The sequence below is a fragment of the Hyla sarda genome, chromosome 1, assembly GCF_029499605.1.
Source record: "Hyla sarda isolate aHylSar1 chromosome 1, aHylSar1.hap1, whole genome shotgun sequence".
NCBI lineage: Eukaryota > Metazoa > Chordata > Amphibia > Anura > Hylidae > Hyla > Hyla sarda.
In genome coordinates this window covers 245136470-245280648 of record NC_079189.1, presented here as the reverse complement: position 1 = coordinate 245280648, position 144179 = coordinate 245136470, and the positions used below count along the sequence as shown (strand labels likewise).

The following is a 144179-nucleotide window of genomic DNA, read 5'->3' as shown; positions in this document are numbered from 1 at the left end:
AGCTTCTCAATGTCACCAATTTTCCCCTCAGCGGCAGTGAGGGATGCTACGGACACAACCAGGCCCCTAACCACTAGGAGAGTGCAAGTGAGCAGGCATAAGCCACCAACTGGTGAACATATAGGCTCCAACGGTTAAACTAGGGTAACCCAGGCCAATTGAGACCCCAGAGGAAAAGAAACCAAAACTCCTTTCTCGTGGTGCAGTGAGTCATCAGGACCCCAAGGCCTTCTCCAGACTCCCCTAGGGACAGAAAACCACTGAGGCAGAGGAGATGGCTTCTTTTATATTTCTGGGTTTCCTGTCCCTGGCAACAGGATCCCTCTCTCCATGGTGCTGTCGTTGTGAAGGGGGGAATGGATCCTGATGGAAATTTATTAAATGGACACAAGTTGAGACATTTATGAAGAAAGCCCGGTTAAAAACCAATGGATCTGTAAACTGATCCATTTGAAAGAATAATTGAATAAAACTGAAGTTTTTACAGGATAGCCTAGGTAAGGCAGGGAAAGGATGTATTTCCCTACCTGATCTGGGAGAAACCTCCACCAGGGGCCTGATTAATGAAGCCAGCAGAGAGGGGAAGTGTGTTATAAGGACGTCAAACAGTATGGTCTAAGCTCCCTCCCATAGGCTTGCATTGAGGGGGGCGGGGCGTGATGTCACACGGGGGCGGAGGCATGAACTCACACGCCGCCGGCCCTGTGGTCGCTGGTAATCAGACCCGAAGCGAACACGCTCCGGGGACTGATTATAAACGGGGTGCGGCGTGCAAGATCACGGGCGTCCCCAGCGGCGGGACCCCCGCGATCAGGCATCTTATCCCCTATCCTTTGGATAGGGGATAAGATGTCTAAGCGCCGGAGTACCCCTTTAAACATGATGATAATTTATTAGACTTGTTTTGTTTTGGAGAGTATAAGAAAAACCACCACAAGAGGACATTGTTTTAAATTATAGTGACAAAGGTTTATTCGGTCATATCCGAATAAGTGTAGTGCATGCATAGCATGGGATAGCCTTCTCGCAGAAGTGGTAGCTGCAAATACAGTGAAGCAACAAGCATGCATTTGATAAGCATTAGACTATCAATCATATAAGATAGAGCCAAGAAAAATGTATAATATTCAGAATATCTGGTTCTTATCTGCCAACACATTCTGTTTCATCCATTTTTGTAACCTCCTTTCTGTACTCTCCTACTTTTATAAACTTTTGCAGACACCATTTTTTTGTTTTCTGTTATTTTAAAAGTGTTAATTATGGGAATAAAATCTAACTTTTGTTGACATATTATAAGAATGTCTAATCTGTAATTTGATGCCTTTTAGGAGATTTTTCCATCTTTCCTTGGTTTCTTTATGCACATTAATACAAATTTTTACCTGGTGTACCCAAACTTTTGATCCCCACTGTATTAGGGAAGGGGTTAATTAACATTTTTTCCCTTTTTTTTTTTGCAATGTTATAGCCCCCATAGGGGGCTATAACATTGCACACACTGATCTCTTACACTGCTCACTGCCATGCAATAGCATGGCATTGATTAGGGTTATTGGCGCTTTACTGCTCCTGCCTGGATCAGATACGCAGGAGGCAGGTAGGGATCCTCCTGGTGTCCTGCAAGCTATTCAGGACACCGCGATTTCACCGCAACGGTCCGGAACAGCCCGACTGAGCTGTCAGGATGCTTTCAGTTTCACTTCAGACGCGGCGGTCAACTTTGATTGCCCCGTCTGAAGGGTCAATACCGGGCATCACCGCGATCGGTGATGTCCGGTATTAGCCGCGGGTCCCCGCCGTTGATGGCCGCCGGGACCGACTCAATATGACGCGTTATATTGCGGGAGCAGGCGCAGGACATAAATATACGTCCTGCGTCGTTAAAGGGGTAGTCCGGTGCTTAGATATCTTATCCCCTATCCAAAGGATAGGGGATAAGATGCCTGATCGCGGGAGTCCCGCCGCTGGGGACCCCCGGGATCTTGCACGCGGCACCCCGTTTGTAATCAGTCTCCGGAGCGTGTTCGCTCCGGGACTGATTACCGGCGACTACAGGGTGGGGGGCGTGTGACATCACGCCCCCGCCCCCGTGTGATGTCACGCTCCGCCCCTCAATGCAAGCCTACGGGAGGGGGCGTGACAGCTATCATGCCCCCTCCCGTAGGCTTGCATTGATGGGGCGGAGCGTGACATCACATGAGGGCGGGGGCGTGACGTCACACGCCGCCCGCCCTGTAGTCGCCGGTAATCAGTCCCAGAGCGAACATGCTCCGGGGACTGATTACAAACGGGGTGCCGCGTGCAAGATCCCGGGGGTCCCCAGTGGCGGGACTCCCGCGATCAGGCATCTTATCCCCTATCCTTTGGATAGGGGATAAGATGTCTAAGCACCGGAGTACCCCTTTAAGGCAATACAAGATCTTCAAACTGATAAATCTATTGTAATTAAGCCTGCCGACAAAGGGGGAGCAATAGTAATACAAAACAAATGTGATTACATTAGTGAAATTCAGTCACAGCTGTCGGACAGTGTTGTCTACAGACAACTAGAAGGAGATCCATTTTATTCTCTCTCTCGTAAGATCTGTAACGTGGTGGATCGTTTCCTATCTGGGGGTATCATTGATGCTAAAATGAAGGAATTTTTGATTAATCAGAATCCAATTACACCAGTATTATATACATTACCTAAAATTCACAAAAATCTAACCAAACCACCTGGGAGATCCATAGTGGCCTCCAAATGTTCTATAATCATCCCCTTTCTCTATTTGCCTTGAGAAAATACTGACACCCCTGTTACATAATACCAAGTCATTTTATTGTATCATACATCATGCTAAAGTCTGGAAAAGATGCATAGATGATGTGTTCTGTCTGGCCTGAGCTACAATTTATACAGCCCAGAATCTATCAACTTCTTAGACACCACAGTTCAGATTGACTTCTCTGGTTCCCTACATACAGACCTCTACACAAAACCCAAAGATCGGAACAATTTTCTACACTTCCCAAGCTTTCACCAACCAGCCACATTATGTTCATTACCAATCTCCCAATTTGACAGGGTCAATAGAATTGTATCGGATATCGAGCAACGTGCTGTACATTTACAAGATATGTCCACTAAATTTCACAACAGATACCCTGAATACATATTAAATTCATGTAAGAAACACCCCAAGATTCAAACCAGATAACCAGAAGTGAATCCCACTAGTACATACTTACCATCCATTTGCTTACAATATACATGGGATTATATACAAACATTGGCCTATATTGAGACAAGCATATCCCAGTGTCCCAGAATTTAAAAATCCATTTTACCCTGTTCCCTGTTTTAAGAGACCGCCCAATCTAAGAGACAATTTCGTAAAGGCAGACATTGGGACCGAGTCCAGATTAAGACAATTGAGCGTTCAGACAACAAGGAAAGGCACATTTCCATGCTTACACTGTGCTCAATGCAACAGCATTACAAAAGGCGAAAAATGTACACATCCTCATACCGGTAAATCATTTGACATGTTTTTTTTTTTCACGTGTGACACCTCCTTTATGGTTTATCTTATAAAATGTCCGTGTGGCTTCATGACCGCATCTCCATATGACGCAAAAATCTTTTACTTCCAATACCACATCACTTCCTTACAGCTGGACACACAGTAGCTCAACTCAGATAAAAAATTTTAGAACATGTCCCGAGATCCAGGAGAGGAGGAGATAGGGTTAAACTTTTAAAAACCAGAGAAGCTTTTTTGATTTATACACTCCAGACCTTGGAGCCTAGGGGTCTCAATAGAGAATATGAAATTTTACAATTATGCTTGTGATACATCAATATGATTAGAGATGAGCGAATCGAATCTGACGAACCCGAATTCGTTACGAATTTCAGGAAAAATTTGATTCTGATCGAATACGAACTTCGTCGCGATTCGATTGCACAAATTGCTTTATTAAACTCAATTTTCCTGCGTTCTAGGCTGTTTTAGACCTAAGATGGCGGCTCCACATGTCAGTACATGGGGCAAGGCACCATGGGAGGGCGGGAAGCTGGCACGGGAATCAAGGTAGGCGGGCTGACCCTGAATCACATGTCAGATGCAGCCTATCAGTGTTCACTGACCCCTGTGATGTCACAGCCCTATATAATCGGCAGCCATCTTCCCTCTGGTCATATCTTCTCCACACGAGATAGGGAAAGGAAGTGACTGCATGTATGTGTGCTGATCGCATACAACGGCGTTATACAGCATCCGACCGCTACGAGTAGCGGTGACATCAGCATTAGGGAAAGATACAGGGCACAGTGTTGCTGCAGTTCTGATCGAGAACGATTCTAGCAAAACCTCGTATTCTCCTTACTCCATATAGCAGTCATAGAGGTGCTGCATAGCAGTCACCTGCGTCATAGATCTCACAGCTGTTTTACCTGTATGGAGCATCTAATCTCCTCTTTTTTCAGCCCAATTGACTTTTTTCTGTTGCTCCACAAATCTGATTCTCACAATTGTGTGACAGAGTGCAATTTAGGGTTTAATCCCTGTAAAAAAAATGTTTGTGGTGCTGCCCAGTTGGGTCCTGCTGCTGTTCAGAAATAAGTCATATTAGTGTGGACTTTAGTGGCTTTTTACCATTTTTCACCTGTTACTCTGTCTCTGTGCTAAATTCAGTGTTATACCACACGTTATACACCTGCCGGTGTATGAAAGAAAAAAAAAAGTTTTTCCTGCGTACAAATACGCTTAACAGTGTCCTTATCATTGCAAAGGGCCTACATACAAACAAATAGCATGCCATATACTACCTTTTTTTCTGTCTCTTTGCTAAATTAAGTGTTATACCACACGTTATACACCTGCCGGTGTATTAAAGAAAAAAAAAAAGTTTTTCCTGCGTACAAATACGCTTAACAGTGCGCTCATCATTGCAAAGGGCATACATGCAACCAAGTAGTGTACTATTTAGGACCTGTATTTCTGTCTCTGTGCTAAATTCAGTGCTATTCCACACATTAGTATACACCTGCTGGTGTATTAAAAAAAAAAAAAAAAAAGTGTTTTTTTCTGAGTAGAAATACGCATACCAGTGCGCTCATCATTGCAAAGGGCATACATACAACAAAGGAGTGTACTATTTAGTAACTGTTATTCTGTCTAGGGCCTATAAACTTTGAAAGGACAGCCGTAAGTAATCGCCTGCTGCTGTTCTATACCCTCATAAACGCACTAAGTATGTCAGGCAGGGAAGTGCCAGGACGTGCACAGAGAAGGGGCAGAGGCCTACATACATCAGGCAGAGTTGGCAGCAGACTTGGGGCGAGTGGCAGCAGGAGTCGCAGCAATAGGCCTGAGCTTCCGTTAACACCCAGTGGTCGTGTCATCGACCCATCTCTCCTCATCAATTGGTTTGCACACTCCTCTCCATCATCACAAGCGACATCTGACAAGCCCAGTCAAGAGTCGGTGGGTTCCTCAGACACAACCCTCAGTTGGCATGGCCCGGGAGCAGTCCCCGTAATTCCATTGCCTTTGTCCTATGCTGTTCCCTCTCCCAAAGAAGTATCTCATGCTTTGGGTTCAGCTCCACTTTTTAGTGAGGACGATGTAATAGAGGACAGTCAGCAGCTAATGGGCAGCCAAGAATGTGAGGAGACATGCGTCGATTGCTCCGCAAGGCGGGCAAGTAGTGATGTGGAGAGTGACGTGGGAGGCTGTGTTTCAATTGTTCAGGGTCCTGAGGCAGACACTGCTGTGGAACACGAGGGGGACATCAGTGACGTACACATATCTTTTGATGATGATGAAGCCGATCACAATTGGAAGCCGGGTGCAGAAGCCGGGCTTCATCATCATTAGCCGAAGAGATTTGCTCTTTGTCTATGAGGCAGCAAGGCGGTAGCACGGTTGGCAATCAGCGTGGTGGTGGCAGTAGTGGAAATTCAGGAGCCAAACATGCCAGAGGGAGACAACCTGCTTCGCGGCAAGCTACCATTCAGAGAGGTAGTGGAACAGGGGTTCCTGGAGACGGCGCCAATAGCAGTGAAATAGTGCGGACTGCGGGTAGGAAAATCAGCTACTCTGCGGTGTGGTTGTTCTTCATAAAGAATCCGGAGGACCATAGCGTAGTCACATGCAAAATCTGTGGGCAGAAAGTGAAGCGTGGCCAGGGTCCCAATCTCGGCACCACGGCCCTGCGTCAACACATGATTCGCCAACATAAAGTGGCCTGGGATAACCGTGGCTCCGATGTAGTGGTCCAGCCTGCCGCATCACCCAGTGGCCATCCGCTCCCTCCGTCATCCAGCCAAGGCTCCACCACCTCAGCCGAAGGGAGCATTGTGTCAAACCCTCCTTCTTGTGCTCCTGCTTCTTCCGCTCGTAGTCAGCCATTCCGCCAACAATCGATCGGCAAAGCAATGTCCAAGAGACAACAGTATGCGCCCACTCATCCAACGGCGCAGAAGTTGAATGTGCTCCTGTCCAAGTTGCTGGTGTTGCAGTCCCTCCCTTTCCAACTGGTGGACTCTGCAGCTTTCAGGGAATTGATGGCTTGTGCCGAGCCGAGGTGGAGAGTTCCAAGCAGTCATTTCTTTGCGAAGAAGGCAGTACCAGCCCTGCATAAGTTTGTACAAGGGAAGGTGGGCCAGTCCTTGAGCCTGTCGGTGTGTTCAAAAGTGCACGGCAGCGCCGACGTCTGGAGCTGTAACTACGGGCAGGGACAATACATGTCTTTTACGGCCCACTGGGTAAATGTTGTTCCTGCACAGCCACAACAGCAACTTGGACAGGTCACACCGCTTCCTCCTCCACGCTCTCGCTCCCAGGGAGTTGGTCCTTTTACAGTGTGCGCCTCCTCCTCCTCCCCCGTGTCCTCGGCCTCCACTGCACGTCCAAATCTCGGTGGCCCTTCATCGTACCACGTGTGTAGGGGACAGCGGTGTCAAGCAGTGACCGACAATGGGAAGAACATTGTGGCCGCGCTGCGACAAGGAAGTGTGAACCATTCGCCCTGCATGGCACACGTGTTGAATCTGGTTGTCAAGAAGTTCATCAAGTCTTCACCCCATTTGCAAGACATCCTGACAATGGCAAGGAAACTGTGCATGCACTTCAGCCGCTCGTACACCGCCAAGCACACTTTGCTTGAGCTGCAGCGTCAGAACGGTATGCCACAACATAGTCTCATTTGTGACATTGCCACACGTTGGAATTCCACCCTCCATATGTTGGACAGACTATATGAACAAAGAAAAGCAATCACGGATTTTTTGATGATACAAGCAGATAGGAGTACTCCCCTGTGTAACTTCAATGTGAACGAGTGGCAGCTCATACGTGACACCTGCCGTTTGCTGAGGCCCCTTGAGGAAGCCACATTTTTTGTTAGTCGCTCGAATTACGCCATGAACAACGTAATACCACTCCTACATTTACTCCAAAAAATGATTGAAAACATGGCTGGTCACGGCAATGGAGACGTTGCGCCTACATCAGAAGGCTACATGAGTCCTGTAGGGGATGAACTGGAGGAGGATGATGAGGGGCAGAGCAGAGCACAGTTTACGGTGGATGAGATGGCCAGTGTTTCTGGTCATTGGACAGGAGAGGAGGAGCAGCCAGAGGAGCTGGAGGGTTATTACAAGGGAGGCGAGACAGAGGACCCAGACACACCGTGGCAGTATGCAGTGGAGATGGAGGCAGGTAGTCCCAACGAGTCACTGTCACAAATGGCACGATGCATGCTGAGTGGCTTGCGTAGTGACCCCGGAATTATAAAAATTCGTCAGCGCGATGATTTCTGGATCTCCACCTTATTAGACCCTCGCTACCGGCCCAGAATGGGGGCCTTTTTTTACACCAACTGAGAGGGAGGACAAACTGACCTACTTCAGGGAGCTTCTATGTAGTCGGTTGGCCGATGCCTATCGGCCACATGGTCCATCCACTCGCAGGTCTGACTCGGGGGGCCCTCTGCGCTCACCTTCCACGGCCACGGCTGCTGAGGAGGGGTGGCAGGAGCAGTACCGGCTCAATCAGCAGCCTGAGTCTACAGTCGCTGATAAGTAGCTTCCTTCAGCCGCATAGTGAAGCTACTCATCAGCAGCAGGTGGACATGGAGCAGGACCTGAACCAGCAGGTGGTGGCTTACCTCGACATGACCCTGCCAACAACCGTTGAAGATCCGCTGGACTTCTGGGCAGCCAAACTCGATTTATGGCCGCAACTAGCGGAGTTTGCCCTGGAAAAGCTGTCCTGCCCGGCCAGTAGTGTACCATCAGAGCGGGTGTTTAGTGCGGCCGGGGCCATAGTCACCCCAAGGCGAACTCGTCTGTTCACTAAAAATGTGGAGAGACTGACGTTTGTCAAGATGAATCAGGGATGGATCAGCCAGGATTTCCAGCCACCAATGACAGATGGGTCTAAGTAGATTGACCATGCTCCTACAACAAAATTTTCTCTATTGTGGTTGGTTATGAAACCCTCTGGGGCAGACCTGGGGATTGTACGGCCCACTTGACACATACGGCCCTTTGATTGGCTCTGACCGGCCCGCGCTGATTGGGGGACAACTATGCTGCCTAATCTGGGGGACAACTATGCTCCTTATCTGGGGGACAACTATGCTCCTTATCTGGGGAACAACTATGCTCCTAATCTGGGTGACATATATGCTGCCTAATCTGGGGGACATCTATGCTGCCTAATCTGGGTGACATCTATGCTCCTAATCTGGGGGACATCTATGCTGCCTAATCTTAGGGACATCTATGCTGCCTAATCTGGGTGACAAGTATGCTCCTAATTCGGGGGACATCTATGCTGCCTACTCTGGGGGACAAGTATGCTCCTAATCTGGGGGACATCTATGCTGCCTAATCTGGGGACAACTATGCTCCTAATCTGGGGGACATCTATGCTGCCTAATCTGGGGGACAAGTATGCTCCTAATCTGGGGGACATCTATGCTGCCTAATCTGGGTGACATCTATGCTGCCTAATCTAGGGGACATCTATGCTGCCTAATCTAGGGGACAAGTATGCTCCTAATCCGGGGACATCTATGCTGCCTACTCTGGGTGACAAGTATGCTCCTAATCTGGGGGATATCTATGCTGCTTAATCTGGGGGACAACTATGCTGCTAATCTGGGGGACATGTATGCTGCCTAATCTGGGGGACAACTATGCTCCTAATATGGGGAAAACTGATGCTTCTGGACTTGGGCCTATAATTTTTTGAAGTTTAGCAGTAGCTAAATACATGCTTAATGCAAATGTCAACATTGATCTTTAAATGTAAGGGGTTATGAAACCCTCTTGGGTACTGCGAATGACTGCTCCAGACTCATTCTGTGTCTTTCACAAACTACTTGCCTCCCTGGTGCCTCAGGCCTTGGGCCTATAATTTTTTTAAGTTTAGCAGTAGCTAAATACATGCTTAATGCAAATGTAAACATTGATCTTTAAATGTAAGGGGTTATGAAAACCTCTTGGGTACTGCAAATGCATGCTCCAGACTCATTCTGTGTCTTTCAGGAACTACTTGCCTACCTGGTACATCTGGCCTTGGGCCTTAAATTTTTGGATGTTTAGCAGTAGCTAAATACATGCTTAATGCAAATTTCAACAATGATCATTAAATTCTCGGTGCTCTGCCAGGGCCTTCTCCTACCCCGCCTGGGCCAATCCGAGGACCTCACTAACCAACTCACTAACTAATCCAATCGCTTATAGCGACGGGCGGTGTGTACAAAGGGCAGGGACTTAATCAACTCCAGCTTATGACCCTCACTTAGTGGTAATTCCTCGTTTTAAGGTTAAATAATTGCAATCCCAGATCCCTATCACGAACTGGTTTCAGCGTGCAACACACACCTGTCCTTGAAAGATAGAGATACGCTAATCCGTTCAGTGGAGCGCTAGTGCAGCCCACTTTTTGCGTGTGATTTTTTAATGAAAAAAAAATATATACATATATATGGAGAGGGATTAACTCTGCTTAATCATTTTTGGCGATTAGAATCCTTTTGCGATCTGATCTTTTGGAGAATGATGCGCTTACACACATGTAATGATTTTTTTAAACAAATTTCAAACATTGTGTGGTTTATTATTTTTGAGAAGAATGTCTTTTGGTGGTCCACCATTCTGCATTATAGAGTCTTCTGAACTGCTGTATATGTGCTCGTTTTTAAAAAACAGGTATTTTGTCAGACAATTTCAATAACATTTTGCAGTTTTTTGGGGTAGATTGTGAAGCCCGGGTGTGTACTCGTGCATCAGCAAACTCCAGGCTGTGTCTTTCAGGCAATCTATGGGTTCCTGATGCCGCAGAGTCTGGGAATTTAAAATTTTTGTATTGCGGGTGCTACAAAAAAAGATGGACACACCCTAATCCGTTCAGTGGAGCGCGCCTGCGGCCCCGGACATCTGAGGGCATAACACACCTGTTATTGCTCGATCTCAGAAGAAGGAGGGTTCATCATCAGGAGAAGAGAGTTGCAGGTTGCCCTTGAGTCAGCAAGGCGATAGCACGGTTGGCAGTCAGCGTGGTGTGGCAGTAGTGGAAATTCTGGAGCCAAATGTGCCCGGGGGAGACCACCTGCTTCGCGGCAGCTTACCTTTCGGGAGTTAGCGGGTTACCAGCATCGGTCGATGAAAGATAGAGACACGCTAATCCGATCAGTGGAGCGCGCCTGCGGCCCCGGAAATCTGAGGGCATAACACACCTGGTATTGCTCGATCTCGCAATTGATCGTGCAAAGGTAGGGGGTTATTAAAGCCTCTTGGGTACTGCTGAGGCCTACTCCTGACTGCTCCTGGTGTAATGTATGGGGTAATTAAACACTCTTGGGTAGTGTTTTTTTTTTATTTACTGATAATTTTATCGGTAATAAAATTGAATTTTCCAGAATGCTTATCGTTACACAACGGAACGCTTGTTGCGTGTGATTTTTTTAATGAAAAAAAAAAATAAAAAATACGGACAGGGATTAACTCTGCTTCATCATTTTGGGCGAAAAAAGTCCTTTGGTGATCTGATCTTTTGGAGACAGATGCGCTTACACACATATTGAATTAGTTTTTGTAAAAAAAATTCAAACATTGTGTGGTTTATTATTTTTGAGAAGAATGTCTTTGGGTGGGCCACCGTCCTGCATTATAGAGTCTTGTGAACTGTTGGATAGGCGCTTGTTCTTACACAAAGGTATTTCTTTAAAACATTTCTAAAATGTTGTTTTTTGGAGGGGATTGTGAAGCCTGGGTGTGTACTGGTGCATCAGCCAACTCCAGGCTGTGTCCTTCAGGCAATATATGGGTTCCTGATGCCGCAGATGTGGTGGGGCCTGGGTCTGGACATTTCAAATTTTTGGATAGCGGGTGCTACCTATGAGAAATCTTTGTAAAAAATTTCATATATTGTGTTTTATTTTTTTTTTGGGGGGGGGGGGGGATTGTGAAGCTTTGGTGTGTAGTGTACTAGTGCATCAGCCAATTCCACGCTGTGCCATTCAGACACTAAATGGTCTCCTCTTGCTGCCAACATGTCCACGCTGTGTCATTCAGCCACTATACGGTGCCCTCATGCTGCCAACACCTCCACGCTGTGCCTTTCAGCCACTATATGGTGTCCTCATGCTGCCAACACCTCCATGCTATGTCATTCAGTCACTATATGGTCTCCTGACACTGATGCCACCACCAGGCTCTGTCATTGTGCTGCTGTGCGGCAGTGATTCTAAGAGCGATGCCGGTAATCTGCATGCTATTCTGAATAACAGTATTATTTCACTACCCCAGCACACTCCATATGCGTTTTAGGACACAGCAAAGTGTTCTATACCCCTATAGAGGCTGTATGTAGGCTAGAAATAGCCTTTTTTAATATCGATTCGCCGCGAACAAATTCGGATCGAAACAAACTTTTCGGGAAAATTCAGTGAATCGGCCGAATCGAATTTTTGAAAAGTTCGCTCATCTCTAATTATGATTTTCTAATTATACTTTATTTCATTAAGACCACCTAATATCGGAAATGACGGAGGACACTCTTCTTCCTATCTGTATCCCTTACACCCCTTCAGTTGGTTCATTCTTCTACTACATTGTTCTTTATTCTCCCCATTAAGGTTTGTTCTTCATTTCATTGTTAAATTTTCACCTCTTAATTTGTCCTTACTCCTTTGATCCAACTTATACCATTTTCTACCACCTTCTATTATATCTAAATTTTGCCCTGTATTTTTTTCTCCTTTTTCTTACTTTATTTTTAGTATAATCGGCTCCCATCTCTACTGACCTTTCTATGGATCCTGATTTATTCAGTTTCCATCCAATCTCACTTTATCTTATATGTGTAACTTGCATTCTGATATTTCTATCATGCATTCATACGTTCCACTTATTCTACTATATACTACTTTAATGCTCCACTATATTCTGTTCACCCTTTCTGCATCACATCATGTCATACCATTTCTTTCATGTTTTCCCTATATTTCACTTTTATGATGCCCATTTCTCACTAAATGTCCTTATTCCTTGTATTTCTTTCTCTATTTGGATATCTATTATTTCCTGCTTCCACTGTCACACTCTATCTCCTTCCTTTTCACTTTCTATGAGTCCAGGATGGCACTCCGGAGCTTTGGAACGTTCCATATGCGTTCCAGTGACGCGCATTCCTTGACTCCTTCATTCAGAGCACAGCGCAGATGATGTCACATCAGCCTCGTTCTCAGCTCTGGCCGGGCTCATAGCCACGCTACTTCCGCTTCCTCTCACAGCGCTCTAGTGACTTTGGTTACTGTACATGCTGCCACACAGCACGGCACCTGGCCATTTTCTGATCACAATCTCTCCCTCCGCACCAGTCCTGGTAAGTTGCTCCACTGGAGTTCCATATTATATTGTTACATGGATGCATATTATACACCAAAAAGCATCCTGTGGGATACAAAGTTCCAACAGAGAAATAAGGGGCTAGTAATACATTCGAATATAAACACCAAAAAGAATTACTAGATACACAAAATCTTTATTAAATCATTATAGACATACATAAAAACAAAAAAAGAAAGATGTCACATCAAAGTAACACCATAGAAAGCATATACCGAGGTAAGCCGTAATTCGACATGAATTAGCAGTCCAGACAATAGATCTCCTTCAGAAGGCATAAGTGCAGCAGGTAATAAGGTAAAAGAGTAAAAAATACACTGAAGGCATAAATCAGACTAGTATACCAGTACCAATTGACATAACAGGTCTTACCCAGGGATATGCACAACCCCTACATATGTTTCGCTCCTTCGAGCTTCCTCAGTCATTGTCTGGACTACTAATTCATGTCTAATTACAGCTTACCTCCGGTATATGCTTTCCATGGTGTTACTTTGCTGTGCCATCTTTCTTTTTTTTTTTTTTTTTTATGTATTTTTTTTATGTATGTCTATAATGATTTAATAAAGATTTTGTATGGTTTTTTTTCATCACTTTCTTGGATATCTAGTAATTCTTTTTGGTGTTTTTATGTATGCATATTAATTAACACCTCAGTCTGTCTAGCACCAATGACTCCAAGGTTCCCAAACAATACATCAATTCTTCTGGACCTCTCTATATAATCTATACAGATTATTGGTTCATATTTACCTACTGGAATGTTTATCGACAGGATGTTATATTTGTGATTATTATGTTGTGGCAACTCTGTATGTACTATTTGTTACGCTACGATATCGCTGACTAATATTGCTCTATCAAAACAGAATGACCGTAAATTCAGGAGTTAGTCCGGCGCAGAGAGGAACCATCAGGGAGCCAGATAAAATCAATGGATTTATTAGATGCAACGCATTTTGCTGCGCATGCGCAGCTTCATCATGCCTGATGAAGCTGCGCATTCGCAGCGAAACGCGTTGCATCTAATAAATCCATTGATTTTTTCTGGCTCCCTGATGGTTCCGCTCTGCGCCGGACTAACTCCTGAATTTACGGTCATTCTGTTTTGATTCTACTTCTACCCAGGAGGGCTGCAGCGGACCAATACATATATTCATTCTATGCTTTACCTTGTTGTGTGTGGGCGCACAACCAACTCTGGTAAGCGGCTTGGGAATTACCTTCCCCTTCCCCCACTAACAAGACCTGCTGATCCCGCACATGAGGCGCCTTCCTCCCTCTCTCTAATATTACTCGGTCATATCCTGCTATGAGATTTATGGTTATATATTTACCTACGAGCTTATTGCCATTATCCTTTGGTGCGTACCTATAAGAGTACATATCTATACTACACATTGTATTATGTATATTATTACCTCCATCATGTACATATTTTTCTATGTAATCGCTATTTGTACACTTACCTTGATATCCTTGTCCTGATTTCTGATGTTTTGGGCAGGTATAGCCTGCCAAGGAGGAGCAGACTTCTTTTGTTCCTTAGTGTCAGCCTTCTAGTGGCAAGAGCGTATACCCATAGTCTGTGTCCCCCAATGAGGTGACAGAGAAATCCTACTAAAACAGCTGAACTTTATTAGTAAATATTAAGAGTCACTTTATATAATGGCAGGTGTATAATGGCTTCTATTTAACATGAGTTTGAAAGTGATTGGTTATTTCTGCACCCAGCCACATCCCCAGTTATAAAAGAGGGTATGCACAGTTATATTGGTTGTTGGGGGAGATTTCTCAAAAACTGTCCAGGGGAAAAGTTGCTAAGTTACCCATAGCACCCAGATTGCTTCTTTCACGACCGTCACGCCCCCTCCCATAGACTTGCATTGAGGGGGCGTGGCTGTGACATCACGAGCATGGCGGCTGTGAAATCAGGTGCCTCCGGCGCTGCATCTGACGCTCTAAACCAGGGGTCCTCAAACTTTTTAGACGGGGGGCCAGTTCACGGTCCCTCAGACCGTTGGAGGGCCGGACTATAGATAAAAAAATAAATAAAAAAAATTCCTATGCACACCTATATATCTTATTAGTGGACTACCCTTTTAAGTACGCAGCACAGTTTCCCCCACATTAGGTTGGCAGTATAGATCCCACCACATTAGGTTGTAGTTCCCACACATTAGGGTTGGCAGTACAGTTACCCCACATTAGGTGCAGTACAGTTACCCCACATTAGGTGCAGTACAGTTCCCCCAAATTAGGTGAAGTATAGCTCCCCACATTAGGTGCTCCACAGACATGTTCCCCCACAGACATACAGCCTCCAGTCATACAGTGTATGGCTGGAGGCTGTATGCCTGTGTTCTGCCCTACTTCAGTGCTCCGACCACTGCTCCTCCGGTCCGGACATAGCAGTAAGTCCCGGGACCGAAGGAGCGGTGGTCGGAGCACCGAAGCTGACGTGCCGCTGATAACACTTACCAAGCTGGCCAGCGCACGTCCTCATCGCTGCGTGCGCCACCTTCCCGAGAGCATATCCCTGTGTCCCGAAAACATATTTCGGGACACAGGGATGTCCCAGGCAGCGGTGGGCCGGATAAATGTCCTCGGCGGGCCGCATGTTGCCCGCGGGCCGTAGCAGGTCCCCCCCGCGATCAGACATCTTATCCCTCCTTCTTTGGATAGTGGATTAGATGTCTAGGGGCGGAGTACCCCTTTAATGACCGAGCCATTTCATTTTTGCATTTTCATTTTTTCCTCCTTGCCTTCTAAGAGTCATAACTTCTAAAAGCAGAATTATTTGTCCATCCACAGACAGATATGTGGGCTTTTTGCACAACAGATTGTACTTTGTAATGAAACCTTTAATTTTACCCTCAAATGTATGGCCCAACCAAAAAGATATTATTTTGTGGAAAAATTGAAACAAAAAAAAAAAAAAAAAAAAAAAAACACATTTTGCAACTTTTAGTGGGTGTAATTTTTAAGCAGTGCACTTTACGGTAAAACTGCCATGTTTTCTGTATTCTATGGGTCAATACGATTAAAAGGATACCCATGTATACATGCTTTTCTATTACTGTACTATTTTCAAGAAAAACTTTAAACAAAATTAGTATGTTTAAAATTCTATTCTGACCTCTTTAGCTTTTTCATTTTTCTGTATATCGGGCTGTATGATGGGTCAAATTTTGCACGTGATCTTTAGTTTTTATCGGTATCACTTTTACGTATATGGGACTTTTTGATACTTTTTCATTTTCATTTCATTTTTCTGGGATGTGATGTGACCAAAAAGCAGCAATTTCGGACTTAGTTTTTTTTTATTTACGTTTACTCCGTTCACCGTACAGGATCATTAAGATTATATTTTAATAAGTTTGAACATTTACACATGTGGCGATGCCAAGTATATACATATATATATATTTTTCACACTTTTTTGAAAAATGGGGGGGGGGGGGGATTTACATTTTTATTGGGGGGAGGGGCATATTTATATTTTATTAAAACATTTTTATTTTTTTTTTTTTACTTTACTTGTTTTTACCACCAGGTAAGGGGACCTCCAGAGGCCATCCTGTTTGAACTCCCATGATTTTGCCACGGGTGGTCCGATCAGTCGCCTGCAGCACCGCTAATGCCGCAGATGCCGTGATCAGTATTGATCACGGCATCTGAGGGGTTAATGGTGGACATCAGTACAATTGCGGGTCCTTGGCTACTGATAGCAGCTGGGACCTGCCATGCATGAAGCGAGCGCAGTTCCTGAGATTGCTTCATGTATAGGATGTATATGTATGTCCTAGTGCATTAAGTACCAGCGCATCAGGACATACATTTACGTCCATTGTCCTTAAGCGGTTAACATCACAGGAACCTGGTATTTTAAAAGGGTTTGTAGACTTTCTATATCCACTGTATATAATACATATAATAATGTAGACACAAAACTTCAGATTTTATGAAATTAAAGGAGGTATAAACTGACACCTATTTAATGTTTGAAGTTGCTTAGGTGCTTTTTGCACCCAGACAACAATTTTGACTAGTAGTACAGCTGTATTTGAAACACATGGTATGAAGCTGAAAAGAAAATACTGTCTGGCACAGAACTCACTTAAGCACAGCAAAGCCAAACTCTTTATTTGGGATCATTTACACAGATAGTATCTTAAAATGGGTTCTAGGCCTCACTGGACCCTTCAAAAACCAGATCAACAAGTTCCAGAAACAACCTGAAAGGGAAAGCCAATCTTTCAATTTCCTTGGCAACAGTTCAAACACATTTGTCTATGGCCATTTTTGTTTTTCCTATGGCTTTAATTCCACTGGGACAGAAAGGGTTTTCCAAAAATCTGAGCTGAACCTGAAGCTAAAATAAAACTAACTGGTTTAAGATTAAAAAAAAAAAAAAAAAAAAAAAAGCTCAAATTAAGTAAAGAAAAAAAAAAAAAAAAAAAAATAAAGCTGTATTTTGGTCAAAGCCAAGAGAGAGGGGACTTCAGCAAAAAATACTTAGTTAAGGTGGCATCCTTGTAGTGACTTAAAGGGAACCCATCATTAGTTCTAAGCTGCCCAAACCGTAAGCAGCATGAAACAATGACAGGCTCCTTTATCACGCTATATGATTTACTCCGAATGGCTAATGGACAGATTTTTTCCTTAATATTGAAAAGATCTTTCAATCATAGTCATTCAACCTTCCTGACCATTCAGACCCCCATTCTCAGCTTTAAACTTTGATCTAATATCAAAGTTTGATAAAATATCATTGTGATAAGGGAGCCTGTCAGTGTTTAAGTATAAGGGAGTAATAAGGGAGCCTATCAGAAACGAAAGACAGGTTCCCTTTAATAACTGCACAGATATTCTAAAACCAGTATGCATTAATTAAATAGCTCTTACCTTTCAATATTACTTTTTTGCTTATTCTTTCAGCACATTCTACTACTGAAAATAAAATGATAAAGAGAAAGTCAGTCAGTTTGTAGAGAAGAGATCCAGTTCTCCTAACTGCTGCTTTACCATGAATGACTGACAATTCTCTACAGCTCTTGGTTGATATAAATTATGATGCGGTACAGGAGCTTTTGTAAAGGTTTATCATGTGGTCCATCAAAACAAATTTCCAAAGGCACCAACAGCCAATACAATCAGATGTCAGTTAACAGGAATAGAGGCTAGAAAATTACTAAAGATTAGCAGGAAGCAACAACCAGCCATGTTCACACTTTGGCATTTCCGTGCGGAATTCCAATTAGAATGTTCGCCTGGAAATTCCGCAGCAGTAGAGTCCCGTTGAATTAAACGGGATTCTGCTGTACTGTGCACATGGCGGAATTTCCGTACCAGATGTTTCGGGCATGGAAAAAGTGATTTGTCTTACTGTAAAATCCTTTTCTCGGAGGATCCATTGGGGGACACAGACCTTGGGTATATGCTGTTGTTGCTAGGAGACTTGACACTATGGAAACCAAAAAAGCCGGCTCCTCCCAGCAGGATATACCCGCCTACAGAGCCTGAGGTAATCAGTTTAGTCCCCAAGCCGTAGGAGAGGACAGAGAGGCAAAAAAAACCAAGACCAGTCCGAGGTAACCAGAACAAAAAATTAACTGAACACACCCTCGGACAGGTAACCAAAACCGGAACACCAAAGAAAGGGCGGGAGCTGTGTCCCCCAATGGATCCTCCGAGAAAAGGATTTTACGGTAAGACAAAAATCACTTTCTATCGGCTCCATTGGGGGACACAGACCTTGGGACGTACCAAAGCCGTCCCTAGGGTGCACACAGAAAACAATCAAGGGGCAAGCTAGGCCACCGCCGCCTGCAACACCTTACGGCCCAGACTAGCATCAGCAGATGTAAAGGTATGAACCTGGTAAAATTTAGTAAAGGTGTGTAGGGACGACCAGGTAGCCGCCCTACAGACTTGAGAGGCTGAAGCTCTGTTACGGAGAGCCCAGGAAGCTCCGACAGAACAAGTGGAGTGAGCTGAAACCCTGAAAGGAGGGGTCTTCCCCCTGCAACGGTAAGCTTCTGAAATGGCAAGACCTGATCCACCGCGAAATGGTTGCCTTCGAAGCAGGAAGACCCTTCCGGTGACAGTCCATAAGAACAAAAAAGGAATCACATTGGCGAAAAAGAAGAAGTAATAGAGAGTTAGGTACGCACCGCCTGTACCACATCTAATTTATGAATGAAACGATACCCGGGATGAGAAGAGCGGGACAAAAGGACGGGAGGACAATATCCTCATTGAGGTGGAAGTCAGAAACCACCTTAGGTAAAAAGGAAGGCACCAGACGAAAAACAACCTTGTCCTGATGGATGATTAGAAAAGGAGAGCGGCAAGAAAGAGCTGCCAACTCCGAAACCCGTCTGATGGAGGTAATCGCCATAAGAAACGCCACCTTCCAGGAAAGGAGACGAAGGGAAAACGCTCTGAGGGGTTCAAAAGGCGCGCCCTGCAGGGTGCCAAGAACCAAATTGAGATCCCAGGAGGTGTAGGAGACCTGTAAGGCGGAGCCGCGTGTGCCACCCCCTGAAGGAAGGTCTGAACATGGGAATCAGACGCCAGAGGGCGTTGGAAAAGAATGGAAAGGGCAGAAACTTGACCCTTTAGAGAGCTGAGAGCTAATTGTTGTTCCAGCCCTGACTGCAAAAATGAAAGGCGTCGGGGAAGGGAGAACACCAGTGGAGAAAGAGATTGAGATGCACACCAACGAAAGTAAGACATCCAGGTACGGTGGTATATCTTCGCGGAGGAAGGCTTGCGCGCCTTGAGCATGGTGCGAATCACCTGTGTTGAGAAGCCCTGGGCCGTCAAATGCAGCGACGGTAAATTGGGGTGGCACAGGGGACCCTGAGAGAGAAGGTCTGGACGAAGTGGCAGGCGCAACGGAACCGGAAACGAAAACGTCGGTGTACCACACCCTCCGTGGCCAATCTGGAGCCACGAGAATGTCGGGAACGCCCTCCGCTCTGAGCTTCCTCAGGACCCTGGGAAGGAGAGGAAGGGGAGGGAACAGATAGGGCAGAGAGAAGCCCGACCAAGGAATCACTAGAGCGTCTGCGGCCAGAGCATGGGGGTCCCAGGACTTCGACACAAAGAGGGGAACCTTCTGGTTGTGGCGAGATGCGAAGAGGTCCACATCTGGAGTTCCCCAAAGGTCACAGATCTCTGCGAACACCTCCGGATGAAGGGACCATTCGCCGGGGTCGGGAGAGGACCTGCTTAGGAAGTCCGCTTCCCAACTGTTTACGCCTGGGATGTGAATTGTTGAGATGGCTGAAACCCTGAGTTCCGCCCAGAGAAGAATCTTGGAAACTTCGTCCATCGCCACCGGGTATGCCACCGCCATGGAGTTGTCCGACTGGACACGAACCGGCGGCCCTGAAGAAGGATCTCCCAATGTGACAGGCAAAGATAGATTGCCCTTAGTTCCAAGATGTTGATCGGGAGGAGAGTCTTCCCTGGGAGACCAAAAGGCACTGGACTGTCCGGTCTCAGAAAACACCCCCCCAACCCGTAAGGCTGGCATCCGTTGTGACAACCAGCCAATGGAGGGGCAGGAAGGAGCGCCCCTGAAGAAGAAGGGGGGAGTGGAGCCACCACAGAAGGGAGCGGAGGGCGGTTCGAGGGAGAACAATCTTGCGATCGAGGGACAAGGGAGATCTGTACCACCGGGATAGAAATCGCCAGTTGAAGGGGACGAAAATGAAACTGAGCAAAGGGAACGGCCTCCATGGCCACCACCATCCGACGCAGGACTGCCATGCAAAATCGAATGGACAGTGAGGTGGGGTTTAGGAGAATCCGAACCTCCGGGAGGCAAACCCGGGCAGACTGGGTGTCGAACAGAAGTCCCAAGAAAACCAAGGACTGAGTGGGGGATAGGGTGGACTTGTCCCGATTGACTAACCAACCGAAGCGAGACAGGGCCTGAAGAGTGAGGGTGAGACTCTCTAGATTCTGGTCTCTGGACGGAGCCTTGATCAGAAGGTCGTCCAAGTAAGGAATCACTGAGACCCCCCTCGCCCGAAGCAGGCCGACCTCCGGTGCAAGGACCTTGGTGAATACCCTCGGAGCTGTGGCCAGGCCGAAGGGGAGAGCCACAAACTGGAAATGTCCCTCCGGGACAGCAAAGTGGAGGTGCCGCTGGTGTCTCAGAAAAATTGGAACATGAAGGTAGGCGTCCCTGATGTCCACTGAAGAAAGAAACTCCCCCTGATCCATGGTCGCCACGACCGAACGGAGGGACTCCATGCGGAAGTGGCGCAGGAGGAGGTGCCAGTTGAGGAGTTTTAGATCCAAAATGTGGCGTACGGAACCCCCCTTTCTTGGGAACAACAAAGAGGTTGGAATAAAAACCTCGAAAGCGTTCCCTGGGAGGAACCGGAACAATGACACCCTGAATGAGGAGGGACTGAAGTGTACCCTGAAAGGCCAGAGAAGGAGACCGCGGGACACGGGAAAGGAAAAAACGATCCTTTTGAAGGGAAGCAAACTCGATCCGGTAACCGTTGGATACCACATCTCTGACCCAGAGATCCAGAGATCCCGTACAAGCAACAGACGACCTCCCACCCAAGAAAAATCTGTGGGTGGGGGCGTCCCTTCAGGCAGAGGTGGGTTTGCGAGTGCCCACCTTGGCTGCAAAGCGGCCCAAACGGGTATCCGATTTTCAGGATGGGCGGGTCTGGAAAGAGGGAGCCTTCTTGTCTCGAGGAGGCACCTGCCTGGCCCCTTTCGAGACCCCAAAGGTCCGAAAGGACCGAAAGGAGGTAGATTTGCGACGGGAAGTAGTACTGCGGGTCTTATTCTGAGGTAATAAGGAACTCTTCCCTCCCGTCACCTCTGAGATGATTTCATCTAGGCGCTTAACAAAAAGTCGAGAGCCAATAAATGGAAGCTCAGTAAGAAACTTTTTGGAAGCAGCGTCCACATCCCAGGCTTTAAGTCATGCGGATCTACAGAGGGCCACTAGATGCCCGTGGCAAAAGCAGCACAGCGGGCCGACTGCATGGAAGCGGAACATAGAAAGTCTCCAGCTTTAGATAGCAGGAGAATTAAGTCCGCCAGTTCTTCCGAGGAAGCCCCAGAAGAAATGCCCTGACTGAGTCGGGAAACCCAGATCGTAAAGGCTTTGGAAACCCAGGCAGAAGCAAAGGCAGGAAGAAGGGATGAACCCGCAGCTTCAAAAGGCAAATTTTGCCAAGGTGTCCCCCCTTTTGTCCCCTGGGTCCTTAAAAGAAGCAGCATCGGGCAAAGGCAAGGTAGGTCGCCTTGGATAGGCGGGAGACTGGTGGGTCCACCGAAGGAGGTGAAGTCCACCGAGCAACGAGGTCCATGGCGAAGGGATAATGTGCTTGAACCTTCTTAATTTCTTGAAACTTTTTGTCAGGATGCCTCCAGGCGGACTCCAGCAGAGCTTCAAATTCAGCATTGGAGCTGAAAATCTTTGGTGCCTGACGGGCACGGTGAAAGGAAACTTCTGGGACAGCGTCCGAAGTTCCTGGGTCCTCTAGGTGGAAGGTGTTTCTTATGGCCGAAACCAATGAGTCCACCGTGTCAGTCATGTCTGAACGGTCCTCCGAGTCAGAGGCCGAAGCAGAAGCCTCATCAACTAGTTCTCCAGGAGAGTGGGATCGGGTGGAGGCAGCCCTAGAAGAAGGAGACACTGACCTGGTGCGCCATTCTGGAGACTCAGTACGGCGACCCGGGGAGCGTCCTCTAGAAGAGGGACGCCTGCGGGAGGACGAAGCAGAAGGACGATGCCCAAGAGGGGAGCGCCTACGTCTGCTAGATGACTGCGGAGAGGAGTCCGAGGAATTACCCCTATTACGCTTATGAGAATGTTTAGCGTAGGGAGAGCGAGTCTCCCTAGAGTAATGGTGTAGGGAGGACCTCTCCAAAGCAGTCCCCACGGAACGGGAGACCTGCGCCAAATCAGATATAGACAGAGAGGGAAGACACCCATACTGGAGGGACAGCAGAGCCTACTGGGTCTGGGAGAGTATCCTGAGTGGAAATACCAGGGGGGTCAGGAGGTGCAGTGGTGCAGGCAGAACAAGTGGGTTCAGCCGACCCAAGCATTTTAGAGTTGCAGCCCTTGCAAGAATAGTAGGTGACCAGGTCCCCAGGTACCTGCTTAGAGGGAGGAACAATTCTGGTCTCTGACATGGATAAAATAAAATAGTCTCACCAGCGTCCGTGTCCCCCACCAGGCAGCTGCTGTATGGAGAGGAACATGAAAAGGAGAGCGAGAGAGGCAGAGGCAGCAGGACCAATCATAAGGGAGGGGCAGGATTAGACTGGGGCGCCTCCGATTGGTCCATAGTCCCCTGCACAGCTCCAATTGGCTGAGGAGGTTCGCGCGAACCCCGCCAGGGAAAGAAAGATGCCGGCTCGGAAATGGTTCGGCGAAGGCGCCAGCATTCCGCTGAGAAAGTGAAAGAAAACTGCGCCCCGGATGCGTTAACACACGACGCGGCTGGCGCACAGAAGAAAGGGCCGGAGGAGAAAGCAGCCGCGGCTGCTAAAGAAGGAAGAGACTGCAAAGTGAAACATTGTGCAGAGAAAAACAGTCCTACACCACTGACCCCAGCCCCCGGAGTTCCCCCAATCAAGTGGTAGGGAGCCCCTGCCTAATAGAGGAAGAATAAATCCACCTCAAGGACCCCAAACTAGATGTAATAAAAAGGATTGGACCAAAACAGGGGGTCTCCAGAGGGTGCGAGCCCCCGACACCTGTAAGAAAAAAGGGGGGGGGGGGAATACTCACCTTAATCTGAAGAACTTAGCTAATGAAGTCTTCAGTCATGAAGTCTTCAGCCAGCTTTTGTCACCTGCATCATGCCGGGCTTGAAAAGCGAGACGAGCAGGGAAAGGTGGGGGACCCGGACCCATGAGGTACAACCCAAGGCTCTGGCCGATGTCTGTGCCCCCTCAATCGCAAATGGGGAAACAGTGAACGCTATGTTCCCGAGTCCCCACCTGAAAAAAGGAAAATAAAAGGGAATAAAACTAAAAAGGTCCCTATTCTGGGAAAAAAAACTGTTAGACCTGGTCTTGGGAAACCCCAGACCAGTGTCCATCTCCTGCGGACACTAAGCTAAAACTGATTACCTCAGGCTCTGTAGGCGTGTATATCCTGCTGGGAGGAGCAGACTTTTTTGGTTTCCATAGTGTCAAGTCTCCTAGCAACAACAGCATATACCCAAGGTCCCCCAATGGAGCCGATAGAGAAATAAAATTTTCCGTGTCCGCACAAAGAATGAACACGTAGTCCGTCAATGAGACGGCGCATTCCTGTGCGGTCCGTGCTGCGCCCCGCAGTTTGCGGAATGTTCGCACGGACATTCCATCGTGTGAACATAGCCTAAATACAAAGTTGCAATGGCTTTGCGATCTGCCTTGTGTTTTGGGATCTGTAATACAAACCTCTACACAAATTTAGCTTAAAGAGTACCTGTCACCAAACTAAACTTTTCATATATTGTTCTTTATGTAACTATAAGACACTTAGCTATTTACTTGCGATTAAAATTCTCAACCTTTGTTTTTAATGTGATTTAAAAAAAAAAAAAAAAAAAACCAGCCGCAATGTGAACAAGGGGAAAGGTATGGTGCAGAGCTTTTCAAAGCTCAGAATTTTTTTTTAAGGGCAGGTGGGGTGTTAGGAGTAGTTAGGGAATATATTCTGAGTTAGTTTAGAAAATATGATTTGATCACAGGTACTCTTTAAGTAACAGCTTGTCTAAACACCAAAAACAAAGTGTAACAAAAAAATATTTTCCCAGTAGTACAAAAGAGAAAAAAAATCTTTATTTACAAACTCCTGCACAACTGAAGTAGCTGTGAGCTAACTATTTAAATTATAATTGCAATAAATGAAAAAGTTGCATCATATATGTCAAATGAAAATCGTTCTTTTCGTAAATGCATAAAAAAAATCAAAATATGAGAACTATATGTTTCATAATGTCCTTTTACAAAAGAAAAAAAAATTCTATTTCATTTGCAGTGTACGTCCTGCAATACAAAAGCATACTGAAAAGGCATACAGTTATGTTAAACAATCGTGACAAAACAATCACCTCCCATATTATTGTTGCTGGTCATCCTATGTTAGCTGACCAGCTGGCACCATAATGATCATTGTGGAGGTAGCTGGACATACAGGGTATACACCAGGGTCATTTTTGAATAAGTGTCTGCGAAATATGTCAGTGCCAGAGATTCAGGTTTTATTATTTCACTTTTTTCTCCAATGGAGAATGGAAATAACAAACAGCTATAGCTGCTTAATTATAGGTATGGGAGTTCCACTCCACATCTTTACTTTATAAAAAAAAAAAAAAAGTTTTTTTTCTCTTTTCTTTCATTACCAAAAAGGTTTATTTTTTTTATGCAAAAAGCTACTTGATTAGTTGTTAGATCTTCATACTGGACTCTTTTTGGTGCTAAGCTTCTAATTGCTTTTTCCGTCCACCTCCAGCCTGTGTGTGCCTCCAGAGGTGGTTAGGAAAGTAGAAAGCAGCTGAAGTGGAAAAGTTCTTCAATTTGCCTTTGACTTTAATGGGAGTTACACAAACGGCATAACTTGTGAGCTACGCTCTTTATGTTACATAAATTGAGTAACTTCCCCTTTGACTGTTTTCAGCTTTCCTGACCACCTCCGAAGGCTGCACACAGGCTGGAAGAGGCCAGAAAAAGCAGTTTGGTGAGGTGGAACAACCCCTTTAAAACTGGGCTAGGTGTCTAAAATTGTATATTGGATAAAGCTATCCATACATTTATATGATTCCAAATAAGGTTGTTACAAGGGTAAATGTGTGCAAATGAAGTCAATATGAGATATATTTGTTACATTCTATGCAGTTTTCTTTCTTTAGAAACTTTTTAAGAGTGACCTGGTCCTGTCTGCGCTTGAAGCCACCTTTGGAGTGAGTGTTTTTTATGTGGTCCAGCCTGTGCCTAGGTAAAAGGTGTGGAGCAGTGACATTTGGTGTTGTTCATTCAACTTTTTGATTTACAGCTTTTACGGAGCTATCAGAGATGCTACTGTCTACATTGGGGGTCTGCTGGTTTTTTGTTGTTCTTGCAGACCCAGAGCTCAGCTTATCTTCTTCTTCAGCCTTTTCCACAGTCCTGTCTGTAGTCAGGCACAGCTTTTCATCCACAGGGGCTTCAACAGTGTCTTCTTGCTGTGGTTCTTCAGCAGGGTCACGCTCTTTATTTGTGACAGGTTCTTCTTCAGTATCAGTGTGCTGGCTCAAATAGGCATCAGACCCATTGGGAGCGAGAGTGGGGTTAGGATTTGGTAGGTCTTTCTGGTGAGAAAAAGAAAATAAAAAAGTATAACTGCTCATGCCATAAATAAAAATGAACACAGATCAGATTTTTCTTTCACGTTGCCGTTGTGACACGGCAATACTACGTAAGTTAGGGAACCAGGGGAGAATAAAAAAAACTTCAAGCGTCGTCTCTTTCACCCGCTAGTACCGTTAAACAATGGCGCCGGATGGACCCCATCATAGTAAAATTGATCTGCCGGGACCCATTGTTGCCCGTTGTGCCTTGCCCTGATAACAGACGTTAAAGGCAAAAAAAAAGCCTAATGGATGTTTTCCGACGGGGCACAATGGCAGTGTGAAAGAGGCCATAGTGTTTTGTGCACAGAATTTCAGGACCATTTTCATTTTATAAATTTTACCATTAATACATCACACACTGTCATTCCAGACTTCAGGCAAAGCCAGTAAGTTTATATTCTGGGTAAACATATAATGCTATAGGATTAGAATGACCCATGAAAAGATGTTCCCCCTTAAAAAAAAAGATATCCGGCTAGAAGTAGTAAAAATAAAAACTTAAATAAAGGACCCCCACAATAAACAGCCTTTAAGAATCCAGGTACTTCCTGGCATGTGCAGGGAGCCAAGAGATGCAGAAAAGTACACAATGCACGTGTATACACATCCTTGTACCGTTAACAGGGCACGGCGCAGGCTCCCGACTCGAGCCCGCGTCATACTGGCCGGCCCTCAGCTTATTCTTGTAGCTGAGGGTCAGCGATAATAGTCGACATGTGGCTATTAACCCTTTAGATCGCCACTGTCAATGCTGAAGAAAACCTATATAAATTGGTTATCATTGTAACCGTATGGACCTACAGAATATATGGTATCATTTTTACCGAAAAATGCACTGCGTGGAATCGGAAGCCCCCAAAAGTTACAAAATGGCATTCTTTTTTCCCAATTTTGCCCCACAAATATTTTTTTTTCTGGGATCGCCATAAATTTTGTGGTGCAATGATTGTCATTACAAAGTACAATTGGTGTCGCAAAAAATAAGACCTCAAATGAGTCTGTAGGTGCAAAATTTAAAATGCTATGATTTTTAGAAAGTGATGATGAAAAAAATCAAAGTGGAAAAACAGAAAAACCCTTAAGGGGTTAAAAATAAGGTGCTTAGGCTGTGTTCAGTTAAATGCAGTACTTCCATAGATAATGTGAATTCAAGTAAAGAAAACAGACATGGTCGCACATCCACCATTTCTATTTTGATCTACTTGCTTCTCAGCAAAAATTCAAAAACTAACAGGTTGTTCGTATACATTTTGATCAAAAAGTACAAGCTCACTCGCAACATCAAGGCCACCTATTTAGAGTGGGTCCCCAACGTCCCTAGATAAAATGGCGTAGCACTGGGCGGCGACCACCACCACCGCAACACTTGAATTCACTTCCATAGATAACATGAGGGTGGAATAGGGAGAGATGTAGTAATACTCTCCTACATTACACAAGTAGAGTCAATAATGTTAAAAGGCACTAATAAGAAGTGTAACGGTCTGTTGCTATGGGCAACCACCTGTAAATAAGATAGAGACTTACAGGATAATCTGCTAAGATTGTAAGCAAAAATGTAAATACACAAACCACTTATGGGTTATTGGTAGAGTGCTCCAGAACGTAAGTATATTCTGCACATAAGTGCAACACTGTCCGGGGGTCCAGATCTTGTATATGGAAAGTTTAAATGCAATTATTTTCCTTATATTAACCCCTTCCCTCTTTGGCGATTTTTCATTTTTGCACTTTTGTTGTTTTTCTCCTCACAATCTAAAAAGCATAACACTTTCAATTTTCCACCTAAAAATCCATATGAGGGCTTGTTCTTTGCGCCAAAAATTTAACGTAATACCATAAATAATTTCACTACAAAATCTACAGTGAAACCAGAAAATAATTAAAGCCACGTTTCAACGCAGTGCAGTTTTCTGTAAAAATTGCACCTTATATTTATTCTGTAGGTCCATATGGTCGCAAAGATACCCAATTTATGTAGGTTTGATTTTATTTTACTACAAAAAAAAAAATTATAACTACATGCACCAAAATTCATACGTGGAAAAATGTCCTCTTCTGACCCCTATAACTTCGTTATTTTTCCGTATAAGGGGTGGTATGAGGGCAAATTTTTGCACCATGATCTGAAGTTTTCATCGGTACCATTTTTGTTTTGACCGTACTTTTTGATTACTTTTTATTCATTTTTTTATGGTATAAAAAGTGATAAAAAATACGCTATTTTGGATTTTTTGTACGTGTACGCCATTGACCGTGTGGTTTAATTAACAAAATATTTTTATAGTTCAGACATTTACGCACACGGCAATACCACATGTTTATTTTTATTTACACAGGTTTTTTTTATGGGAAAAGGGGGGTGATTCAAACTTTTATTAGGGAAGGGGTTAAATCACATTTAATAAAGGGGTATTCCAGGAATTTTTTTTTTTATTTAACTACAGGGGCTGTAAAGTTAGTGTAGTTCATAATATAGTGTCTGTACCAGTGTGTGATGGTTTTCTCACAATTCTTCTGTGATTTTCACTCCAATATTTATTTTTAACAGCAAAATGACTGTCTCAGATTTTTCCCAGCTTGCAATGCGGCCGAGAACTGACCTCACTAGTCAGCTGATGACAGGGAGCCTGTCTGCTTCAATGGGTGGAGCGATCACTTGGTGGGAGAGAAGATCAATCTGCAACTAATGCAACAGCTGTAGACACCCTGATTGAAAACCACAGGTCTTTTGAATGGATGTATCTCATTTATGTTTCAATGGGTGGGGTGGCTGATGTGTGGGAGGGAGGAAAATGGAATTATGGGATTTGGAGGCAAAAAAAAAAAAAACTCAAACAGGAAATATCAGTTCACAAAAAGCTAGCCACAATGTTATGTTAATCTCACAACATAGCCATTTAGCCCCAAGACAAGCGCAGATCCTTCCTAAGCATGTCCATTACCATCTGGCAGGTACGTACTAAAATCACCTTATGGTGGATAACCCCTTTAAGACTTTATTTTTCATAGTCCCATAGGGGACTATAACATAGCACAAACTGATTTCCTACACTGATCAACTGCCATGCAATAGCTGGCTCTCAGGCATGGAGCATTCATTCGGCGATCAGACAGCGAGGAGGCAGGTAGGGATCCTCCTTGCGTACTGCAAGCTGTGGGGGACACCGCGATTTCACCACGGGGGTCCCGGACATCCCCAGTGAGCTAATGTTTACTTTAGTTTTAGACGCGGCGATCAAGTTTGATCGCCTCGTCTAAAGGGTTAATGCCGGACATCAGCCCGATCGGCCATGTCCGGCTTTAGCTGTGGGTCCTGGTTGCCTATAACAACCGGGACCCACTGGTATGATGCACGCTCACATGCTGAGTGCGCATCATACCTCGGAAGCCGCAGATGGACGTTAATGAATGTCCATTTGCGGCAAAGGGTTAAAGGTTTGGTGCACCGCTCCACTCACACTGAGATGTGGAGTCCTCTGTTCTGGTGTCCTCTGTGAGGCTGGGTACAGTGTTATACACTGCTCACTTAGCTCTGTTTTGGTTGGGTGTAGGGTGAGTACTGGGTCGCAGTGTGCTGGAGCTAGGAATAGGCCACGTCTGCCAGAGATGCCGATGTGCTAGCTTAGTATGAACGGCTTCGGATTCGCTGTATCTTGCGCTCAAGTCTGGTCAGGGCAGTTGGGCATGCATATAGCTGTCACAGAGTGGGTGTGCTTCCAACTACTCTCGTTGGCAGCGCAGGCAGGTAGAGGTACAAATAGTAGCCACTTGATAGTGGCAGTGAAGCATGCAAGAAGTAGCCAGATTAGATCGGGCGCTGGCAAATGGAATGTTTCCACTGTGTGGATGTTGCAGCCTTGTAGATTTAAGGAGCGTTTTTCAAGTTGGAAGGATCTGCAATGATGAGTCCTCAATGGAAAAGCACTTGATGCGGATCTGTGGAAGTAGGTCTGAACACAGCATTAATAGAAAGGGCTGGACGCATTTCAAGAGCACTAGTCTCCTCTTCTTCAGCAGAAAATAAAATGGTGCGTAGTACCAAACCTTTAATATAAGGAATAGGACTACATTTAAACATTCCATATACAAGATCCAGACCCCGGGACCTTGTTGCACTTAAGTGCAGAATATACTTACATTCCGAAGCACTCCATCAATAACCCGTAAGTGGTTTGTGCATTTACATTTTCGCTTAGAAATCATCTGCTAAAACGGCATCTTATTTATAGGTGGTTGCCCATAGCAACAGAGCGTTACACAACTTATTAGTGCATTTTAACATTATTGACTCGGGTGATACAGGAGAGTATTATTACTACATCTCTTCCAATTCCAGCCTCATGTTAGACTGGGCTCACGCCACATTTTTTGCAATACAGTTCCCGTATCAGGTTTTTGATAAACGGATTCCTCAAGACCTGACTAAACTGTATCAAAATGTGTGTAAAAATTTTAATCCGTACACGGTTGAAAACCTTATATGGTTTGAAAAATGATGTCCAGTTGCATCCGTTTTTTTTTTTAAAGAAAAAAAATCTTATAAGTTTGTAACTTTTCATTCCATTATGAATAAAGTTTCACTTGTTTGATTGAAATTTCAAGAAAAAAAATCAGTGCAAAGTAAAAAATCGTATGGTGAAAACTGTATGGTACGCACATACGGTTCTGTACGGTTCCCATTGGCTCCCATGTTTAAAAAAAAAAAAAAAAGATATATGTTTCAATACAGTTTTTCACCCAGACCAAAAACTGTAGTAGGCTACGATTTTGGGTACAGGAAAAAACCTGACAAAACCGTACAGGATCCAAAACAGACACAACCTGATGCATCTTTTGGCATACGGTTTTCAATAGAGAGTCAATGCAAACGGTTTTCAATATGGTTCCATACATTTTTCAAATTGAAACCGTATACGGGAACTGTATTGCAAAAACATGGTGTGAACCAAGCCTTATCTATGGAAGTACTGCATTTAATCTGAACACAGCCTAAAGGACCTTATTTTTAATACCATTGTTTTATTATTTTATTATTTTTTTTACATTTTTGTTTTACTAATCCTGTATCAATCTTAATTTTTACGTATATTGTAACTGCTTATTGATTTGACTTAAGCGGCGAGCAAGATCCCTGCAACCCGCCAGTCATCCAGTGTCTCATTATTTGAATATAATAAATTATCCTTATATTTATAACGAAACCAGTTCACAGTGTGCCTCAGTTATCCTTGACCCAGAGTGCCAGAATTCTTAGTATTATTTCATCCAGAAAATAATTTGCCCTCACACAAAATTGTCGGTATAAAAAAATAAATAAATAAAATGTTAAATTTTTTATAGTGTAAATCTAATAAAACATAAAGTACATAAATGAGGTTTTGGCATGGACATACCGACCTGGAGAACTAAATTATCATGTTATTTATACCGTATGCTGAACACGATAAAAAACTTAAAAGATTACTGCTTTTTGGTAATTCTGCCTTCGTAAAAATTTGATAAAAAGTGATCAAAATGTCAGATGTACCTCAAAATAGTACTATTGAAAACAGCAATTTATCCTGCAAAAAAGTCCTCACACAGCTCCATAGGTGAAAAAATAAAAACATTACACATCATAAAAAATGGAAAAGAGTGTCAAATGTACCCCAAAATGGTACCAATGAAAACATCAATGCGTCTTGCAAAATTTACAAAATATCCTTAATAAATAAAGACATAAAACTCATATGGTGCACATGGTCTGAGGCCTGTGTATGAGCCATGGAGCACTCTCGGGCCACATATGGGATATTTCTAAATTCTTTAGAATTAGGGGTATAAATTGAGTTGCATTTCTCTTTCAGCAACTGCTGTGTTACAGAAATTTATTTAGCAAAATGACATATCTGCAAGGAAAATTGAATTGTTTAAATTTCACTTCAACTTTGCCTTCATTTCCGTAAAACACTGAAGAGTTAATAAACTTCTTAATTGTCATTTTGATTACGTTGAGTTTTGATAATGGGGTGATTTATAGGGGATTCTAATATAAAGACCCCTCAATTCTATTTCAAAACTGACTTAAATGGTCCATAAACATATCTGTTTTTGACATTTTTTTAAAAATTTAGAAAATTGCTGCCAAACTTCTAAGCCCCAGAACGTCAAAAATAAAAAAATTAAAATAAAAAAAAACTGCAAATTTTAGACATTTTGTAAATGAGAATTAGTAACTAATTTATGTGGCATGACTATCTTTCTTACAAGTAGAGAATCTGGAATTCAGAAAAAAAGCTAACTTTTCCAATATTCACAGAATTTTCAAGATTTTCACACATAAGTGCAGAATGCATTAGGGATCGATCGATTATCTATTTGGCCGATATCGTCCGATATTCACGATTTTGGAAGTTATCGGTATCGGCAATTATCTTGCCGATAATGCGGGCACTTTAAATCAATGAACTGCAGTGGCTTTTGCGGGGCCAGAGACTGCCGCCGCCCGCTTCTCTCCCCCTATCTGTCCTGGGGTCCTGAGTCCAACCACTGCCGCTGCCCCCCCTAACCTGCCGCTGCCGCCCGCTTCCCCTACCTAACCCATCGCTGCCTGCTTCTCTCCCCCTGCCTGTCCTGCCACTCCTGAGTCCAAGCTCCGCCGCTGCCCACCCTAATAGCCGATAACTTCTACTGGAATATCGGTATAAGTTATCGGCTATCGGCCTGAAAGTTCACAGGTTATCGGTATCGGCCCTAAAAAATCAATATCGGTCGATCCCTAGAATGTATCAACCAAAATTTACCACAAACATTAAGTACAATATGTCACGAAAAAACTCTCAGAATCACTTGGATAAGTTAAAAGTGTCCCAAAGTTATCACAAGTGGGACAAGTCAGATTTGAAAAATGAGCCTTGGTCCTTAAAGGGGGACTCCGCGACCAAGACATCTTATCCCCTATCCAACAGATGACTGGCGATGTATGGGCTGGAGGATTGTGACGTCACAGTCCCGCCCCCTCGTGACGGCCAACTTATCCTGGTCCTGAAGAGTTTAAAATAGGCCTACAACATTACATGATGGTCATCTTTAGGGTAGGGTCCCACGTATGGGATCAGCAGCGTATTTTACGCTGCAGATCCACTGGTGACCTGACCCATTCTGTGCCTCCAGCTGCTGCCACCCCCCGTTCCCCTGCCTCGCTCCGCCCCTGGCCTGCTTGCAGCGGCAATCCGCTGCTACAAGCAGTCACACAGAGGGCCTGAGAGTCGGCAAATGCACTATGACATCGCAAAGCAGCCACGATGTCTGAGTGCACTGCGCATGTGCAGTGAACTCAGACATCGCGGCTGCTCCACGATGTCTGAGTGGACTTGGCGACTCGTAGGTCCCCTGTGTGGCTGCTCATAGCGGCGGATTGCCGTTGCGAGCAGGCCAGGGGCGGAGCGAAGCAGGGGAACAGGGAGGCAACAGCTGGAGGCACAAAATGGGTCAGGTCATCATCTGATCTGCAGCGTAAAATACACTGCGGATCCGTTATGTGTGGCCCTACCCTTAGGAAAATGCCTCTTCATTATGGTTTCTCAAAAGTTGTTAAAGTTCAAGGCAACTAGACAAGGATTCCTGTGAAACACAGGAATATGCTTTAAACACATAGGGGAAGATTTATCAAAGGATTTAGACTGTTTTTCCCATCTAAAATTTTCGCACAGAAATTTTTCACGACTTTTTATTTTGAGGATTTTTAGTTCATGATGCATTCTAGGCTATTTTAGATGGAAAAATGCGCTGGTGCTGAATTTATCAATTGCAAGTTTTCGGCAAAGATTTGCATCAGACGAAAATACGCTGAAACGTCAGACCATGCTAAAGCAGATTTAAATACAGTCCAAACCGTTGATCCCGAAGTCCGTGCGCACAATTTATCAAGAGCCGTGTGCCTCTTGATAAATTAGGCGCACAATAGACTGGCTTTACGCTATGTAGGTTGGTCCATATTGGTCCAGAAAATAGACAACTTTGATAAATCCCCCCATACATTGCAATAGTGGGAACAGACGTAAGATAGATGAGCAGAATAAGGCTATAATAAGTTTTCGGTCCATATTTTAACACGTTCAGGACGCAGGACGTATGGGTACGCACTTGTGTCCTGGTACTTAAGGAAGCAGGGCTTACCTGTACGCCCTGGTCCTGTTCCCGGTGTTCAAACCTGGTGGGTATCAGCAGCCAGATGCAGGGGACCCTTGCGATCTCCACTGCAACACCCCTGCAACTCGGTGCAAAGAGCGAACTCCTCTCTGTGCCCGATGACTGGCGATGCCGGCTGCCACGCCCCCTCCATTCACATCTATGGGAAGAGGAGTGACTGCTATGTACTTGCCGTCACGCCACCTCCCATAGACATGAATAGAGGGAGCGTAGCGTGACATGTCAAACGCGAAAGCAGCCGTTGCCGGCCCGAAGATCGCGAGGGGTCCCCAGCGATCTAACGTCTTATGCCTACAGCGAGCTACCCCTTTAGTCCTTCCAGTACTTTGCTGCTGTATGCTCCACAGGAAATTCTTTTCTTTTTGAATGTCTTTTGTCTGACCACAGTGCTCTCTGTTGACACATCTGTCCATGTCAGGAACTGTCCAGAGTAGGATAAGTTTGCTATGGGGATTTGCTCCTGCTCTGGACAGTTCAGAGGTTTCATCAGTTATTTTCAGTCTGACCACAGTGCTCTCTGCTAAGTACTGTAAGGATTAAGATTTTTAAATTTAAGCAATTTACAAATAGGTTTAACTTTCTGGCACCAGTTAATTAAAAAAAATAATAATAATTTGCACCGGAGTACCCCTTGAAGGGATTAAGCCTGACCAAAACAAAAAGCAGTTATGCATATAACAGCTTAAAATTTCTGCCACTTTGGTCACATTTCTTCAGATGTTTTTCCTGCTAGAAAAAAAAAACTGATTTTCAAGAAAAATATGGCCCAAAAATTTAAGATCAACATATCAAAAAGGGATTTTTTTTCAGCTGTATATGGCTAAAAAGGTACCTTGTACTTATTACACCTATAGAAGTATAACAAATAGGAATTACCAGCTGTTTTTATTTTGAGTTCAATGGAAACAAACAATCCATGAATGAATGAATGAATGAATGAATGGATAAATACCCAAAGTACCTGTGAGTGAATATCCTCAAGCTTTTTAACTTGCCTGATACCCTGAAAACTAACTGTACAGATCAGACTTGGAAGTACAAAAAACATTTTTGCCCTGATGTATTATTGTATACCTGACCTGTTTTGTCGGTTTGTGCACCAAAATGTGTCGCATTGTGCCACAAATAGTGTCTGCGCCAGAATAAAAAAAAGACTGACCAACTCTCCATTTTACTTAGAAAACCTGAAAAAGGGAGCAGGGCTGCCTGTAAAAGGGGGCATGGTCGCCAAAAGGGGGCGTGTCTCTGACATTTAAAAAAAAAATGGCAACATATTTACTAAGGTTTCCACAGAATATGTAGTGGATTTGAGCGGAGAAAATCCCCACAGCTCAGAGAATGTGTAAAAAAAAGCAAAGTGTAGGGAAAAGTGCAAAATTTAGGGAAACCTTAGTAAATACCATGGAAAAATATCTGTTGGGAAAAAAACACAAAGAAAACTGCACTCTACTCTTAGTAAATCAGGGCCTTTGTCTTCATGGTTCAGTGTGCCATCTGTCCATAATACTAGACACTACATACACATTGTACTTTATTGTATGTACTGCAACGTCACAGGGATAAAACAACCTGTGAATGCGGTCGTAGATTCCTGCAAATCCTGTGCACACACGCAACATAGATTCAACATACCAGAGCTTGAAACCAGTCAAATAAAATAACAAGCAAAATATCGAGGAAGATTTATCAAAACCTGTACCAAGGAACAGTGGAACAGTTGTCTATAACAACCAATCAGATTGCTGCTTTCAATTACCAGAGGCCTTTTTTTTAATGAAAGAAGCAATCTGATGGTTGCTTTAGAAAACTGCAACACTTTTCTTCTGCACAGGTTTTGATAAATCTTTCCCATCACCTTTAATAATAATAGACAATATACAGGGGAGGAAAGTTATATAATCTCATTCTGTTAATTCATCAAAGGTTTACTCAACTTTGTCTTGAAGGAATACTAATGTTTTAAATCCTTAATCAGATAGTCATATCAAACTGGTATTCACCACAAAGCCGCTGCCAGTCCAGAATAAGGAAAGCTCCTTTCGCCAAAGGGCCACTGCCAGACTCGTGAGGAGTGTACAGGGGACTAGATAGAGGAGAGCAGGTTGTCCTCTTTTCATAAGAGCTAGGGCCACAAAAGTCACAAGGAGACCTATCCCATAGGCTGTAAAAGGGAAAAAAAAAACAGAAAGTCAATTTAGAGTCTATTTTAGATTAAACAAGAATAAAAAGTATGGTGAAAAAAAACAGTGTCTCACACTTTGGTGTGAACCACTGAAAAATTACCCCGGCTTTAACATGATATTAACAGAAAAGATGACCAAAGTCAGTTTTTGAAGAAGAAAAAAAGGCATTACTACTTTTATTTTATAGTGTGCTATAGAAAATACCCTTATTTCTGTTTTCAAAAAGGACAATCCAAGTGCACTGCAGTTGATGTGAACAGGCATTTGTGTAAAACTTTGTTGACGAAACTAAAACGCTTATCGACACCAAAAAGTTTAAATGACCGTTATGATCTTGTCACATGCATAGTGTTTTATTTAACAACTGGAGGCATGATATATATTTTTATTAAGCAGAATTTATTCAGGGGAAAAAGCAAAAATGGAAGCAAAATTTTAATTCTCCTCTAAGTTTTTTTTTTTTTGCTGATAGGCTAACACATTTGCTAAAAAAAATGGCACATATTTATCTACACTACATGACTACCACATAGAGGTAATCTAAGATGATACTTGAAAAAGGTCAACACCCATAACTTGAAATATTATATTTAGCAAGAAAGGTGTCCAGACGATCCTTAACCCCTTAAGGACCCGGGCTTTTTCCGTTTTTCATTTTAAATTTTTCCTCCTTAACTTTAAAAAATCATAACTCTAAAATTTTCACCTAAAATTCTATATGATAGCTTATTTTTTGCGTCACTAATTCTACTTTGTAATGACGTTAGTTATTTTACCCAAAAATCTACAGTGAAACGGGGAAAAAAAATCATTGTGCGACAAAATTGATGAAAAAACACAATTTTGTAAGTTTTGGGGGCTTCCGTTTTTACGCAGTACATTTTTCGGCAAAATGACACCTTATCTTTATTCTGTAGGTCCATACGGTTAAAATGATATCCTACTTATATAGGTTTGATTTTGTATCACTTCAGAAAAAAATCATGAATACATGCAGGAAAATGTATACGTTTAAAATGGTCATCTTCTGACCCCTATAACTTTTAAAATTTTTTGTGTTCAGGGCGCTATGAGGGCTAATTTTTTGCGCCGTGATCTGAAGTTTTTAGCGGTACCATTTTTGTTCTGATCAGACTTTTTGATCACTTTTTATTCACTTTTTTGTGGTATAAAAAGTGATAAAAAATGCGCTATTTTGGACTTTGGAATTTTTTTGCGTTTACGCCATTGAACGTGCGGTTTAAAAAGCGGTATATTTTTATAATTCGGACATTACCACATATGTTTATTTTTATTTACCCTGTTTTTTTTTATTCTTGGAAATGCCGGGTGATTCAAACTTTTATTAGGGGAAGGGATAATTGAAAGGGTTAATGATTTTTTTACACTTTTCTTATGCAATATTATAGCTCCTATACGGGGCTGTAACATTGCATGTACTGATCTTTTACACTGATTGATGCATCTCCATAGGAATGGATCAATCAGTGTCTTCGGCGATTGAATGCTCAAGCCTGGATCTCGTGCTTGAAGCATTCAATCGGCGATCGGACTGCAGGAAGGAAGGTAAGAGACCTTCCTCCTGTGCTACAGCTGTTCGGGATGCCGCGATTATACCGAACAGCTCCCTGAGCTAACCGGCAAATTTCAGTGCCGTGCGCTATTAGAGGTGGGTCCCGGCTTCACTATGACGCCGGGCCCGCCGCGATGTGATGTGGGGTCACACGGTGACCCCGCGTTATATCGCAGGACCGGGACCCAGGACGTACCTATACGTCCTGGGCGTACCTATACGTCCTGGGTCCTTAAAGGGGTTAAAGGGGTATTCCAGGCCAAAACTTTTTTTTATGTCTCAACTGGCTCCGGAAAGTTAAACAGATTTGTAAATTACTTCTATTAAAAAAATTTTAATCCTTCAAATAGTTATTAGCTTCTGAAGTTGAGTTTTCTGTCTTACTGCTCTCTGATGACTCACGTCCCGGGAGCTGTGCAGTTCCTATGGGGATATTCTCCCATCATGCACAGCTCCCAGGACGTGACATCATTGAGCAGTTAGACAGAAAACTTCAGTAGCTAATAACTATTGGAAGGATTAAGATTTTTTAATAGAAGTAATTTACAAATCTGGGGAAACAAAACTAAAAAAAGTAGCCAACCCCTCTAGGCTAGCATCAGTTGCCTGATACAGTGATGTAATGGTAAAAATGATGACTGGATCGTGCTTCAATTATAATATGAAAGTGCAAATTTCAGTCAGCGTTTTAACCCTTTAGGTGTTTCACAGGAATAGCAGCAAAGAGAAAATTCACAATCTTCATTTTTTACACTTGCATGTTCTTGTAGACCCAATTTTTTTTATTTTTACAAGGGGTAAAAAGAGAAAATGTATACTTATATTTGTAGCCCAATTTCTCTCGAGTAAGGACATACCTCATATGTCCATGTAAAGTGTTCGGCGGGCGCAGTAGAGGGCTCAGAAGCAACAAGGGGATTTTGGAGAGTACGTTTTTCTGAAATGGTTTTTGGGGGGCATGTTGCATTTAGGAAGCCCCTATGGTGCCAGAACAGCAAAAAAAAAAAAAAACACATGGCATACCATTTTGGAAACTAGACCCCTTGAGGAACGTAAAAAGGGATAAAGTGAGCCTTAATACCCCACAGGTGTTTCAAGACTTTTGCATATGTGAAAAAAAAAAAATTGTTCACTAAAATGTGTGTTTCCCCTCAAATTTCAAATTTTTGCAAGGGTTAATAGCAGAAAATACCCCCCAAAATTTGTAACCCCATCTCTTCAGAGTATGGAGGTACCCCATAAGTTGACCTGAAGTGCACTACGGGCGAACTACAATGCTCAGAAGAAACGGAGTCATATTTGGCTTTTTGAGAGCAAATTTTGGTCAGGGGGGCATGTCGCATTTAAGAAGCCCCTATGGTGCCAGAACAGCAAAAAAAAAAAAAAACACATGGCATACCATTTTGGAAACTAGACCCCTTGAGGAACGTAACAAGGAATAAAGTGAGCCTTAATACCCCACCGGGGTTTCACGACTTTTGCATATGTAAAAAAAAAAATGTTTTTCACCAAAATGTGTGTTTCCCCCCCCAAATTTCACATTTTTGCAAGGGTTAATAGCAGAAAATACCCCCAAAATTTGTAACCCCATTTCTTCTGAGTATGGAGGTACCCCATGTGTGGACGTCAAGTGCCCTGCGGTCGAACTACAATGCTCAGAAGAGGAGGAGCGCCATTGAGCTTTTGAAGAGCTAATTTGTTTGGAATGGTAGTCAGGGGCCATGTGCGTTTACAAAGCCCCCCGTGGTGCCAGAACAGTGGACCACCCCACATGTGACCCCATTTTGGAAACTACAACCCTCACAGAATTTAATAAGGGGTGCAGTGAGTATTTACACCCCACTGGCATTTGACAGATCTTTGGAACAGTGGGTTGAGCAAATGAAATTTTTCATTTTCACGGACCACTGTTTCAAAAATCTGTCAGACACCTGTGGGGTGTAAATGCTCACTGTACCCCTTATTACATTACATGAGGGGTGTAGTTTCCAAAATGGGGGTCACATGTTGGGGGGTCCATTGTTCTGGCACTATGGGGGCTTTGTAAACACACGTGGCCTTCAATTCCGGACACATTTTCTCTTCAAAATCCCAATGGCGCTCCCTCTCTTCGGAGCATTGTAGTTCGCCCGCCGAGCACTTTACATCCACATTTGGGGTATTTTCTTACTCAGAAGAAATGGGGTTACAAATTTTGGGGGGCTTTTTTCCAATTTTCCCTTGTGAAAATTAAAAATTTAGGGTAACACCAGCATTTTAGTGAAAATATTTTTTTTCTCATTTTCACATCCAACTTTAACGCAAATTTGTCAAACACCTGAGGGGTGTTAAGGCTCACTATACCCCTTGTTACATTCCGTGAGGGGTGTAGTTTCCAAAATGGGGTCACATGTCGATATTTATTTTTTTGCGTTTATGTCAGAACCGCTGTAAAATTAGCCACCCCTGTGCAAATCACCAATTTAGGCTTCAAATGTACATAGTGCGCTCTCACTCTTGAGCCTTGTTATGCACCCGCAGAGCATTTTACGCCCACATCTGGGGTATTTCTGTACTCAGGAGAAATTGAGTTACAAATTTTGGGGGTCTTTTTTTTCCCTTTTACCTCTTGTGAAAATAAAAAGTAAAGGGCAACCCCAGCATGTTAGTGTAAAAAAAAAATTTTTTTACACTAACAGGCTGGTGTAGACCCCAACTTTTCCTAATTATAAAGGGGTAAAAGGAGAAAAAGCCCCCCAAATTTGTAGTGTAATTTCTCCCGAGTATGGAGATACCCCATATGTGACTCTAAACTGTTTCCTTGAAATACGACAGGGCTCCGAAGAGAGAGAGCGCCATCCGCATTTGAGGACTAAATTAGGGATTGCATAGGGGTGGACATTGGGAATCACTGGCGTAGAATACCCCTAAGAGGGTGCCTCCAGCTGTTGCTAAACTCCCAGCATGCCTGGACAGTCAGTGGCTGTCCAGAAATGCTGGGAGTTGTTGTTTTGCAACAGCTGGAGGCTCTGTTTTGGAAACACTGCCGTACAATACGTTTATAATTTTTAATGGGGGGGGACGACGACAGTGTAAGGGGGTGTATATGTAGGGTTTTACCCTTTATTATGTGTTAGTGTAGTGTAGTGTTTTTAGGGTACATTCGCACTAAGCAGAAAAAACTTACTGTAAGCCTGCCCGTGTGAATGTACCCTGTACGTTCACATGGGGGGGCAAACCTCCAGCTGTTTCAAAACTACAACTCCCAGCATGAACTGACAGACCATGCAGGCTGGGAGTTGTACTTTGCAACAGCTGGAGGCACACTGGTTGGAAAACCTTCAGTTAGGTTCTGTTATCTAACTCAATATTTTCCAACCAGTGTGCCTCCAGCTGTTGCAAAACTACAACTCCCAGCATGAACTGACAGACCATGCAGGCTGGGAGTTGTACTTTGCAACAGCTGGAGGCACACTGGTTGGAAAACCTTCAGTTAGGTTCTGTTATCTAACTCAATATTTTCCAACCAGTGTGCCTCCACCTGTTGCAAAACTACAACTCCCAGCATGTACTGATCACCGAAGGGCATGCTGGGAGATGTAGTTATGCAACAGCTGGAGGGATCGTAACTACAACTCCCAGCATGTTGGGATTTGCAGTTTTGCAACATCTGGAGAGCTACAGTACAGTATAGAGACCACTGCAAACTGTGGCTCTCCAGATGCTGCAAAACTACAAATCCCAGCTTGCCCAGACAGCAAACAGTTGTGTGGGCATGCTAGGAGTTGTAGTTTTGCAAGATCTGGAGGGCTATAGTTCAGAGACTACCATATAGTGGTCTCAAACTGTAGCCCTCCAGCTGTTGCAAAACTACAACTCCCAGCATGCCCAAACAGCTGTCTGGGCATGCTGGGAGTTGTAGTTTTGCAACATCTGGAGTGCTACAGTATAGACACCACTATATAGTGGTCTCGGACTACAGCCCTCCAGATGTTGCTAGGCAACTTACCGGCTTCCGTCGGATCCAGGGAGCCTGCTGCACGACATCGCCGCCCGCAGATCTCCGACGCCAATCGTGGCCCGAAGCCTCCGCAGATCGGTAAGTGGATCTTCGGCGCCGGTCCTCTGTCGTTTCCCCGTTCTGCCCCGCCTTTTGTGGGTGGGCAGAACGGGGAAAACAAAAGTTAACCCCCCCGCCCCCGATCTGCTATTGGTGGTCGCGTCTAGACCACCAATAGCAGGGATAGGAGGGGTGGCACCCGTCTTAGTCACCCGCGATCCCCCTTATATTCCGGGTCACCATAGACCTGTAATGACCCGGAATCACGCAAATAGCAAGTGTGAATTCACTTGCGATTTGCACCGATCACCGACATGGGGGGGTCTGATGACCCCCCTGGGCATTTGCGCGGGGTGCCTGCTGATAGATACGGTCCTTAAGACCCAGGGCGCAGGGACGTACTCATACGTGCCTGGTCCTTAAGAGGTTAAATAATCAGAGAGTTACATTGTCTAAGATCTATGTACTGTCCATTTAGATTTGCACATTATTATCTCTCAATTAGTAGAAATAGAGAGAGGTGTCTTTTTGAATTCTTATGATTGACAGTTGTGAATAAGGTAGATGGCCCAGATTTATCAAACTGTGTGAGAAAAAATGAAGTTATTTCCACACATCAACCAACCACAGCTCAGCTAATGAGCTCTGGTAAAGTGAAAGCTGAGCTGTGATTGGTTGCTGTGGGAAAATCCCTCCACTTTTTCTCTCACACAGTTTGATACATCTGGGCCCATGTGTTTACCGCTATTTGGGACCTCGGTGTTCATATTGGGCTGTTCACCATACCTGACTACTATAATGGCTAGGATAATTGTATTACAGGCGCCTGGATAACTTTTAGTCAGTTACTTGTCATTATGAGATTGATGTGGAGTTTTCTCTTTTTCTGTAAATCATCCAGGCCTCTACTCTTGAGGATTTATTCTGATTTTCAATAGAGAAAAAGAAAATGATACAGACCTCTAGATATATTATATATATCAAATTGAACTAGCTTGATGTAAAAATCAAGAATTATATTTATTCTAACATGTAAATACATAAATGTATGTCCAAGCAGGGCCCTTGCTGTGGACTATACCGTAGATAAAAATGCACATATATAATAAATTAGTACAATAGAATAAAATAAGATGAATTAATATGTAGTGGAATACAGCCACCCACAGTCTTGTGATAATGTATCACTGTATAAGTAAATAATATTGTTGCTGTGTCCAGTAAGTTGTTGTATCCAATATTGTCCACTGTAAGAAAACTGTAGATAGTTGGTAGTAATAAAGTTTGGTGCTCTGCACCACTCACCGAACCGCTGGACAGATGGGAACCTCCGGGAGATGGTATTACAGTGGTAGGCGAGCTTTGCTCCTGCAGACTGGAGGCTGTGCAACTGGCCTGAAGATGTCCTCCTGTGTCCAGCGCTAAAATGCGCGTGTCTGTACAGTGGTCCTCAAACTGGGGGGTTCAAGCAGTTGCAAGTCGGACACAGTTATTATTTGGGGTGGTCTGTATTTTTGGGGTGTATACATCTGGGCTAAATGCGTTTCGGGGTGACCCCTTCAGTAGCGATATCATTGATACCCCATCTAGGTTTTGGTCTTATATAGTCTAGTAAACTGTGGTCTGGATTTTTCTAAAAAACATTAATTGTAAAAAATGCGGAATGGATTACGTATATACAAAATATACATACACACAAATAAATACAACTGGTCATATAGGTCGGTATTTATAAATATGGATAAATGGACAAGAGTGGTATATATAATAGATTAGCATATATAAATATATGGATTTATAGATATATGATATAAAGAGGAGACAAATCGAGAGCATAGTAGCGAACAAAAATTATTGATAAGTATGAAAAATATGGAAAATTCTGGAGGGGAGTCCAAAATAACGGGAAAGTCCAAAATAACGGGAAAGTCCAAAAATGCAGTAATAATACAGTAAAAAGTTATAATGAAAATACCAATACATAGTACAGAAGATTAATGCCTGCGAGCCCACAGACATTAATCTTCTGAACTATGTATTGGTATTTTATTGGTATTTTTATTATAACTTTTTACTGTATTACGGTACTGCATTTTTTATTATCTTCGGACTTCCCCGTTATTTTGGACTCCCATCCAGAATTTTCCATATTTTTCATATAATTTTAGTTCGCTACTATGCTCTCGATTTTAGTCTCCTCTTTATATCATATCTATAAATCCATATATTTATATAATTTATATATGCAAATTTATTATATATACCACTCTTGTCCATTTATCCATATTTATAAATACTGACATATATGACTAGTTGTATTTGTGTGTATGTATATTTTGTATATACGTAATCCAGTCCGTTTTTTTTTTACAATTAATGTTATTTAGAAAAATCCAGTCCACAGTTTACTAAAAAATACAAATATATGGACTTTATAAGATCAAAACCTAGATGGGGTACCTATTATAACGCTACGGAAGAAGGGGTCACCCCTAAACGCGTTTAGCCCAGATGTATACACCCAAAAAATACAGACCACCCCAAATAAGTACTGTGTCCGACTTGCAACTGGTGGAACCCCCCAGTTTGAAGACCACTGTACAGACACGTGCCTTTTAGCGCTGGAATACAGGAGGACGCTGCCTGCATCCACCCACCGCTGGTTTGCTGTCACTGCTGGTTTACTGCAACCCTTCTTTCCCCGCAAACATCTGTCGGCCGGCCGCAAGTTTGTGCCACCCCAGACACACAGTGAGACCACCACGCGGATTTTTTTTAATTTTTCCATAAGAACATTACAAAAATTTCCTTGTTACAATATAAACATACAATTTTAACCCTTCCCCTCCCCCTCCTAACTCCCTTCCCATCCCTACCCCGTCAGCCTGGCACACTAAACACTTCATCCATTCCTTTCCAATCCTCATCTATTTTCTTACTCTTTTTTTAATTTTTATAATACATTTTTTCATACATTCTTACTTTCTTAGACAGCTCAAGCCATTCTTGTTTATTTGGAGCCTTGGGGGCTATCCACTTTCTAAGGATTATAATTTTCGCTAATCCGAACAATTGTAATATTTTTTTGTATTTAAATCCATCCAAATTCAAACCTAGCATCACTGTTCTAAGATCATACCCTATCTTTACTTGGAATCTATCATTAACAGTATCCACCACTTCTCGCCAAAATTCATGAACTTTACAGCAGTTCCATGCCATATGGAGCCAATTAGCGTTGTCACTATTACATTTGGGGCATTTTGAATCTTCCCTAAATCTTATCTTGTGCATAAGTCTTGGAGTATATGCTGTACGATATAACATCATAAAAGGTGATATTCTGTGATTCCCACTAATTGAAGCTAACTTTAAATTATTAAAAATAATTCCCCATTCTTCTTCGTTAATATCACCTGTGTCTTTTTCCCATTTTTTTCTACAGTGTGCCATCTCATGTTTACTATTAACCAAGTGATTATAAATTTTACTCAATAATTTTTTTCATTACCACTTGAGATTCAGTAATTCAATCAGTGCGTGAACCTGTGTTATAAATCTCCCCTTGTCTCCCTCTTTCCCAAATGGTTCTCTAACTTGGATGTACCTAGAAACATTATTAGAGTCTAACTTAAATTTCTCCATTATCTCGACCCAATCTATTAATTTGCCCAGTGCAAATATGTGATTTACTTCAAATATCCCTTTAATTTCCCAATCTGTGAAACTAGACATTTTTTTTAATTCTGGAAAGTATTCATTATGCCACAAGGGAGTGCACCAGATACTTCCGTTTATCCCAATTATCTTCTTTGTTTTCTCCCATACCTTGCTTATTTTAACAGAAAGAGCATTAGTTCTTTCCTCCAGCCCTTTTAATCTGCCACTTTCTAATAACTCCCATATTGATTAACTTTTAATCCCCAGTTTCAAAAATAACTTCTTTATTACCTCCTGTTCCTGTATCAAAAACAGTGCTTATGATGCTAAAAAATAGTTTTAAAAAATCCGGAATCTTAAGTCCACCCCCTTCCAAAGGAGGTGTCAAGAAGTTTAATTTAATTCCGACCCCAAATAAATTCATTTAGCTTTTTCCCTAGTAGTCAAAAAAAACTCTCTTTAATCCATATAGGAGAGGTTCTAAAAAAAATGAAGGGTCATGGGTAACAGTACCATCTTAATTAAAGTTATCCTATCTGCCATATTTAATCGCAATTTTATTCATATATTAATTTTTGTTTTTATTTTTTCCAACAAAGGTAATAGATTAAGTTTATAGAACTCCTCTACATTTTTTGAGATTTTTATACCCAAGTATTCCAAATTATCTGTTGTTTTTAATATTTTTATATTTCCTATAGGCAAAACTGATTTCCTCATCCAACGGGAGCAACCCTGATTTTTGCCAGTTTATTTTAAACCCGGATTTTGCCCCAAATTCCTCAACCTTTTGAACTACGTCCGGGACTTTTTGAGTTGGATCTCTAACATAATCACATCGTCTGCATACAGCAGGATCTTCTCTTTATCCCCCTGAGAACCAAACCCATTAAAAGCCTCTGTTTCCCGATTATTAATAGCTAATGGTTCCATAAACAGTGCGAAAAGCAATGGCGAAAGGGGGCAGCCCTGCCTTGTTCCTCTTTCCATGTGAATCCTTTCAGAGAGTACACCGTTGATATTTATTCTTGCACTAGGTAATGAATAAATTATCCTAATTACTTTTGGGAACACTTCCCCCATATCAAAATAGTCTAGTACCTTTAAAAGAAAACCCCACTCCACCCTGTCAAACGTTGACAGGATGGAGCGGGGTTCCCCCCCCCCCCCCCCCATAGACTGAATAATCAAAAAAACTATGTACATTTATTGCCATATTCCTTCCTGCTACAAATCCTCTCTGTTCTTCACCTATAATTTTAAATAAGATTTTATTAAGTCTGTTAGCCTATAACTTCGTAAATAATTTGTAATCTGTATTTAGTAATGAAATCGGGAGAAAATGTTCTATTTGGTCACTATTCCCCACTTTCTTTGGAATGAAAATAATTATTGCTTCCAGCATTGTGGGAGTTAAACTGCCTATTCTCAAGGATTCATAGTAAACTTCCATTAAGCAGGGTAGTAAAACCTTACCAAACTTCCTATATATTTCAAAGCATAAACCGTCCGATCCGGGTGCAGAATTCCCAGAAAAAGATCTTAGGGCTTCTTGTATTTCTTCTAGTGAGATACCTTTATCCAGCCTACTTCTGTCCTCTTTCCCCATCCTAGGGCCAGTTTCATTTGCTAGATACCTCGCCATTTCTTCTTCTTTCCCTTTTAATTCTGACTTATATAATGCTTGATAGTACTCTACTGCAACAGAAAATATTATCATCCCCTCTTACCAACTTGCCTTCATTATTTTTGATAACGTTAATCTCTTGTTTCTTTCTGATTTTTTTATTATATTTGCTAACCATTTACCGTATATACTCGAGTATAAGCCGACCCGAGTATAAGCCGAGGCCCCCTAATTTCAACCCAAAATCCCAGGAAAAGTTATTGACTCGAGTATAAGCCTAGGGTGGGAAATACATCACCCCCCCCTGTCATCATCCAGACCCCTGTCATTAACATCCTCATCATTATCGCCCTGTCATCATCCAGACCCTCATCATCATCACCCGTCATCATCCCCCCTTCATCATCACCTGTCATCATCCCCTTGTCATCATCCCACACCCCCCCTTCATCATCCCCTTGTCATCATCCCCACCCCCTTCATCATCCCCTTGTCATCATCCCACACCCCCCCCCTTCATCATCCCCTTGTCATCATCCCACACCCCCCCTTCATCATCATCATCCCCACCCCCCTTCATCATCCCCTTATCATCCCACCCCCCCCCCCTTATCATCCTCTTGTCATCATCCGCCCTCAGTGGTCTTCAACCTGCGGACCTCCAGAGGTTTCAAAACTACAACTCCCAGCAAGCCCGGGCAGCCATCGGCTGTCCGGGCTTGCTGGGAGTTGTAGTTTTGAAACCTCTGGAGGTCCGCAGGTTGAAGACCACTGCGGGTGGGGAGTTCACTCGAGTATAAGCCGAGGGGGGTGTTTTCAGCACGAAAAATCGTGCTGAAAAACTCGGCTTATACTCGAGTATATACGGTATTTGATTTACCACCTTCCATAAAATTTCTTTGCCCCCAAAAGAGTAATCTATGTTCAACCTTTTCCAAATTAAGCTCTTTATAATTTTGAGCTATTTCTAATTTATTCCATTTTTCCTCCCCTGGGGATTCAGCAAATTCACTCTCCCGCTTTTTAATTTCTTTTACCAAAGTTTCCTCTTTAAATTTAAGCTGTTTTTTTAACAAATGAGATATTTTTAAACAGAATGCCCCTCAAAAACGCTTTAAGGGCATCCCAGACCATAAATAGATTTGTAGAGTTTTTATTTACCTCCCAAAACCATCTAATTTCTTCTTCTACCCCATTCATAACTCCATCTATTTCTAACCAGTGAGGATTGATTTTAATATGCCTTTTATTTACCATTATTATTTTTTCCCCATAATCTAAAGAGCAGACCATGAATGCGTGGTCTGAAACCGATTTAGGTTCATAACTCATCTTACCCACCGCTCTTAACCCGGTTTCATTTGTCAAGATGAGATCTATCCTAGAGGCCGTTTTATATGTAGCACTATAGCAGGAGAATACCTCTTTAGAAGGCTTCAAACATCTCCAAACATCCTTCCAGACAGTTTCCTCACAGAATTTAGCTAATCTCGTCTTTCCGGTCCTTTATTCCCCCTCCAATCTTTCTCATTATCCATAACCGAATTAAAATCACCTGCAATGAATAGATCTTCATAACATTTCCCATTCACAAACTCCATTAAATTTATCAATACTTCAAATGAGAACGGGGGGGGGGGGGGGGGGGGTGTATACGAAAGCAAGGATTACCATTATATTTCCCCAATTAGCATATAAAAAATCTCCCTCTTATCTATTTTAGTAGCACTAATATTGATGTTAACTTTTTCATGGATCAAGACTAATTCCAGCCGCATAACTTGAACCAAAGGAGTGGTAAAAGGTATTTTGCCCATTTCTTTTCTACCAAATATACTGAGTCTTTAGTTAAATGGGATTCTATAATACAAATAATAACAGGTAGATAATTACTAATTCTATCAAAAATGGCTAATCTTTTTTTCCTGTCTTTCATGCCCCTAATATTCCAAACAATGAATTTCCCCCCCATACTCTCCTTTCCAATCTTACACCTGTGCCACTTCTACCCCTTTCAATATAGTGATTAAAAGATGTGAGTTTATTTCTCCATCCTCTCCCTCCTCTGTCACTTCTTCCTCCTGAAGTACAGTATATCTGGAACCATTAGAAGATTCACCATATTTTTGTAACCTCGTTTTAATTGAGTCACGGGGGGATTTCAGGAATTTGTCCAACTTTCCACTATTTGAGGATTCTCCACCATTCCCACCCCCGGATCTTCTGGGCTGAATTTTAGGTGCCATTTCGGGAGGTGCTTTTATTTTGGTTATCCCAGCACGTCCCATAAGTATCCAAACTCAAATTACTTGACCTCTTCTTTAGTTTTCCTTGGGTCATCCTGTGGGGATATTAATTTTTGCCATTAAAACTCATCAAACCACCCAGTTCTACCGAAAGTCAAGTCCTTTTAAATAATCTTAGAGACGGCTGGAGAGGCTTAGCTTATTAAGCCTATTACAGTGGATATTTTTTTTTTTGCCAGATCAAGAATAAACATATTTGATGGTGATGCCGAGCTAATCCTGCTAAATAGTAATTATGTGTAGACCATTTAGATGAGAAGCTGGAGAGGGTGAAAACCCACTGTAGTGGATATCCAAGGGCCTTATAGAGACTTCATTTTAGCTTCAGAAGATAAAACCGTCCATCCATGCTTTACTCATTTTAATCCTGAGTATTTTAATCACTACTTATGCCAATAGCACCACGAGGAGCTGGATATATAATAGTCCGGGGGTGCCTACAACTAGTTAATTTCCCTTATTTGACCACTTCTGCCCCCCCAATTCTCGGAGGGCACCCAAAAGTGGAGGATATCTGTGTATATTAGTGGTCTCATCCTACAGTTTAAGCAGCCTTTCATGCCCCAGAATTTTGAATACAGTCTGTATTAGCCTCCGTTCCGCAAGCTGGCCACCCCTTCTCTCGGCCGATTAGCGACGCCGGGCCCTCTCACAGCCCGCGCCGACACTGCCGTTGCTGCTGAGAACAAAGTCTTCCGGGTTCGGCGTGTGGCATCCCCACGTGATATCTCCTCCACCCGGGCACGCCTATGCAAACTTTGCAGCCACTCCCCCAGCCTTCTCTCCAGGCCCTCGCTCCCCAAGAATAACTCCAAGCCTCGGGTCTGGCCCACCCTGCATCTAGGTATGGTCCGGGGCTCCAGCTCCCCCCGTTCCCCCGGTCCTCACATTCCTCCGCCCGCTCAAGGCTATCTTACCCCGGTCACCATCTTCCAGCAGCTCCCGGCTAGCAGCGTGGAGGGAGGGAGAGGAGGAGACTGAGCCAGACGAGACTACATCCTCTCGTCACGTGTCATTCCCAGACCACCACGCGGATAACATCTTCGGGCCGGCTGCACAGCCGCCAGTCTGCAGGAGCGTGGCTTGCTACCACTGTGATACCATCTCCTGGAGGTTCCCATCTCTCCTGGAGGTTCCCATCTGTAAACTTTATTACTACCAACTATCTACAGTTTTCTTTGATTTTTACATACAACTAGTTCAATATATATATATATATATATATATATATATATATATATATATATATATATATATATATATATACATATATACATATCTCTAGTGGTCTGTGTCATTTTCTTTTTCTCTATTGCATTTTATTGGCACGAAGGGTATGTGCAACACAAGCACCTCGATATATATATTTCTATATTTAATATATAGTGTGAGCCCCCTAATTCTTTAATTCTTGTTTTAATTATTCTAATTTTCAGATTACATGTTCAATTCCTGGTACATCTATATTGATATAGGTTTATGAATAAAGTATTTGTAAATAAAATATAAAAATTACAAGCTTTTCTACGACATATAAATTATATTTATTATTATTTTTTTTTATACTGCTCATTTAACATACCAATAGTGCAAGCCAGAAAGTAGATCCTTGAAGACTGAATCAATATGTCAAATCTATGACAATAAGCCACCAAGAGACCTGCAGAAAGACGGTAAAATATATAAAATGCTCTAATATTCTTGTTTTTCTGCATCAACAATAATTGTTACCACAAATTGTATTTTTACCCATTAAAGTTACATACAGTTAAACCTGAGTAGTTCACTTTCTATTTTTTTCTTTATTATGTATAGAATAGACAATCATACAGTATTTCAATATATGGGTATTTAAAATTCTGCTCACCTTACTTTTACCGGTAGCCATGCCTTTCTAGTAAATCAAAATGCTACAGCACTCAGATTAGCCGTAGTAATTTAAGCATGTGATACACCACAAATGTCACATGACTTCTAAAACCACCAACATGGAGGCCAACTTGACACCATTCTGGCCTCTGTCAGGAAACTGTCGTCTATAGACATGAATGCATCACATGTATGTAGGGCAGAACAGTGGCTCAGTGGTTAGCTGGAGTCCTAGGTCCAAATCCCACCAAGGACAACATCTGTAGTGAGTTTGTATGACCCCCCCCCTTCCATGTTTGTGTAGGTTTCCCCTGGGTACTCATATTTCCTTGGGGACAAGAACCAATTTGAGTGAACAGTGTACAGTACAGTGTACTGCGGAATCTGTGTGCACTATATGAATAAAGAATTATTCATATTTATATTATTAGATTTGAATGATTAATATTTATATTTTTTACTGATGCATATGGAAAAGCACAAACAGGCGGTAAAAAGAGCATTATGCAGAATTTGAAAAATATCTTTCTTCCTGAAACAGCACCGCTCAGTCCATAATTTGTGTGTGTTATTGCAGCTCTGTTCCTTAGAAGTAAATAGAACAGTAATAACACACATAAGCTGAGGACAGGTACGGCACTGCTTTTAGAAGAAAGCAGCAATGTTTTTCTAATCCTAGGAAACCCCTTTTACATTAATTACAACATCTAAGATTGAGAAAACCTTATTGAGGATGAGTAATCAAGCTATACAGATACCTGGCACCAATATGTCTCCAAAGCCAAGAAGAGAGAATGGCCTGTCACAGAGAGCCAGTGGTGAGGCGTTTAATCTTGGCACTTTCAGGACCATTGGAAGCTGGAGTAGAAAAATAATTATATTATGCAGTAAGGAACATTTATGTAGCTGATAAGGTTGAAAAAAAAAGACCAGGTCAATCAAGTCCATTATATCCAGTGTTCTTACAGAGCATGACAAAGAAATGAAAGTTTAAACCATAGAGCCTTATCATTCAGTGTTAAAGACAACCTGTCACTAGGAACAAATACAGGCAGCAGGATGCTGGGGCAGTATGATTTACTCTGAAATGCTTCAGCATTTTAGAGAAATCAGAGTTTTAAAAAGCTGCCAGGTACTGTAGGAGTAGTCGAGGGAAGTGGCCCCCACACCTGCTTCTGACACTGCCGACCCCAAGTGACATGTCACCCCCTACACTGATAGGGAGAGGCATGTTGCTCAGGGTCAGTGGGTCCGGGAGCAGTAGCTGAGAACTTCCTCAATGACTAGTTAACTGGGTTCTGGTGGCTTTTTATTTATTTATTTTAAAGACTATAATTACTCTGGTGCAGTTTAGAATAAATGATAGTGTCCCGGCACCTGCTGCTTGTACCTGTTCCATGCTGTAACAATGACTACCCGAGCATACCTTCACATGGTGATCTTTCTATGAGGATTTTGGAAGCTTTTAAAACTATTTAAAGACTGCCTTTATTTTGAAAGTTTGAACAACTGAGTATCCTAGGACTAAGGACCTTGTAACTGATGGTCTCCGACATGAGCCCCCTAACCCCAGAGGCTGGCATCCGTCATTATTGAATGACAAAGAATCCAGTTGACACCACACGTAAGATTCTCCTTTTTCATCCATCAATTTAGAGAAGCCTTTACTAGGGATAAAATCACCATCTTATTTCCTAAGATAAGATTGATCCTAGACCTTTAGAAGCCGAGTCTGAATGGTTCTGGAGTGACTTTGACACCATGGAACTGCCAGTATACATGAAGTCATAATGTCCTCAAGGTCGACATTGCTTCTCTTAGCATGATGATTTTCCTTTTATTTTTCGGCTGTCAAAGTTGTATTAGGGCTTATTTTCTGCGTGAAAAGTTATTTTTTATCATTCATACCATTCAATGTATTACGAAACAAAAAAATTATACATAGGGCAAAATTGAAAAAAAAATATGGAATTGCACAATTTTATAGGGCAATAATTTTTTCAGAGTTCAAAATTCGGTAAATCTGACATGCTATCCTTATTCTATGGGTCAGTACGATTCCAATTATACCAAACTTTAATAATTATACAACGGCAACAAAATACATTTATCCCCCCCCCCCCCCCCCAGCGATCCTCTGAACAGGGCCCCCCGCGATCTCCAGAACGGGGCCCGTAATGCACGTAGCGTGGAGCTCACTGAGCTGGAAGGACACCCCCCCCCCCCCCCTCTATGGGAGAGGCGGGGGAGGCACGAACTTTGCATCTCCACCTCTCACATAGAGATACATAGAGGAGGCGTGTTGGCTGCGGCGTCATGCAATGGGACCCCACGCAGGAGATAGCAGGGGTCCCAGCGATCGGACCCCCCGCGATCAGACACATCCCCTATCCTGTGGATAGGGGATAAGTTTAATTTATTGCAGATTTCCTTTAAGGGAGAAAATATTGTCTGCGGGAAAGAGTCACTTGTTTTCGAGTCTAGAATCATACCCAGGAATTGTTTGTTTTCTAATGGAATCAAGTCTGGTTTTTAAAAATCATTTGGCAAAGCTGCTGGGAGAGAAGGTCTCGAAAATGTGCTATTATTAGAAGAACATCCAGGTACGGGATAATCGTAATCCCTTTTAAAGCTGAAGATTACTACTACTTCTGCCATTACTTTTGTGAGTATCTTTGGGCTGAGGATATCCCAAAAGTTGGTGCCCTGAAATAGTGGTTCTTGTTGTTGAGATGAACTGCAAATCTTAGATATTTTTGGCGGTTCACGCATATAAGCAGATAACAATAGATCTAAAAGATGCATATTTCTGACAACCAGGCATCTTCCGGGATGGCTTACTTAAGGGTTTCCATTTTGAACCGTCTGTAGACTATAAATTTGTTCAGGTTTTTTAAAGGGTAGCTCCCACCATCCTCTATTTTTTTTTTCTGTCCCTGCCTATTGCCCATCTATCCCTAACCCCCTCACTGCTTTTATTTATTTTTTTATTATCTTAAAAATGGCATTTTGTCTGCCTGGTAGTGTGCTCACAACCAGGCAGACTTCCCCAGCAGGCACCAAGTCACTGATGCCTGCTGGGGGCAGACTTCCGCCCTTAGTTCTCCTGACAGGGTGCCTCCAGCTGTTTCACCACTACAACTCCCAGCATGCCCTGACATCTATTTGCTGTCAGGGCATGCTGGGAGTTGTAGTGGTGAAACAACTGGAGGCACCCTGTGTTGGAAGACACCCAGCCCCGACCAATATCGCCCCTCCCCTCACCTGTGCCGGACCATGAGCGGGGGTCCGTAGCAAGCAACAAGCGTGTGCCCGGCTTCCCGTCATGCCCGTACACTCTGGAAACTGTCTATGTTTCTGGAGGATTGAAAGTCCTCCAGAACCATAGAGAGAGTTACCATAGTGTAGGAGCATGAGAGGAAGCCGGGCGCACGCTTGTTGCTCAGTGTGTGATGGGCCCTGTAAATGGCGCTCCCCCCCGGTAATGACAGGACACCGCTGCGAGGAGCAGTGAGGAGGCGTCGTATCCCCACTGGAGCAGCGGCTGTAAGGAGAGGTAAGAGCCATGTGCCTCCCTGCTGTAGGTAGAATATGCAGCAGGGAGGCGGCCAGTGTGTGTCCAGGGAGCCAATGCGCAGCCCTGGATTTCACTGTGCTCGCTCTCGCCTGTTTGATTGACAGGCGGGAGAGAGCACCGCAGTGACTGGAATTTCGGCTCATTTGCCAGGCTCAAATGAGACGAAATTCTGTAGTGACGTCACTGCCGAATGCATTCGGCCACTAGGAGGGCGACCCCTAGTGGCCGAATTTAAAAATGATTTTAAACTGGTTTAAAATCACTTTTTTTAATTAAACTATATTAGAGATATGTTGTAGTACTTAAGTACTACAACATATAAATTTTTTTATTTCATGTCAGTGCCCATTTAAATTAATAACACTTATAATGGTTCTGAAAGAACAGTTTGGCTTTGGCACTAGAAACAGGCGAGAGTAACGACCATGGCCATTTTTCATCTGAGGTAAAATCTTTAATCCCCATCAAAAGACACTTGTTTAATTTATCTGACACTAGATTTAAAATATAAAACTTTGGAGGAGGAAGGGAGACAATTCAAATCTGTACCCATACTCTGTGTTCAGAATAAAATTTCTTCTTTGGTGATAATTACCCACTGGAGACGGAATAGAGAAAGCCTTCCTCCTACCTGAAAATCGTCATTGTTTTTTGTAAGAGGGGTTGGGGTTAAGCTGGAACTCTTCATCTTTGCCCCCTTTCGAATAGCTCTATCTACCTCTATCTAAAAACTGTCACCAAGTTCACTCACACTAAACCCAATACACTGAGTTATAGTGTGGGTGAACAGGAGTCCATACATGGGTCACTTACTTTTTTTTCAATGTTTTCTTGTCGCCAAGTTGTCGTCCACTAAAGTTCCGCTGTTTGCCCTTGCTTTGGGTCCCGGAGGAAGGGCCCCTTGTTCGTATGTTCATTTTCCCCCTGAGCGCAGCATGTCGGGAGAGTGCTCTGTAACTGCGCATGCGCCGGTCCCTCGCTACACCCGGAAGTACCTCTTTCTGAAGTCTCGCTACTCCCGACTTCTGGGTGTAGCAAGGGACTTTTACACGTGCAATTACACTGCACAGAGCGCTCTCCCGATGTGCTGCACTCAGGGGGAAAAGGAATATACGAACAAGGGGGGCGGGCTAAGGTCCCTTCCTCCGGGAGCCAAAGCAAAGCTGCCGGCGGGAGACCCGCCTTTAGAGCGCAAGTGAAGGGCAAACAGCGGAACTTTAGCTGACGACAACTCGGCGACAAGAAAACATAAAAAAGTAAGTGACCTGTGTATGGACTCCATCTCCATGCAGCACTCTGGAGCACTCCCCCCCCCCCCCCCCCCCCCCCCAAAGGACGAGGGGGCACTCCCTCCGTCTGGAGAAGAAAAAGTTTAGTCTCAAGGGGCGACACGCCTTCTTTACCATGAGAACTGTGAACTTATGGAACAGTCTACCTCAGGAACTGGTCACAGCAGGAAAAATTAACAGCTTTAAAACAGGATTAGATACATTCCTGGAACAAAATAACATTAATGCTTATGAAGAAATATAAAATCCCATCCCTTCCCCAATATCACCACACACCTACCCTTTAATTCCCTGGTTGAACTTGATGGACATATGTCTTTTTTCGACCATAGTTACTAACTATATAACTATGTAACTCATGCCGCACCCGGCACTCTAAACAGTATGTTTACAACACTGGGTTTCCACAGCCAGAGACGTGACGTCACAATACGCCCCCTCAGTTCATGTCTATAGACATGAATGAAGAGGGTGTGGCATAACGTCACGTCATACTGTTTAGAGTGCCAGACGCGGTATGAGTGCTGCATGGAGATTGCAAGGGGGGACCCAGCGGCGGGATCCTCGTGATCCAAAATATTATCCCCTATCCTTTGGCTAGGGGACAAGATGTCTGTGGGAGGAAAACCTCTTACTATGTACTAGATTTTTTGCAAAGGAGCGAAAAGAAAGCTCATCTGTGCCATCCTGCAACTCTGCACCGCTGTCCTCATCTCCTGGGGATCATTTTAGTACCTGTCTTGCTAGCCTCTGTGCTGTTTATCAGCTGGGCTATGTGGAAGAGCACCCAACATCTTAGTCTGCCTGCTTGTACCTCCGCTGCTGCTGTTCACCTCCTGGGTGCTCTGGACTGCTCTCTGGCTGCTCCGCTGTGGTGCTGAGCTGCTTCTCTGCTCTCTTGCCTAAACAGTGCGTTATGGTCCTGGTCTGTTCCTTCTCTGGACCTGCTGTCACGTGGCCCTGTCGTCCTACTATGCAGTTCCCCTGCCCTGCTGCTCTTCTGATCCTCTAACTGTTCTGCTACTGTTCCTCTGGCTTTTTGGGGAGTGAAGAGTCACCAAAGTCTGCTTCCTTGTTGTCTGGGGCCTCTGGTCCCTCGCTCTGGGACTGTGTGTACTAGCAGATCCCTCTGCTACTGGGCCAGTGCTCTCTCTGTTGTGCTGCTGCTGGGCCACATTGGTCCTTTGTGGGGGCTCCTGCCTTTACTATCTGAATCTGTTCCGTTGCTGCTGTTGGACTGCTGCTCATGGGAGGTGGTGACTGAGAGCCTGCTGTGAAGAGTGCGTGGGCCCTGTAATGCTACCTGTAACCCCTGGTTATGACTGCTTTGCTGAATTATCTGTTTGCCTTTTCACATTGCCCTTTTTAGTGCTACCTGGGCCTGGTAGTGGTAGTGTTCAGAATGGGTAACCATCCCAATAAGGAGAGAGGGACTAAGGGTCAAGGGGAAAAGATGGTCAGGAAGATGCCCCAGACCCATCCCAGCCTGGGGACTTTGTTTCACAGACCAATAGAAGGAAATTGCAGCTAAACTGTGAAATTTCGATAGTGATGACAACTCTGCCTGCGATAGTGGCACGGACTGTCCTTCCTGCCCCAGATAAAATGGAGCTGCCTGGTCCATGTGTGAGAGCTGCCCGCAACCAGTGGTGAGCCACAGCAATAAGCCTCTTTCAATTAAGTTGTTTATGAAGTTTGTCTGTCTTCCCTCCCTTTAGGATGGTGCCCAAGTTATGCTGCACTAGCGTGACAGATTGAAAAAGTTTTAAATGCTAAACATATTTTACCTTTTCCTGAGTATATGAATCTGATGGCCCAGCTGCAACTTCAACCATGATACTCTCACCACTCTATAGAAAGAAGAAAAAAAAGTGTTAAAAATGCTGGATACCAAGGAGCATTTCTTATTAGATGAGCTACAGCCATGTTTCTGCAAATAATTAGCTCAAGATATTTTAAAACTCGTACCTTTGTAAAATATGGTGTGATGAACACAAAGAAGACATCATACACAAAGAGAACTGACAAAAGTAACGTGCAACTCTGAAAGAAAATAAGGAAAGTTATACATGCAATTGAAAAAAATAATGAACAATTGCTTTTAACGAGCATACAGTTTCAGGCAGGCTTCACACGCATCAAAGTGTGCCATGCACCCAATTACCAGGCAGCATAACTGTATGCGATTTATGGCAAATCACTACAGATCTGCAATGGAGTTATTGGGCGCATAGTCTTTGAAACATATTTTTCCTTTTATCCCGTCCGGCCTGCAAAATAAAAGAAAACACACTTTCTCTTACCTGCCAACGAGCCCCGGTACACTCCGGTACAGGTGTTCGGTCCCCGGGCTGTAGTCTTCTTACTTCCTGTTAGCCCGGCACGTCACACGGAGCTTCAGCCTATCACCGGCCGCAGCGATGTCCCGCCTCGGCCAGTGATAGGCTGAAGCTCCGTGTGACGTGCCGGGCTAACAGGAAGTAAGAAGAATACAGCCCGGGGACCGAACACCTGTACCAGGGTGTGTACCAGAGCTCCGGGGGCTCGTTGGCAGCTAAGAGAAAGTGTGTTTTCTTTTATTTTTCAGCCCGGACGGGATAAAAGGAAAAAAGTGCGTGCCGGAGTACTCCTTTAAAAACAAAAAATTTTACATTTAAAACTTGTGTGGCCAAAATTAGCACCACAAAATTGCAGCCTTTTGCAACAATAACTGTGTGGTAATCAGCCAGGGGGCACACTAAAAACCATGTAAACCTGGCCTAAGAGAGAACAGACATGCCTAAAAAGTCTGCCCAAAACTGCTGGCACACCTAACAATCACAAGTTCGTCTCCAGGTTCTGTGGAGACAAGTATTGGCCAGGAGAAATCTTAATGGAAGTCTAGGCCAGATGGTGAAGAAAAGGAAAAGTTAACAACTCTGAACAAAGAAGAAGTCATCTGTGAGTCAGAAGGCGTATGGAAAAAAGAAAAGAATTTACATTTGAAATAACAGCAACTATATAATTTACATACAGTCATGGCCAAAAATGTTGGCACCCCTGAAATTATTCAAGAAAATGATTGTAGTAACACAAGTTGTGCTATACACATGTTTATTGCCTTTGTGTGTATTGGAACTAAACCAAAAAAAGGGAGGAAAAAAAAGCAAATTGGACATTGTCCAATTGTCCAAGCAAATTGTCACACCGACCTCCAAAAATGGGCTGGACAAAATTATTGGCACCCTTTCAAAATTGTGATGTGATGCTCCTTTAAACTCCCCTGGGGCAAGTAACAGGTGTGGGCAATATAAAAATCACCCCTGAAAGCAGATAAAAAGGAGAGAAGTTCACTTAAGCTTTGCATTTTGTTTTGTGTATGCCACACTAAGCATGGACAACAGAAAGAGAAGAGAACTGTCTGAGGATATGAGAACCAAAATTGTGGCAAAATATCAACAATCGCAAGGTTACAAGTCCATCTCCAGAGATCTAGATTTGCCTTTGTCCACAGTGCGCAACATGATAGAGAAGTTTGCAACCCCTGGCACTGTAGCTAATCTCCCTGGGTGTGGACGGAAGAGAAAAATTGACGAAAGGTGTCAACGCAGGATAGTCCGGACGGTGGATAAGCAGCCTCAAACAAGTTCCAAAGATATTCAAGTTGTCCGGCAGGCTCAGGGAGCATCAGTGTCAGCGTGAACTATTCGTTGACATTTAAATGAAACTCTATGGCAGGAGACCCAGGAGGATCCCACTGCTGACACAGAGACATAAAAAAGCAAAAACTACATTTTGCCAAAATGAACTTGAGTAAGCCAAAATCCTTCTGGGAAAACATCTTGTGGACAGATGAGACCAAGATAGAGCTTTTTGGTGAAGTACATCATTCTACTGTTTACCGAAAACGGAATGAGGCCTATAAAGAAAAGAACACAGTACCTACAGTGAAATATGGTGGAGGTTCAATGATGTTTTGGGGTTGTTTTGCTGCCTCTGGCACTGGGTGCGTTGAATGTGTGGAAGGCATCATGAAATCTAAGGATTACCAACGGATTTTGGGTCACACTGTACAGCCCAGTGTCAGAAAGCTGGGTTTGCGTCCGGGATCTTGGGTCTTCCAGCAGGACAATGACCCCAAACATATGTCAAAAAGCACCCAGAAAAGGATGGCAACAAAGTGCTGGAGAGTTTTGAAGTGGCCAGCAATGAGTCCAGATCTAAATCCCATTGAACACCTGTGGAGAGATCTTAAAATTGCTGTTGGGAAAAGGCGCCCTTCCAATAAGAGAGACCTGGAAAAGTTTGCAAAGGAAGAGTGGTCCAACATTCCGGCTGAGAGGTGTAAGAAGCTTATTGATGGTTATAGGAAGCGACTGATTTCAGTTATTTTTTCCAAAGGGTGTGCAACCAAATATTAAGTTAAGGGTGGCAATAATTTTGTCCAGCCCATTTTTGGAGTTTGGTGTGACATCATGTCCAATTTGATTATTTTTTCTCCTCCTTTTTTGGTTTAGTTCCAATACACACAGAGGGAATAAACATGTGTATAGCAAAACATGTGTTACTGCAATCCTTTTCTGTGAGAAATTCTTAATTTTCTAGAAAAAATTCAGGGGTGCCAACATTTACTGCCATGACTGTACATGTTGAAAATATATGGGAGGTACAATTTTTGTAAATGGGCTGCTGAGGGGTACTACGCCAAATAAAGGTTGGAAACCACTGCCCTAGATACTTTAATGGAGGGTGCCATGAGATTATTTTGTGATCCACATTTGTGGATCTTAATGCCAATGTATTTTAGCAAGAAAATGGCCCAAATAAAGTCTCTAGCACTTAGTTTTACATCCATAGCTAATTACAGACATAAAACAATGACAATTAAGACGTTTTCACATTGCATTTCCCTTTTCCACATCTCAGAAAATAGCAAGACTCCACAATGTGCCTTGTCCATTAGTGCATGTCTAGCCTTTAAAACTGGCTATAGATATTTTTAGTAAAGCAGGGCAACTAGAGTTGTTTAAATATCAATCAACCTTTAGAACTTCATCAGTGTTCAAGATCTCTGCTTGCGGTCATTTAAAAAAAAAAAAAAAAAAAAGTATATTATATATATATATATCCATATATTAGAAAAGAAAGTACAGGCAACACACCACGTTGTAGTAACTTCGTGTTTATTACTGGGACATGCAGGTAAAGCGGCTCCACGCCACACCGGGATGCCGAACACTAGTGCATTAACCGATGTCCTCATATATATATATAGAAAACAATGGCGCAACACTCCAAAATTGCAAAAAAGTGTAAAAATGTATTCCTTCATGTCAAAATTCAAAGCAACGTTTCAGCTCCCCACTGGAGCTTTTTTCAAGCTTGAAAAAAGCTCCAGAGGGGAGCTGAAACGTCGCTTTGAATTTTGACATGAAGGAATACATTTTTACACTTTTTTGCAATTTTGGAGTGCTGCGCCATTGTTTTCTATTACATGGACTTTGATCAAGTCGGGGCGCTGGCATCTAATGGTGAAGTAGTGCTGCATTGTTTTTGAATATATATATATATATATATATATATATATATATATATATATTGGATAAAATCAGTCCTTGAAGTGTAATTAGGACACAATAGCAAGAGGGAGCTACAGTACAGGGTATCAAAACTGTCTTTTCTGGTACATGACCCTGTGCATTTATTTCATGACTAGGGTTTATAATTAAATCTCCACTGACTGTAGTGTCTCTGTAAAATGTATCAGTATTGGTGGCATGATTGGTAAATGTATATGCATTCTGTAGCATGCTTTACAGTATGCATGCCTAATGCATAGCTACCAAAAAAGCTGTTAGGCAACAATGACACTACTCACTTGATGGTGGGGACTTTCCAATGCAAAGTTACAGTTTAAACTCAATTCTGATATCTACCTTAAATGTGGGCAAGCGAATTGCCTTCAACATATAGAGACAGAAAGCTATGCCAAGAATATCCTGTAGTATCCAAGCCCATCTAAAAGAAATAAAAAACAGTGTTTTAGATCATCATCATCATAGCGGTTTGCCAGACATTACCTATACACTGTCATTGAAAACAACCTTTGACATGTAGTTCCGACATGTCAATAGTTGTTTATCGCACCGGTTCTCACTCAACAAGTATTAAAAGGTCTGATCAACATGTGAAATATTGTTTTTTAATGACAGTAACACACTCAAAATACTTACTGGTCTTCATTCCTATACACTCCCCATATCACACTGACAGCAATACAGAAGCAAGATAGAAGGAGTTTCCATACATGTGGGCGATTATGGAAGTAGGGCATATTATTTTCTGGGACTCTAATAAGAGGAGGAAATAAAAGATGATAAGTGTAACATTTTACAATGTTTATTGGGAATAAAATCATTCAGAATTCTTTGGATTTTCCTGTGTGGAGGAGCACATCAACACTCAACAAGTACCATTTAGAGTCCTCTGCTCACCTGCACTTCCCATATGGAATTATGCGAACAAATGGAGAAAGGCAGCTGTATAATCCAATTGACGCAGCCAAGCAGAATATTCCAATGATTATATAAACTGTGTATAAACAGAAGGAAAATTTACAGATGTAGTAAAACACAATTATTATTAAATGGGCACTGTCATTTAAACTAATTATTGCTATTGCACTCCTTTTGGTAAATAAAAAATTCTTTCTAAAGTACTTTGTTTAAAAAAAAAAAAAAAGTTTTCTATGTTTGTGTTTAAAAAAAAGCTGCCACTAGGTGTCTCCCTACTTGTCCAGAGCACATTTACCCCCATCTCTTGAACAGACTTTGGACTCCTACTGGCCTGGCAGAAGTCCAAATTCAGAAAATGTAGTCTGGAGTGCTGGGGGGGGGGGGGGGGGGAAAGACGGTCAGCCTTAGCCAATCATAACTCATCTCACACTGAACTGCTCTGGGCTGTGTGTAGCAGAGTGAGGGAGGAAGTTCTTCCCTGTATGGCTTCAGATGATGTCACACCTGCTGGGAAACGGCCCTTCCCAGTCTGCAAATCTGAGACAAAAATACAGAGCAATATCAAGATGGAAAACTCAAAAATAATAAAAATAAAGGCAGGGGCTGTTTTATCATGATAGGGACAATGAAGTGGGAGGATTATAAAATTTAACAAGATCATGACAGGTAATCTTTCAGGTATACTTTAAAGGTTATGTTCCCCATCTCAACCAATTGTATTGCTAATAAAATAAATAAATATAAAATAAAAAAGCAACTTTGCAAATAGACCGGATTTAAATATCTTACAGTTTTGTGTTAATAGCTCTTATACAGACAAATGTGATTTAGCAAAAAAAGAAAAATAGTATGACTGTACCACCAGGCTACATAAAGTTGTTTATAATCTGTTACTGCAAAGATGCATGGAAATGCTTCCAGCTCGAGGATAAGACCCAATCTTTTTGTGCAAGATTTTCAAACAGCATAGTGGAAATAAAAAGCTGTCTTTGTTTCCCATAGCAACCAAAGAGCTGCTTCATTTTAGCTAGCTGTATATAGTATAGCTGCATATAGTACTCTTGAAAAATGAAATCTGTGCAGTGATTGGTTACACAGAATGGACAACAAAGACAGTTTCCCTTTTAGGGTAGGGTCACATGTGCCATACTTTGCTGCATATTTTCCAACCCATTGAAGCCAATGGGTAGCAAAATATGCAGCTGAGCCAACTTTTTTTCTCTCCCTAGAGTCACCTTCTAGTGGTAAAGGCCTTATACCGATATTGCTGTGTCCCCCAATGCAATCCACAAGAAACATTTGCAACCCCTGACTATATAATCCTGTCCATCACCTGATATTCAATCTCAATATTAAAAAGTAAGCTCACGCCAAACTGACGATTAACCTCTTAAGGACCAATGACGTTGTGGAACGTCATGGCACCCTGGGCTTTAAGGACCAATGACGTTCCACAACGTCATGGCATTTTCCGGTCTCTGCCGCTCGCCGGGCAGAGATCGGAACTGGATGCCTGCTGAAATCCTTCAGCAGGCATCCAGGGCAAACGCCGAGGGGGGCCATGTAGGCCCCCCATGTCGGCGATCGCCGCAAATCGCAAGGGAAATCGCCCTTGCGATCTGCGGCGATACCGGGCTGATCGGGTCTCTGGGACCCGACCGCCCGGTAATTTCGCATGATCCCGGCTGTCACACACAGCCAGGACCATGCTGGAGCCTAGGAGCGAGGTGGCAAGCCTGCCACCTCCTCCGATCCCCTGCGATCTGTCGGTTAGTTAACCGACCAATCGCAGGAGGGGGGGCGGTTACTTCCTCCCGTCCTGCCCGGCCCCTTGAAGTCCGGAGAGGACGGGAGGAAGACCGGAGGACGCGGCGGGGGACGGGGGAGTGCTGGGGACCGGCCCCGGTACTTACCTCGTCCCTGAAGACCCGGATCCAGACGATGAAGATGGCGGCGGCGGAGACAGGTGAGTAGATCTTCAGCCGCGGTCGGGCCCTTTACAGCAATGCACGTCGCCGTAAAGCGACATGCATTGCTGTAAAGGGACCCTGTAAACTACAACTCCCAGCATGCCCAGACAGCCCTTGGCGTCTGGGCATGCTGGGAGTTGCAGTTTTGCGACATCTGGAGGTCCACAGTTTGGAGACCACTGTGCCCTTCCAGATGTTGCAAAACTACACATCCTCAGCATGCCCTTACTGTCCAGGCATGCTGGGAGTTGTAGTGCTGTAACATCTGGCCCTTCAGATGTTGCAGAACTACAACTCCCAGCATGCCTGGACAGTTTTGGCATACTGCGAGTTGTAGTTTTGCAACATCTGGAAGGGCACAGATTGGGAACCACTGTATTAGTGGTCTGCAAACTGTAGTCCTCCAGATGTTGCAAAACTACAACTCCAAGCATGCTGGGAGTTGTAGTTCGGCAACATCTAGCTCTAAAGATGTTGCCGAACTACTACTCCCAGCATGCCTGAGAATGCTGGGAGTTGTGGTTTTGCAACAACAGGAGGCACACTAGTTGGGAAACATTGTCTGTTTCCTAACTCAGTGTTTCCCAACCCGTGTGCCTCCAGCTGTTGCAAAACTATAACTACCAGCATGCACTGATGGACTGTGCATGCTGGGAGTTGTAGTTTTGCAACAGCTGGAGGTCCCCCACCCCCCCCCCCCCCCCACTGTGAATGTACAGGGTACATTCACATGGGCAGGGGGCTTACAGTGAGTATCAGGCTGCAAGTTTGCGATGCAGCAAATTTTGCGCGGCAGCTCAAACTCGCTGTAATCCCCCGCCCATGTGACTGTACCCTAAAAACACTACACTACCACAAAATAAAATAAAAAGTAAAAAACACTACATATACACATACCCCTACACAGCCCCCCTCCCCTCCCCAATAAAAATGAAAAACGTCTGGTACGCCACTGTTTCCAAAATGGAGCCTCCAGCTGTTGCAAAACAACAACTCCCAGTATTGCCGGACAGCCGTTGACTGTCCAGGCATGCTGGGAGTTTTGCAACAGCTGGAGGCACCCTGTTTGGGAATCACTGGCGTAGAATACCCCAATGTCCACCCCTATGCAAGTCCCTAATTTAGGCCTCAAATGCGCATGGCGCTCTCACTTTGGAGCCCTGTCGTATTTCAAGGCAACAGTTTAGGGTCACATATGGGGTATCGCCGTACTCGGGAGAAATTTCTTAACAAATTTTGGGGGGCTTTTTCTCCTTTCACCCCTCATGAAAAGGTGAAGTTGGGGTCTACACCAGCATGTTAGTGTAAAAAAAAAAATTTTTTACACCAACATGCTGGTGTTGCCCCATACTTTTCATTTTGACAAGAGGTAAAAGGGAAAAACACCCCCCAAAATTTGTAATGCAATTTCTCCCGACTACGGAGATACCCCATATGTGGGCGCAAAGTGCTCTTGGGGCGCACAACAAGGCCCAGAAGGGAGAGTGCACCATGTACATTTGAGGCGATTTGCACAGGGCTGGCTGATTGTTACAGCGGTTTTGACAAACGCAAAAAAAAAAAACCTCACATGTGACCCCATTTCGGAAACTACACCCCTCACGGAATGTAATGAGGGGTGCAGTGAGAATTTACACCCCACTGGTGTCTGACAGATCTTTGGAACAGTGGGCTGCGCAAATTAAAAATTTTGTACAGCCCACTGTTCCAAAGATCTGACAGACACCAGTGGGGGGTAAATGCTCACTGTACCCCTTGTTACGTTCCTCAAGGGGTTTAGTTTCCAAAATGGTATGCCATGTGGGGGTTATTTTGCTGTCCTGGCACCATAGGGGCTTCCTAAATGCGACATGCCCCCCGAGCAAAATTTGCTCTCAAAAAGCCAAATATGACTCCCTCTCTTATGAGCATTGTAGTTCGCCCGTAGTGCACTTCAGGTCAATTTATGGGGTACCTTCATACTCAGAAGAGATGGGGTTACAAATTTTGGGGGGTATTTTCTGCTATTAACCCTTGCAAAAATGTGAAATTTGGGGGGGAAACACACATTTTAGTGAAATTTTTTTTTTTTTTTTTTTTACGTATGCAAAAGGCGTGAAACCCCTGCGGGGTATTAAGGCTCACTTTATTTCTTGTTACGTTCCTCAAGGGGTCTAGTTTCCAAAATGGTATGCCATGTGGGTATTTTTTGCTGTCCTGGCACCATAGGGGCTTCCTAAATGCGACATGCCCCCGAGCAAAATTTGCTCTCAAAAAGCCAAATATGACTCCTTCTCTTCTGAGCATTGTAGTTCGTCCGTAGTACACTTCAGGTCAACTTATGGGGTACCCCCATACTCAGAAGAGATGGGGTTACAAATTTTGGGGGGTATTTTCTGCTATTAACCCTTGCATACATGTGAAATTTGGGTGGAAACACACATTTTAGTGACATTTTTAAAACATTTTTTTACATATGCAAAAGTCGTGAAACACCTGTGGGGTATTAAGGCTCACTTTATTCCTTGTTACGTTCCTCAAGGGGTCTAGTTTCCAAAATGGTATGCCATGTGGGTATTTGTTCCTGTTCTGGCACCATAGGGGCTTCCTAAATGCAACATGCCCCCCAAAAACCATTTCAGAAAAACGTACTCTCCAAAATCCCCTCGTCGCTCCTTCGCTTCTGAGCCCTCTACTGTGCCCGCCGAACACTTTACATAGACATATGAGGTATGTGCTTACTCGAGAGAAATTGGGCTACAAATATAAGTATACATTTTCTCCTTTTACCCCTTGTAAAAATTCAAAAATTGGGTCTACAAGAACATGCAAGTGTAAAAAATGAAGATTGTGAATTTTCTCCTTCACTTTGCTGCTATTCCTGTGAAACACCTAAAGGGTTAAAACGCTGACTGAATGTCATTTTGAATACTTTGGGGGGTGCAGTTTTTATAATTGGGTCATTTATGGGGTATTTCTAATATGAAGACCCTTCAAATCCACTTCAAACCTGAACTGGTCCCTGAAAAATTGTGATTTTGGAAATTTTGTGAAAAATTGGAAAATTGCTGCTGAACTTTGAAGCCCTCTGGTGTCTTCCAAAAGTAAAAAATCGTAAATTTTATGATGCAAACATAAAGTGGAAATATTGTATATGTGAATAAAAAAAATAATTATTTGGAATATCCATTTTCCTTACAAGCAGAGAGCTTCAAAGTTAGAAAAATGCAAAATTTTCAATTTTTTCATCAAATTTTGGAATTTTTCACTAAGAAACGATGCAAGTATCGACAAAATTTTACCAATAACATAAAGTAGAATATGTCACGAAAAAACAATCTTGGAATCAGAATGATAGGTAAAAGCGTCTTAGAGTTATTAATGCTTAAAGTGACAGTGGTCAGATGTTCAAAAAACGCTCTGGTCCTAAGGTGTAAAATGGCCTGGTCCTTAAGGGGTTAAAGGCGCTATCCAGGAAAAAAAACTATTTTTTATATATCAACTGGTTTCAGAAAGTTAAACAGATTTGTAAATTACTTCTATTAAAAAAATCTTAATCCTTTCAGTACTTATGAGCTTCTGAAGTGGAGTTGTTATTTTCTGTCCAAGTGCTCTCTGCTGACACCTGTCCCGGGAAATCCACATAGCAAACCTATTCTACTCTGTGCAGTTCCCGAGACAGACAGAGATGTCAGCAGAGAGCACTGTTGTCAGACAGAAAAAAACAACTTCAGCAGCTGATAATTATTAGAAGGATTAAGATTTTTCTTTTTTTATAGAAGTAATTTACAAAACTGTTTAATTTTCTGGAGCCAATTGATACATAAAAATAATTTTTTTTTCTGGAATACCTCTTTAACTTGTCAGGCAAGCTATAAACCCCACATATCTCGGAAACGGGAGGGCATAATCAAGAAACTGTAAGAAGGTATGTGATTAGGGCACTCTATGCAATTTAAAGCCAATACATTCTATTTATTTGTTATATATGGGTCCTTTTTCATGGTACACCCAGGATGCAAGAGCTATAAGTTTAAAGAGCATGTACACAGTAGAAATGTGTTTGAAATAGCAAATCAAAACACATCACACATTCTTACATGTTCTCCATAAATTACTGTATTTATCGGCGTATAACACGCACTTTTAAAACTTAAATTCAAGGCAAAAAGTCTGCCTGCGTGTTATACGCCGATAAATCTTTTTGTCACTGATTTAGTGGCCACAGCAGCGGCTGCTTGTTAAGGATTTGCAGCCTGGCCGCGGCCACTTTAAATCAGTGACCAGCGCGCGGCTCTCGCTTTGTTTTTTTTCCCCTCCCTTTCCCCCCTGCTGTTTATTGTATTTTTTTTTAACTTCCTTACCTAGCCGTGCTCGCCAGGCCAGGTCCAGTGTCGGCTGCGGTCAGTGAAGCAGGATGAGTGCCGTCCTCTGCTAGCTCCGCTGCACAGAATTAGGGACGTCACTCATTCAATGCTGCTGCCACTGCTTAAACAAGCTGCCGGCTACTTAAACAAGCAGCCGGCGCTGCGGCCACACTGACCAGCGGCGGCTGCAGCGAATGATGAGTGACAACCCTGATGCTGTGCAGCCGGCAGAGGATGTCACTCATCCTGCTTCACTGACCGCAGCCCGCAAGACCCGACACCAGACCTGGCCTGCCGAGCGCGGCTAGGTAAGGAAGATGTGGGAAAAAAAAAAAAGGAGATTTTCGTTTACTTACCGTAAGATCTTTCTCGAAGGATCCATTGGGGGACACAGACCGTGGGTGTATGCTGCGGTCTCTAGGATATGCTACTGTCTCTAGGAGGTGTGACACTATGGTAATAAAAAAAAGTCAGCTCCTCCCAGCAGGATATACCCGCCTTGAGGCTCTGAGCTAGTCAGTATAAGTTCCAGAGCAATAGGAGGAGACCAACAGGTCAAAGAAAAACCCAAAACTGTCCGAGAACCAGAAGAAAAAACATAACTGAACACACCCTCAGACAGAGAAACAAAAGGAAAATCCCAAAAAAGGACGGGAGCTGTGTACCCCAATGGATCCTTCGAGAGAGATTTTACGGTAAGTAAACAAAAATCTCCTTTTCTCTATCGGCTCCATTGGGGGACATACCAAAGCAGTCCCTTGGGTGGGCAGATAAGTAATCAAGCGGACGGCCGATCCACTGCCGCCTGCAACACTTTACGACCCAGACTAGCATCAGCCGATGCGAAAGTATGAACTCGGTAAAACCTCGAGAAAGTGTGCAAAGACGACCAGGTAGCCGCATTGCAAATCTGCGAGGCCGTGGCTCTATTCTGGAGAGCCCAGGATGCCCCAACAGAACGGGTAGAATGAGTCACAACTCTGAAAGGAGGAATCTTCCCCTTACAGCGATAGGCTTCCAAAATGGCGGACCGAATCCACCGAGAAATGGTGGCCCTAGAAGCAGGTTGTCCCTTGCGACGACCTTCCGTAAGGAAGAAGAAGGAATCACACTGACGAAACGAAGAAGTGATGGAGAGATAAGACCGAACAGCCCAAACTACATCCAGCTTGTGTAGTAAGCGCTCCTTAGGATGAGAAGGAGCAGGACAAAAGGACGGGAGGACAATGTCCTCATTAAGATGAAAGGCCGAGACCACCTTAGGCAAAAAGGAAGGACCTGGCCGGAAAACCACCTTGTCCTGGTGGATCACCAGAAACAGAGAACGGCAGGAAAGAGCTGCCAGTTCAGACACCCTCCGGATGGAGGTGATAGCAACAAGAAACGCCACTTTCCAAGAACGGAGGCGAAGAGACAACACTCTAAGGGGCTCAAAGGGTGCACCCTGGAGGGCACTCAGAACCAAATTCAAGTCCCAAGGAGGAGAGGGTGACCGATAAGGAGGAACAGCATGCGCCACTCCTTGCAGGAAGGTCCGGACATGAGAATTAGAAGCCAGGGGCCGCTGGAAAAGAACAGCAGGGGCCGAAACCTGACCTTAGTCAGGGAACTGAGAGACAACCCCAGTTCCAACCCCGACTGCAAAAAGGAGAGAAGACAGGGAACCGAGAAGGGTACCAGGGAGAAGTCCTGAGCTTCACACCAACGAAAATAAGACCGCCAAGTACAGTGGTAAATTCTTGCGGAGGAGCGCTTACAAGCCTTGAGCATGGTGTGAATGACTTGGGAAGAGAATCCGCAGGCCCTCAAAACCGCGGTCTCAACTGCCACGCCGTCAAATGCAGCGACTGTAAATTGGGGTGGCAGAGAGGACCCTAAGAGAGTAGGTTCGGGCGGAGTGGAAGGCGCAGAGGAGCGTCGTCCAGGAGCCTGACTATGTCGGCGTACCACGACCTTCGGGGCCAATCTGGAGCTACCAGAATGGCGGGGACGTCCTCTGCCTTGAGCTTCCTCAGCACCCTGGGAAGGAGCGGAAGAGGAGGGAACAGATAGCGTAGGGCAAACCCTGCCCAAGGAATCACTAGGGCGTCCACGGCCAGAGCCTGAGGGTCCCGGGACTTGGACACAAACGGAAGGATCTTCCGATTGTGCCGGGACGCGAAGAGGTCCACATCCGGAACGCCCCAGAGGTCGTAGAGCTGCACGAAGACCTGCGGATGAAGAGACCACTCGCCGGGGTCGGGTGAGTACCAACTGAGGAAGCCCGCTTCCCATTTGAGCACTCCCGGAATGTGAATCGCCGAAATGGCCAGACCCTTGCTCTCCGCCCAGGGGAGAATCTTTGCCACCTCGGCCATGGCTGCCGAGCTGCGAGTGCCACCCTGTTGATTTATGTACGCCACGGCCGTGGCGTTGTCCGGACAGGACGGGACTGAAGACGGGACTCCCAATGAAGAAGACAAAGAAGAATCGCCCGTAATTCCAATATGTTTATCGGAAGAAGGGTCTCCAGGGGAGACCAGAGTCCCTGAACTGTCCAATCCCTGAACACGCCGCCCCAGCCTGACAGGCTGGCATTCGTTGTAACAACCTGCCAGTGAAGGGGAAGAAACGACCGCCCTTTGAGAAGAAGGGGGGAGCGGAGCCACCAGGAGCAGAGACTGACGGACCCTGCGAGGGAGAACAATCTGACGATCGAGGGACAGAGGAGACCTGTTCCATCGAGAGAGAATCGCCAATTGAAGGGGGCGGTAATGAAAACTGGGAAAAGTGTACGGCCTCCATAGTTGCCACCATCCGACCCAGGACTTCTATACAGGTACGGATAGAACTGATACCTGGGAGCAGACCCCCGACCGATGCGCCAAACGTTTGTCCGGCGGAAGACAAATTCGGGCAGAGGCCGTGTCAAATCAAAGTCCCAGAAAGGTTAGAGACTGGGTAGGACGGAGGACTGACTTGTCCCAGTTGACCATCCACCCGAAGCGAGTCAGAGTGTGGAGAGTGACTTCAAGATTCTCCAGAGTCTGGGCTCTGGTTGGAGCCTTGATGAGAAGGTCGTCCAGATAGGGTATCACTGAGATTCCCCTCGACCGTAACAGGCCCATCACTGGTGCAAGGATCTTTGTAAAGACCCGAGGAGCCGTGGCTAGACCAAAGGGGAGGGCTACGAATTGAAAGTGGCCCTCCGGAACCGCAAATAGGAGGTACCGATGATGGCCCGGAAATATTGGCACATGGAGGTAGGCATCCTTTATGTCCACCGATGAAAGGAACTCTCCTTGTTCCAGGGACGCCACCACCGAACGGAGAGACTCCATTCGGAAGTGTCGGATGAGAAGGTGACGGTTGAGACACTTGAGGTCTAGGATTGGTCGCACAGAACCGTCCTTCTTGGGGACCACAAAAAGATTTGAATAGAAACCCTGAAAACGTTCCCCTGGAGGAACGGGGACGATAACCCCCTGGAGAAGCAGAGACTGGAGAGCCGCTCAAAATTGCTTCGCCAGAGGAGGAGACCGGGGGGCCCGGGATAAAAAAAAAAACGATCCCTCGGAAGGGAGGCAAATTCGATCCGGTAACCGTTGGACACCACGTCCCTGACCCAAGAGTCCTGAACGTGTGAGGTCCAGATGTCTCGGAAAAACAAAAGACGACCTCCCACCTGAAAAGAAACTGCGGGTGGGGGCCTCACTTCATGCAGAAGTGGGCTTGCGGTTGCCCGATTGGGGCGCAAAACGATCGGACCGGTTGGAGTCCGAATTCCAAGATGGGCGTGCCAGGAACGAGGGAGCCTTCTTGTCCCGCAAAGGCGCCTGCCCCGACCCTTTACTGGGGCCAGAGGTCTGAAAGGACCGAAAGGAAAAGGACTTCCTTTGGGAAGTAGGGCGAGCCTTATTTTGAGGTAACAAGGAACTCTTACCTCCCGTTGCCTCAGAGATAATCTCATCAAGGCGTTTGCCAAGAAGACGGCCACCCATAAAGGGAAGCTCAGTGAAAGACCTTTTGGAAGCGGCATCCGCATTCCAAGCTTTAAGCCACATAGAGCGGCGGAGAGCCGCTAGGTGACCCACAGCAAAGGCAGAACAATGGGCTGACTGCATGGAAGCTGCGCACAGAAAGTCCCCAGCTTTAGCGCATTGGAGAGCCAGAGCAGATAGATCCTCTGGGGGGGATCCCGCTAAGATATCCTGATGGAGCTTTTGGCACCACTCTGACAGGGCCTTGGACACCCATGTCGAGGTGAAGATGGGAAGAAAAGAAGAGCCAGCTACTTCAGAAGCGAACTTCGCTAAAGATTCTACCTTCTTGGGTCAAGTCAGCCATATACTGGGTCAGGGAAGAAATCCAGGCTGGAGGAGCGGCTGAACCCACTGAGACCGAAGGGGCATCAGGGGGTACCAGGGGGTCTGGGGAAGCAGTGGAGCAGGCAGGGCAAGTGGGCTCAGCAGAGCCATACATCTTGGTATTACAGTGCTAACAGATATAATAACTCACTGAAGATCCAGGTTTCTGTTTAGACGGAGGAACAGGCCTGGGTACGGACATAATGTGGGAAAAAAGGGAGACAGGAACTTTCTCACCCTAGTCTGTGTCCCCTGTCAGCTGCAGTGAGGAGAACTCGCTCCGTGCAGCCAGAGAGACTGAACAGGCCAGCCAATAGGAAGGGGGGGTGGGCGCGTGCCTGAAGCAAGGCACACAGTAACAGTCACACTGAAAATCGCGCCCACGGCGCTGATTGGAGGCTGGTTCGCGCCTCTGAGAGCTCCCAGCCCTGTGGGCGGAGCTACAGACCGGCTGAGAAGAACTGTCATGGTGCCCGCTCCTTGTCCCGAGCGCCATGTCTAGCTGTATATGCGCTCGGGGGAAGAGAGCGGGCGGCCTAAACGCCGGCAGAGACAGCCGGCGAAAGTGAGAGCGTCGGAACCACCCGGCTGAAGCACCCGGCTCGGAGCAGCGCCGCGGCTTGTCAGCCGCGATAAGGCGCTGCTGGCAAAGCCAAAGTAAGCCGTCGTCGAGAGTGTCCGACCCGAAAACAGCGCTGCGGCTGACAGCCGCATATAAGGCGCTGGACGTAGTTGCACCAACACATACACACACATACCATAAGTAAAGTGCCCCATAATACATGCCCCATAAAGTAAAGTGCCCCATAATACATGCCGCCTCAGGTGCCACTGCTCCCCCCAGAATAAAGTGCAGCCCTTGTATAAGGTAGCCCCATAACCTGAATGTGGGCCAAAAACAGGGGGTCTCCAGAGGTTGTGAGTCCGTACCTATGGAGAAAAAAAGGGGGGTACTTACCTCAGTCAGAAGAACTTACCTAATCGAGTCTTCAGTGAAGTCTTCAGTCAGCTCTTTGTCCCTGCATCACGCCTAGCTGCTATGCGGGAGCGAGGCGAGCAGAGAAATAGGGGGAACCCGGACCCATGAGGTAGCAACCCAGACGCTGTGTCTGTGCCCCCTTATTCGCAATGGGGAAACAGGGAACCGGAGTCCCTGAGCCACCACCTGAAAACAGAAAAGAAAAAGAGACAGCAGCATATCCTAGAGACAGCAGCATACACCCACTGTCTGTGTCCCCCAATGGAGCAGATAGAGAAATATATATATCTCAAAAACGGGGGGGGGGGGAAATGTTAAGACAGTGGGGGAATGATGAGAGGGTAAGGGGGGGGGGGGATGGGTGTAAATGTGGCACAGGGGCTGATAAAAGGGGAGGATTGATGTGGCACTGGAAGGGGGGACCAAACTGAAGTTCAGGCAAAATCAAAGTTAGAGGGATGATATGGCACTTAGTCTGTCATTTATCTTATATGTATTTTTTTTTTTACTTAAATTTACCTGTTAAAATGGGGGTACGTGTTATACACCAGTGCGTGTTATACGCCGATAAATACGGTATATTATTGTTATAAATTTTATTGTGTGCAGACTACAAATGTCTTACCTAAATGGTCATAGAAGTTGAACAGAAGGACCAACATAGAGCAGCACATAATGACAAACACACAGATCATGATAGGAGTGACATCAACAGTTTCATCATCATGTTTCTTATCTGCCCCATCGTCCCGTTTATGTTTCATATAGCTCCTGAAAAAAAGACAGTTGTGCTCAATTTGCATCAGACAACTACATCAATGTAAACATGTAATATTTTACTTAGTTTTAATATGAACCTGTAAGATATGTAAGATAAAACTACCAATGCCTGTGACATATCCTGGAAGAAAGGCCGCTGAAGTACACTGGTATCAAACTTATATGTAAGGTAAATGAAACCAGAATCTGTTATGGATATACGCATATCTGGTAAGTTTTGGGATGTGTAGTTGACTTACAATACAATTGTAATGTAACTAAGTGTATATGAACGCCTATCCCTTGCCAGTGCCATGTATCAATACAGGAACACGCTAGAGTGGCTGCTTGTCCATGGGAACCAATCACAGCTCAGCTTTCATTTCTCAAATTCCTCTGGTAAAATAAAATTGGAGCTGTGTTTCAGTTCTAATTTAGTTGACAAAATACTTTTGCCATAATTTCTGTAACAAATTTTCATTAAATACTGCAGGCACATGCATCCAAGTAAGACATATTGATCTGGCATAGAAAGATGGCCACTGAGACAGTTATTTATCAGTTATATTATTAGGGGGACTCAAGCACTTGATTTTAAAATAGGTGTGTAGTTTTTAATAAAGCTTATGGGTTTTTAGTATATGGGAAACAAGGGTTCTTTTGGATCTCTGCTAGGAGTGATCTACAGGTGTTTACAATTAGTGAATTGCTGCTCCATTTGGGGGGGCACAACTGGGTGCCGTTCTTGAAATTGCAGCCGATGTGTTTTAAGTTGAAGTGCCCCTTTAATAGGCGATGCGCAAATAGCATTGAGCCACTGTTTACCTAACTGCCGAATTAAAGAAACAGCATAGCTTCCGTGCTACGCTGGTTACGCTATGCAATTTTTCTCCATAGGAGTTACATAAGCTGTGTCAAACTGCAAATTCCTCTGTTTTGGCTTCCCGACCACCTCTGGATACTGCAAGCAGGCAAAGGGGGGGGGGGGGGGGGGTGAGGGACCTGATAGCTTCATTTTATTAATGATGAATACTTAGAAGAAGCTTTATATTTTTAACTCAACTTCACTAGGTAGTTTACACAATACTATTTTCAAATCATAATAAAAAGGAAAAAAAATGAACAACAACTCCAGCAGGATTAATAGAGAACAAAGTGGTCCAGAAAGATTTTCTTTTTTTATTACAACCTCAAGTGAACAGCTTTACTTACCTCTTAACATCTCTACTTCCAGCCCAGTAGCCACCAGTAGCCACAGTTCCTACAGCCATTATAAAGATGATGACCATATTGTAGTCTACAACTGGCTCATTTGGTGCATACATTGCCACTTTTACAGAATGACCAAATGTCTGAAAGAAGTAAAACAAAAGTTACAGGTCAGAGGTTATGGTCATATTAAGAGAATTAAATAATTGTGAGGGCACAGGAGCTGACACACCATCATTTGTAGCTGCTGACAGGACATGTGATCTCTGAACAAAACCTTCAGCCTTCCCCACCCCCATGATTGCCAACATGGGGCCTTGCTTCTACCTGTGTATAAAGCATTGTGTCAGCAAGCACACCATGGACTCTCTATGGGAGCGCTGTATTCATGTATCTCTGGTACTCCCATTGATGCATTGGTGCATGGAGTATGTGCCCACACGCCGTTCCATGAACACAGAGAGAGACAGGATAAGTGTCTGATTATGGGGCGTACAACCTCTGGGACGCCCTTCCCACTTGATCAGACACTTATCCCCTTTCCTAAAGATAGGAAATACTTAAAGTAGTGAAGAAACTCGTATAAAAGACAAAAAAACTGAAAAAAAAAAAAAAAAATGTATTACAACATTATACACAATGGCCCTCATTTACTAAGCTAAAACCCCTCTAGTTTTTGTCGAGTTTTTCCAAGTTATTTTGGTGCACAGTGGCCCTCATTTACAAAGACTGGAGTGTCGGTTAGGTTTTTTTTTTTCAGTGTACTAGTCTTTTTTTTCCTTGTGATTTACTAATCTGTCGCCCAATTTCCCTTTCTTTCTGTCGCAGGTTTTTTTTCTGTCGCACAAAATATATTCCGTGCGACAGAAAAAAGTCTCTGCAAATTCTGACTACATTAGTGCTTGCACTACTACCCCCATCATGGAACAGGGTCTGTTCCATGTTGGGGGTAGTAGTACAGGGGCTGAGGGATTGATCGCACCGGGTCTCACTTCTGAGACCCGATCCGATCAAAAGTTATTAAGCAGGGGAGCGGGCGGCATGTTCCGATCCCCTGCAATGTACTGTAAACTTTCATTTTTAAATTCCCCACCAGAAGCCCTGAATGGCCAGGGCCGAGGAGCCAATCAGGGCTCCTGGCAGGGTTTTAATATAGAAGCGCTGTGGTGGGCAAAGATGTATAGAATCGCTGGGGGGGGGGGGTATATATCTGACCCCTCCAGCGTTTCTTTATATATTTCCCCCTGCTGCGCTATATCAAACTTAGGGGCCGCTGTGCTTGAATAAATGTACTGCCCCCACCCCCCGCTATTATATATCTATACTGACCCCCGCTGCGCATATTATATATATATATATATATATATATATATATATATATATATATATATATACACACACACACATATACATATATACACTGCCTCCCCCAAGCTGCGCATATTAATCTTCATCTTCTCCCTCCCCTGGCTGCCAATGAATGAAAACTATTTGCGGCGGAGCGGAAGGCTGCTAAGAGTTTGTCATTCATAGCGGGCAGCAGCTGCATATCATGCTGTGGGGGTCAGACACATTGATATATGTCTGACCCTCAAAGCATTCATATACAAATGCCGGCTCACCGCTATGAATGACAAGTAAGCTATTGGCGGCAGCAGCACGAACCTCCGCTCCCTGCACTGCTTTGTCATTCATAGCGGTGAGCCGGCACCTGTATATATAGATGCTATGAGGGTCAGACATATATCCATATGTCTGACCCCTACCGCGCATCTATATATACAGGTGCCGGCTCACCGCTATGAATGACAAGTAATGCAGTGCAGGGAGCAGAGGCTGGTGCTGCTGCTGCCAATAGCTTACTGGTCATTCATAGCGGTGAGCTGGCATTTGTATATGTATGCTGTGAGGGTCAGACATATATCCATATGTCTGACCCCCACAGCATGATATGCAGCTGCTGCCCGCTATGAATGACAAACTCTTAGCAGCGAGAGCGGGCAGCAGCCCTCCGCTCCCCCGCTAATAGAGTTTTTATTCATTGGCAGCCAGGGGAGGGAGAAGATTAAGATTAATATGTGCAGCTTGGGGGGAGGCAGTATATATATATGCGCAGCGGGGGTCAGTATATGCGCAGCGGGGGTCAGTATAGATATATAATAGCGCTGGGGGGCGCAGTACATTTATTCAAGCGCAGCGGCCACTAAGTTTGATATAGCGCAGCAGGGTGAAATATATATAGAAACACTGGAGGGGCCAGATATATACCCCCCCCCCAGCGATTCTATACATCTTTGCCCACCACAGCGCTTCTATATTAAAACCCTGCCAGGAGCCCTGATTGGCTCCTCGGCCCTGGCCATTCAGGGCTTCTGGTGGGGAATTTAAAAATGAAAGTTTACTGTACATTGCAGGGGAACGGAACATGCCACCCGCTCCCCTGCTTAATAACTTTTGATCGGATCGGGTCTCAGAAGTGAGACCCTGTGCGATCAATCCCTCAGCCCCTGTACTACTACCCCCAACATGGAACAGACCCTGTTCCATACTGGGGGTAGCAGGATTCACTCCGATGTTAGGAATTTACCGACCGCTCTGAGCTCTGTCAGTTTTCTGTGAAGCAAAACTCACAGGTTTTCCTGTGAGTTTTCTTCACACTCGGAGGGTTTTTTCTCTTTTTGTCGGGAACACGCCCCTTTTGTCGGGAAAAACGTCCCTTTAGTAGGTTTTTTTTTTTCTCACTCTGAGCGATTTTGATTTTGTCGGGTTGTGCGCCAGATTCTGGCGCAAATTCTGGCGCAGACAGAATTCTGGTGCAAAACCCGGCAAAAAGTGTCGGGATCCTGTTAGTAAATGAGGGCCAGTGTCAGACTGTCTGAAACATGTCTCAGACACTGTGCGACAGTGTGCACCAAGCAGGAAAACTCAACTAACCCGACATTGCACTGTGAAAAGCCGAAAGGGGGCGTGGTCTGTCACAAATGACTCAAAAGGGGGCATGGTTTCACAAACCAACCTATTTACTATTGAATTCACAGAAAATCCTGTGAATAAATGGATGGAAATTTCCACCTAGAAACAGCTGGTCAGAAAATGTTTCTGACTTGAAAATCTGTTATCCCTATAGTAAATAGAGAGAAATCCTACAAGTCTGAAACATTTACCACTAATAAAAACCTGACACTCTTAGTAAATGAGGCCCCATATGTGATTGAAGTGTAGACTGCCCGCTTTAATTTGTAGAGTTTAACAAAAATATTTTACTAACCATTTGAAAATGTTGGCTATTTTTTACTTATATGTTTTTTTATTGTGCAGCCATAAGCATGATAGCCATTTGTGTAAATTACATGGTTTAAAAATTCTGAGCGGTCTCATCAACAGCAGTCACATGGTCCCAGCAACTTTTAAAACACAATATGAGCTGGAGCCACCCACTGTCTCCTAGGTATCCGTAACGGTGCGAGACCCAAGGCAGTAGGAATGCAATAGCGCCTGGTCTTGTGCAGGTACGGTTACCTTTGAGACCAAGCGGGAGATTCCAGCTCATAGTTTTTAAAGTCGACCCGGTGACTGGTTTTGTGGAGACTGCCCCGATAAGGTATTTACATACCAAATTTGCTCATGGAGTCACACTATAAAAAAATGTTCACATTTTTGATTAGTCTGCGTGTTCAGATCTCCAATGATCTCTAAATATTGACCAGTGAGGCGCAAGGTCAAGGTCATGTGCATCACTCCCCAGCTCCCTGCAATCTCTGCCTAACTGCAGAATAGGTTCTGTAAAAGAGCGTCGATCAACACAGCTCAGGCCCTTTTATACAGCCTATATTTCTCCAGTGAAGAGTATTCTATTTCTTTGGTTGGTTTTGTGGCATGTTTTGGGTCCTCATCCATCTATACTGTGAAACTCTGTGGTATGATTTCTGCCGCATATAATTGAATATGAACAGAAAGTTATGTTAAAAAGATTTTTATTTTTGTGTGTAATACAGACACATAGGGGGAGATTTATCATTGCTTTTAGAGCATTTTTTTTGTCTATATTCAGGCGCAGTTCAGACGCAAGCAGCATATTTTGCGTGCCTTTTGATATAGACAGTTTTACTCTTTTTGCCTACCCGTAGAACTTTTTCTTTTTGACCATGCAGTGGTCACGTATTTATCATTTGCGACTTTTGTCAAAAGTCGCTATTTTGTGCGCAAAGGTAAATTTTTAGGCGCAAAGCTACACCACCTACCAGTAGGCGTGAGAATAATTTCTACCTTCTACAATTCAACCTTTAACCCCTTCCCGCAGAATCCCGTCTATAGACGGCGAATTGTGCAGGTCCTTCGCGCATTCCGCCATCTATAGATGGCATTCAGTTAACCCAGCGATGCGCGGCATCGCACGGGTTAACTGGCAGAAGTCCCGCTGTTACCAGCCCGATAGCTGATGAATATCGGTATAAATTATCGGCTATTTCCCCCCGAAAACCGGCCCCGCAGAAGCCATTGCAGATCAATGATTTAAAGCGGGTGCTTTAAATCAATGAACTGCAGGGGCTTTAGCGGGGCCAGAGACCGCTGCCCCCCACTTCTCTCCCCCTGCCTGTCCTGGGGTCCTCCCTAGTTCAACCACCGCCGCTGCCCCATTGCCTCCCCCATCCCCGGTTTTACAATTACCTGTTCCCGGGGTCAGCGCTACTTCTGGCTCCGGCGGCGTCCTGAGCTGTCACTGTGTGCACTGAAGGTGACATCGCGTTGAGGATGTCACTCGTCGCTGCGCAGGACCCCGCAGGCGCCAGAAGTAGCGCGGACCCCGGGAACAGGTAATTATAAAACCGGGAATGGGGGAGGCAATGGGGCAGCGGCGGTGGCGGCATCAGTGAAGATCATCACTAATCTTCGCTGCTGCTTCTAGGAGTTTCAAAACTACAACTCCCGGCATGCCCAGACAGCCTTTGGCTGTCTGGACAAGCTGGGAGTTGTAGTTTTGCAACATCTGGGAGGGTCACAGTTCCAATCTTTGCTCTTCCAGTTGTTGCAAAACTAGAACTCTCAGCATGCCCAGACAGTCCAGGCATGCTGGGAGTTGTAGTTCTGTAACATCTGGCCCTGCAGATGTTGCCGAACTACAACTCCCAGCTTGCCTAGGCAGTCTGGGCATGCTTGGAGTTGAAGTTTTGCAACATCTGGAGGGCCACAGTTTGGAGACCACTACACAGTGGTCCCCAATCTGTTCTCCTCCAGTTGTTGCAAAACTACAACTCCCAGCATGCCCTTCGGCTGTCTGGGCATGCTGGAAGTTGTAGTTTTGCAACAACTGGAGGCACACTGTCTGGCACACTTTCTAACTCAGCGTTTCCCAACCCATGTGCCTCCAGCTGTTGCAAAAACTATAACTCCCAGCATGCACTGACAGACCATGCATGCTGTGAAATTTTAGTTTTGCAACAGCTGGAGGCACACGGGTTAAGAAACACTGAGTTATGTAACAAACTGTGTTTTGCAACCAGTGTGCCTCCAGCTGTTGCATAACTACAACCCCCAGCATGCACGGACAGCCAAAGGGCATGCTGAAAGTTATAGTAGTGTGCCTCCAGCTGTTGCATAACTACAAGTCCCAGCATGCCCTTCTGCCCTTCTGTCACTGCATGCTGAGAATTGTAGTTTTGCAACAGCTGGAGGTTTGCCCGGCTATGCGCTGACAAGTACTTGCCAGTGCACGGCCAGTATTTGTTGGCGCTTTCTAATACCAATGCTCAACCCGTGGCGTACCCACGGGTTAAGAACCCAGGCTTCTGGTTGTTGGTCTGACTTTTTTAGAAAAGGTGTACGTTAGACAACTTTTCACACTAAAGGAGAGCTGCACCTTATTCATCATTACGCTGCGCATTATTGATGAATAAGGCGCATGCTAGTCAAAGTATAGACAAAAAAAAAAAAGGGAGGAAATTTGGTCTAAAAAGGAGATTTTTATGTTTCCCGTAAAATCTCTTTCTCGAAGGACTCATTGGGGGACACAGACCATGGGTATATGCTGCTGTCTCTAGGAGGTTCGACATTATGGCAACAAGAAAAGTCGGCTCCTCCCAGCAGGGTATACCTACCCACAGGCACCTGAGGTAATCAGTTTTAGTCCCAGAGCAATAGAAGACTGACAGGTCCAGAGAAAAACCACTGACTATCCGAGCAACCAGAAGAAAAGGTAACTGAACACACCCTCGGACAGATGACTGAAATAGAAACACCAGAACAGGGTGGGAGCTGTGTCTCCCAATGGATCCTTCGAGAAAGAGATTTTACGGTAAGCATAAAAATCTCCTTTTCTCTATCGGCTCCATTGGGGGACACAGACCATGGCACGTACCAAAGCCGTCCCTTGGGTGGGTAAGGAATCAGACAGGTGGACGGTTGGACCATCACTGCCTGACGTTGCGTCTTACGGCCCAGAATAGCATCAGCTGATGCGAGGGCATGAATCTGGTAGCACCTTGAAAAAGTGTGCAAAGACGACCACGTGGACGCCTCATAGACCTGCAAGGCCGAAGCCACATAGCGGAGGCCCAGGATGCCCCGAAAAAACGGATGGAATGAGCCAAAGCCCTGAAGGGTGGATCTTCCCCTTGCAGCGGTAAGCTCCAAAAATGGTTGTCTTGTCCGTTCAACGACCACAACAGGTTGTGGAATAAACGCTTCCAGGGATGAGAAGGGGCCGGACAGAAGGACGGAAGGATGATGTCCTCATTGAGATGAAAAAGTCAAAACCATATCAGGTACGAAGGACGGACCTGGACGGAAAACAAAACAACTTGTTCTGGTATACAACCAGGAAAGGAGAATTGCAGGAGAGAGCTGCCAGCTCTGACACCCTCCTAAAAGAGGGAAGAGCAATAAGGAACGCCACCTTCCGGGGAAGGAGGCGAAGAGAAATATCCCTGAGAGGTTCAAAAGGGGGGCTTTGCATGGCATCTAAGACCCAGTGCAAGTCCCAAGGGCTTAATCATCTCCTGCAGACGTGCGATCTCTGGTTCTTCCCTCGCTCCTGAGATCCCCTCACACCGGCTGGGGGGCTCTGAGCAGCGGCCCTCGGGTACTGAAATCAGCTGGGGGCCGCCACTGCCCCCTCCATACACCCTAAGCGCCGGTGTGAGGTGCAGACTTGCATCGGCTCCTGCACCTCACACCGGCATTAAAGAAAAATAAGGGAGAAGTCTATCTGTGCCTGCTTGCCCGATACAGGGCTAAATCTATAAAAAATTCACCTGCCCGGCGCCCAAAACTACTTGTCCCGGGCGTCGGGCGATAGGGAAGGCGCAGCGGTAAGTCGCTCAGGAGCCTGACCATGACGACGTACCATGCCCGCCGGGGCCAGTCTGGGCCACGAGAATGGCGGGAACGCCCTCTGCTGTGAGATGCCTCAGGACCCCAAAAGGAGGGGAAGGGGAGGAAACATAAGGAAGGGCAAAGCCCGACCAATAGAGGGGAACGGTTTGGTTGTGGTGGAACGTGCAGAGGTCCACGTCTGGAGCGCCCCAGAGGTTGCAGGTCACTGCAAGCACCTCCGGATGTAGGCACAACTTGCCTTGGACAGCTGAGGACCATCTGAGAAAGACCACATCCCAGAAACGTCCGGAATGAAGATCGCTGAGATGCCGGAACCTGAGTTCCGCCCCGAAGGGAATTTCCCAAGAAGCAAGCCAAGAAAGAATTGCCCTAGGCCCAAACATGTTGAAGGGGAACACCTCCTCAGGTCCTTGAAGACACCTCCTCAGCCCGACAAACTGGCAGGGGGGGCAGGAAGGAGTGCCCCTGTAAAGGCAGGGGGGAAACGAAGCGACCGACAAGACTGTAAAGAGAGAACGATCTTGCGGTCGAGGGTTAATGGAGACCTGTCCCACCAGTTTAAGAGGTCGGTGATGAAACTGGGCAAATGGCATGGCCTCCATGGCCACCACTAACCGATCCAGGGCATCCATGCAAAAGCGAACGGAAACTGGAGCAGGGTGACTTGTCCCGATTGAACACCCAATCGAAGTGAGACAAGGCCTGGAGGTTGAGACTAAGACTCTCAAAGATCTGGGCCCTGGCTGGAGCTCTGATCAGGAGGTTGTCCAAGTAAGGAATCACGGAAACAACTGTTGTCCAAAAAAGGGGCTATCACAGGCGCCAGGACTTTGTGAAAGGTCCGCGGAGAAGTGGTCAGACCGAAATGGAGAGACACAATAGGAAATGACCATTCGGAACTGCAAAGCGGAGCTACCTCTCATGACCGGGAAACAATGAGATGTGGAGGCAGGCATCCTTGATGTCCACCGAGGAACGAAAACTCCCCATGAACCATGGACGCCAGCACCGAACGGAGAGACACCATTCGGGATGGAAGGCAGAAGATGCTGGCTGAGATACTCGAGAACCAAGAGTGGGCGAACAGAAACGCCTTTCTTGGGGACCACAAAGAGGTTGGAATAAACCTCGAAAACATTCCCCTGACGGAACCAGGACAATTACTCCCTGGATAAAAAAGGAGCAGGGGCAGGGCCCGAACTGCTTTCGCTAGAGAGGGGAACCGGAGGGTCCAGGAAAGAAAAAGGCAATCCCAAGGAAGGGAAGCAAATTCGATCCTGTATCCGTTGACTACCACATCCCTGACCTAGGAGTCCTGAATGTGCGTAGTCCAGGCATCCCGGAAGAGTAAGAGGCGACCAACCACCCGAAAAAGGTCGGCGGGTGGGGGCGACCCTTTAGACCGAGGAAGGCCTACGGGTACCTAATGGGGCCGCAAAATGGCCAGAAAGGATAGCCGACCTCCGGGATAGGTCCGGAAGGAGGGAACCCTCTTCCTGTGAAAGCGCCTGGCTGGACTCTTTGTTGGTACCCCTTGATGGTACCAAAGGTCCGCAGAACCAGAAGGAGGACTTACAACGGAAAGCGGTTCTGTGAGGCTTATCCAGAGGTAATAAAGAACTCTTCTTCACCCGTCGCCTCACTTCCTGAAGGCGGCGTCCACATTCCAGGCTTTAAGCCATATGGAGGAACGGTAGCTACCAGGTAGCTTGTGGCAAAGGCAGCACAGTGGCTGCGCATGGAAGCAGAACACAGAAAATCTCCTGCTGCGGAGCATCGGAGAGCTAGATTAAACAAATCCTCTAGAGGGATCTTGAAAACTACCCTGGCGGAGATGGGAGACCATACTGAAAGGGCCTTTGACACCCCGGCCGAAGCAAAAGCAGGAAGAACCTGCTGTCTCAAAGGCAAGGTTTGCCAAAGACTCCACCTTCATGTCCGCTGGATCCTTAAAGGCAGCTGCATCAGCCAACAGCCGGGTAGGCGCCTTAGAGAGGCGGGAGACCGGTAGATCCACAGTTGGAGAGGAGGTCCCACAGAAAGGGAGACCTGAGCCAAGTCGATATAGACTGGGAGAGTGGTAGAAATAGCAGGGGAAGCAGTGGTGCAGGCGGAACAAGTGGGTTTAGCAGAACCAAGTATGGTAGAGTTGCTAACCCCTGCAAGAACAATAGGTGACCAGGCCCGTGGTATCTGTCCAGAAGGAGGGACAGTTCCGGGCTCGGACACATCCATTCTTATATATTTATTGAAATTATTATTATTTTTTTTTTTAAGAAACTGCTCACTCAGTGTATGTGTCCCCAATAAGGTAAGCAGCTGTGAGGAGCGCTGCACGGCTGCGGGGAGAGAGCGAGGAAGAAGAAAGCATAGCCAATGAGAAGAGAGGCCGTTCTAGCCAAAGGGCGCCACTCATTGGCCCTCAGAAACCCTCAGCACACGCGCTTAGTGCTGATTGGCAGAGAAAGGGACTGGCCGCATGCAGAGAAGGAGAGGGAGAAGGATTCCCGCGACTGAGTGGGCGGGGCTAAAGCCCGACAAGGGCCCGCGGCCAGAGAAGAAAAATGGCCAGGCTCTAATGGCGTCCTCGCTCCCATAAAGAAAAAACACCGCCGGCAGCACGCCGCTGCCGACAGGAGAGCAGGGCTGTGTTCCGGCACAGTGAGCGATATGGCTGGAGATAGGGGCCGCGCTCACTGAAAGCGCAGGAGGAGTCGGCAGTGCTCCGCTGCCGAAATGAAAGTAACTGCTGCCGACAGGAGAGCACAGGAGAGCAGGGCTGTGTTCCTGCACAGTGAGCGATATGGCCGGAGATAGGGGCCACGCTCACTGAGAGCGCAGGAGGAGTCAGCAGTGTTCCGCTGCCAAAATGAAAGTAACTGCCCGAGTAGTGTCGGCGTCTGAATGAATAGATGCCGGAGAAAAGGAAAGACTTGCACAGTCCTACTCCACTGATTTTAAGCCCCCATTGCATGAAAGGGTTCCCCACAATTCAGGAGATAACAATAAAGAGGCGTGGGCTGAAGTAGGGGGTCTGCAGAAGAGGAAGAATCCTAGGAGAAAAGGGGGAAATATACTCACCTTCAGTCAGAAGAACTTACTTAATGGAGTCTTCAGTCAAAAAATATGAGACCTGGTCTGGAGAGAACTCCAGACCGTGTCTACCTCCTTAGACACTAAGCTAAAACTGATTACCTCAGGTGCCTGTCGGTGGGTATACCCTGCTGGGAGGAGCCGACTTTTCTTGTTGCCATAGTGTCGAACCTCCTAGAGACAGCAGCATATACCCATGGTCTGTGTCCCCCAATGGAGCCGATAGAGAAATAGACATTTCTTGATAAATCTCCCCCATAAAGCTTTAAAATAATGCCACCAATGTGTGCCTTAGTGTAGTAAAACATAAAAAAAAAAATATATGCACGTGGTATGACTATGTGTTTATCATTTATACACACAAAAAATCTCCCTACACACACACACACACACGTCCTGGAGTCCAAAACTTTCTTCGGTACTGTTTATCTGGCACAACTGAAGGAATTATTCATAAGGTAATGCAGACTCTTTTGTACTTTTTCTTTGTTAGCTCAGCTTAGAACAAACAAAAAAAAAAAAAAAAAAAACTGTGAGGTCAACCACAATCTCAACCACGTTAGAATGGTTGCCCATGCTGAACTTCTTTGTGTACAAAACAATGTTACTACTTCATAGCACAGCTCTCAGATAGACACCTTCAGGTGTGTTTCAACACACTTCAAGCAATATTTACTTCACGCATCTTTAACAATTGGTGCTAAGTAAAACCTGCCTTATTTCTTACCTTGCTGATATCTAGCATATCTGTATAGCTAAGTAGTGCCACGGGAATGTCAATTTCCTCATACTGGCTATGGTTACCTCCAGGAGGGACCTAAAATATTAGAAAACAACATTCAGCGAACAGAGAGACATGAGCAGGAAAGTCCACAATGTGAAAAACAAAGAACTCCAGCATTACAGTGGAATCCTTTAACATTTTTCTAGCTTTAGTGAATAACATACAAAAATTATCTAACACAAGGAACTATATTCACATAGCTAACATGTTTTATTAAAAACCTGAATGCTGCCGTTTTGTTAGTTACATAAGCCCCTTATGAACTAGTGAGAAATACCAATCATCTTTCTCTTACTTGTGTCGTAGATTACAGCACCCTACATTGGCTCTTCATGCCCATGTATTTTAATCTAACTGGTAGGCTGTAGAGTTTACAGTTCACAACTACTATGTAAGCAGTTACCTGATATTATCTTTAACAATGCGCTAAGGGTATGTTCACACACATGCGGAATTTCAGCGGCACAAATTTAAATGTGAAACAAATAAGGAGATTTTGTTATGCTTACCGTAAAATCTCTTTCTCGGAGGATCCATTGGCAGACACAGACCATGGGTGTATGCTGCTGTCACTAGGAGGCTCGACACTATAGCAACAAGAGAAGTCAGCTCCTCCCAGCAGGGTATACCCGCCCACAGGCACCTGAGGTAATCAGTTTTAGTCCCAGAGCAATAGAAGACCGACCGGTCAAGAGAAAACCACAAACTGTCCGAGCAATCAGAAGAAAAGGCAACTGGTAGCTTGAGAAAGTGTACAAAGACGACCACACGGACGCCTTACAGTACTGCAAGGCCAAAGCCACGTAGCGGAGGGCCCAGGATGCCCCGAAAAATGGGTGGAATGAGCCAAACCCCTGAAGGGTGGGATCTTCCCCTTGCAGCGGTAAGCTCTCAAAAAGAGCAGACCGGATCCACTAAAAAATGGTGGTCGTAGAAGCAGGTTGTCCTATACAACGACCTTCCGGAAAAACAAAAAAGGGGGTCACATTGCCGAAAGGAAAGAGTGAGAGAGATAGGTCCGAACAGCCCTCACCACAACCAGGTTGTGGAACAAACGCTTCCAGGGATGAGAAGGGGCCGGACAAGAGGACGGTAGGACAAATGTTCTCATCTAGATGAAAAAGTCAAAAAACATCTCAGGTAAGAAGGACGGACCTGGACGGAAAACAACTTGTCCTGGTATACCACCAGGAAGGGAGAATGGCAGGAGAGAGCTACCAGCTCTGTCACCCTCCTAACAGAGGTAAGAGCAATAAGGAACGCCACATTCCGGGGAAGGAGGCGGAGAGAAATGTCCCTGAGAGGGTCAAAAGGGGCGTCTTGCAGAGCACCTAAGACCAAGTGTAAGTCCCAAGGGAAAAAAAAGGGACTGATAAGGAGGGGCAGCTTGTGCCACTCCATGAACTAGGTTTGGACATGATAATTGAACGCCAAAGAATGTTGAAAAAGAATGGAAACGGACGAACCTTTGACCCCTAAGGGAGCGGAAAGCCAACCATGACCGGAGAAAAAGGCAGAGTTTCACACCAACAGAAATAAGACCGCCAGGTATGGTGGTAAATCTTTGCAGAGGAAGGCTTGCGAGCCCTCAGCATGGTGTAAACCACTTGGGAAGAGAAACCGCGGGTCCTCAGAACCGCTGTCTCAACCGTCACGCCGTCAAAAGCAGACGGTAAATAGGGGTGGCACAGGAGACCTGATATAGGAGGTCAGGACGATCGGGACGGTGCAGAGGTAAGTAGTACAGGAGCCTGACCACGATGAATTACCATGCCCGCTGGGGCCAGTCTGGGCCACAAGAATGGCGGGAACGCCCTCTGCTGTGAGTTTCCTCAGGACCCCGAAAAGAGAGGAAGGGGAGGAAACAGATAACGAAGGGCAAAGCCCGACCAAGAAGAGGAACGCTTGGTTGTGGCGGCACATGCAGAGGTCCACGCCTGGAGCGCCCCAGAGGTTGCAGATCACTGCAAACACCTCCGGATGATTCTCAGAAACGCCCGGAATGAAAAGCGCTGAGATGGCCAGAAACCTGAGTTCCGCCCAGAAGGGAATTTCCCAAGAAGCAAGCTAGAGATGAGCGAAATTACAGTAAATTCGATTCGTCACGAACTTCTCGGCTCGACAGTTGATGGCTTATCCTGCATAAATGAGTTCAGTTTTCAGGTGCTCACGTGGGCTGGAAAAGGTGGATACAGTCCTAGGAGACTCTTTCCTAGGACTGTATCCACCTTTTCAAGCCCACCGGAGCACCTGAAAACTGAACTAATTTATGCAGGATAAGTCATCACTGCCGAGCCGAGAAGTTCGTGACGAATCGAATTTACTGTAAATTCGCTGATCTCTAAAGCAAGCAAAGAAAGGATTGCCCTAGACCCCAACATGTTGAAGGGGAAAAGCAGGGGGGAAACGAAGCCACCATAGAAGGGACCGACAAGACTGTCGAGTGACAATGGAGACCTGTCCCACCGGTAGAGAATCACCAATTGAAGAGGTCGATGATTAAATTGGGCAAATGGCACGGCCTCCACGGCCACCGCTAACCGACCCAGGACATCCATGCAAAAGCAAATGGAAACTGGAGCAGGGTACCGAAGTCATCGGACTCTTGATAAGAGAGTCAGCCGATTGGTTGGCGGAGTTGAAAGCGGGCAGAGGCCGCGTCGAACTGAAGCCCCAGGAAAGCGGTTGGACTTGTCCCGAATGACCATCCAACCGAAGAGAGACAAGGTCTGGAGGTTGAGACTAAGACTCTCCAGGATCTGGGCCCTGGCTGGAGTACTGATCAGAAAATTGTCCAAGTAAGGAATCACGGAAACAACTGTTGTCCGTAAAAGGGGCTATCAAAAGGTGCCAGGACTTTGTGAAAGGTCCACAGAGAAGTGGCCAGACCGAAATGGAGAGCCACAATAGAAAATGACCGTCCAAAGCGGAGGTACCACTGAATACCGGAACAATGAGATGTGGAGGCAGGCATCCTTGATGTCCACCGAGGAACGAAAATTCCCCAGGGACGCCAGCACCGAACGGAGACACTCCATTCGGGATGGGAAGCAGAAGATGCTGGCTGAGATACTCGAGAACCAAGATTGGGTGAACAGAAACTCCTTTCTTGGGGACCACAAAGAGGTTGGAATAAACCTCGAAAACGTTCCCTGAAGGAACCGGAACAATGAATGTGCGTGGTCCAGGCATCCCGGATGAGTAAGAGGTGACCAACCACCCGAGAAAGGTCGGCGGGTGGGGGCGACCCATCAGATTGAGGAAGGCCTACGGGTGCCTGATGGGGCCGCAAAACGGCCTGAACGGATAGCCGACCTCCGGGAGGGACAGGTCCGGAAGGAGGGAGCCCTCTTCCCGAGAAGGCGCCCGGCTGGACCCTTTGTTGGTACCCTGTGGTGGCACCAAAGGTCCGCAGAACCCGAAGGAGGACTTACGATGGAAAGCGGTTCTGTGAGCCGTATCCAGAGGCAATAAAGAACTCTTTTCCGCCTGACGCCTCACTTCCTGAAGGCGGCGTCCACATTCCAGGCTTTAAGCCACATGGAGGGACAGTGGCTACCAGGTAGCTTGTGGCAAAGGCAGCACAATGGCTGTTCATGGAACAGAAAATCTCCTGCTGCGGAGCATGGGGAGCTAGATTAAATAAATCCTCCAGAGGGATCTTGAAGACTACCCTGGCGGAGATGGGAGACCATACTGAAAGGGCTCTTGACCCCCAGGCCGAAGCAAAAGCAGGAAGATCCTGCTGTCTCAAAAGGCAAAGTTTGCCAAAGTCTCCACCTTCATGTCTGCTGGATCCTTGAAGGCAGCCGCATCAGCCAAAGGCACGGTAGGCACCTTAGAGAGGCGGGAGACCGGCAGATCCACAGTTGGAGAGGAGGTCCACCGAGCAATGAGGTCCTTGGCGAAGGGATACCGCGCTTAAACCTTCTATGTTTCCTGAAACTTCCTGTCAGGGTGCCTCCAGGCGGATACCAGCAGGGTGTAAAATTCAGCATGAGAGCTGAAGGTCTTGGGTGCCAGTCAGGCACGAAGAAAAGGAGACTTCTGGAGCCACGTCCGAAGTTCCTGGGTCATTTAGATGGAAAGTGTCTCTTATGGCCGAAACCAATGAGTACACCACATCAGACATTCGTGCGTTCCTTTAAGTCGGAGGCTGAATCAGAAACCTCATCCGCAAGTTCTCCAGGTGAATGGGATCGAGGTGAGGCAGCCCTGGAAGAGGTAGGGCACGATGAGAGGAAACTTCTAGACCACGTCCGAAGTTCCTGGGTCCTTAGCTGGAAGGTGTCTCTTATGGCCAAAACTAATGAGTACACCACATCAGGCATATCGGTGTGGTCCTCTGAGTCGGAGACCGAATCAGAAACCTCATCCACAAGTTCTCCGGCTGAATGGGAACGAGGTGAGGCAGCCCTGGAGGTTGGGCACGATTAAAGGAAACTTCTGGAACCACATCCGAAGTTCCTGGGTCCTCTAGATGGAAGGTGTCTCTTGTGGCCGAGACCAATGAGTGCGCCATGTCCGACATATCCGTGTGGTCCTCTGAATCAGAGGCTGAATCGGAAACTTCATCCACAAGTTCTCCAGGTGAATGGGAACGTATGAGGTGGCCCTGGAAGTGGGGGAGACTGACCAGGTACGCAGGTCTGGAGAGCCAGAGCAGCGACCATGGGAGCATCCTCTAGGGGAGCGACGCTTGCTACAGGGCGGAGTAACGGAGCGATGCCTGTGAGGGGAGCGCCCGTGCCTGCCAGAAGACTCGGAGGATGAGTCAGATGAAAAACACTCCCATGACGCTGCGAGAGCATCAGTATAGGGGAGAGCGGGAACCTCCAGAGGGCCGGGAGGGCCTCTCCAATGCAGTCACCACATAACGGGAGACCTGAGCCAAGTTGGATATAGACTGGGGGAGGGAGAGAACCCAGGCTGGAGGGGGGCTGAACCCACCGGTCTGGTAGACAACCGGGGTAGAATAGCTGGGGGGTCTGGGGGAGCAGTGGAGCAGGCAGAACAAGTGGTTCAGCAGAACCAGACATTTTTGAGATACAGCTTTTACAGATGTAATAAGTGGCTAACACTCCAGTTAACTGTTTAGAGGGAGCAAATGGGTTCAGCAGAACCAGGCATTTTGGAATTACAGCTTTTACAGACAAAATGATGAACTAATGCTCCAGTTGTCTGTGCAGCCCAAGTCTGTGACCCCAGGGCAGCTGATGTGAGGAGAACTCCATTCTAGTGTAGATAAAGAAGGGAGAAATGCCGGCCAATAGCAAAAGAGGGGCGGGGCAGGAGCAGGGGCACTGCTGATTGGCACCTGCCTCTCACAACGCGCGCACAGCACTGATTGGAGGCTAATTTGCCCCTCTTAGAAGCCCTGATAACATAGGGGGCGGAGCTATAGTGCCCTCAGCTTCTGACAAGAAGGTCAGTAATGGCGCCCATGCCCGCTCCTCTCCCCGAGCACACATGTCATTCGCATATGCGCTTGCGGGGAAGCGAGCGAGCGAGACGCCGCCGGCAGCCCACTGCTGCCGAAAGCAAAAGTAAGCCGGCGCTTCATGCGTCCGCATAGTAAAAACGCGGCGGCTGTCACCCGCTTAAAGAAACACACACACCACACACATATCGTTCAGGAAAGTGAAAAGTATGAATGAAGCTGTGCCCCAGTCCAAAAATGCTCCAGAGGTCCAAAAATGCTCCAGAGGTTGCAAGGCTGTTCCTAAGGAGAAAGGGAATATACTCACCTCAGTCAGAAGAACTTACCTAATGAAGTCTTCTAAGAGGTATTCAGTCAGCTTTCGGTCACCTGCATCACGCCGAGCTACCATGTGCGAGCAAGGCGAGCAAGGAAATAGGGGGACCCGGACCCATGAGGTACAACCCCAGGCGCTGACCGTTGGCGAGAGGGGGTTAACAGCACATATAGGCAATGTCTGTGCCCCCTCAATCGCAATGGGGAGACAGTGAGCCGCAGTTCCTGAATCCCAACACATCCCTAACTAGGAAAATAATAAAACATAAGACCTGGTCTGGAGAGAACTCCAGACCATGTCCAACTCCTTAAGACACTAAGCTAAAACTGATTACCTCAGGTGCCTGTGGGCGGGTATACCCTGCTGGGAGGAGCCGACTTCTCTTGTTGCCATAGTGTCGAGCCTCCTAGTGACAGCAGCATACATCCATGGTCTGTTTCCCTCAATGGAGCCGATAGAGAAAAACATGTTCACTCTTTCTGCTGAATTATGAGCCAACTGCACTGCTATCAATGGTGAAACTGCAGGACCAAGCGCCAAAGGTTTTTAACGGCAGCCACTCAAACAGAATTTCCGACCTGGAATACCTTCAGGCAGAGATTCCGCAGTGTGAACATACCCTAAAGAAAAGCAGCCATTTCTTTCAGCTGTGATGATATTTTGCCATGAACAAACTGCAACATTTATTAATTTGTGCCAAAACAAAGATAAGTATAAGGTTCTCTTCACGCGTGTGTCATTGCTTCTGTTTATAACAAAAACCATGGCATATGACCGTGGGGTCTGTGAAATAGTGCTGCATGCAGTCCTAATATTCCTGTCAAATACAACAGAGTTTGCAACTAATGTTATAAACAGATGTGAATGAAACATAAGTATAAAATATTTATTGTCTAAAAAATTTGTATAACCCACAATAGTTACTACTCTAGTTCATGAAATAAGTCTCTACAAATAATAAGAGTAGCAGAAGATATTCTAATTTATTACAGTATATTGTTACCAATGTGTATTAAATAATTGTCATGTGTATTGTTTTGTATATACGGTATACTGTTTTGGTTTTTGATCAACAGGATCTGATTAAGTATGAGCCCATAATTAAAGGAAAACTGTCTGCCTGATTACCCACTCTTAACCCAAAACAATGGGTTACAGAGTGGGTGACAAGGAGTCCAACGAGGGGTCACTTAATTTTTTCCAGTAGGTCTTGAGAAAACCCCCTGCTCAATTTATTGAATTGCACACAGGAGGCAGGCCTAGCTGGCTGGCTGTCCCTGCCTCCGTCTGTCAGCTCCTAATGCTGCCCCCATAATTAGCATATTTTTTTTCAGCCACCCCACGTCCTAGTGACGCGAGTCACCAGTCACATGAGCGCTGCGCTCTGTTGGTAGAGCGCACACGCTGTAAGAATACATACAGCTCTCACGTCCTGATGATGTGAGAGCTGTAACTGCTGCAAACGCTCTGCAGAGCAGCAGTGCACAAGTGTTTCTTCCAATGACTATGCTTATTACGGGGGCAGCATTAGGAGGTGACAGATGGAGGCAGGGGCAGCCAGTCGGTGAGGCCCCGCCTCCTGTGCACAATTCAGTTAATTGAGCAGCGGGATTTTGGCAGCCAATAACTCAGGACCTACTGGACAAAATTAAGTGACCCCACGTTGGACTCCTGGTCACCCACTCTATGACCCAGTGTTTTGGGTTTAGAGTGGGTTATCAGGCTGACAGTTTTCTTTAAGTTCCTTTGAGTTAGAATAAAAGACAACAAAGAATTATTTAAAATATCCAAAGGATTGGTTATTCAAAAACCACTCACCAGCCTCTCCCGACTGACGATCAGCAATCCTCGAGCACCATTGATCTGTGCCAGTCGTACCTTTTCATAGAAAGTACAATTTCCTCTCATTACCATTGGAATACTGTTACTGAATCCACCTTCGGGAACATCAGCAGGAGAACACAGCACAGATGTGGTCTGATCTTGAAGATGGAGCAAGGCCTAAAAAGAAAAAGGTCAGAGATAGTATTTAAGCCTTTGAGTTATATCACCATTTTTTTTTCTAACTCACGGTAGGTAGTTTTTTTTAAACCAGCTTTTGTATCCTGGAAAGGAGTCGTCAAACAGTAGGAGAGGTGGGGTCCACTAACTTCTGCTCTGCCTTTCTCCGACTACATCACATTGTTTATGGGCACACGGCTCGGCCAGAGCATAGCGGACCCTGTGCCAGCCTCGACAACTCCTGGCCACGATACAAAATCTGGTTTTATGAATGCTAGTAATAGTATTTAAACACGGATATGGTTGGAACAGACTTGCTAAGCCCTAATGCAATGTGCATGCATCTTAACAAATCTATCCTACTTGACAGTTGCACTTTCTAATTATTTATTTATTTAATTTATTTTTTATAACTTAGACCATGTTTAGTGATACAATGGGGGAGATTTATCAAAACCTGTGCAGAGGAAAAGTTGTCCAGTTGCCCATAGCAACCAATCAGCTTGCTTCTTTCATTTTCATGAAGGCCTGTGAAAAATGAAAGAAGCGATCTGATTGGTTGCTATGGGCAACTGGACAACTTTTCCTCTGCACAGGTTTTGATAAATCTCCCCCAATGACACTACATGTGGGTTTATAGTTTGTTCTGACAATTCAGAGAATAGCCAGATGGCCGTTAATTTCACTAATGGGAGTGAATATTAGATGATCATACAGTCAGAGGGGTTTGAATATTTTACACTGATAGGCGTGTGTGCCTATACACACCCCCTGACTGCATAATCCAATAAATCCCCTCCCCCCTCCCCAAAAAAAAAAAAAAAAAATGGCCGTGGCAGTGAGAATTTGTGGCCAGAGCTCCATTCATTCATTGTGGGGCTTCCAAATATTACTGAGAGTGGTCCTCAGTTCTTAGGACTGGTAGGGGTTTTAACTATCAAACCCTCACCAGTTAGCTAGTTATGCTGTATCCTGTGAATATCTCCTTTAAACTTGTCATTTGTTTCATGCTAACTAAACCAGGGGCAGCAAGAAAAAGGATCAGGCTCACATATTACAGAGGTCTATGACTGGCTCTAAAATACTGCAGTGTTTTAGATAAATCACAATTTAAAAACGAGCCAGGAACAGGGCTCCAATGCAATGGTGTAGTCCCAGGCAGCTTTTACCTGCTCCACCAGACTGAAGGACACATCTACTCCCAATGTGTGTATAGAAAGAAATCTATCAATCAGGCCAGGCAGGGTGGGAGGATGCTGCCAGGGACCACCTCAGTGACTTGAAGCCCTGTTCCCAGTTTTGAAACTGATTTTTTTTTTTTTTTTTTTTTTTTTTTTAACACTGCAGTAATATAGAGTAAGTTCTAAACATCAGTAAAAAGAGAGTCTGGCCTTGCTGCTTGTGGTTAAGGCAGAATGAAACTTCTGACAGTTTTCATTTAAGCAGCAGCCCTGTCAACTAGATAGGGAAGCCCCAGTCTAAACATAGGTGCAGGTCTAATCCATATTTATCAAACATTTATGGCATATTCTGTGGTTATGTCACAAATATATGTGATGGAAACAATCCAGCTTTAGGTAACTTTTCCACAGAAGCTGTCCTGTGTGTGTACATGAGGAGCAGCACTATTACTCCAGCACACAGAAGAGGGGATCCTGCTCTTCTATGTCTCCATATACACTAAGAAGCAGCAGCACTAAATACGGTAGTCTAAGCTGTGAATCAAGTGCTGGGGTGAAATATAATACTTACTATCATCATTCTGTCTGCCTCGGTGTGTGTCTCTCTCTCTCCATAGACTTTTCTGCAGCTATAACCCTAACCCCTACTTCAAGAAGCTCTACCATGGAAATTTATATCCTGTGCCCCATTAGCCACCTACATGATGTATATTTCAGTGCAGTAAATTCAGTTACCAATGTATTTATTAGCTGGTTATTGACACAGTATATTTTTCTTATTGTATTCCTCAGTAATAAACAGGGAAGTCTGTGCCAAAATAGAGAACTAATCAAACTCTTCAGGCCTCCTTTGAGTAATCCTATGAATACATTTACCATAAAAGCCAAGAAGTTCTCTGGCACAAGGGTTTCTTCAGCGTTTGGGGGTGGAAGGTAAGTTGTAAATTTGTTATTTACCCCTTTAATCTTATTGCCATTATGTGTAAGTACGGAAGATTTACTCACAGCTTTGGTAAGGTCATGAGGCAGGTGGGCCCAGTCTGAGTTGAAAAGAATACAGTAATCTTTGGCACTGCCTGCACTTTTATCTGATGTAACATGAACCATGCCATATTCACAAAGCACCTGGAAAAGATAACATAAATGGTAAATGTAAGAAAAACATGATACAAACTAGCATTTCAGACAAATTTCGTGTCTTCCAAACTTTCAATGTAGGGCGGAGTTGGCCTTTAACCCCTTAAGGACCCAGCCCAAATATACCTTAAGGACCCGGCCATTTTTTGAACATCTGACCACTGTCACTTCAAGCATTAATAACTCTGGGATGCTTTTACCTTTCATTCTGATTCCTCCGAGATTGTTTTTTTGTGACATATTCTACTTTATGTTAGTGGTAAATTTTTTTTTTTTTTTTTTGCTGGTAAAAATCCAAAGGTTCTTTTATTTGCTTGTGTCAGACACGTTTCGAGGTTTCATACCTCTTTCTTTTTTTTTTTCAAAACTTTATTTATCAGGTTTTACAGGTATATAAGGCACAAGTAAGCATAACATGCGGTCGGGTGACCTCACAGATTACAGTACAACCTATCAAATTTAGGTAAGGGAGAGAGGGAGAGGAAAGAAGCAAACAGGGGATACCGACATGGGGAGGAAGGGAGGAGGGAGGAGAAGGAGCACAACCCTTAGATTAAATGTTTTGTCACAAATGTCAACACGAACCGTAGGTAAGTGGTAGCCGACAATGTCGAACCCAGGAGCATGTTTAGTGATCAACTAACTGAGAGGGTCCTTAGTAAGAGAACACGACCTAGTAAAAGAAAAATAGGGATAAAAGGAACAAAGTAAATAAAATAAAATCATAAAGCAAGGCGGAAATTGGGTATTTCTTCATTGAGCTGCTGATTGGTTACGGGCAATATATCGCAGCCATCTGTCCCACAAATGAATAAAGGACTGTTCCTTGCCCTGTCTGCGTGCTATCATTCTCTCCATTTCACAGGCATATGTTATCTTGGCCCGCAACTGGGCAAAGTCCGGAGCATGTTTGGACTTCCATGAAGATGCAATAAGAAGACGAGCAGCTGCAAGAATGTGAAATGCGATAGTTTTGCATTGAATAGGGAGGTCAATAATGTGATTGGAGAGCAGAGCAAAGTCTGGGCCCCATTGGATAGCAACGTCCAGAACATCATGGAGTAGGTGGTGAACTCTAGACCAGAAGAGCGTTAAGGCACTGCATGTCCACCAAACATGTAGGAAGGTCCCCACTTGAGCGCCACATCTCCAGCAGGTAGGGTCTGTTCCAGGGTATATCTTAGACAGTCGTTCCGGGGTGTAATACCAACGGTATAACAGTTTTCGGGCAGATTCAACATGGTTGGTGCACTTAGAGAGCTTAAATGGGAGAGAATATAGGGATAGCCATTGGTCCCCCGAAATATCCCCACCCAAGTCTCCCTCCCACATTAGTTGAAAGGGATGGGTGTCAGAGGCTGGTAGTAATTGTAAGTGTTTATATGCTTTAGACACTCCACCTTTAATCCCTGCGGTGTCGGAAAAGTAAAAAGTGTATATCTTATCACCTGCTCCCGAGGGCCAAGAATGGGAGGAGATAAAGTGCCGCAGCTGGAGGAACTTGTAAAAGTCAGTATGGGGTATGCGATATTTAGGGGCAAATGTTGAGAAGGGGAGTAAAGAGGTAGAAGAGCATATATCACCTAAGTTTTTGACCCCCCCATTCGTCCAGTTAGTGAAATCAATGTGAGGAAGAAGATGTTGTATAACAGAGAAGGGAGTTGAGGGGAGGGTACAAGGGGAAAGGACCCCAGAAGAGAGTGCAAAGTTCCAGATGTGGAGACAGGCAGAAATGGTAGGGCTGGGAGAAGATAGGGGAGTTTTAAGGATGGCCACTCTCCAAAGTAAATGCTGTAGAGACGTGACTTTAGCAATAGCCGCTTCCATTGGAAGCCACCGGGCATCTGTATCTCTCCTCCACCACTGCTTGAGACTCACCAAGTGGGAAGCTCTGTAATAATTGATTAGATCAGGTCACCCCAAGCCCCCAAATTTAGTCGGAAGGAACAATAACTTGGCCGCAACTCTCGCCCTACCATTGTGCCAGATAAAATGCATAAGTAAGGATTGGAGTCTTTTAATAGCAGGGACAGGAAAGGTAACAGGTAAGTTGCGGAAGAGATACAGAATGTTGGGTAGAAGAAACATTTTGGAAACTGCTATGCGTCCAAACCAAGAGAGCTGGATATGAGAGAGGCGTTTGATTTCAGAAGAGAGGGTAGAGGTCAAAGCAGAGAGATTAGAGGAAACAAGTGAGGACAAGGAAGGCGTAAGAAGAACCCCTAGGTATGTAATGCCCTCAGTAGCCCACTGAAGAGGGTACCTAGATTTAAGCAGTGTAGTATCAGAGTGAGACAGAAAAAGGGGTAGAACGGTTGATTTGGTGGAATTAAGTTTATAAAGACTGGCTGCACTGAAGAGAGAGATAAGGTTTAAGACATTGGGTAAAGATTGTAGGGGAGAGGACAAGGCAATCAGGACATCATCCGCGAACAGCCCAATTTTGTGCTCTTCGCTGCCAACAGTTATGCCGGTAAAACCAGTATTGCACCTGAGATGTTCCGCAAAGGGTTCCATAACCAGAGTAAAGAGAATGGGGGATAGGGGACATCCCTGCCTAGTCCCATTCGATATGGTAAATGAGGAGGATAGAGCGTTGGATGAAAATACTTTGGCGGATGGCGAGGAATACAACGCCATCAGACTGGTAATAAGGGGAGGGGGAAAACCAAACTTGGTGAGGACCTCCCGGAGATAACCCCAATGCACCCGGTCGAACGCCTTCTCCGCATCCAAAGAAAGGAGAAGAGAAGGCGTCCGACCACGGCATGCAATGTTAATGATGTTAAGAAACCGCCTAGTGCCATCGGAGGACTGACGGCCCTTGACAAACCCCACCTGATCGGCGTGGATTAGGGATGGGAGGACAGCCGAAAGGCGAATCGCCCACAATTTGGAATATAGTTTGAGATCACAATTCAAAAGAGAGATCGGTCTAAAGTTGGGGGGTGATGTAGGTGGCTTCCCTGGCTTGGGGAGGGTGACTATGGTCGCTTCTAGCATCTCAGGTGGAATCCGGCCTGTTTGAGCCATATCGTTAAAGAGATCTGTCAAATTAGGTATTAATGTGTCAGCGTGTATTTTAAAAAATTCATTCACCAGCCCATCGGGGCCTGGTGACTTTGCTCCCTTCAATGTTCCGATTGCCTTTGAAACCTCTAAGGATGAAAAAGGTAAGGTCAGAGAGGAGATCGCCTCCGGAGACAGAGAAGGCAAGGAAACTGAGGATAGAAAGGAAGAAATGGAGTGAGGGGTAGGTACCGTTGAGGAGGGGTCAGAAGTGAGATTGTATAGGGAAGAGTAGTAGGAAGCAAAAGCATTGGCAATGGATTGGGGGTCAAAAACTTTCGTGTCATCAGGTAAGGATAAGAAAGGAATGCGGCTCTTGGCAGCTCTCACCTTAATTTGCCTAGCTAAAACTTTCCCCGGTTTATTGGCAAGCCAGTATGTCTGAAGTTGCAGACGACGTAGCGCCAGGTCGAATCTGTGTAGGTCTAGGGAATGAAGTTCAGTATTCAGCGCAGATATGCGCGATTGTATGCTTTGTGAGGGAGATATCTTATTTTGTCTGTGCAGGGTGGCGAGGTCCTGTTGGAGGGAAAGCCGTTTGGCGTTAATCTGTTTGGTATGGTGAGCTGATTGGCTGATTAAAGTACCCCTAACGTTGGCCTTAAAGGCACACCACAAAACCGCCTCAGAAGATACAGAGCCCTTGTTGATAGAAAAGAAGGATTCCATGTTGGAGCGCATAACAGGTTGGTATGTGGGGTGTTGGAGGATATATGGTTTGGCTCTCCATAATAATGATCGGCGGGTAGGGTATGACTCTTCTACAGTGATGGATACAGGGGCATGGTCCGACCATGTAATATTATGGATCTGCGATGTGGAGATAGATTGCAAAAGGGGGTCAGTAACTAGGAAGAAATCAATTCTAGAGTAGGAACTGTGTGGGTGAGAAAAAAAAGGAAAAATCGCGCTCACCAGGGTGCTGTATCCTCCAGACATCAAATAGGCTTCTGTCTGAGATCGTTCGGAAAATAGGCGTGGGCTCAGTAAGATGTGTGGGGGAAGTAGAATCCATAGAGGGCCATAGGGTGACATTAAAATCACCCACAACTAGTAAACGGTCAGCTGGAGATGACCTCGCCACCCTGGACAGGACATGTTTGATGAAAGCATGTTGTTTAGTATTGGGTGCATAGATAACAACAATAGAATACTTAATTAGGTTAAGTAGACAATGTAGGATCAAATACCTGCCGCCCTCATCCGCCTCCACTCTCACATCTGAGACTGCAATAGAATCTCTGATAGCAAGCGCAACACCTCTTTTTTTCCGGTGTGCATGAGAGAAGAAAATATGTGGGTAATTTTTATGGTGGAGACGAGTGGAATCAGCCTCCAGTAAACGGGTTTCTTGCAGACAGAGTAAATCTGCCTGCAAGCGTTTGGCTTCAGCCCACACCATCGATCGTTTGAAGGGGGAATTCAGGCCCCTCACATTAAGGGAGACAAATTGTATTACCATGGCGGAGAGGGAGGCGGATCGCTGGGCAAGAGGTTAACATAGACAGTAAAGTCACAATAAAAAGGGACATATGTTCTCAACACTGTGGGTGTTCGTGGAAGGGTTGTGCAAAACCACAAGTAAACAGACATATACCATATAAGTGTCAACAGGACACAAACTGTAAAGTAAAATGCAGAGTGACAAATTACTCCAGGAGAGAGCAATTTAGGGGGAGATACAGGAGAAACTATACCTATATCTAACATGTGCCGGACCGGCAATATAAGAACTACACCCCAACTATGGCATTTGGAAGAAAATTAAGAAGATTTCCGCTTTCCATACTGTACCACAGTCCAGTCTTCTGTCATCTTCACTGGAGATGGTTGAGGCGCAGTAGGGACCTTCGCAGGAATCTGTGGCGAATTAGGTGAAGAGGCAGCGAGGTGCCACTTGGAGCACAGCTCCAACAGATCCTCAGGAGATGCAGCCAGGTGTTTAGATCCGCTGTAGGTGACAATGATTTTGGTGGGGAATCCCCATTTGTAGGAGATTCCATTAGCTCTGAGTAGGCTAGTGCCTTTGGCAAACTCTCGTCGTCTAGCCATGGTAGCAAGTGAGAGATCAGCAAAGATAGAGAGAGAAGCAAACCTGGTCGGCAGCGCAGGCGGGTTCCTGGCTGCAAGCATAATCTTCTCCTTAACATGAAAAAAGTGCACCCGTAGAATGACATCCCTCGGCGCCGTTTGCGGGACAGATTTCGGCTTGGGTGGCCTGTGGATTCGATCTAGAAGAAGATCTGGCGAAGATGCATTTGGTAGCAAGGCAAGGCAAAGTAGTCCGTCACAAAGCCAGCCAAATCCTCCGTTTTGACCTCCTCCGGCACTCCTCTAATGCGGAGGTTGTTCCTCCGGGAGCGATCCTCCATGTCCGCCATCTTGGACCTAATAGCCGCGATCTCTTCTTCGAGGGAGGAAACCTTGTCCACTACAGCATTGTGGGCCGAGGTAAGTTCTCCCATCTTGTTCTCCACATGAGAAGTGCGGGATCCAAGCGAGTGGAGTTCCTTTTGGAGACTAGAGACAGCAGCACGTATTTCTTTCTGGATGGTGGAAGTGAGGTCTGCTGCAACTGCCATTAGCGTGGCCTCCGTGAGGGGCGAGGAAGGGCTAGGTGAGGACCCACCGGTAGGAACAGAGGGATGCCGGAGAGAGGAGCAGGCAGCGTCAGGTGAGGCCGGAGGAGAGCGGGAGGTAGAGCCACTGGAGACCGAACCCGCCGAACTCGGGGAGGAAGGTCCACGTGGATGACCGGAGCTCATAGAGGTAGGGGAGCTCCCGGCTTCTGGGGATGTTCTTGCGCTCGCAGCTGGCAGGCCGCCCGCGCCATCTTGTAAGTCAGCCACCGGGAAGAATTGGGTGAGCTTCAGTGGGCTCTTCTTGGCTTTTTTCGTCCGAGCCATCACACACCTGGTGCAGCGGGAGTTAGCAAGTTCGAGGGTAGTTAAATTAGCCGAGGTGAGCCGGTTTGAGCCGCTCTATTGCCGGAGACTAGCGGAGCACAGGGATTATGCGACCGCCACCATGCGCGTCCAGGCCACGCCTCCTCGTTAGTGGTAAAATTTTGTCGATACTTGCATCATTTCTTGGTGAAAAATTCCAAAATTTGATGAAAAAAAAATTGAAAATGTTGCACTTTTTAACTTTGAATCTCTCTGCTTATAAGGAAAATGGATATTCCAAATAAATTATACATTGATTCACATATACAATATGTCTACTTTATGATTGCATCATAAAGTTGACATGTTTTTACTTTTGGAAGGCATCAGAGGGCTTCAAAGTTCAGCAGCAATTTTCCAATTTTTCTCAAAATTTTCAAAATCGGAATTTTTCAGGGACCAGTTCAGGTTTGAAGTGGATTTGAAGGGCCTTCATATTAGAAATATGCCACAAATGACCCCATTATAAAAACTGCACCCCTCAAAGTATTCAAAATGACATTCAGTAAGTGTGTTAACCATTTAGGTGTTTCACAGGAATAGCAGCAAAGTGAAGGAGAAAATTCAAAATCTTCATTTTTTACACTCGCATGTTCTTGTAGACCCAGTTTTTGAATTTTTACAAGTGGTAATAGGAGAAAAAGCCCCCAAAATTTGTAACCCAATTTATCTCGAGTAAGGAAATACCTCATATGTGTATGTCAAGTGTTCGGCAGGCGCAGTAGAGGGCACAGAAGGGAAAGAGCGACAATGGGATTTTGGAGAGTGAATTTTGCTGAAATGGTTTTTGGGGGGCATGTCACATTTAGAAAGCCCCTATGGTGCCAGAACAGCAGAAAACACCACATGGCATACCATTTTGGAAACTACACCCCTCAAGGCACGTAACAAGGGGTCCAGTTAGCCTTAACACCCCACAGGTGTTTGACAACTTTCCGTTAAAATCGGATGTGTAAATGGAAAAAAAAAAATTCACACTAAAGTGCAGTTTTTCCCCCAAATTACATTTTCTCCCATTACATTTTTACAAAGGGTAATGGGAGAAAATGCCCCCCCCCCAAGTTTGTAACCCCATCTCTTCTGAGTATGGAAATACCCCATGTTAGGACGTAAAATGCTTTGCGGGCGAACTACAATGCTCAGAAGAGAAGGAGTTACATTTGGCTTTTTGAAAGCAACTTTTGCTGAAATGGTTTTTTGGGGGCATGTCGCATTTAGGAAGCCCCTGTGGTGCCAGAACAGCAAAAAATACCCACATGGCATACTATTTTGGAAACTACACCCCTCAAGGAACTTAACAAGGGGTCCGCTGAGCCTTAACACCCCACAGGTGTTTGACGACTTTTCGTTAAAGTTGGATGTGTAAATGAAAAACATGTTTGTTTTTTTACTGAAATGCAGTTTTTCCCCTAAATTTTACATTTTTACAAGGGGTAATAGGAGAAAATGACCCCCAAAATTTGTAACCCCATTTCTTCTGAGTATGGAAATACCCCATGTTAGGACGTAAAATGCTCTGCTGGCAAACTACAATGCTCAGAAGAGGAGGAGCGCCATTGAGCTTTTGGAAAGAGAATTCGTTTGGAATGGTAGTCAGGGGCCCATGTGTGTTTACAAAGCCCCCCGTGGTGCCAGAGCAGTGGACCCCCCACATGTGACCCCATTTTGGAAACTACATCCCTCACAGAATTTAATAAGGGGTGCAGTGAGTATTTACAACCCACAGATCTTTGGAACAGTGGGCTGTGCAAATGAAAAATAAAATTTTTCATTTTTACGGACCACTGTTCCAAAAATCTGTCAGACACCTGTGGGGCGTAAATTCTCAATGTACCCCTTATTACATTGAGGGGTGTAGTTTCCAAAATTGGGCCACATGTGTCGGGTGTCCATTGTTCTGGCACTATGGGGGCTTTGTAAACACATGTGGCCTTCAATTCCGGACAAATTTTCTCTACAAAATCCCAATGGCGCTCCTTCTCTTCTAAGCATTGTAGTTCGCCCGCAGAGCACTTTAAATTCACATATGGGGTATGTTCTTACTCAGAAGAGATGAGGTTACAAATTTGGGGGGGGTTTTTCCTATTTTCCCTTGTGAAAATGAAAAATTTTAAATAAAAAAGTATGGGGCAACACCAGCATGTTAGTGCAAACATTTTCTTTTTTTTACACTAACAGGCTGGTGTAGCCCCCAACTTTTCCTTTTCACAAGCGGTAAAAGGAAAAAAAGACCCCCAAAATTTGTAGTGCAATTTCTCCCGAGTACGGCGATACCCCATATTTGGCCCTAAACTGTTTCCTTGAAATATGACAGGGCTCCGAAGTGAGAGAGCGCCATGCGCATTTGAGGACTAAATTAGGGATTGCATAGGGGTGGACATAGGGGTATTCTACACCAGTGATTCCCAAACAGGGTGCCTCCAGCTGTTGCTAAACTCCCAGCATGCCTGGACAGTCAGTGGCTGTCCAGAAATGCTGGGAGTTGTTGTTTTGCAACAGCTGGAGGCTCTATTTTGGAAACCCTGCCGTATAAGACGTTTTAAATTTTTATTGGGGGGAGGGGGGGGAGACAGTGTAAGGGGGTGTATATGTAGTGTTTTACCCTTTATTATGTGTTAGTGTAGTGTAGTGTTTTTATGGTACATTCGCACTGGTGGGTTACGGTGAATTTCCCGCTAGGAGTTTGCGCTGCGGTGAAAAATTTGCCGCAGCCCAAACTTGAAGCAGGAAATTTACTGTAAACCTGTCCGTGTGAATGTACCCTGTTCATTCACATGGGGGGGGGGCAAACATCCAGCTGTTTCAAAACTACAACTCCCAGCATGTACTGACAGACCGTGCAAGCTGGGAGTTGTACTTTTGCAACAGCTGGAGGCACACTGGTTGGAAAACCTTCAGTTAGATTCTGTTACCTAACTCAGTATTTTCCAAGCAGTGTGCCTCCAGCTGTTGAGAAACTACAACTCCCAGCATGTACTAATCACCGAAGGGCATGCTGGGAGATGTAGTTATGCAACAGCTGGAGGCACCCAACTACAACTCCCAGCATGCAGAGACAGCTGTTTGCTTTCTGGGCATGCTGGGATTTGCAGTTTTGCAACATCTGGAGAGCTACAGTTTTTAGACCAGTGCACAGTAATCTCCAAACTGTGGACCTCCAGATGTTGCAAAACTACAACTCCCAGCATGCCCAGACAACAAACAGCTATGTGGGCATGCTAGGAGTTGTAGTTTTGCAAGATCTGGAGGGATATAGTTTAGAGAACCGAAGGGGACCGGGCGCCGACGTCCACTTACCGATCCGGAGGCTGCGGCGACGGTGATCGGCGGGCGGCGTGACCTGCGTCAGAAGAGGACGGCTCCCGGGATCCTACGGAAGCCGGTAAGTTGATCTGGAGGGCTACAGTCTGAGACTGTGGTCTCAAACTGCAGCCCTCCAGCTGTTGCAAAACTACATATTCCAGCATGCCCAAACAGCTCTCTGGGCATGCTGGGAGTTGTAGTTTTGCAACATCTGGAGGGCTACAGTTTAGAGACCACAGTCTCAGACTGTAGCCCTCCAGATCAACTTACCGGCTTCCGTAGGATCCCAGGAGCCGTCCTCTTCTGACGCAGGTCACGCCGCCCGCCGATCACCGTCGCCGCAGCCTCCGGATCGGTAAGTGGACGTCGGCGCCCGGTCCCCTTCGGTTCCCTGTTCTGCCCCGCGTTTTGTGGGTGGGCAGGACGGGGAAAACGAAAGTTAACCCCCCTGCCCCCTATTGGTCGTCGCCTCTGACGATCAATAGCAGACCAATAGCAGGGATAGGAGGGGTGGCACCACTGCCACCTCACTCCTATGCCTACAGGGGGATCGTGGGTGTCTTAGACAACCGTGATCTCCCTTATATTCCGGTCTAATGACCCCCCTGGGCATTTGCGCGGGGTGCCTGCTGATTGATATCAGCAGTCACCCCGGTCCGGTCCCCGCCGCGCCCTGGGTCCTTAAGTACCAGGACGTCAAGGCGTATCCATACGCCCTAGGTCCTTAAGTGGTAAAAAGGACTATGTCATGTCTTAAAAAGTTAAATCTTGAAATATATTAAAGGGTATTCCAGGAAAAAAACTTGATATATATATATATATATATATATATATATATCTCAACTGGCTCCAGAAAGTTAAACAGATTTGTTAATAACTTCTACTAAAAAAATCTTAATCCTTTCAGTACTTATGAGCTTCTGAAGTTAAGGTTGTTCTTATCTGTCTAAATCCTCTCTGATGACACCTGTCTCGGGAAACGCCCAGTTTAGAAGAGGTTTGCTATGGGGATTTGCTTCTAAACTGGGCGCTTCCCATACTTCTGGTATGCCAAAAAAATACCCCAAATGTTCACACTTCTTAGTGTTAAAGTAGCCTATATTGAGATAGGTGAGTCTGGCAGGCCTATGATAGCAATGCCATACACATTGAGAAGGCTCAGCATTTATCTCTGTGGTTCCTGGGCACTGTAGTAATGTTTCTGTCAGAAATCCTAAGTAATGCATATATATACTAATTAGGAATGGAATGTTAAATAGCAATGTGGGCATTATCATTGTTGTTTTAGCAATGATAACGCCACACTCTGCCTCCTATCCAACCCATCCCTTTATCAATATTCACCTACTCCTCATGTGGACGTGGCATAAAGTGCCAAGTCTGTACTTGCGTCACAGCTTCTTTTGGCGGGTGTAGCGAGTAGCGGTGCATGTGCAATGGAAGGGAAAGAAGACGTGATGTGTGTCATACCTTTGATAACACCCCCCATAGCTATTTTACCTTAATAAGCATATATGCATTACGAAGGATATTTTTTTTTCTCAGGTTAAGATTGTTGGAAACAGGGTTACCCACACTACAATCCTGTATATTCAGGTAAGTTCGGGTGATCCTCCTGTCAGTTTCTCTTTAAGGTGTATGGTCAGCTTTACTGATGATAAGCAGTAGCACATGTATACAATGGCTGGGCAGTTTTCTGCAACCACTCAATCTCTGTCTGTATGGCCACACTGAATAGTGCTGATCAGTAACAGCCCAGACATGGGGACTATGCTATGGTGTCCTCCCTAACACAATGTTTACAACAATAAAGCTGCAGATGTGACAATTCCATGTCAACAATGTGCTTTTTGAATGAAAGGCAAAGCTTCCATGTGACTAAACCCCTCTCCTGCTTGATGAAGAAAATCAGGGGAAATAAAGCAGAATGTAATGCTGGATCTGAGCCTTAGGACATTCAATCCTGTTTAACTTAATGTAATGAAAGTCATCTGTACAGCACCGTACTAAGTGTTTTTTTAGTGAACATGCCAAATTTCTTATTGCTGGAACAGTTTTCAGCCATTTAACTTCCACCTATTATACCTACTTACCGTATATTCTGCCGCAGAACGGCTGTGGATTTACTGCAGATTTGTGAAAACCTCAGTTTTTGCTTCTGCTATGTGTGACCTAACAAGTTCCTATAGTTCTATATTAGTGACCCACTGGCACTCTGTGCACTAAAATATAAAATGTTTTCTAGAGAATATTTCTAGACTAATGTGTGCAATGGAACATACATATATTTAAGTCTCATAGATAATGAATGTCTACATATGAAAATTTGAGGCATAGAGAGGTATGTACTTTGCTTAAAGATTCTCCATTACAAATCCATACAATATGGTGATACAGACCTAAATGTATTCCTACAAAAAGTAGTCTACTCTGAGAAAGTGTAACAGGAACTCTGGGGCAAAATTTATCAAAACCTGTACAGAGGAAAAGTGGAGCAGTTGCCCATAGCAACCAATCAGATCACTCCTTTCATTTTTAAGAGGGCCTCTCAAAAATGAAAGAAGCAATCTGATCGGTTGCTATGGGCAACTGATCCACTTTCCCCCTGCAAAGATTTTGATAAATCTCCCCTTATGTCTATTAGGCTTTGTACATATGTGCATCAAAACTATGTGGATTTCCCTTCCACTGTTTTTAATGTCATGGTTCACACAGTAAACTCTGATGCAGATTTTTCCCTACCCTGATCTGACACCATTACTAATGAAGATCTTTCCAAAGTACTAACCACTAGCATCTCTCTCTTTTTTTAAGGGTATGTTTACTTATGGTGTATATGCCGCAGATTTCATGCAAGGAAATCTACTGGCAGGGGTGTGGAAATTTGATAAAATACTACTTGTCCACGGGACTAAAACAGAGCAAAATCTACTTGTCCCTCATGACGATCCACTTGTCTGGACCAATTTTCGCTTTTCGGCTAAGTTTCCACTTGGCTTTTTTTCTGGCAGTTTTTGGAATACTGCCACTGCAGTTTTTGAGCCAAAGCCAGAAGTGGATTCAAAAGGAATAGGACATATAAAGAAAGGACTTACACTTCTCCTCCCTCATGGATCCACTTCTGACTTTGGCTCAAAAACTGTAGTGGCAGCATTCCAAAAACTGCCAGAAAATAAACCAAGTGGAAACTTAGCCTTACGCTCTCATTTTTTCCTCCTCGCCCTATAATAGCGATAACTAACTACTATAATGATACCTTTTAATTTTTCAATAACATATTCTCCGAACCAAAAAAACATATATATAAAAAAATTGGTGAAGTGAAATTAAAATAGTAAAAGATAATTTAGCAAATTTGGTGGTTTTCTTTTCTACACCATTTACCTTGTGGTTGAGCTAACGTGTTGTTTTGATATGATCGGCCCGATTACAGCAATACCAGATTTGTATAGTTTCCGTCATGTTTTACAAATTTTTTTAAAATTCTGAACTTTTTTGAGGGGGATATTATAAAAATAATTCTGTGGTTTGGTATTTTTTTTTTTTACATTTACATAATTTACCGTATGGGATACATAATGTTATATTTTAATAGTTCGTACAATTACAAGCGCAGCTATACTAAATATGTTTATTATTATTATGTTTACATTTTTATAGTAAAAGGAGGTGATTTGAACTTTTAACATGGAAGGGGTTAACGTGTGTCTTTTAAGCCCTTAAGGACTCAGCATTTTTCCGTTTTTGCATTTTCATTTTTTCCTCACCACCTTCTAAAAATTATAACGCTTTCAATTTTGCACATAAAATTCCATATGATGGCTTATTTTTGCGCCACCAATTCTACTTTGCAGTGACAGTCATTTTACCCAAAAATCTACAGCGAAACGGAAAAAAAAATTCATTGTGCGACAAAATTGAAGAAAAAAATTTCATTTTGTAATTTGGGGGGCTTCCGTTTCTAGGCAGTACATTTTTTGTTAAAAATGGCACCTTATCTTTATTCTGTAGGTCCATATGGTTAAAATGATACCCTACTTGTATAGGTTGGATACTGTCGTACTTCTGAAAAAAATCATAACTACATGCAGGAAAATGTATACGTTTAAAATGGTCATCTTCTGACCCCTATAACTTTTTTTATTTTTCCGCATACAGGCCGGTCTGCGGGCTCATTTTTTGCGCCATGTTCTCAAGTTTTATCGGTACCATTTTTGTATTGATCAGACTTTTTGATCGCTTTTTATTCATTTTTTAGGATATAAAAAGTGCCCAAAAATACGCTATTTTGGACTTTGCGCGTACGCCATTGATCGTGCGGTTTAATTAACAATATATTTTTATAGTTCGGACATTTATGCATGAGGCAATAACACATTTGTTTCTTTTTATTTACAGTTTTTTTTATCGGAAAAGGGGGGTGATTCAAACTTTTATTAGGGAAAGGGTTAAATGACCTTTCTTAACTTTTTTTTTCACTTTTTTTTTTTTTTGCAGCGTTATAGCTCCCATAGGGGGCTATAACATTGCACACACTGATCTTTTACCCTGATCCCTGCAAAGCCATAGCTTTGCAGGGATCAGCGTAATAGGGGCTCGATTGCTCAAGCCTGTAGCTCAGGCTTGGAGCAATCAAACGCAGATCGGACGCGACGGAGAAAGGTAAAGGGGCCTCCGCTCACGTCCTAGCTGATCGGGACTTCGCAGTTTTATAGCGATAGTCCCGATCAGCCCGACTGAGCTGCCGGGAAGCTTTTACTTTCGTTTTCAAAGCGTCTGAAGGGTTAATAGTGCGCGGCACAACGATCTGTGCCGCACGCTATTAGCTCAGGGTCCCGGGTATCAATAGCAGCCGGGACCGACCCGGTGTGAAGCGGGGTCACGGAGTTACCCAGTTTTAAACACCGGGACAGGTAAAACTTTTTTTTTTTTTTTTTTTAAACACACTATTTGACTTTTAGGATGAATCATTAGATTCCTCATACAGATCAATAAAGTTCTATTGAACTCCATTGATCTGTGTTCTCTGCTCTCCATTGATAGAGCCTAGTCCAGCCAGGCTCTAGCAATGACAGAGCCACGGGACAGAAGGGAAGAGAGGTAAGCCCACCGGCTACCTCTATAGTGGATCTCCCCCCAACCCCGCACCCCCCCCCCCCGCTTTCACGCTGCGAGGGGGGCGACCCACCCCACCAGGGAGCATTCCCATGTCCCTTTATACGCCGCTAGCCAGCCGCAGCGATTGCCGCATGCTGGCTATTAGTGGCGGCCCCCGGCTACTGAATTCAGCCGGGGGCTGCAGAGTATGGAGCAGGCAAGAGTCTGCAGCTTTTAAACAGTGAGTTTCTCTATGTAAAAGCTCACCTAATGCTATAGATTTCATACTAAGAATTTAATGCTGTGTACTATGCCTTACTGGTCGGCCCTAAGCTGATTCTTGTAGCTAAGGGCCAATATTATTAGCCGATATGCGGCGATCACCACGGCTGGCTATTACCCTTTAGATCGCTGCTTTCAAAGCTGACAGAGGTATAACGAACCCTGTAAACATTCCCTGGTGGTCCACTTCTGAGGTAGCCGGAGGGCTTACCTCTGCTCCTATGCAGGTCCCAGCTCTCGCATTGATAAAGCCTGGCTGAAACAGGCTTTATCAATCGAGCGCAGATCAATGTGGTTCTATGGAACCACATTGATCTGTATGAGGAATATAATAATTCCTCCTAAAAGGGGACTAATAAAGTGTAAAAGAAAAAAAAAAAACATTATCCCCTTCCTGTTTAAAGTGTTTGTTTGACCAATTGTCTAGGGTTATTTTCTGTGGTAAATTCTGCCACAATGAACCCTGATTCCAGGCAGTGCAGATCTGTTGATTGAATTCAGTGACAAAATTCTACATGGATTTCTGTAGTGCGCATGGGCCCTCACTCTGTGCCCTTTCTGTTTGAACTATCATCTCTCTTCCTTAGGCTGGGTTCACATCACATTTTTACCAATAAAGGGTCCGCATACGGCTGGGGGGGGGGGGGATCTAAAACCTTTCGCTCTCATATCCCTGCCGTATGCCGCCCGCATGTAATTAATTTCAATAATGAGCCGGCCGGAGTGGAACACTGACTCCGGTCCGCTCATTGAAATGAATTACATACGAGCGGCATACGGCAGGGATATGGGAGCGCAACGTTTTAGCTCCCCCCAGCCGTATGCGGACCCGTATTGGTAAAAACGTGATGTGAACCCAGCCTACGACACACTGGACTAGTTCCTACTTAGGTATTACAGGCCAAGCCCTCTCCTGGATCTCCTCATACCTTATCAACCTCAGTATTTCTCACTCAAAAACCACCTCATTTCCTTGCCTGCTCTGTCCTGTGGCGACTACTCTTCTCAATGTATACTTTTGGGCAAGAACAGCTCACAGAATCCCATGACTTTAAAAAGGTGTACTCCGGTGGAAAACTTTTGGAACACAGAGCTCTCTGCTGACATCAAGAGCACAGTGCTCTCTGCTGACATCTCTGTCCATTTTAGGAACTGACCAGAGCAGCATATGTTTTCTATGGGGGTTTTCTCCTACTCTGGACAGTTCTTAAAATTGACAGAGATGTCAGCAGAGAGCACCGTGTTCGTGATGTCAGCAGAGAGCTCTGTGTTCCAAAAAGAAAATACGTTCCTTCGTAGTATTCAGCAGCCTATAAGTACTGGAAGGATTTAATTTTTTTTTTATAGAAGTAATTTAACTTTCTGGCACCAGTTGATTAAAAAAAAAAAAGTTTTCCACCGGAGTACCCCTTTAACCCCTTAAGGACCGGGGGGTTTTCAGTTTTTGCATTTTCGTTTTTTGCTCCTTGCCTTTAAAAAATCATAACTCTTTCAATTTTGCACCTAAAAATCCATATGATGGCTTATTTTTTGCGCCACCAATTCTACTTTGTAATGACGTCAGTCATTTTGCCCAAAAATCTACGGTGAAACGGGAAAAAAAAATCATTGTGCGACAAAATTGAAAAAAAAAAACCGCCGTTTTGTAAATTTTGGGGGCTTCCGTTTTTACGTAGTACATTTTTCGGTAAAAATGACACCTTATCTTTATTCTGTAGGTCCATACGATTAAAATGATACCCTACTTATATAGGTATATATAAAGGTACTTATATAGGTACTTCTGGAAAATATCATAACTACATGCAGGAAAATTAATACGTTTAAAATTGTCATCTTCTGACCCCTATAACTTTTTAATTTTTCCGTGTATGGGGCGGTATGAGGGCTCATTTTTTGCGCCGTGATCATTTTTGCAATGATAGGACTTATTGATCGCTTTTTATTCATTTTTAAATGATATAAAAAGTGACCAAAAATGCACTATTTTGGAATTTGGAATTTTTTTTGCGCGCACGCCATTGACCGAGCGGTTTAATTAATGATATATTTTTATAATTCGGACATTTCCGCACGCGGTGATACCACATGTTTATTTTTATTTACACTGTTTTTTTTTTTATGGCAAAAGGGGGGTGATTCAAACTTTTAATAGGGGAGGGGTTAAATGATCTTTATTCACTTTTTTTTTTTTCACTTTTTTTTTGCAATGTTATAGCTCCCATAGGGACCTATAACACTGCACACACTGATTTTTATCATTGATCACTGGTTTCTCAAAGGAAACCAGTGATCGACGATTCTGCCTCTTGACTGCTCATGCCTGGATCTCAGGCACTGAGCAGTCATTCGGCGATCGGACAGCGAGGAGGCAGGTAGGGGCCATCCTGCGGTCCTGTAAGCTGTTCGGGATGCCGCGATTTCGCCTCGGCTATCCCGAACAGCCCACTGAGTTAACCGGCAGCTTTCACTTTCGGTTTTAGCGGCTCAGCTCTGAGCACGCGGCTAAAGGGTTAATAGCGCGCAGCGCCGCGCGCTATTAGCGGCGGGTCCCGGCTTCACTATGACGCCGGGCCCGCCATGATATGATGCGGTGTTATCGTGTAACCCCGCGTTATATCAGGGGAGCAGGACCAAGGACGTACCAGTACGTCCTTGGTCCTTAAGGGGTTAAAGAGTATCTGTCATTTGAAAACATTTTGACACATCCTAGCAATAGGTCAAAAGTTATTCTGCAAGGATCTAATTACTTAGGGACCTCCTAATATTTTTAATTAGAATGTTCTCTAAGTGCACCAATAAATGTGTCTTACATTGTGTGTAATGCACGGATATCCAAGTGTTTGTTTTCTATTAGAATAAGGCAGTGGTGGGCAACCTTTTTTTTTTTTTTTTTTCAACTGAGCCAAATCTCGCCAAAACCACAATTGAAATTTATTTTGAGAGCCACATTTTTAAAACCGAAAATACATAGGATGGTACACTGTTTTTAGTTTCAATAAGTTTTTATAGAGAATATTCTGCATGCAAGTATCCACGTAGGTCGGGAGGATACAAATAACACAACTAATAAAACAAAAACTTTAGAACAATATTATTTATCGATAACATTAAATTCCGTAAAATTTGCCTTACAATGTAGAGAAAATTACATCCTGACAAATTGGGATCTGTGGATGACACACTGGTATTTATCTGTGGATGACGCATATATGGCATCTTATATGTGTGTAAATAGTATTATAAAATTAGTGGGGCTCATCATGGATATTTTAAGCAGGGTTCTCCACCTTGATGGATACACCCAAACAGTAGGCAAGAAGTAAAAGTAATAAAACAGGCATGCACACATTGCACTGGCTCTGCAGTCAAGTTGAATAAAAGTAAAAAATGACAACATAAAATGAAATAAAAAAATCAAGCTACAACTAAAAAAAAACTACATATAAAAGTATGTGAAAACACACTCAAATAGTCCTCACTGGTACTGTTATATATTGACCTCAGAACCTGGCCACTAACTTATTTTGCTGGCTCCTAGATTACGATATTCCGCAATTTTATGTCCACACCCCCCTTTTTACGTCAACCCTTTTTATGTCAATCCCACAATTTTCTTTTTACCCTGCCCTGTTCACATCTCTCATTTCCATAGTTAGGCACACTTAATTCATAATCCCCCCCCCTCCCATGATGGCCATCAGTCACCCCTTTCTTTTTGCCCTGTTCACATCTCTCATATGATTACATAATTCATAATCATCCCCCCCCCCCTCCATGATGGCCATCAGTCACCCCTATCATTTGTCTCTCCCTGGCCCTGCCAACATCTCTCATTTCCAAGTTCCAGAGGTATATAGTTCATATTCATCCCCTCCCCCCCTCCATTCCCCCCCCAACCCTTCCTTTTTCTGTCACAGAAATGGAGTCCCCAGAGGCAGGCAGGCAGGCCAGGCCATTGCTACACCTACCGGATGACACGCTGCTGATTTGAGAGGATGCTGCCTCGCCACGCTACACAGAAAGTCACGCCCCCCCCTATACCACATGACCCGACTGGAGCTGTGTGGAGCCAGCCGCCGGGGCAGTACACAGGGCGCGCGCTTACAGAGGATAGCTGCAGAGTCCTGACTTTTGGGGCCGCCGCCCGAGAGGAGGGAGGGGAGCGGGCGCCCGGCACACAGAAGAGCCGCATTAAAGTGTGTAAAGAGCCGCATGTGGCTCGCGAGCCGCTGCTTGCCGACCACTGGTATAAGGTAATGGGTCACCAAGTATAAGTCTATCAGGGATTGCCACCGTCCAGTACAAGAGTGCTACAGCACATATTCGTTGTGCTGGATCTCCCCTAAAGACTCATACAGTATCATTCATCCCCATATAAAGATTCCTCCATGCCCCACAGTTTATAAAAACATAAACATAGAATCTCCCTGACATTTTGCCAAACAGGCTTTATCAAGGGCCGAGGTACTAAGCATGGGACGTCACGTCAAAGTCAAAAACCATGCAAAAGGAAATGGAACTGTGGCGTGGGAACTACCCACAGACCAGACACTACTCCACGCTTTAAAATCTTCAAACCTGAAAACCCATCACAACAGAAAACTGCTGAACTGTTCACACTGCGGAATTCAGCGTGCGTAGACTCCGTCTGGTGGCCGCCGGCGGTATGAATGTGCTCTGTCACATTGACAACTATGCAGTGCTCATGGACTTCCACGCAAAGAATGATCATGTTCTTTCTTTGCGCGGAACAATTCCACAGTGTGAACGGGTCTCGCTGAAGACCCATTCACACTGATGGTAATGTTCACTGCATGTAATTTCACTTGCGGAATTCCAGTGTGACCATACCCTAAGTACATAATCCACCATCACCTCCTGTCCTCAATGAAAGATTTATTATGTATCACACTTTGCTTAACCCCTTAATGACGCAGGTCGTAAATGTACGTCCTGGTGAGCTGGTACTTAACGCACCAAGATGTACATTTACATCCTATACATAACCACGAGCATTGGAGCGATGCTCGGGTCATGCGGGGCAGGTCCCGGCTGCTGATAGCAGCCAGCGACCCGCCGGTAATGGCGGACATCCGAGATTGTGCGGATATCTGCCATTAACCCCTCAGATGCCATGATCAATACAGATCCCGGCATCTCCAGAAGTACGGCACTTAAAGGGGTACTCCGGTGCTTACACATCTTATCCCCTATCCAAAGGATAGGGGATAAGATGCCTGATCGCGGGAGTCCCGCCGCCGGCCCTGCGGTCGACCGTAATCCGTCCCGGAGTGAGCACGCTCCGGGGACTGATTACAAACGGGGTGCCGCGTGCAGGATCACGGGCGTCCCCCTTTGGATAGGGGATAAGATGTGTAAGCACCGGAGTACCCCTTTAATGTGGACAATCGGATGGCAGACGGAGGTCCCCTCACCTTCCTCCGTCCGTCTCCCGGGGACTCCTGCTCTGGTCTGAGATCGAGCAGAAGATTGCCGATAATACTGATCAGTGCTATGTCCTATGCATAGCACTGAATAGTATTAGCAATCAAATGATTGCTATGAATAGTCCCCTATGGGGACTATTAAAGTGTAAGTAAAAAATAAAAGTAAAAAAAAAAATTGTGAAAAATCCCCTCCCCCAATAAAAATGTAAATTGCCAGTTTTTCCCCCCATTTTCCCTCTAAAAAGTGTAATTTTTTATTTTTTTTTTATAAACATATTTGCTATCTCTGCGTGCGTAAATATCCGAACTATTAAAATATATTAATTATCCTATACGGTGAACGGCATGAACATTTAAAAAAAAAATCCAAAATTGTGGTATCAAAAGAAATTACAGATCACGGCGCAAAAAATGAGCCCTCATACCGCTGCTTATACGGAAAAATGAAAAAAGTTATAGGTCAGCAGAATAGAGGGAATTTAACCCCTTAACGACGAAGGACGTATATGTACGTCCTCCGCCGACCCGCGCGATATGCCGCGGGGTGACGCGGTGTCCCCACGTCATATCGGGTCGGTCCCGGCAGCTATCAACGGCTGGGACCCGCGGCTAATACAGGACATCCCCGATCACTGATGCCCTGTATTAACCCTTCAGACGCGGCAATCAAGGCTGACCGCCGCGTCTGAAATGAAAGTAACCCGGCTGCTCAGTCGGGCTGTTCGGGACCGCCGAGGTGAAATCGCGGCGTCCCGAACAGCTGGCAGGACACCGGGAGGGCCCTTACCTGCCTCCTCGGTGTCCGATCGACGAATGACTGCTCCATGCCTGAGATCCAGGCAGGAGCAGTCAAGCGCCGATAACACTGATCACAGGCGTGTTAATACATGCCAGTGATCAGCATGAGAGATCAGTGTGTGCAGTGTTATAGGTCCCTATGGGACCTATAACACTGCAAAATAAAAAAAAAGGAAAAAAATAAAAAAAAAGTGTTAATAAAGGTCATTTAACCCCTTCCCTAATAAGTTTGAATCACCCCCCTTTTCCCATAAAAAAATAAAACAGTGTAAATAAAATAAAAATGTGGGATCGCCGCGTGCGTAAATGTCCGAACTATAAAAATATATCGTTAATTAAACCGCACGGTCAATGGTGTACACGTAAAAAAAATTCCAAAGTCCAAAAAAAGCTTATTTTTGGTAACATTTTATACCATTAAAAAAAATTAATAAAAAGTGATCAAAAAGTTTGATCAAAACAAAAATGGTACCGATAAAAACTTCCGATCACTGCGCAAAAAATGAGTCCTCATACCGCCCTGTACGTGGAAAAATAAAAATAAGTTATAGGGGGTCATAAAAAAAAAAATTCAGATTTTTAAAAGGTAAGAAGGAAAAAACTAAAGTGCAAAAACTGAAAAACCCTGCGTCCTTAAGGGGTTAAAACGCACTACTTTGGATAAAAAGTTAGCGATTTATTTTAAGCTGTTTAATAATAGAAAATTATGTAATCATGGGTATCATTTTAATCGTTTGGACCCACAGAATAAAGAAAACATGTAATTTTTACTGTAAAGTGTACAGCATGATAACAAAACCTTCCAAAATTTGCTAAATTGTGGTTTTCATATCAATCTCCCCACACAAATAGTATTTTTTTGGTTGCGCCATACATTTCATGTTAAAATGAGTGATGTCATTACAAAGGACAACTGGTCGCGCAAAAAAACAAGCCCTCATACTAGTCTGTGGATGAAAATATAAAAGAGTTATGGTTTTTTAGAAGGAGAGGAGGAAAAAACGAAAACGTTAAAATGGGCGGAGTCATTAAGGGTTAAATATAGGGCAGAAATTAAAAAGTTATGGTGGGAGATTTATCAAGACCTATACAGATGAAATGTTGACCAGTTGCCTATAGCAACCAGAGTGCTTCTTTAATTTGTGTAGTTAATAGGCATGCGATGACCTGAGGCTACTGTTTTTGCTGTACACTTGTGCTAGTCATTGCACTAGCCATTGTTTCTACCCTCTGCATGGGTCTAGAATACACTGTCATCTGCCTGTACTGTCATAGAGCTCTCTGCAGTGAGGCTGAGACTGCCAGAGGATGGAGTGTAAGGCTAGGGAGGAATATGATGAGTGATATGAGGTAATGCTATAGGGGGAGGGGGTGCAAAGATTATGCCAACCAGAGGGAGGGCACAGGTCACCCAGGAGCAGCTTACCACGGAAAGGGCATGCACAGGTAGGGAGCATACAAGGACACATGCTAAGCCAGGACCCGCACACTGAACAAGACACCTAGATACCAGCAGAAACACTGGCACGGTATCAGTACATACAGATAGGGCAGAGAGGGCGGGCGGCTCTCACCTGGGTGACTGTGGCTATCCATGACAGGAGAACGATGGGCGCCTTCATGTCTCCTTCCTGCCCGTGTCCCCGACCTGGGAAGACACACACAGAACCAACAAAAAAAAGACTGTCAGTCAGCTGGTACTCAGAGCCATGCTGTGCACATGCGCAGTGAGCGCCTGTCGTGTGACCCCGCCTTCCCCGAGTCACAACAATTGGGCATACAACATCACGGAGCGGTCAGTTATGGGGGAGGAGCTACCGAACGGTTGACCCCGCCCCCGGGCTGACGTCATCGCCGGGGTTTTGGAAGATCAACCAGGGAAACCATGCACTGTACACTTTATCCATTATGACTATAATGAGTCCAGCTGGGCTGTACGAGCTTTCCTGGGGGGGGGGTTCACACACAGCTTTCCGCTCCAGCAGGAATCCACTTCTGATTTTGGAAAACTCACAAATCTCCCTGTGTGGAAAAAGAGATTTTACTCTGTAACTCCGTGTTTTCCAAACATGGCGTCTCCAGCTGTTGTAAAACTACAACTCCCAGCATGCCCGGACAGCCGAAGGCTGTCCGAGCATGCTGGGAGTTGTAGTTTTGCAACAGCTGGAGACACACTGCCTGGAAAACACTGCTATAGCCTAAGAGTGTGTGACTGCTGAGGGACCCATCCCTGGGACCAGAACACTGCCTTAGGGTATGTTCACACAAGTTGGTGTCCAAAGTGAAATTCAATGCCGAAATCCGTGTCAGCTCTGAGTTTTTGCACCCCTCTTCACATCCAGTAGAGAGATTCTGTGTGGATTCTGGTCACAGAGAAATAGATCTGCTGCAGAAATAAGGGCCCGTTCACACTACGTATTTTCTGTGATTCCAATTATTATTATTTTTTTTAAATATTATAATGTGTTTTCTGCTGAGAATTCTGCTACGGAAAATATAAGTGCAGCAGCCTCCTATTGTTTTTAATGGGATTCTGCTGCACCATTCACACTATGGAATGTCCGTGGCGGACGTTCCGCCGCAGATATTCCGGGCCTCGCCAAAAGAATGAACATGGAGATGGTGTATATGTGATCGGTCCTAGCGCTGGTCTGTTCCGCCGGTGCCTGCTACAGATGGAATTTGGCTGAGATTCTGCAGTGTAAATAAGTCCTGATGGTGCATTCACATCTCAGATTGCAAATCCGGAAACCGGATACGTTGGTAGAATTCAAACCAGACTGGAAAGAGCAGCAGACCATGGTTTTCAGTCTGGTTCAAAAAACCCAGGAGCGCCATGTTTGATACTCAAGGCCTGTTGAATTGGCTCTTCCCGGCACCCCTGTGGCGGTGGGTATCGGGGTAATAATTGGGGGTTAGCGCTAGCTGTTAGTATTGGATTCCGTTTCTAAGACAGCTTCCACTACTAAGCCTGTAAATAAAAAATTAAAAAACACAACATGTTTAACCACTTAAGTAGACAGGGCGTACAGGTACACCCTGGCACCCAGTTACTTAAATGGGCACTGTCGTGAAAAATTATTTTTGATATGTTGTAGTGCTTAAGTACTACAACATATCTCTAATATACTTTTATAAAAAAAAAAATGCTTTTAAAACATTTTAAAAGCAATTTGAAATTCGGCCACTAGGGGGCGCCCTCCTAGTGGCCGAATGCAGTGCGGAGTGACGTCACTGCAAAATTCCGACTGATTCCGGCAGGGCATCAGTTGAAATTTTGCACAGGCGCAGCAACAGCCAGGGCTGCGCATCGGCTCCCCGCACTCGCCGACGGCCCTGCTGCAAGGTGCGGGGGGGGGGGGCTGCTGCAAGGTGAGGACACTACCAGGCAGACTTAATGCCATTTTTGAAATAGTAAAAAAAATAAAATAAAGGCAGGGAGGGTGTTCGGGATAGAAGGGCAATAGGCAGGGGAAAAAAAAAACATGATGTAGGAGCTACCCTTTAAGGACCCAGGGCATACCTGTATGCTCGTGGGAATTCCGATCCCCACCGCTCGCAGGGCCCGGGGACCGGACCGGGCGGGATGCCTGCTGAAATCATTCAGCAGGCAACCCATGACAACGCCTGGGGGGTCCTGAGACCGGCGATCTGTAGCGATTCCAGGACAATCGGGTCTCCGATGACCCGGAAAAAAAGGGTGATTAAGGCTGTCCGAGACAGATCCAATCACTCTTACCCAGCAGGAGTGAGGTGGCACAGGTGCCACCTCACAATCACCGAGCCTGCTGAGCGGCAATCGCGGCAGTGGGAGGTCCCTTACCTGTCCATCAGGGCAGGTGGGGGTCCCTGGAAGAAGCGGCGGGGTCCCTGGAAGAAGGGCTGGCGGCGGGGGGGCCCTGGCGTGGCGGCGGCAGCAGGGACTTCACTGGCGGTGGCAGGATAGAGCAGGAGGTGAGTTGCTTGCCTCCTGCTGTTGCTAAGCAACAACTCCCAGCATGCACAGCCATAGGGCATGCTTGGAGTTGAAGTTTTGCAATAGCTGGTTGCAAAACTACAACTCCCAGCATACCCTTTGGCTGTTTGTGCATGCTGAGACTTGTTGTTATGCAACAGATGGAGGTACATTTTTTATTTGAAGAAGTGTGCCTCCAGCTGTTGCATAACTGCAACTCCCAGCATGCATGGACAGCCAAAGGGCATGCTGAGAGTTGTAGTAGTGTGCCTCCAGTTGTTGCACAACTACAGCTCCCAGCATCCCCTTCGGCTGTCATTGTATGCTGAGAGTTGTAGTTTTGCAACAGCTGAAGACACACTGGTTGTGAAACACTGAGTTTGTTACCTAACTCAGGCTTTCGCAACCAGTGTGCCTCCAGCTGTTGTAAACTACAACTCTGAGCATGCACTTAAAGACCGTACATGCTGGGAGTTGTTTTGCAACAGCTGGAGGCACACTAGTTGCGAAACGCTGAGTTAAGTAACAAACTCTCAGTGTTTTGCAACCAGTGTGCCTCCAGCTGTTGCATAACTACAACTCCCAGCATGCACAAACAGCCAAAGGGCATGCTGGGAGTTGTATTTTTGCAACAGCTGGAGGTTTGCCCCGTCCCCCCATGCGAGTATACAGGGTACATTCACGCGGGCAGGTTTACAATGAGTTTCCCGCTGCAAGTTTGAGCTGCGGCAAATTTTCCGCAGCAGCTCAAACACCCAGCGGGAAACTCCCCGCCATGTAAATGTACCCTAAAAACACTACACTACACAAAATAAAAGTAAAACATTACATATACCCCCCCCCCCCCCAATAAAAATAGAAAAACATCTCGTATGGCAGTGTTTCCAAAATGGAGCCACCAGCTGTTGCAAAACAACTCCCAGCATTGCCGGACAGTCATTCACTCTCCAGGCATGCTGGGAGTCACTGGCGTAGAATATTTTTGGTATTGGACGCTTGCATACGGGTCCACCCCTATGCAAATCCCTAATTTAGGCCTCAAATGCGCATGGAGCTCTCTCTTTTCAGAGCCCTGTCGTATTTCAATAGTTTAGGGCCACATATGGGGTATTTCTGTACTCGGGAGAATTTGCCTAACACATTTTGGGGGACTTTTTCTCCTTTTACCCCTTATGAAATGGAAAAATACATTTTTTACACTAACATGCTGGTGTTGCCTCATACTTTTCATTTTCACAAGAGGAAAAAAAAGAAAAGGCCCCCAAAATTTGTAAAGCAATTTCTCCTGATTACGGAAATACCCCTACATAAAGTGCTCTGCGGGCAAACAACAGGGCTCAGGTGTGAGAGCGCACTATGTACATTTGAGGTGATTTGCACAGGGGTGGCTGATTTTACAGTGGTTCTGACATAAACAAAAAACACCCACATGTGACCCCATTTTGGAAACTACACCCCTCACTAAACGTAACAAGGGGTATAGTGAGCCTTAACACCTCACAGGTGTTTAACGAATTGTCGTTAAAGTTGGACGTAAAAATTAAAAAATTTGCTTTTTTTCACTAAAATGCTGGTGTTACCCAAATTTTTTTATTTTCACAAGGGGTAATAGGAGAAAACAGCCCTCAAAATTTGTAACCCCATTTCTTCTGAGTATGGAAATACCCCATATGTGGATATAAAGTGCTCTGCGGGCGAACTACAGGGCTCAGAAGAGAAAGAGCGCCATCGGGTTTTTGGAGAGAGAATTTAGCTGGAATTTGAAGGCCATGTGTGTTTACATAGCCCTATGGTGCCAGAACAGTGGACCCCCCATGTGACCCCATTTTGGAAACTTCACCCCTCACGGTACACAACAAGGGGTGCAGTGAACATTTAGACCCCACTGGTGTCTGACAGATTTTTTGAACATTGGCCTAAGAAAATGAAAAATGTTATTTTTCATTTGCACAGCCCACTGTTCCAAAGATCTGGGGTTTAAATGATCACTGCACCACTTATTACATTCCGTGAGGGGTGCAGTTTCCGAAATAGGGTCACATTTGGGGGGGTCCACTGTTCTGGCAGCATGGGTGTTTTGTAAACGCACATGGCCCCTGACTTCCATTCCAACCAAATTCTCTCTCCAAAAGCCCAATGGCGCTCCTTCTCTTCTGAGCCCTGTAGTGCACCCGCTGAACCCTTTACATCCACACATGGGGTATTTCCATACTCAGAAGAAAAGGGATTTCAAATTTTGAGGGGCTTTTTCTCCTATTACCCCTTGTAAAAAAAAAAATTGGGGTAACACCAGCATTTTAGTGAAATTTTTTTTATTTTTCATTTTCACATCCAACTTTAACAAAAATTTGTCAAACACCTGTGAGGTGTTAAGGCTCACTATACCCCTTGTTACGTTCCTTGAGGAGTGTTGTTGCCAAAATAGTACGCCAAAATAGTATGGGGTATTTTTTACTGTTCTGGCACCATAGCGGCATCTTAAATGCGACATGCCCCCCCAAAAAAACTATTTCAGCAAAATTCACTCTCCAAAATCCTACTGCGCCCACAGAACACTTTACTTATATATATGAGGTATTTCCTTGCTCAAGTGAAATTGGGTTACACATTTTGGGGGGCTTTTCTCCACTTACCCCTCAAAAAATAAAAAAAAATGGGTCTACAAGATCATGTGATTTTGAATTTTCTCCTTCACTTTGATGCTATTCCTGTGAAACACCTAAAGGGTTAACAAACTTTCTGAATGTCATTTTGAATACTTTGAAGGGTGTATTTTCTATAATGGGGTCATTTATGGGGTATTTCTAATATGAAGGCCCTTCAAATCGACTTCAAAAGTGAACACTGTTCCATGATGGGAGTAGTAGTACCTGTACTAATTGACAGATTACGATTCTCCTGTATAATGTACAGGGTGGGCCATTTATATGGATATACCTTAATAAAATGGGAATGGTTGGTGATATTATCTTCCTGTTTGTGGCACATTAGTATATGTGAGGGGGGAAACTTTTCAAGATGGGTGGTGACCATGGCGGCTTTTTTGAAGTCGGCCATTTTGAATCCAACTTTTGTTTTTTCAATAGGAAGAGGGTCCTGTGACACATCAAACTTATTGGGGATTTCACAAGAAAAATAATGATGTGCTTGGTTTTAACGTAACTTTATTCTTTCATGAGTTATTTACAAGTTTCTGACCACTTATAAAATGTGTTTAATGTTCTGCCCATTGTGTTGGATTGTCAATGCAACCCTCTTCTCCCACTCTTCACACACTGATAGCAACACCACAGGAGAAATGCTAGCACAGGCTTCCAGTATCCGTAGTTTCAGGTGCTGCACATCTCGTATCTTCACAGCATAGACAACTGCCTTCAGATGACCCCAAAGATAAAAGTCTAAGGGGGTCAGATCGGGAGACCTTGGGGGCCATTCAACTGGCCCACGACGACCAATCCACTTTCCAGGAAACTGTTCATCTAGGAATGCTCGGACCTGACACCCATAATGTGGTGGTGCACCATCTTGCTGGAAAAACTCGGGGAACGTGCCAGCTTCAGTGCATAACAGCCGTATGGGATTTTGTAACGTCCATTTAACGGACGATTTTCAGGTTTTTTATAACGGAACATTGAACGGATCTTAAACCTGTTAAGGATCAAGGGCGTACCTGTACGCCCTGAGTCCTCTCGCGTTCTATAACGCGGAGCCACGCCGCCATAGCGGGTCGGGCCCAGCCTCTAACAACCGAGATCCGTGGCTAATACCGCGTGGCACTGATCACGGTGCGGCGCGCTATTAACCCTTTAGACGCGGCGTTCAAAGTTGAACGCCGCATCTAAAGTGAAAGTAAATCATTGCCAGTTAGCTCAGGGGACTTTTCGGGATGTCCGCGGCAAAATTGCGACATCCCGAACAGCTGTGACACAGCAGGAGGGTCCCTTACCTTGCCTCCTGAAGTCCAATCGCCGAATGACTGCTCAGTACCTGAGATCCAGGCATGAGCAGTCAAGCAGCAGAATCATTGATCAATGGTTTCCTATGAGAAACCATTGATCAATGTAAAAGATGGGAGCTATAACATTGCAAAAAAAAAAAAAAGTTTAAAAAAAAGTGAATAAAGATCATTTAACCCCTCCCCTAATAAAAGTTTGAATCACCCCCCTTTAACCATTAAAAAAAAACAGTGTAAGTAATAAAACTAAACATGTGGTATCGCGGCATGCGGAAATGTCCAAATTATAAAAATATATAATTAATTAAACCGCACAGTCAATGGCGTACATGCAAAAAAAAAATTCCAAAGTCCAAAATAACTGTCACGATTCGGCTAGCTGGTTGTGGATCCTCTGTGTCAGCGAGGGATTGGCGTGGACCGTGCCGGTGGACCGGTTCTAAGATGCTACTGGTATTCACCAGAGGCCGCCACAAAGCGGGATGGTCTTGCTGCGGCGGTAGCAACCAGGTCGTATCCACTGGCAACGGCTCAACCTCGCTGACTGCTGAGAAGGCGTGGGACAGAAGGACTAGGCAGAGACAAGGTCAGACGTAGCAGAAGGTCGGGGCAGGTGGCAAGGTTCGTAGTCAATATGGATAGCAGGAGATCTGGAAACACAGGCTTTGGACAACACTAAACGCTTTCACTGGCACAAGGCAACAAGATCCAGCAAGGGAGTGCAGGGGAAGTGAGGTATTATAGCCAGGGAGCAGGTGGAAGCTAATTAAGCTGATTGGGCCAGGCACCAATCATTGGCGCACTGGCCCTTTAAATCTTAGAGAGCTGGCGCGCGCGCCCTAGAGAGCGGAGCAGCGCGCCAGCACATGACAGCCGGGGACCGTGACGGGTAAGTGACTTGGGATGCGATTCGCGAGCAGGCGCGTCACGCTATGCGAACCGCATCCCCGCCGGCAAAGTCAGTGCAGCGCTCCCGGTCAGCGGGGCGCTGCAGAGAGAGAGAGATGCCGTGAGTGCTCCAGGGAGGAGCAGGCACCCGGAGCGCTCGGCGTAACAATAACGTATTTTTGGTCACTTTTTATATCATGAAAGAATGAATAAAAAGCGATCAAAAAGTCCGATCAATACAAAATTGGTACCGCTAAAAACTTCAGATCACGGCGCAAAAAATGAGCCCTCATATCGCCCCATACGTGGAAAATTAAAAAGGTTCTAGGGGTCAGAAAATGACAATTTTAAACATATAAATTTTCCTGCATGTAGTTATGATTTTTTCCAGAAGTATGACAAAGTAGGGTATCATTTTAATCACATGGACCTACAGAATAAAGAGAAGGTGTCATGTGTCATTTTTACCGAAAAATGTACGGTGTAGAAACAGAAGCCCTCAAAAGTTACAAAATGGTGTTTTTTTATTTTTTTATTTTGTCTTACAATGATTTTTTTTCCTTTTCGCCGTAGATTTTTGGGTAAAATTACTGATGTCATTACAAAGTAGAATTGGTGTCGCAAAAAATAAGCTATCATGTGGATTTTTAGGTGCAAAATTGAGGTATGATTTTTTAAATGCAAGGAGGAAAAAATGAAAGTGCAAAAACGGAAAAAACCCTGGTCCTTAAGGGGTTAAACGGATACATTTTATAGTGTGAAAGCAGCCTAATGGGGGCTAAAACGTAGTGTGTTCTGACCCTAATGGGTCGTGTGATCGTACCCTTTATCCAACTCAGCACCTATTGAGGATGTTATTTAGTTTAACCCCTTAACGACCACGGACGTAAATGTACGTCCTGGTTTGGCGGGACTTCCCGCACCAGGACATACATTTACGTCCTGTGTATGACCGTGAGCATCATACACGGCAGGTTCCGGCTGCTAGCAGCAGCCGGGGACCCGCCCGTAATGGCCGACATCTGCGATCGCGCGGATGTCCGCCATTAACCCCTCCGATGCCGTGATCAATACAGATGACGGCATCTGCGGCATTTTGATTGGATGATCGGATCGGATCGCCCGCAGCGCTGCCGCGGGGATCCGATCATCCAGCATGACAGCCGGAGGTCCCCTTATCTAGCTCCGGACGTCTCCCGGGGTCTTCTGCTCTGGTCTGCGATCGAGCAGACCAGAGCAGAAGATCACCGATAATACTGAGCAGTGCTGTGTCCTATGAATAGCACTGCACAGTATTAGCAATCAAACGATTGCTATAGATAGTCCCCTATGGGGACATAAAAAGTGTAAAAAAAAGTTGAAAAATGTAAAAATAAAAAGTTAAAAAAAGTTAAAAATCTCCTCCCCCAATAAAAAAGAAAATTGTCCGTTTTTACAATTTTACTCCCAAAAAGCGTAATTTAAAAAAATAAACATATTTGGTATCACCGCGTGCGTAAATGTCCGAACTATCAAAATATAATGTTAATGATCCCGTACGGTGAATGGCGTAAACGTAAAAAATTAAAAAAGTCCACAAATGCTGCTTTTTTGTCAAATTTTATTAAAAAAAAAATTATTAAAAATTATCTAAAAGTTTTATATATGCAAATGTGGTATCTAAAAAAAGTACAGATGACGGCGCAAAAAATGAGCCCTCATACCGCCCTATATACGGAAAAATAAAAAAGTTATAGGTGGTCAAAATAGGGCGATTTTAGATTGCTGATTTTGTACAAAAAGTTTAAGATTTTTTTTAAGTGGTCCAAAAATATAAAAGTATCTAACTATGGGTATCATTTTAATCGTATTGACCCACAGAATAAAGAACACCTATCATTTTTACTGTAAAGTGTACAGTGTGAAAACTAACCCCTCCAAAATGTGCAAAATTTTGGTTTTCATTTAAATTTCCTCCCTAAAAAAATTTATTTTTGGGTTCGCCGTACATTTTATGGTAAAATGAGAGGTTTCATTACAAAGTACAATTGGTCACGCAAAAAACAAGCCCTTATATGGGTCTGTACATGGAAATATAAAGAGTTATGGATTTTAGAAGACGAGAAGGAAAAAATGAAAAACGCAAAAATAAAATTGGACTGGTCCTTAAAGGGGTACTCCGCCCCTAGACATCTTATCCCCTATCCAAAGGATAGCGGATAACATGTCAGATCGCCGGGGTCCCGCTGCTGGGGACCCCCTGGATCTACCATGCATAAAGGAGTTATGGATTTTAGAATTCTTGGAGGAAAAAACGAAAACGCAAAAATAAAATTGGCATGGTCCTTAATGTGAAAATGGGCTTGGTCATTAAGGGGTTAATTTAGTCAGATATTATGCACTAAACACATGCCAACAAAACATGTTCATTCTTCTGAGTATTTTACTGAGGGGACAGATACGTTGTGTGAACTCAAACGTATAGCTGCCATTTTTTTTTTTTTTACTGTAATAAAATAGATACTTAACCCTATAGCACAATGTATGGAGTTTGAGTGGCTCCAGGATGTCTCTTCACCGCCATTTACAAGGAGACAACATACACTAAAGTAACCGCAAATGGCTACTCCAAAATGGCTTTCCCGGCACAATCCACACAGTTTGGCCTCAGCAGTTTAAAGCGGCTTGGAGAGCGGGCTGTACCAAAATGGACAGGGGAAGGGGACTTTCTATTAACTTAATGTTAGTTTTAGCACGGTAAATAAATTGCCTGCTCTATTATACACCTAGAGGCGATATTAAACTGCATGAAAGCATTGACCTGCTGAAAAACCAACTAAAAAAGACAGGAAAAAAGAGATGCTAAAAGTAGGACGATACGGTAACCTCCCCCACGAGCCAGTTAAAGTGACAGATTCCGGACCCGGAGAAAGAGGCGCGGAAAGATGGCGGTGAGTGTTTTACGCTTTGTGAACTTGTTGAGGAGGAAAATGTATCGTTTAGCTTTATCGTAGTCATAGTGTATCTGTCATGGCGCTAGCATACTCGACGCCTTCAGGCCTCAGGATGTGGGAGAACCGGCAGCTCGACCTTGTAACGAGCTGCCGCTTCAGTATTGTCTGTACCATGTGGGGAACAATGTAGGGGGATGCTGGCTACCTCCTTATCGGTATGGCGATGCGAGGGTAGAAGGGAAGACTATCGTATGGTGAAGCCTTTCTACCTCAGTCTATGGCCGTGTACTTCAACCTGTGGCTCTCAGGCTAGTTCCAAACTACTACGTCCATCATGCCCTATGAGCCTTTGTCTGGGAGTAGTAGTTTGCAACAGTTGTAGAGCCCCATGTTGTGACGTAGACTGTAGACTGTGGACTGTAATGTTTATAGGACCCTGTTCATATCATGATTTGGGGCTATATTGCTGGGATACCAATAGAAAGATATATTTTGACATAAGTCAATGAAGCAAGTCAAGGTCATTAGTAAATCCCTAGATCAGTGTATTCCAACCAGGGTTCCTCTAGCTGTGACAAAACTACAACTCCCAGCATGCCCGAAGGCTGTCTGGACATGCTGAGAGTTGTAGTTTTGTCACAGCTAGAGGCCCCCTGGTTAGGAAACACTGCCCTAGGGAAATGAATAAACATTGTATTATATTAAGTTTTGCTAAATTCACAAACAGCAGATTTGCATTTTGCTGCTACCGTAATCTGCAGGTTTTCCACACACAAATCCTTATACAGCACGTGTAAACATACATTAACCCCTTCATGACCCGGTTGGCTTCCGTTTTTGCACTTTTTTTTTCTCCTTACCTTTAAAAAACATAACATAACTCTTTCAATTTTGCACCTAAAAATCCATATGATGGCTTATTTTTTGCGCCACCAATTCAGTGACATCAGTCATTTTACCCAAAAATCTACAGCGAAACAGGAAAAAAAATTGTGCAATGAAATTTAAGAAAAAACACAATTTTGTAATTTTTGGGGGATTCCGTTTCTACACCGTACATTTTTCCGTAAAAATGACACCTTATCATTATTCTGTAGGTCCATACGATTAAAATGATCCCCTACTTATATAGGTTTGATTTTGTCGTACTTCTGGAAAAAATCATAACTACATGCAGGAAAATGTATACGTTTAAAATTGTCATCTTCTGACCCCTATAACTTTTTTATTTTTCCGTGTACGGGGCGGTATGAGGGCAAATTTTTTTGACGAGTGATCTGAAGTTTTTAGCTTTACCATTTTTGTAATGATCGGACTTTTTGATCGCTTTTTATTCATTTTTTCTTGATATAAAGTCACCAAAAATACGCTATTTCGGACTTGGAAGTTTTTTGCGCGTACGCCATTGACCATGTGGTTTAATTATCTATGTATTTTTATTTTGGACATTTACGCATGCGGCGATACCACATATGTTTATTTTTATTTACAGTTTTTTTGTTTTTTTTATTGGAAAAGGGGGGTGATTCAAACTTTTATTAGGGAAGGGGTTAAATGACCTTTATTAACACTTTTTTTCCACTTTTTTTTGCAATGTTATAGCTCCCATACTGTGAACACACTGATCTTTTACATCGTTCAATGGTTTCTCATAGGAAACCAGTGATCGATGATTCTGCTGCTTGACTGCTCGTGCCTGGATCTCAGGCACTGAGCAGTCATTCAGCGATAGAACAGCGAGGAGGCAGGTAGGGATCCTCCTGCTGTCCTGTAAGCTGTTCAGGATGCTGTGATTTCATCGGGGTGATCCCAAATAGCTCCCTGAGCTAACCGGCATTAGTTTACTTTCACTTTAGACATGGCGTTCAACTTTGAGCGCTGCGTCTAAAGGGTTAATAGCGCGCGGCACAGCGCGTTATTAGCCACGGGTCCCGGCCATTGCTAGGTGCCGGGCCCGAGCCACTATGACCCCTTTCCCGACCCATGACATACATGTACGTCATGGGTCGGCTCCCATTCTATAACGCGGGGCCACGGTGTGGCCCTGTGTTATAGAATGGGAGCCGACCCATAACGTACATGTATGTCATGGGTCGGGAAAGGGTTAAAGTGGACGTATCAAGGTGGTAACTAGAGATTAGCGAACTTACAGTAAATTCGATTCGTCATGAACTTCTCGGCTCGGCAGTTGATGACTTTTCCTGCATAAATGAGTTTAGCTTTCAGGTGCTCCTGTGGGCTGGAGACTCTTTCCTAGGACTGTATCCATCTTTTCCAGCCCTCAGGAGCACCCAGGATAAGTCATCAACTGCCGAGCCGAGAAGTTCGTGACGAATCGAATTTACTGTAAGTTCGCTCATCTCTAGTGGTAACCCTTGAAAAAGTCTCCTCTCTTCAAAAAATAAAATAGAAAGTGATGAAAACTCTGTTCGGTCAGTGGCAAAAACTAAAAGTTTCTAGGTGCCAGTCACAATAGGCAGTTCACAGAAATGCAATCTTGCGGACTGCAGTGGTCACTCAATAGTTAAAATTAGCAGTGTAGCTCCTCTTGAATTCCCGCTCCAAATTAATGCACATCTCCTCTGCCCATTGACTATAATGTTATTTCTGCTGTCCTGTTCACACTGTGGAAATTCTGCTTGCAGAATTCCGATGCTGAATTCCTTTCCGCTTGAAGAAAGAGCATGCTGGTGGAATCCGCAAGCAGAATCCAATAGAAGTCAATGGTAAAAAAATCTGCACGATATCTTATTCGAGTGGAATTCAGAAAAGTAGATTTAAATAGCTTCCTCCTTCATTCCTCTTCATTTCCGCATGGAAATTCTGCTTGAATTCCGCTTGGAGAAGGCAACAATTTCCTTACCGAAATTATTCCTCGTGAATTCCTCTTGAATTCCTCAGCGTGAACGCACCCTTATACTGTGTGGTGAACTCTGTAAAAACAACCTCAAAATATTTATAAAGAAATACCCTTACCTTAATAAGTCCTCACATGGCAATGTTAGTTTTAAAGTTGTGGCTCTTGGATGTTTACTATGTTTACATCGCAACATTGTTCAAATCCGATATCGGGTGTGGACATTTAAAAAAAAAAAACTACTTGTCCAAGGGACTAAAGCGGAGCACAATCTACTTGTCCCTCATAAAAAAAAAATCCACTTGTCCTGGTAGACAAAATAATTTAAATCAAAATAGTATGTAAATTTGGGGGATTTCTTCTTTTTTTTTTTTCCCCACCATTCACCTTGTGGTCAAACTTACACATTACCGTAATTATCGGCGTATAACACGCATTTTTTTTTAGGCTACTTTTTTTTGCCTAAAGTCTACCTTAAAATTATACGCCGATAAGCCGCTGCAGTTCAATGATTTAAAGCAGGCGCTTTAAATCAATGCACTGCAGAGGCTTTTTCAGGTGCAGAGACCGCCACCGCTGCCAGCTTCTCTGCCCCTGCCTGCCCTGGGTTCCCTGCTGCCGCCGCTTCTCTCCCGCTGTCTATCGGTGCCGCTGCCCCTTCTCTCCCCCTGTCTATCGCTGCTGCCGCCGCTTCTCTCCCCCTGTCTATCGGTGCCGCTGCCCCTTCTCTCCCCCTGTCTATCGCTGCTGCCGCCGCTTCTCTCCCCCTGTCTATCGGTGCCGCTGCCCCTTCTCTCCCCCTGTCTATCGGTGCCGTTGCCCCATTGCCGGCGCCGATAGCCAGGGGGAGAGAAGTGGCGCCGACAGACGGGGAGAGAAGGGGCAGAGGCACCCGTTTCCTCCCCCATCCTCGGTTGTATAATTACCTGTTGCCGGGGTCGGATCCGCGATGCTTCAGGCCTCTGGTGTGCGTCCCCTGCATCGTTGCTATGCGCTGCGCGGTGCAGTGACACAGGGGACGCCACACTGGAGGGCTGAAGCAGCACTGACCCGACCACGGCAACAGGTAATTATACAACCGGGGATGAGGGAGGCAACGGGGCAGCGGCGCCGGCAATGGGTGCCGCTGCCACTTCTCTCCCCCTGTCTGTCGGCGGCGGCGCCGATAGCCAGGGGGAGAGAAGCGGCGGCAGCAGGGCTCTAGACCCCAGGAAAGGCAGGGGGGAGAGAAGCGGGCAGCGACGGCCTCTCTCGCCCTGCCTTTCCTGGGGGCTTCTGCGGGGTAAGAAACAGTGTATCGGGGTATACACACGCGCACACACGCACCCTCATTTTGCTAAGGATATTTGGGCAAAAAACTTTTTTCACCCAAATATCCTTGGTAAAATGAGGGTGCGTGTTATAGGCTGGTGCGTGGTATACCCCGATAAATACAGTATTTTAATACTTTAGGTCGGCCTGATTATACCAGTACCAAATATTTTTTCTTCCTTTAAAAAAAAATAATAATTCCTGACCCCTATAACATTTTTTCCGTATACCGGGCTGTATAAGGGCTCATTTTTGGGCCGTAATCTGCTGTATGTATCGGTACCATTTTGGTATTGATCAGAGTTTTTGAACACTTTTTACTGGGATATGATGTTATAAACATAAAAAATAAAATTCTGTGATTCGTTTTTTTTACGTTAACAACATAGACCGTATATAAATAAAATGTAATTTTTTTTTATAATTCGGACAATTACACACGCACCAATACCAAAATTTTTTATTTTTATTATGTTTACATATTACATGGAAAAGGGGGGTGATATGGAAGGGGTTAATGAGTGTTTTTTTAAATACTTTTTTTTTTTTTAAAATACACTTTATTAGGAGGAATCATTAGATTCCTCATACAGATCAATGCAGTTCTATTGAACTCCATTGATCTGTGTTCATTTGGTTGAGCCTGCTCAAGGCAGGCTCAATCAAATGCAGATCTAAGGATCGCCCTGCGGGAGGTGGGGGGGGAATGGTTATAAGAAAGCTTTAGACTCTGCTGTCAACTTTGACAGTGGTGAACTAAAAGGTTAATAGCCGGCCACGGCGAGTGCTGCATGCCGGGCTATTAGCGGTGGCCCCCGGCATCTAAAATCAGCCGGGGGCTGTCTGGTATGAAGCGGGCTCGAGTCAGGAGCCTGCTCTGTACACCCTGAGCGCTGGCCCTGCTAGCCCAATACAGGGCTAAATGTATGAAAAATTCACTTGCCCAGCACCTGGAACTACATTTCCCGGGCGTCGGGCAATAGGATTTCCACATCCCTGGATATGATATGTCCGTTATTGCCCATTTAAATTTTTGTGAGCATTCTCAGTAGCAATAACCCATGAAATAACAGAGTATATATAGTTACTTGCATCACCACTTCAACGTTAAAGTATTATATCCGGTATAACTTCTGTTACATATGACGGCAAAAAAATTCTGCATGCCTGTCCTTTCTCTGCTCAAAATAAAAGTAAATTTAACAGATATTTAAAAAAAATAAAAAACACCCCATTGACATGAACAGGATCCGTTACCTTCTTTCTCCACCTCCATTGCTCATTTCTAATATGGAGATAAAAAACGCTGATGTAAACACATCCTAAAGGATGGAGAAAACAAAAACACAGTTGCTAAAAATCGCCATGGTTTGGTCTGGTTTCACACATAAGTGGAACCACCACAGAAAAACTAATGGAAACAGTTGACCCTTCTTCTGTGCTTTGGACCCACTGTACTGTATTGTACTTTGTAATGAAACCTCTCATTTTACCATAAAATGTATGGCGAACCCAAAGAATAATTTTTTTTAGAGAGGAAATTTAAATGAAAACCACAATTTTGCACATTTTGGAGGGTTTCATTTTCACACTGTACACTTTATGGTAAAAATTAGGTGTTCTATATTCTGTGGGTCAATACAAATAAAATGATACCCATAAATAGATACTTTTCTATATTTTGTACCGCTTAAAAAAATCTCAAACTTTTTGTACAAAATCAGTAATATAAAATCACCCTATTTTGACCACCTATAACTTTTTCATTTTTCTGTATGAGGGCTAATTTTTTGCGCTGTCATCTGTACTTTTTATTGATACCACATTTGCATGTATAAAACTTTTAGATCACTTTTTATAATTTTTTTTAAATAAAATGTGACAAAAAAAGCTGCATTTTTACGCCGTTCACCGTACAGGATCATTAACATTATATTTTGATAGTTTGGACTTTTACGCATGCGTCAATACCAAATATGTTTATTTAAAAAAAAAAAGTTTTACGCTTTTTGAGGGTAAAATGGGAAAAAGGGACATTTTCATTTTTATTGGGGGAGAGGATTTTTCACTTTTTTTTTTTTCACTTTTTATTTTTGCATTTTTCAACTTTTTATGTCCCCATAAATCATTTGATTGCTAATACTGTTCAGTGCTATGCATAGGGCATAGCACTGATCAGTATTATCGGCTATCTTCTGCTCATGTCTGCTTGATCCCAGAGCAGAAGATGCTGGGAGATAGCCGGAGGCAGGTGAGGGGACCTCCGGCCACCACTACAGATGATCGGATCCCCGCGGCAGAGCTGCGGGCGATCCGATCATCTATTTTAACATGCGCATTGCAGCAGATGCCGTGATCTGTATTGATCACATCATCTGAGGTGTTAATGGCGGACATCCGCATGATCGTGGATGTCCACCGTTATTGGCGGGTCCCCTGCTCTGCGGCAAGGGGTTAGTTCATACAAACTTTGAACCCCCATTTCACCCCTTCAGGGGTGGAATTTTACAAAACATTAAAATACATGTTTCTTTATCTCTAATTGTTAGCCTAAAAACAAAGTTTCTAGCTTCAAAAATGACAGACTTCCATACAAACTTTCAACCCCTTTTTCACCCCCTTAAGGGTTGAATTTCGAAAAATCCTTTCTTATTCCTCGTCTACATGTTAATAACAACAGGTGTAAAAAAAATCAGCTTTCTAGGTCCAAGGGTTTAGGTTGGGCGATATATATATTTATTAGGGATCAACCGATTATCGGTATGGCCGATAATCATGATTTTGGGCATTATCGGCAATTACCTTGCCAATAATGCCCCGCACCGCGAACGCCCCCCCCCCCCCCCGATTCGCCGCACCGCGACCGCCCCCCGTAGTGCTGGGCGGTATACCGGTATTGATTTTGCCCATACCGCTATACCGGTCGGGCCCCTCACCCACCCTCCGAGTCAATAAAAAAAATGGGGGGTGGTCCGGGCCATCCATCCTGCAGTGTCCGGCGGCATTCCGGGTGGAGGGTGAACCGGTCCGGGCTGTCCTTCTCCGGGGGTCCTCTTCTCCACTCCGGGCAGGCTCCGGCCTAGTACGCTGCATAGACGCCGCTACGCCGTGACGTCAGGTGCGTCGCTGCGCACGGGTGTCACGGCGTAGCGGCGTCTATGCAGCGTACTAGGCCGGAGCCTGCCCGGAGTGGAGAAGAGGACCCCCGGAGAAGGACAGCCCGGACCGGTTCACCCTCCACCCGGAACGCCGCCGGACACTACAGGAAGGGAGGATGGGTGGCCCGGCTCACCCTGACAGGTAGGGGAGAGAAGCGGGTGGTGGCGGCGGCGGTCTATGGCCCTGCAAAAGCCACCGCAGTGCATTGATTTAAAGCGCCCGCTTTAAATCAATGCTCTGCAGCGGTGTCGAGGGGGGATAAATAGCCGATAACTTATACCGGAATATCCGAAACTAATACCGAAACTAATACCTAACCTCCACCGATTATCGGTATCGGCCCTAAAAAAACGATATCGGTCGATCCCTAATAAATAAATATATATATATAACTAGTGTTTAGCATGTGGGGGGTATATTATAATATAATATTAGTGTTTAGCATGTGGGGGGTAACAAGCACAAGAACTGAGTGGGCCTTTGCTAAGGCTGCTTTCACACTGTGTAATTGCTCTATTACAAATCTGTTCTTTTTTTTTTTCAACTTTGCGAGCCATTAACGTCCGTTATTTTAACGGAGCATAACGGGCAAAGAGGATCCCATTCACTTGAATGGGATTCCACTAACGTCCAATATAACTCCCGTTATTGCTCCCACTATCCTCATAACAGCCATCACACTACTGTGACTAAAGGGTAGTGTGAAAGGAGCCTTGGAGAAAGCCCTTATGCAATCACAATATACTTTATAAATGAGAAAATGGGGTGAAGTCACATAGTCTACTTTAATTTCAGTTATTTTGTTTTGTTTTATTTGTTATAAAGGATAAAGAAAAGAAGAAAAAGGAAAGTATCCTTGACCTTTCAAAATACATTGACAAGACAATTCGAGTGAAATTCCAGGGTGGTAGAGAAGGTATGTTTTGCATGTCTTATTCATTTTTAAGGAATAAATAGTTGTCTACCTATATACTATTAACACTTCATGAGATTGACAGATGTGTTCGTGAATGAAAATGCCCTACATTATGGATACTGATATCCAACATAATATTGGATAACTCAGCCAAACAATACATACCAATCACCCCCATTTAAAGGGAATCTGTCATCAGTTGTCACCCACACTAACCTGTTGGTATAGGGTTATAGCGCGGGTGACACTAATGAAAACCGATACCAAGTACTGGAGTGCCCTTTCAAGTTTGAGCATACATTCTTTCATTCATTTTCAGATCTCCTAATAAATAGTTCCTATTTCCTTTCCCACTACAAGCTAGGTGCTCTAATAACTTCTTCTGCCATGAATAAGCTTCCCTGCTTCTATGTTTGAATCTCTAACACTGCTATTATGAGAAGAAAGGGAAAGAGGATAGGCAGAGCAGATGATGTCAAGATGGACAAGTTGATTATTGGATTGTTGCAGTGATAGGTTTGTTCACAACTGCTGTGATATTTAAACTAATAAAATACCTTTTTGCTTTTACAGCCAGTGGAGTTTTAAAAGGATTTGATCCTTTACTGAATCTTGTATTGGATGGAACCATAGAATACATGAGAGGTTAGTAAAAACTAGGGATGTAAGAAAAAATCGATTCTCGCGATAATCGCGATTTTTCATTTGCCGATACAGAATCGATTCAAAATATTTTTGAATCGATTCTTTTAGGGATGTGGAATTTTTAATAAAACGCACTTTATCTTACCTGCCAACGAGCCCCCGGAGCTCCGGTACAGGTGTTCGGTCCCCGGGCTGTATTCTTCTTACTTCCTGTTAGTCCGGCATGTCACACGGAGCTTCAGCCTATCACTGGCCGCAGCGATGTCCCGCCTCCGCTGGTGATAGGCTGAAGCTCCATGTGACGTGCCGGACTAACAGGAAGTAAGAAGAATACAGCCCGGGGACCGAACACCTGTACCGGAGCTCCGCGGGCTCGTTGGCAGGTAAGATAAAGTGCGTTTTATTTTATTTTGCAGCCCGGACGGGATAACATGAGAAAAGTGAGCACCGGAGTACTAGATCGCCGCTGTCAAAGCTGACAGCGGCGTCTATTGGGATCTATGAATGCTCCCAGGTGGGCGATATATCGCGATGTATCGTCACCTAGACGGTATCGCGATATATCGGGATATATCGAATCGCCACACTGGTATCGCGATTCGAATCGAATCGCCAAATTCTTGGCGATTCACACCCCTAGTATAAACTAATGATTTATTCAACCTATTCCTTCAGTCCACCATAATTCATTTTAAAGCTGCATTGGGTTGATGGAGTAGGCGCAGAAGCTGAGCCTATTCTTCATGCGGCCCCTCCTGTGAAAATGTCCAAATGATTGCGGTGTAACATTTAGAGCTGGGCAGTATGAGCAAAAAACATGTATCACGGTATCTTTGTAAGTGATGGTGGTTCCACGATATTTAACAGTATTCCCCCCCCCCCCCCCCCCCAATGTGTCCTGGGCGCCGCTTCTCTTCCAACACCCCCCCCCCCCCAAAGAGTTATCATCAGCTGCGCTGTCCCACATCATGTCACCACAAGCGCTCCTCTGCTCCTCCTCCTATGAGTTGCGGACCGCCTGTACTACGAATGACTTTTCCCAGTCTTCACTGTCCTGCGCTGCGGTCCTCTTGCTGTTTCCTTGGGACGGGAAAGTCACAGAGCCGCCAGCCGGGGCAGGACATCGCTGCGGCCAGTGATAGGCTGAGCTCACTGTCATGTATGAAGCCGGCCTGCTCCTTACATGACAGTGGGCTCAGCCTATCAGCGGCCGAGGTGGGACATGGCTGTGGCTGGTGATAGGCTGATGGCTTTGTGAACGTCGAAAGGTGAGTTAAAGTTTATTTTGTTTTTGCAGCCCGGGCAACGTTATTTTTAGTACAGTACAGATTTCTAGCACTGGCGGCCCGCAACTCATAGGAGGATGAGCAGAGGAGCGCTTGCAGGTGACATGATGTGGGGACAGCACAGCTGATAATTCATTGGAGGGCAGAAGAAAGGCAGAACGGCATTCGCGGGTCACATATGATTAGTTCCCTGATGTGGGGACAGCGCGCTGCGGCAGATAATTCACTCATTTGAAAGGGGGGGGGGGGGAAGGCGCCCAACCGCTATTGCAGTATGGGCAAAATTCATATCGTGCAGGAAAAAAATTTCTGTATTCGGTATGAACCGGTATACCGCCTAGCACTAGTAACATTGATCCTGAACAGCAGGGGAAAAATACCAATGTCTGAATTACCAATTTTTTTTTTTGCAGTTTGTAGAATAGTAGAATTTGCAGAAGTGTGGAATAAAAGGGATCATCAAGTTCCATCTATCCCTCCAAAAAAGACAGATCACAATAAAATGTTTCTTCTTTATTCTCCAATCCGTAACCTGGTGTCCTATGGAGGAGCATGTGACATTAACGTGATGCTGCCTTGTTCAGTGTGCTGATGCTGCTTCGAGCAAAGTGTAACAATACAAAGGAAGCAGGGTGACCTAAAAATCAAGTGCTCCTCCATAGGATGCCATGTTGCAAATGGGTGATGGGGTTAGCAGAGCAGCAACATTTTACAGAGAACAAGGCTCTTGTGCAGTGTATAAGTAAGTTCTACATATAGCCTAGGTCGCTGGGTAGTACTCCCAGATAGAAGGTATTTGGGGCACTTGCACAAGCTCCCAATACCGTGCAGAATTTCCTATCGGGACATCCCTACTGTTGAAATACACAATACAGAGCTGAAAAACATGTTTGGTGACATATATATATATATATATATATATATATATATATATATATGTGTGTGTATATACACACACACACACACATATATGCAAAGTAACTCCTCACACCACCTTCTCAGTAGCGTGCCCTAAGATCAGCTCTGGCTCCAGTTACAAAGTCCCAGAAGCTGATTGGGATTTATGCCAAGCCAGAATTCTCCCCAGAAGGGAAGAGGACCCATTTCCAGACAGCTGTTTCGAGGTGCTTGCCCCTCGTCAGTACAGAGCAGGGTGTTCTGGCTTAGCTGAGGATGAGAGACCTGTGACTAGTCTAAGGGGTCAAGTATTTTCCTCAGGGAGAGGAACACCGCTTCCGGTGTAAAACGGATATTCAAAAAGGCCATTAGCACTTCGCGGGCTTTGTAAATGCTAATGGTTTTTTGAATCTCTGCTTTACACCGGAAGCGGTGTTCCTCTCCCTGAGGAAAATACTTGACCCCTTAAACTATATAATCTCTTTAACATATAATATATATATATATTTTTTTTCCCCATTAGATCCAGATGATCAATACAAACTAACGGAAGACACACGGCAACTTGGACTTGTTGTTTGTAGAGGGACATCTGTGGTTCTGATCTGTCCACAGGATGGCATGGAGGCCATTCCAAACCCTTTCATTCAGCAACAAGAGGGTTAGCTTTCTTACAGGATCTATTTAACCAAGAGATTCCATTGGGATGCACCATACTTCAAGTTGAAGATCTTTCTTTTTCAGTAATTTTTTTTTTTTTTTTTATAGAATATTAAAATTTATTTTCTTTTGTGATGGCAGATGAATGCCATTCTAAGCAAGTCGGGACTTGCTCTAAATACATTGCTTTTGTTCACATGTTGTCATTTTTTATTATGAGGAATTATGTCTTTTGTCTTTTTGGCTAATGCCTCTTTTTGAGTGTTTAAGTATGACACCTATAATCTATTGAAATAAACACTTACAAATAAGACCCATCAACTGCAACTATTTTACCCTTTGCTCATATGACTATAGTTTTACACTTACAAAATATAATGTTTTGACTTACTACTGACTTTTTTTTTTTATATACCGTATTTATCGGGGTATACCACGCACCGGCCTATAACATGCACCCTCATTTTACTAAGGATATTTGGGTAAAAAAAAGTTTTTTACCCAAATATCCATGGTAAAATGAGGGTGCGTGTATACCCCGATACACCCCCAGGAAAGGCAGGGGGAGAGAGGCCGTCGCTGCCCGCTTCTCTCCCCCTGCCTTTCTTGGGGTCTAGAGCCCTGCTGCCAGCCCTTTTCTCCCCCTGGCTATCGGCGCCGCTGCCTGTTCTGTCCCCCTGACTATCGGTCCCGGCGCCGATAGCCAGGGGAAGAGAAGCGGCGCCGACAGCCAGGGGGAGAGGAGCAGCGGCACCCATTGCCGTCGCCGCTGCCCCGTTGCCTCCCCCCATCCCCGGTGGCATAATTACCTGTTACCGGGGTCGGGTCCGCGCTGCTGCAGGCCTCTGGCGTGCGTCCCCTGCGTCGTTGCTATGCGCTGCATGGCGCGGCGCATGATGTCAGTGCGCCACGCCGTGCATAGCAACGACGCAGGGGACGCACGCCGGAGGCCTGCAGCAGCGCGGACCCGACCCCGGCGACAGGTAATTATGCCACCGGGGATGGGGGGAGAGAAGGGCCGGCAGCAGGGCTCTAGACCCCAGGAAAGGCAAGGGGAGAGAAGCGGGCAGCGACGGCCTCTCTCCCCCTGCCTTTCCTGGGGGTGTATCGGCGTATAACACGCACATAGACTTTAGGCTAAAAATTTTAGCCTAAAAAGTGCGTGTTATACGCCGATAAATACGGTATATACTTTTGTTGCTAAACAGTTCTTTTCTGAAGTAACTACCTTTCACCTATTTCACATATTCATTCAGTTTTTAGAATGGCTTGTCAAGCAGACTGCAGGTTTACCTTTTTTTTTTTTTTGTTTTTGTTTGTTTTTGTGTGTGTGTGCGCAATGCGAGTGTTGTAGATAGAATGGCTTACCCAGTGTGTAATTTATTATTAGTTGGAAGCCCAGTCTATTTCATGGCTCCTGTGCTGATAGTGGATAAACCACATATAATACACTTCCCATGATTTAAGATTGAAAACAAAACCACCCGCTGTGTGTCAGAATGCGTCTCTTTTACGGTAAGACATGAAAAATCGCATTCAAAAAATTCAGCACATCTGACCCTATCAAAAAGTGAAGGCTAAATTAGCATGAGTTGTTTACATATATTTAGCCCCTTCATGACCCAGCGATGGTTTAAAAAAAAAAAAATTTTTTTTGCTGCTCCTCACATTCCTTAATGTTACCACTGACAACGTTTTATTAGTGCTTCTTATTTGCGGGACAAGCTGTATTTTTCAATGGCATACTTTATTTTATCATGTGTATTATGGAGCCA

The 144179-nt window shown here is 44.7% G+C and overlaps 2 protein-coding genes across 5 annotated transcripts; one reads left to right on the top strand and one right to left on the bottom strand.

The window, feature by feature from the left end:
• Positions 1 to 25271: 25271 nt before the first annotated feature.
• SPPL2B (signal peptide peptidase like 2B) lies at positions 25272 to 120724 on the bottom strand. 2 transcript variants are annotated; one of them, XM_056569883.1, is made up of 15 exons: positions 120517 to 120722; positions 97867 to 97986; positions 95498 to 95680; positions 87867 to 87956; positions 76718 to 76857; positions 75372 to 75517; positions 63085 to 63181; positions 62824 to 62940; positions 62527 to 62608; positions 58580 to 58654; positions 58399 to 58461; positions 52504 to 52603; positions 51459 to 51536; positions 36489 to 36649; positions 25272 to 26253 (listed from the first exon to the last, which is right to left on the bottom strand). In XM_056569883.1, the coding sequence occupies exons 1-15, from the start codon at positions 120562 to 120564 to the stop codon at positions 25936 to 25938; spliced, it is 1818 nt and encodes a 605-aa protein (XP_056425858.1). In that variant the 5' UTR covers positions 120565 to 120722; the 3' UTR covers positions 25272 to 25935. The 2 variants fall into 2 exon arrangements, with proteins under 2 accessions (XP_056425858.1, XP_056425861.1); XM_056569886.1 differs by having other exon boundaries at positions 26116 to 26253; positions 36423 to 36649; positions 120517 to 120724.
• A 9725-nt stretch (positions 120725 to 130449) lies between these two features.
• Positions 130450 to 142725, top strand: LSM7 (LSM7 homolog, U6 small nuclear RNA and mRNA degradation associated). 3 transcript variants are annotated; one of them, XM_056569895.1, is made up of 4 exons: positions 130450 to 130670; positions 138826 to 138916; positions 139490 to 139561; positions 142268 to 142725. In XM_056569895.1, exons 1-4 carry the CDS (start codon positions 130665 to 130667, stop codon positions 142408 to 142410), a joined length of 312 nt encoding a protein of 103 aa, XP_056425870.1. In that variant the 5' UTR covers positions 130450 to 130664; the 3' UTR covers positions 142411 to 142725. The 3 variants fall into 3 exon arrangements, with proteins under 3 accessions (XP_056425870.1, XP_056425868.1, XP_056425873.1); XM_056569893.1 differs by lacking the exon at positions 130450 to 130670 and adding an exon at positions 130753 to 130888; XM_056569898.1 differs by lacking the exon at positions 130450 to 130670 and adding an exon at positions 133353 to 133399.
• The last annotated feature ends 1454 nt before the right edge of the window (positions 142726 to 144179 follow it).

What these genes read in the sequence shown, in the direction of transcription:
- SPPL2B (XM_056569883.1), bottom strand. Translation starts at nt 120,564, where the DNA reads ATGAAGGCGCCCATCGTTCTCCTGTCATGGATAGCCACAGTCACCCAG. An exon ending in GGAAGTAGAGATGTTAAGAG is followed by an intron (nt 75,518 to 76,717) that starts GTAAGTAAAGCT and finishes TCTTTTTTTCAG; the next exon opens with GAGCTATATGAAACATAAAC. An exon ending in CAACTTCTATGACCATTTAG is followed by an intron (nt 63,182 to 75,371) that starts GTAAGACATTTG and finishes GTTTATACACAG; the next exon opens with TTTATATAATCATTGGAATA.
- LSM7 (XM_056569893.1), top strand. Translation starts at nt 130,868, where the DNA reads ATGCTGGCTACCTCCTTATCG. An exon ending in TGCTGGCTACCTCCTTATCG is followed by an intron (nt 130,889 to 138,825) that starts GTATGGCGATGC and finishes TTTGTTATAAAG; the next exon opens with GATAAAGAAAAGAAGAAAAA. An exon ending in ATTCCAGGGTGGTAGAGAAG is followed by an intron (nt 138,917 to 139,489) that starts GTATGTTTTGCA and finishes TTGCTTTTACAG; the next exon opens with CCAGTGGAGTTTTAAAAGGA.